Source organism: Empidonax traillii, unplaced genomic scaffold, assembly GCF_003031625.1.
Source record: "Empidonax traillii isolate 1590-97213 ecotype Southwest subspecies unplaced genomic scaffold, ASM303162v1 scaffold19:size3308961, whole genome shotgun sequence".
In the NCBI taxonomy this organism is placed as follows: Eukaryota; Metazoa; Chordata; class Aves; order Passeriformes; family Tyrannidae; genus Empidonax; species Empidonax traillii.
In genome coordinates, this window is record NW_020955212.1 from 1,391,239 (window position 1) to 1,535,417 (window position 144,179).

The 144,179-nt window shown below is 40.7% G+C and overlaps 2 protein-coding genes across 3 annotated transcripts; both read left to right on the forward strand.

Moving 5' to 3' along the window:
• Positions 1-57,262: 57,262 nt before the first annotated feature.
• On the forward strand, positions 57,263-95,849 carry TOPAZ1 (testis and ovary specific PAZ domain containing 1). Its single transcript, XM_027897872.1, is given in 22 exon segments — positions 57,263-58,522; positions 59,947-62,524; positions 64,377-64,438; positions 66,786-66,916; positions 68,888-68,949; positions 70,729-70,841; positions 73,057-73,142; positions 73,868-74,005; positions 78,147-78,210; positions 79,357-79,508; positions 79,730-79,822; positions 80,103-80,218; positions 81,546-81,615; positions 82,612-82,786; positions 84,212-84,312; positions 88,262-88,427; positions 89,234-89,398; positions 90,416-90,619; positions 91,670-91,853; positions 93,119-93,314; positions 95,677-95,752; positions 95,755-95,849. Coding segments are annotated over 22 exon segments (6,165 nt in total). The 5' UTR covers positions 57,263-57,384.
• A 2,761-nt stretch (positions 95,850-98,610) lies between these two features.
• TCAIM (T cell activation inhibitor, mitochondrial) lies at positions 98,611-117,569 on the forward strand. Of its 2 annotated transcripts, XM_027897589.1 has the most exons (12): positions 98,611-98,675; positions 100,589-100,632; positions 100,922-100,997; positions 103,628-103,763; positions 104,299-104,452; positions 105,362-105,608; positions 107,217-107,339; positions 109,935-110,032; positions 111,623-111,714; positions 113,664-113,896; positions 114,431-114,562; positions 116,293-117,569. In XM_027897589.1, exons 3-12 carry the CDS (start codon positions 100,969-100,971, stop codon positions 116,516-116,518), a joined length of 1,470 nt encoding a protein of 489 aa, XP_027753390.1. In that variant the 5' UTR covers positions 98,611-98,675; positions 100,589-100,632; positions 100,922-100,968; the 3' UTR covers positions 116,519-117,569. The 2 variants fall into 2 exon arrangements, with proteins under 2 accessions (XP_027753390.1, XP_027753399.1); XM_027897598.1 differs by lacking the exon at positions 98,611-98,675 and having other exon boundaries at positions 100,589-100,629; positions 100,919-100,997.
• The last annotated feature ends 26,610 nt before the right edge of the window (positions 117,570-144,179 follow it).

Genomic DNA, 144,179 nt, shown 5'->3' on the forward strand with positions numbered 1-144,179 from the left:
TCACTGGATGTAGCCCATGTAACATAACTACTCACCTAAGGACTTTTTGGTCAGAAACTTGCTCTGAGGTCATCATTCTTGCACCACGTAGTCACTTGTGTTACTGCAACACAAAAGGCTCTTCCTCACTTGTTAACAGGATACCGTAAGTATTTTGGCTGGGTGGCCTGAGACTGGCAATAAGCCCCAGTTGATTTTCACAAGGTCTGTTGAACTCTGTAAATGGTGTCCTGTTTTCTACAGTGAGCTCCAAGCCATGGATGTTGCAAGAGAGAAGTCTGCCTCGATGTGAATCCCTTACCTTTGCACTGGGGATAATTTCAGCCCAGCCCTATGTTCTCGACAGCTAATTCACCCTCACACAGCCTGCTTTACAGGAGCTATATGATTTGCATGTTGTGTGGGGTCTGTTATTTGACATAATGAGGTTTTATGGGATTAAAGAGCTTGCTGCCAGAACTAATTGGTCAATAGAATATATAGGTTTTTATAAACCTCCAAAACTAGCCTTAATAAGACTTCACATCCATAATTCAGGCATAATGTTCCTCCCTTATGACCAGTATGTACAGGAAGATAGAGGATTGCCATGTAAGATTGCCAGAGACATGTAAGACCTTGGTATCCCACAGTGTTACACGAAAGAAAGGCTTGGGCCAGTGTATTCTAAAAATACTGCATTAAATAAGTATGTACCACCTGTATTTGCTAAATTATATCCACAATACTTATCACTCAGTCCATCATCCTGAACATAGAAAGGAGTAATTTTGTTTTCACCTGGGAATATCATGATCTTTTGCCTTTTCAAAATAGTTAGGTTTGAGTAGGCTTCTGTATGGGCTACTGGAGGCAAAAAACAAGGCACTGAATAGTCAGGTGTATTCCTCACCATGTACTTGCTTTCAGAAGTGTATGCCAAACTTTAGCAAACGTAGCTAGAGTTTGCATCGTGTGGAACCCAGGGTTATATTCCCAGTTCTGCTGCTGGCTGCCATTTGACATTGAGCAAGTCATTTAACATCAGCATGGCTGTCTTATCCCTTGTTGAAGCTTGTTTGGTGATGCATAGCTGTAAGCTTAAAATGTGGAGTGGAAACTTTCCTGAGTAGAAGCAGGGGAGAGAATTAATTTCCCGCTGGAGCTCACAGTTGATGCTGTGTGATGGGGTAACACCGGGGAGTGAGAGAGAGATAGACAAACAGATAGATAGATAGGTAGGTAGATAGATAGATAGATTAGATAGATAGATAGATAGATAGATAGATAGATAGATAGATAGATAGATAGATAGATAGATAGATAGATAGATAGATAGATTCATACATAAATAGATAGATACATACATACATACATAACCATCTGGCAGACACAGCCTGCTCCCAGCATTTCCCTACATCCTCCTCAGAAGTGCTGACTGCACCATAGAACTTGACCTGCAGGGTGGGAGACAAGGGTAGTTACATACTAAACCACACAGAGAGATAAATATTCACCTGTCATCTTGGGCAGCTGTTACAGAAACCTGCTCCCAAAGGGCAGCTCTGAATAGGCACGAAGCAGCATTTTCAAGGATTTGCACAGGTAAAGGGGAAAAAACCCCAAACACCTGAGTGTTTAATTCAAGACATGCACGCAACGAGTATCATCACAGAAGCAGAAAAGCACAAATACTCCTATTCCTAAAGACCTGCTCCTGCCCATCATTGGGTGGTCTGTTCTGGGAGGAGCACCAGTGCAATGTGTGGGTGAACAGGTCTGTTCCTGCTGGAACAAGGCTTTCGGGTGTATCCCTGAGAGCTGCAGTCTGAGCGCACGTTTGCTCCTGACTGAGCAGTACCCTGGGAGCAGATGAGGACCACATCAGCAGCTCAAATGATGCCAGTGGCACCCCAGCAGTTGATGTCCACTAAGGAAGCTTTCCCACGGCAACCTCAGTCATCATGATGCTTACTGCTGTTAAACTTTCAAAAATGCTTCATAAGTGAAATTCAGATCAGAATAAGTCAGGCTATCTGATTTATAAAAGGCAGAGCTGCTATTTTTCACTGTAAACATACATCCTAGTAATTTTTAGTGCTCTATTTTAGTGAGAAGTTACGTACAAGATCAAGTTCCTAACTGGTGACTAACACAGTGATACTTTTCACATGTATGTTTACTCTTGATGTTTTCCCCTCCAGTAATAAAACCTTGGTGAATATAAGAAATGTGTACAGCAGCGGATGTTGTATCTTCTTTTCACCAACCTATTTTCTTTATAAAAGAGGTCAAATCACATTAGGTTTTTACCGTTGAGATCCCAGAGCTTCAAACATGAAAAATTAAACTAATGTATGCTTATTTAAATGCACTAAAACCTGCACTGATACTTTTTTCTCTTTTTTTTCTTTTTTTTTCATTAGGGAAATTAATTATCTGAGCATAAAAGTGTACGGTAAAAGATCATGAATGTAAAATAAACCCTCTTCTAAACATTTTGTTGGGCAGTCGAAGAGGAGAGATTGTTGCTTCAGAGTTACTGTCTTGGTCCTCACTTGGGTATTAAATGTATTCAAATTTATACTAGCCAGCTCTTTGGTGTGCAATTTGTGTGCATGTTGATAGGGTTTCGAAAAGTGGCAGGTTTTTTTTTTTAACCCTCCAGGGACTTTTTATGTGCAAGCCAAGTGCTTCTGCACGCATGATAGGGCAATTTCTTCGCTCTGGAAAGTGCTACTAGATAGAAATACAATAGCAGAGCAAACATTGACTTCCTCGGGATTGTTACTTGTTCAAATATGGATGCCATAACAAAATCTTACGTGGGGTCAAAAGTGCTCATCTCTGTACTGATGAGATCTCTCTCAGTAATTTTTGGTGTGTTTCCAAACAGAGGGCATAGTTTATTGAAAGTTGGCCCACAGTGTAGAAAATAAGCTTATATACACTTCTGATGTGGAAAACAACTTAATTTAAACCTTTAGTACTTTTATAATGATTTAGAGCTTTTTCCCTAGCTAGAACAGATTGGCAGGATTTTGTTTTGGTCAAAGGCTTATGCTGATTTACCCACTTGGAAAATCTGAAGTTTGATGGGGATGTTTGGTTGTTTTTGGTTTTTTTTAAAACAACTTCATCTCACTGGAATTGTATAATGCGGTGCCAGCAGAGCCTGGAGAGTAAAGGTGCATATATATAGATGCACACACATCCTTATAAGAAGAAGAGTGGATTAGTTATAGAGACTACTATTACACAAAAGCCTATCACAAAAACTTGAACCTAAGCTAAACATATATGCAGAGCCCATTTCAAGAGCAGATTCACAGCACAGACCTATTTTAAGGGGATTAATAATCTATGAATAATACATATCCAGCATACACAGCAGCAGTGTGGATTTGGAAATGGAGAAAACTTCAGTGAGTTTTGGTGGAGGCTATGTCCACACTGAAAATGGACTAACTGGGGCAAATCTTCTAACAGTGGAAACCAGCTCCAGGTCCTTCAGCTTCGGAAAAAGAAATACTGATATAAAACAATGAAGCATCTAGTTCAATCTGTATAGCATACAGATCTATTACCATTGCATATAAGTAACAATTTCATACTAGCATTTTAAACTATTACTCCTTTCTTAAACCGTATGCTAATTTTCTTAAAGAGAAGTCTAATTGCTCTCTTTATATGCAGCTCCAAGTCAAAAGCTTAATTTATCCCTCCAGTTGGATAATTAAATCATACAATGTTCATCTCTTGTGACTCTTCCTGTCCCAGAAATCTTAAATTCTTCTTCTCTAGCTGTCTTCCACAGAGCACAGCTCCTGACAAAGCTTTCACCTTTAATTTACTTGTGCCAGTAAGACAGCCATTTGTCTCGATTCAGAAGCAAGGCTTCATTTTCCTTTACTTGAGTTTTTCTGTGTATTTCTTTTCCTAGAAAAGAAACCTCATCTCTCCCACACGTACCTTCTTCAGGCATTACAAAACAGGATTTTTTTCCCCCTCCCTGTGACCTGATTTTGCAAACCTGCAAGTACTCCCCTTTAAATCAGCAGCCTGGCTTGCATGGTTATGGTTTGGGAAATGGGAAGAGTGCAGTTTGAGTTGCTGTGTAGTGTAGTTTGAGTATTCCTGCAGGTGGGCAGTTAGAGCTGAAGCTGCACAGGTGAAGCTGCTGCAGGGAAACAGATGGTGGCAATGCCCTGCTGCAGGGAAGTCCAGGGAGTCACTGATGCTTTGCCCCCCACAGGAGCAGGTTGCAGGAGGATAGGCTTGTACTGGAAAATAAATTGACGGTCTAGAAGAGTTCACGCTTTGTGTGGCATTTCTATTAGAATTCCTTTCTTTATAAGGTTCAGCCTCCTTGCTTCATTTCTCAACTTCAAAATAAGGAGTTTTTGAAAGCTCAGCTGTGGATCAAGTAGACGTGTGTGAGCAGTCCTGATGAAGTCAGGAGAACCATCCACACAAAAATGGAGAACTCCTAGCAGCTTTGCTCCAAGATTTTGCAGGATTTCATCCAGTAAGAGGGATCCTCGAAGGATTTTTCTGCAGTGTTCTTGAGGCATTGTAAGGGATGGTACGACAGTTATTTTGTGAAGTGGGAATTCTGGTGTTGAAACGTTGGCTCTGATGTTATTTCTTGGGTCTTAACAGTGCCTGTACCTGAAGTCATGTTAACTTTGCTTAGCTGTTATGCTCTGGGTGGAACTGCTGAAGCAAGAAAGCCTGGCCCTAAAAAAGCTAGCTAAGGACTGGCTTTGTTCTTTGCTTTGTGTTCAGGTCCTGTCGTGGTTCTGAGGTTTCACAGCATAGCGTGCATACTAGCAATGCTGACTTCCCTTTACTGGAACTGCAGATCAGCATCTCATACTTTCCCCATTGATTTTTAAACGCTTTGTGTTTTCCAGTACATTTCATTCATGTCACTATTCAACATTGGTATTTAAACATCATTTAAAACGACTACACTGGTTTGGCAGGTGCTGCAACACTGTTCAGACTCCTTCTCCATCTTCCCCAGCACCAACCCCGTAGGATCTTCTGTATCTGCTGTCTCCCTCACGTCTGACTCAGGATGATCCCTCAGGAATTCCTGGTGGAAAAGCTGAGATGTTCCTAGAATTTAAATGAAATGTGCTTTGCACCCAAATGTACACAAAGTGCATTTATTTTGAGTCATGCCGCAGCTTATCTTGCAGTGCAGCATCTCATTGAAAAAAGGCATCAGTGCTCCTGATGGCATTTGTAGTTTGGGCTCTCACTGGTAAAGCCCTGCCTGCTTTGGGCTTAAACTGGACCACAGAAGTGATCGAAATTTCACTCTCCCTGCAGCTGGCTAGAGAACAGAGGTGGGAGGCATCACAGCTACGGATTTTTTTTGCTTCCCTTTGATTATGAAATAGCTCATTTGTCAGATTTCAGGTAATGACCTTTGTCTGTGCAGAGGTTGTGGGTCCTTAAGTGAGCAAGTTTGAGTGCAGATGTGCTGCAGGAAGGTAGACTCATATTTTGTCTTGCAGTGCAGTGGTACGTACATAGGCATCACTAATGGTTCTTTAAAAAAAAAAAAAAAAAACACTTTTAAAAAGTGTTGTTTTAAACCTTGTAAAAGAGTGATGCCTAAAGAACAGGCCATAGTTGAAAGAAGGTGCTGAATTGCGTGAACCAGTTTCCAGAATAGTGCACTACATGCTGTGGGTCAGCTTTAGTACCTACAAGTAGATTTTTTTGTGTGTGTGCATATTAACCTTGAGGCAGCAAGAAGCCACACAGGAGAAAGCACTGTGATACTGGGGCAGTGATTTTGTCAGAGGTCTTGTGTGCATCTTGAAAGGTCTGGTCCTGAGATTACCCACACTGCTGAAGTTGCACAGAGATGTGGACAAGGAATCCCTTTGAACACTGACCTTTTGCTTTTCCCTTTTTAGTGATAAAATATTCAAGGGAGCAGAAAGTGACCCATTTTGTGCTCTGCCTGTCAAGCCAAGCAGAGGAAGGAGAGTACAGTGAGGGCCCAGGTGGAATCCAGTGAATGCAAATGATTTATGGAGTCGCTGCTTTAAGCATTTCCAATTACTTCTATCATCATCCAGTAGAGTCTATTTATGGGTATGAGCTTAAACACATTGCACAGAACAAATGGATGGCATAGGCAGCTGTGGGGCTGATACACGGTCCAGCATCTCTCTTTGTCCCTCTGCTTGCTGGGTATTTCCTAAGCATTTGCAGAGGGGAGAAAAGCCCTGCTTGGCAACCCCTTTGCATGAGCTTGGCTTTTCCTCACTGCGCCACAACTAAGTTAAGTACTTGCTGCATCATGAGCAAATGCTTTGCCAGCTTTACAGGGTTGTTTTTTTTTTTCTTGGAGGCTGCAAAGGAAGGCCACTCACCTGACCTAGCTGCACAAGAGCAGGGAAGGTGTTTGATGTGGCAGCTGGTTACATGAGTGTGTGCTCTTCACGGCCGGCCCAGAAGCATCCATGGGCTCTGCCTACCTGAGGAGTGTCTGAGCACCTTTGTGAACCAGAGCCACACCATATCCCCAGTGCAGAAAAGTGGCAGTCAGATGGCTCAGAGAGAGAGGAGCCTAACTTGTCTAAACACCCTCTTTTATTTCAGAAAATGTACCAGGGTGTCTGTGGTGGTACACATTCTCCCAGGGATTGTTTTAGAGCAATTTTATGTAAAAGTGAGTATTTCACTCCACCTACATGCCAGAGGTTTCATCTGAGGTTAAAATAAATGAACAAACAAACAAAATTTTAAACCACAAAACAAACCAAAAGTGAGGATATTCAAAATAACATCAACAAGGAGTGAGTTTGTAAAGGCAGTTGGTTAGGTTAAGCTGATGAAGCCTGAAGTTACCAAGAAACACCCAAGCCAAGGGTATCAACCATCAAACCACTGTCAGCTCCACCTTTTACATTGTTCAAGGGGATCTTGGAAGATAGTTTTGAAATTGAAGAGCTCGGTGCACACTGGAGCATTTTTAGGCCTTCACCATCAGTAACCAGCATGCTTTACCATCCCAAGAGACCTGAAGTTTCCTCCCTACTATAACCATACAAAGAGCACATGAGACAAAGAGCATGTAGAAGTTACAGCAACTAAAGATAGGACCTTTGGATGTGCTTTCAAGGATGTTGCCAGTATTCTGCCTTTACACCACAGTTCTCGTTCATTCTTACTATGAAGAAGTGAGAGCTATTTCAGGGTATCTTCTTTATCCTCCCAGCTGATTTTTACCTGTTTTTTGTTGTTGTTGTTGTTGTTGGGGGTTTTTTAATATTATTAAACTGTATTCTCTTTCTGTTTAATGCATCAAAAAGCAAGCTTTACACTGATGATATATCTTCAGTTCCTCAGCGGCATCTTTAGGAAATGAAAAGTGATCAAATTCCCTTGTCAAGTAGGACACTGACTCAGAGATTCCTCTTTTCATAAAAATACAACCTAGAGATAAAACTCTAAAAAAACTTGAAACCCAGATAGTAATTATGTGCGTTCAAAATGTAAGCCAGGACAGTTGATCATACAAAGCCATTCACAAGCAAATAGCCTCCAAAAAACCACGATTCTGTCTTTTCTTCACGGGCACTTAGGTCCTATACAGTAACCAATTTTATGAAATACAGTATGTCTGTTAACCAAGAGAACTGAACACTTCAGTTGCTTAGTAACTAATCCAATCCAAGGAGGAAATAAAAATAGCATACATAATTTTAGAACCTTTAGGACCTTTGCCAAGCAAAATATTCTCACTAGCAGCAGTCAGGTTTGTGATTTGAATGGGTTAGCTTAATAGAATAGATTCTATTTGTTTTATGTAGATAAATGGTCCTTGCTTTTCAAATCTGATTAATTACATATCCGGGCCATTAGGTCTTGTAGCTTCTGTACTCTTCCACAAGTTTATTTAACTAAAAATATAACATAACTAAATATAATATAAATAAAAAAGGAAAAATGTTTTAGTTGCTGGGCTTCTTTTTCAGCCTTAATCTGGTTAAAAAGCTGAAGACTGCAGTATAACTCAATAAATCACATTATATTGCCAGGAGGAATGTCATAATCATCTGTTTAATTCAAGTGTGGTGTTTTTTTCTATACTCATCTGTAGAACTTGTTGAGAGGAAAAAGGATATTATTTTTTTAAAAAGATATTATTGCCACCATTGGTGGAAATTGCCATACAGTACTATAGCACCGCTTATTCAAGCAAGGTAGGAAACTGATATGCTCAGTTTATGTAAAGTTATTATTTAGTTGACAAATTATGACTCCTATTTTAAAATACATCTTCAAAATTTAGCATTTGTCTGCATTTTTAGAGGCTTGCTCGGTTTATGCGCATTGCCCGTGTGTTTGACAAGTTTCACATACCAGACTTTTGCAAATTGCAGCGAGGATATCGATTTTTTTCCCCCCACAATTTTATCAGCACCGCCACGGGCTGAAGGATTTGCAGGACTGTTTGTGTGAATAGCATGGCTGAAGTTGGCTCTCTTGCCCTTATTCCTGAATAAGGTAGGCGGTGCGGGATCTGATGTTCGTGCAGTGTCTGTATTCTGAAGCGGTCATGGTGCGTTGGGCTATCAAAACAGATAGAACGCTCCTTTCACAAAACAATTTGAATACCAACTTCCGAGTACATGAATTCCGATTTAATTCCCCGCTCCTCTGAAGCATGCGTTTGGGAAGGTCTCAGGTTTTCCTTAATCTCTTTCAGTTCGGTTAGTATTTTAATGTAGGGCAGAAAGCACTCAGATTCAGTGTTATATGGCTGGTACATTTTGCTTGAAGAAGAATACATTTTTTTTAAGATGTAGTGATTCAGCACATTTTTTCCTTCCACTTTAATATTATCATCCTGTAGGGAAAAAAGCTAAATATAGCAAATACATGCCTTGCACAGTCATTTTAATACTTTTTGCTTAGTGCTTTTTTCTTTTTTTCTTTTTTCTTTTTTTTTTTTTTTTTTCCAGTGGAGTTTCAGGCACTGCTATTCTTATTTTTGGCCTTTTAACTTATTAATACAGCCGACAGGATTGTCTGAAGGGAAATTTAAGATTTTTCATCATTGTGTGCTGAACGAATAGCGTGCCAAATCCAAGAGGAAGTTTCCACTGGAACATCACTGTAATTAGTTTACCTGCCTGAAACCAGGAGAGGTGCAGTAGGGATGCCCGTGACTGTGAAATAGAGCCCCAGGAGTTACCCTGCAAGTCCATCGCATGGTCCACCGAGCTGCCTGGAGTGAAATTTCTGAGCACAGCAGCAGGAGACGTGGTGTGGTCCTCCATGTTGGCGTTTGGGGTGAAATCAGCAGGAAGGAAGCTCTTGCATGGAGTTAGTGATCATTTTCTGCTCTTTGCTGCCCGGGCAGCTTGCTTGACCTTGGAGGTCTGCTTGAATGTTTGCATTTTATTGAGGATAAAAAAAAAAAAAAACAAACTTGTGCCGTGGTGAAATGCAGCTTTATATGTTACTAATTTTTTTCCCTAAAGAAGTTCAGAGAACATTGCATTAATACAAGGATTTCTGGCCAAAATGTATTATGCAGTTAATTCAAGTAAATTGTAGTTACTCTGTAGCAAATAATTACCACCTGTTTCACATCTGCCTCAAATCCACTCAAAATACAGCAATCTAGTCATCATTCTTGTATTATTTATGTCGTTTTATTGTTTGAGTTAGGCTTCTATTTACTTAGGCGATTCACAACAATTTTTTCATGCCTTCTGCACACAGAATGATGAATTTAATAACCTCTTTTGGATTTGTTTATAAAACCTTTCAAAATATGTTTGCAATGCATGACAGGGCTTCCAAAATGCGGGAGACACTCAGTGGCCTTTTTCATCGTGAACTGCAGTTGGGAGCACGCCACTTGCTGCCCTTAGATCTCAACGCCTCCATTTCACCTTCAAAAATATCCACATTAACCTGTCACACGTGTGATCTCATGAGCTTTTTCAGAGTCACATTTTGCTCTGTTAATATGGGAATTTCTGGGTTGCTTGTTCAAAGTGTTGTTGTGCCTGGATGCTGGGATGGAAAATGGAAGATTTTAGCAAAAATGGTCACCTCCTGCAAGGGTGTCCAGGTACAATGGAAATTCAAAGGAAGCATAGGTACAAAAGCCAAGTGTATACTGCTTTAAAATACTCCAAACAGTCTGCAAGTGGGGCTTGGGCTTTTTGTTCTTTGTGCTGATCATTCTCTCTCAAAGCAAGTCATGGTTTTGTAGTGGTTTCTTTCGATATTACACTTCACAACAAAATGGCATGTGCAAGAAGGAGGGCGAGGGGTTAATTCCTTGCAGCACATCTAGGCCATCCCCTGAAATCACAGGAGCAAAACCAGCTGAGCGGTGAATCAGGCCACCCTGCTTCTACAGGACAGGAATAGCAAGAATCAGAAATCTTGCCCTCAGCTGTGCTGGCATGCAGGGATGCAGAGGAAAGACACAGGGAAATACAGCCAGTCACTTGCCTCTGAGTTTCAAGCCTCTTCTATTACACCCAACTGATATGTGTTGTTTTGCAGCTCCGATATTGAGAGCAAAATATGATGATTGGCCTCCCAGGATGTATTGCCGTTTGAACACCCCATCTCACCCTAAATTTTCCACCTTAAGTGGGAATTGCTTTTTCCACACAGGCAACTTCCCTTCGTTTCTGTAGTGCCCTCTTCGCATTAACTTCTCTCACAACAGGAACAGCATTCCCCTCCACTAGAACAATCTTGTGCAGCACTCATGCCCAGAGCATGGGAGGAGGGTAATCTGGATGCACATTTCTGTTCTAACATGCTTTTTCAGGAGGGGAGGGCAGCGATGGGCTGGAACCTCTAAATATTTGTTAAAAGGGGAAAACTGGGAAAAAAAAAAAAATTATGGCTAATAAAAGTTAAGCTTGGAGGATTCCAGGGGAATGAGTCACAAACTCAGCAGCACTATTGCACGTCTTTATGATACCTCTCAAAACTGCCTGTCAGAATTTCCCATTAAGGAGCATCGCCGATTAGTAATTATGCGCATCTATTAGCTAAGCATCCCTTCTTTCTCTCAAACGCTTTGTAGCAATATCTCTCCAAAGAAGCACATATCTCATGTAGGTGTCTGCTAGATGGCCATAACACCTCCCCAAGGGAGATGCCTCTGATAACACTATATTAAAGACAGGGCTTGGTTTTGTCTTTTAAACTACTATCACACAAGCCAGTGCACAAGAAAAGACACCTACTATAATTTTGTAGACAAACGCTAACAAAAGCTGCCTGCGCACATGCACACACAGAAAAATTTAATGTTAACATTGCAGGAGGCTGTGATGATGACAGGGGTACTTTTATTGTCAGCTCTGCTGGGGAAGGGAAACAGAAAACCCTTATTTGTGCAAATAGCTCGAGCTTGGTTTTATTTCCAAGCATCCTATTTGCACATGTGAGTATGTTTTGTCAGCCATGTCTTTAGATATAGGTCTTCATCTTCAGCTACATACGCTTGTTTGTATTAAACAAATTAGTGCCATAATAACACACACCCCCATAGAGACATGAATATTGTAAGAATCCCAAATACACAGTGGTCTTGTTTTTTTTGTTGTCGGTTTGTTGGTTTGATTTGTTTGGGGTTTTTTCTCCAAAAAAAAAAAAAAAAGCCTAATTAAAATCTTTTATGCTTAGTTTTCATGATTATATTTTGTTCATTAATAAAGAGAAAATCTGAAAAGAACTAAGAGCAAAACTGCAGGCAGAGGATAATAAAACCCATTGCTATTAATGAAGCTGAAATCCTCAAATGTGTCTCCTTCCAATGTGTTATCTTCCAGATCCTAGATTACTTCATTCTTTCAGGGACTACTGCTAGACAGACGCATCCTGTTGTGATAAAGGAGACCAGCTGGATTTAGGACTGTGACTTCGCGTTTGTGGTACAACTGACCATATGTGATTCTCTGTCAAGTTTGCAGTTTTAGTAGGAAATCTCTGAAGTATTTCCACTTTGATTCATGTTTTTTCACTGGTTTGATAACAAAAGAAGGGATGGCTTTGTGCAGCCTTGCACTAGCACAGGTTGTAGTGTGATCTCCACAAAGGAAAGGGAAGCTCTTGTGTGCTTATCCTTAAGAGTTGCTTTGAGTTGGTTTGGTTTTTGCTGTTTTGTTTTTTGGTTTGGGAGGTTTTTTTGATTGGTTGGTTTTGTTCTGTTGTTTGTTTGGGTTTTTTTTTCTGGAAAAAATAGCTGGGACCAGAACCTACATTTCATTAGGGATATAATTTTGAATTCTTATGCAGATCATGGTTTTTATCTGGCTTCAACAGAACTGAATAATTCTGTTAATTGTTATTGTCTTCCTGCCGGCTTTGAGAAATGCGTGTCTCCAACCTCTGTAGGTCTGGCAACAGAAGGGTAGCTAGTTGTGAAAGAAGCATAACAAACAGCAGATAGAATTTGAAGGAGTTTGGGTTCTTTTTTTCCTAAGGAGGAGCCCTATCAGACCCCTGGTCAACTTTTCTGATATTTATGATTTCAGTGTAATTTATTGAAAAGCGCATTCTGTTCATATGTCAATCCTTTCATCCATGTAAGGCTTAGCCACGTCCAACCCCCTTTGCTGAAAAGACTATATTTGTATAGGTTCATAGACCTGAATTTCTTATTTATGTCTTTTGATGCATATATGTTGAAGAAATGGTACATAGTGCAAACATTGCCCACTGAACTCCACCGGTGCATCTCCATCCTGACCAACAAGATGCTTGCTGATCTCTGCGGTCCTGTCCCAAATGCTGAATATCCTTCCCATTCACTGAAGACTGTGGCAGTGTTCCCTTAGGAAAGGCACCATACCACAACACTGATGAAAATCTCAAATTCCAACAGCTTTATTAGACCTTCTGTTAACCTGGTTGTCATGTTATATGATCTCTCCCTATCCCCAGACTATGACTTGGACATTACAGGTAGAGTCAACAAGAGCTGAAGGTACCTGTGACATTCAGCTGTGGCAGGAGGAAGGAACTAGCATTAATAGTAGTCTTCAATTTCAGTAAGGAAGAGAGATGAGAAGGATCCTCTCCTCAGCCATCAAGACTGAGAAAGTAATTGTAGCCTAAAGAATGGTTTGCATTTGCTGGTCTTACAAACTTCAGAGCAGTACATGTAGGGATAAAGGACAGTGATGGTCACATGGATATAGAGGAAACAGGAATAGGGAAATTCCCTTCCTTTTGCACTCTACGTAAGTTTTACTTAGAACGTGCAGTGAATTATGATTTGTAATGTGTTACTGTCACCTGTGTTCTGTCTGCTCCTGAGCTCTCTGGGCTTCAGGCAGAAAAGTCAAATGCCACAGGAAAATCTCATCTTCTAAGATTTGCAGCCTCAAGGCAACTGGCAAGGCATCAAAACTTGCAAGTCAGCCAAGTGTCTGAAGTTCCTTGTTAAACAGGCACAAAGAAAGCATCGGTTAACACTCAGTACCCAGCCCTGGGCTTACTGTTTGTCCTTTAGTCAAATATGTACCGTATCTGTATTTTGTATTGCCAGTGGCTTGTGACCAGACTGTATCTTCTTTGCACCTTATCAAAAACTAAATGTTTGAACAATGCCTTAGTTTTAGTGATCAGTGTTTGCAAACAGCATTTTCAGACTTTTCATTCATGAAAAAGGAGGGGCGTTGTTTTCATGGTAAAGGAGGGGCAGAGAGGAGGCATCATAAGAGTGACACCGGTGTCTGAACCTCTGCCCACCTCATGGCTGTGGAAATCTCCATACTGGTGGTACAGCAAGATGCCCTTTGCTGCAGCCAGGAGGGAGGAAGAGTCAAGGCATCAGTCACTCAAATATCTTCCTGAAGTGCCCATCATTTCAGGTTGGGTGCCAGCACCATTGATCAAGGGGCTGTGCCTCTATCATGCAGGAAGGAGGTGAACAGAGGTGGAAGGATTCAAGCCAATGATTTGTAACTTGGTAATTCCTATAAACAGTTAACAGGCATTCTGGTAATGAGCCATAGATTTCCCAGATGAAAGCCAGGCTTGTTATCACGTAGATGTATTTTCTGATAAAGAGTTTCTAAAATGGATGTGTTGGCATCCAATTCTTCATGGAAATCACATATATATATCTAAGTGAAGACTGCATTATTTGAGTCCACTGAAAGAAAATTGTACACTTAAGTATTTTGTGGCTATTTGAGATCCTTTTTCCTTTGTGGCAAAGCTTTCATTTTTCTAGAGATTAGAGAAATTTAAATTAAAAAGGAGCAGTACAAAATAAAAGTGATAAGTCTCTGTCCCCAAAGAAGCTGTACCACATCAGAGCATTTAGCAAAGACCACATTGTTACGTGATGCAATGGTGGGATGCTGGTGGACAGAAAGATGCCTCCAGGTCTGCATAGGCCCTGCAGATGAGGCTGTAGTGTTGGTAATCCGGTAGATAATACCACATCTGCATTTTATATTATACTCATACTGTTCTCTATTGTTGTAGATCAGTTTCCTAAAATATACGGATTTTTTTTGTCTCCTCTCGGACATACCCAGTTCAATATTTCCAAATATTTGATCATATAAGCATTAGACTGTAATGTCTAAGCCTGTAAAGCAGGTTGTATGAAGTACTGTGGAGTGAGCTCTTTCATGAATGATAGCAGCCCTGTCCTGCTGGTGTTTGCTTAATGGGGTAAAGGCTCTGACTTGTCTCAATATTGCATTGAGCAAGCAAATCTTCATATTATTCCTTTAAATCAAAATGGGCAGTGACACCCTAGACTAGTACAGTTCCCATCAGAAGTGTACATTTCATCTGAACATGTCTCTGAGACTATTTATTTTCTCATTATAAAGAATATTCTGGCCCAATGTAAATGTCAGTGAGCTCAGTGTGCTTAGTGCAATGAAACAGGCAGATCTAAAACAGTAGCAAGAGGCGGATTTGAGTCCTTGCAACTGCTGAACAGCGCTTTCTTTCCCTTTTTTGCTTTTTTTTAAGTACTCTGTGTTGATTCCCTTTGCCCCCTAGTCTTAGTTGGCCCCAGATGGGCACACACTTCTTTCTGAGAGGACAAGAAATTCATCTTCATTAATTGCAGATGAACTAGTAGATGATCTAGTGGGCTGTGGTGTGGGGGTTTTGGTGGGTTTTTTTTTGGTTTGGTTTGGTTTGGTTTGGTTTAATAAATATTTTCTTAGTCTGGATTTTAAACGTTCCCATGCACACAGTAAGGCAAGTGTGAAGGAGATGCCCTTTGTGACCAGATGTGTTAGTGGGAAGGAGTCTCCTCTGGGCAAACCTGGCAGTGTACAGACCATGTGGTGTTCAGTTTGGTTGTCTGCAATCGATAACACTTAGCAAGAGACGGTAAAGCATCTGGAAGATTATTTTGAAGTATGCGTGTATTGTTTTGGTAAAAACATCACTTTGTCGTCATAAAACAGTCACGCTATCAGGACATCTAAACGCAAAGCTGCAATCCCCAATGTTAATGATCAACATTGATTACATGGTGATTTTTCCAACAGAGAATCATCTGACCTGAAAAAGCATCTTGCTATGCATATGCAGCACATACCAGCCTTTATTAAGAAATCAGCTGATTATTATTCTGCTACTGGCTTTTATTTTCTTCCACTCCCTCCCTTGCAGGAAGGCTGCATACAAATACAGCAATCGATTGAGGGGAGATGTTCTTCCTTTACGAGATTAATTACAAACATAGGGATGCTGTGTCTGGCCCGTGTGTATGATTGATCTTGTAGGAGGAAATGCAATAGGAAACTAATGCTTCCTTTTATCCAGTAAGCAAAGTTCAGAGATGTTTACATTCTGCTAGGTAAGCACAGCTGTCCAAAGATGTGAAGACGGATGGACTGTCCTGTCAGCACAAATTCATGCCGAGGTAACAGGCCACACCGTCTCTGCGGACCTCTCTCTCTGGCTAGGAGGCTGTAAGGCCAGAGTCGCTCATTTAGCACACAGCTCAATTGTTTCACGTTTCAATTAGTGGGGAGATCCAGACAGAGCCCACCTACTGCAAGGGACGGCAAGGGGAAGGTGTCGGTGAAACACATTGGTGGGCCAGGGCATGAGGAGTGTAAGGAGGAAGGGTCTTGGGGATGCCAAGCATAGGGAGGCTGTCACAGGGCAGCTGTCCATAAATTGCAGGGGTTTATTCTTTAAAACCTAGCTGATGTAAAGAGTTGTCTGCATATTCATTCACTGTGTGTAACTGCAGAAGCATCTGCAAAAACCGCAGCGCTTAGCTGCCCTTGTTTCTATTTGTATATAAATATAATCTTACAATCCCTGGATTTGGCTCAGGGTCCTTCTGAAAAGGTTCATTTCGTTCTTGGGCACAGACTAGCACTTCTATTTAGGCTGAGAAACAGTGTCAGAGGTGACAGATTCAGCTTAGTGACTCAGCTTTCTTCCTCACAGTATTTTAAATAATGGATGTGCTACTGCTGGTATTTAACTCCTGCCAGAGCTGCTGAAATATGTGGTGTGTTTAAAATACTGCTACAACACTGAATCTCTGCTCAGGCAGAGGAGCTCTCCACCTGGGACTGGTTTTCTCAAAAGGAAAAAGAAATCAGAGGGAGAGGAAAGGGAGGAAGAGGAGAGGAAAGCCCGAGCCATAATATCTTGTAATTCTAAGAATGCCCTTCACCTGAGGCAGCAAAGCAGTCAGCTCTAGCAGCGCGTTGACGGAGAATCCTGAAATCGATGCTGCAGTCTGCGTTATATTTATACAAGCATATGCACTGCACTGATGACGGGGGAGAGAAAGGGCTGTTCCCTGCGTTAAAATAATTAGTGTAATAAATACAGCCTGGCGAGCACCAGAGGAAGTAGGAATCCCTTTGTTCACATCTCGCCACTTAGAGCTGGGTAAGCAAGTCTTGTGGAGTTAAGCTCAGAATTTACTCACCCTTTTATTCTCTGTCTAGAGGTCTTGAGCAGGACGTGCTGCTGATGCCAGACTTAACAAGCGACATTGAATCTCTTCTGCTTCAGAGTGATGTTGAGAATTTTATGGGGTCTTTTCTTTTTCTTCCTTCTGTCCATACAAATCCTGCCTGGTAAACGTGGATTCGTTTGCTGTTTAGCAGTCAGTTTGCTTGGCTTGACAAAGGTTATTGCAATAATTGATGTTCCTCTTCTAATAATTAATGTTAATGAGTCCACTAAACAGTAAACAAGACAACAAAGAACTGTTAATGAGACAGTCTTTACTCATTTGTTTAATCTTTTAGTAAGATAATGGGCGATAAATATGTCGCTATTCAGCCATCTTCAAGTCCTTAATGCATGGGGAGTGTTTTAAAAAGGGATTTGAGCTGATTTTTTACACTTGCATTTAGTAAATTCAGCCGACTGGGTAGGTGGGGCGCCTGAAAGAATTGGGAGACCTATATAATTAAGTGCCTTGACATTCTGCTTCTGAAGGACATTGGCGGATATCCAAATGCTATGTTCTGCTCTCAAACTATTTAATTGAAACCATACAAAAGTGGGGGGAGAGGGGCAGAAGAGAGGGAGATCTTGGCAAAAACCTTATGTGCGGTTTTTCGCTATTGGATTGACCAGACAGGGCAACAAAGCTGATAAAACAGGATTAGCAAAATTGCATTGTTGGATATTATATGCTGTGTGACATGTACTACAGCAGGGGAATTTGGCAGGATTAACCTGCAGAGGATAAAGATGTACCAGACAAGAGGACTGAATTAATAGACTGCTGTGACCAGAGCAAGAAAATCTATTTGCATGGGATATTAAGGGCAGTAATAACCTTGTGGGGTGGGGTTGCAGTTGATGTCCCAGGTCTGGTGCTCACCCCATGCCCAAGTCCTGCTCACTGCCTGGAACTCAGCGTACATACCCCAGCTTGTTGGCATGGTTTCTCATTACTCTTCCCTGTTTCTAAATATATATGTGTGTGTGTATATATATATATACACACAAAAATGCTAATCCTAGGAAGGATTATCTGTGTTACTGGGTGTGTGTTGGTGGAATTTTTCCCCCCAAGCTGAGATGTTTATTTTCCTATTTATAGCAGATGACTTTCTTTTCATAATGCACTAGTGTTATCCTAAAGTAAATATTTGGGTTTGGTGTTTTTCCTCAGGGCTTCTAGACCGTGCCCTTCCCTCTCTGCTTGTTACTCAGCTGTTTAGGAGGTTCTACGGTTACCTACGAGCAACCCAGCTGAAATTGTAAAAAAGCTTTCAAATCATGCAGCATCAAAGAACATGAAAACTGTTGCCTGTAGATGACTAAATAAAATCATATTAAATAAAAATGGGAGAATATTAAAATTAAAGAAGTTCACACGTACACTAAGACTACATTGGAGTATTTGACCAAGGGGGCAAAGAAGCAGAAAACCAGCCTCCATGTCTGGTGTGTTAAGGAGAGAAAGAGTGGATTAACTTTTCATTTCTCACTTATACAACATATAATACTGATTTTTACTTGAAAAGAATTTTAAATTTTCTTCTTCCAGGCAACAAGCAATGCATATACAGTAGCCTGGTCTTTTTAAGTAGTCTGATATACTTCAGCACAGATTGCACGAAAGAATTCAGAAGGATTTCAACAACCTTGAAAAAGGCTCATATAATTTGTTTTTCTTTTCCCGCCCACAGTACTAGTGGCAGACTTCAGTGTTCCCAGGGAACAGAGAATGTACAAAAAGTATTTGGCACTATTCTGTGTGTGACACAATGTGCTTCATCAAGTGTGCTCGGTGCCACCGCACGCGGTGAAAGATCTGCTCAGGGGAGACGATTCACCTTCATCTGACATTAGCATGTCACTGGTGATCAGCACCAGCCACAACACAAGCTGAGCTCTCACATTCTTCCTTTCAGGATTGAAGGCTGAATAATAGTTTCACATAAAATATAAATACTTCTTTTCCTTCAATGTGTTAAAATTCCAGAAACTGCTCTTTAAATAAAACCTCTGTTAGTACAACATGACTGAGACCTCACAAGTGTGCACACATGCAAAGGTGCCAAGAAATTTAGTTCCATTTTCTACAGCAACTAAATTGCATAACCTGTCTCTGGAATATTTTCTATTAGTGCATATGTTATTTGCTTTTCTGCCCAGGGACTATACACGACCATGTCTCCCTTCTCTGCAGGGGAAAGACATGGAATGAAGTTTCCCTTGGATTAAATTGGGCAGTGGGCATGGATGGGGGGAAGACACTTCCTTTGTCAGCGGGGTCAGAAATTTTGCCTTCAAATCCAGTCTAATTCAGGAGAACTATTAAGAACTAGCACTTTCTCCCAGGAGGTGTGCAAGGCTGCATATTGCTTTCTTTCTATCCAGTTTGCTTAAGGACTTCTCCAGTGAGTCCTTATCCTAGAGATAGTCCTGAACTGATTCACAGAAACTCTGCTGCCTTTTGGGCTTTGGTTGCTGAGGAAGGTAATACACAAGATCAAATTTATTACTTGCTTATTTTTGCCTAGATGAATTAGACGAATAAGGAATTGTTGGTAACCCCTTGAGAATGATCCAACCATGACAAAGTCATTGCACTGCCGGGTGCAGCATTTTGAGGAGAATCAGGAAGAAGCACATGTCTGTTTCCACCTTTCTTTGTCTGCTTGAAAAGCTGAAAGAGCACCTGGACCTGTGCCTTCCCCAAGGCCATTCCTGTAGTGCTGCAGCACTGTGACCCTGAGCTCTCAAGAGAGCACTCCCTGAGAGACGCGCTGTGTGCAGGCTGTGATGGTTGTCATGCTCACCAGCATCAGTCCTGCACTGGCAAGGGAGATTTCTTTTTCCCTTGAGTCCCAGAATCCATAACTTCCCTTGTGATTTTAAAAGAAGATCAGTTTTCCTGGTCAGCAGCAGTTTGGATCCCTCAGCTTCCGAGAGCTCCTGAGGGATGGGTGCCTTGGAGGGGAATGAAGGGGAGGCAGACTGGTTTATTTGTGGGTTGCAGCAGGACTTTGTGGAGTGGCACCTTCCAAAGTGCCAGCGCGCTAGGCAGCTTCTGGGAGTGGACCACACATGTGCTGGTGTCTCACCCACCTCAGTGGAACGGACAAGGTGCAGGCGTGGGGGTTCATGGCCACGGTGTGCTCGGGGAGCCAAGCAGTCCCTGGGGCACTGCTCTCCTTTTGACAACATCCTGGGATCTGTGCAAAAGCAGCCTGTTTCTCCCATGTCTCTGAGGGCTTGGCTGAGTTTCTAGGTTGCTTCCCCCGCCTGCCAGCCTCCAGCCCTCATGAGATGAGCGCAGGGAATGAGTTGCAGGAGTGAAGCTGTATGCGTTTCCAGCATTGTACTGCAGCAGACACCTCTGCGAAGCCTTAGATCTTGAGTGCTAAGCAAGTTTGCCAGTTTTTCTTCTGTGGAGACGTAAACACTTCACACATTTGTATTTTAAACAGGCAGAGGTATATAACTTGTGGGATCAATGGACCTAACCCTGTCGCTTTGCTTTCCAGCACACAGTGGTTTGGGAGATGGACCACAGAGGAGAAGGACAGAGCACAGAGGAGCCCAGCAGCACAGAGACCGGCCAGGGGGCCCCCTCAGGTGCCGTGCAGCAGCTGGTGTTGTGAATCAGGCCGTCACCAGTCGGAGAACGGCTACTTCACAACACCAGGGTTGCACCGCACCACAGTTCAACTGCCACACGGAGAGGAGCCGCAGTTCCTGTGGGCAGGCAGGGGATGTGGAGCACCTCCTGGCTACCTCCAACCCAAGCCCAGACCTGCAAAGGTAATCAGGTGCTCAACTCCTATTTAGGCACCAGCCTCCCACTGAAGTCTGAAATAGAAGTTAGGCCCCTAAATATCTCTGTGGGTCTGGCCCCGAGACCCTGCCTCGCTGTGCAGTGCAGAGCAGTGCTTCAGCAGGCACAGGGCAGCACTGTCAGCAACATGGTCCCTGCCCCTTCGCATGCCGTGTGAATGTTAAGGAACAGGTAACTTTTATTAAGCTGTGGCAAACAGTAAAAAAAAGGTCTCTGCATGCTCTGTGTGTGGTTCTCCCTAACAGTCGTACCTGTGGTCCGTGCCTGTGACTTGTTCTGATCCCTTCCCTATCTCGACACCTGATCGCATATTCTCTGTAAAAGATGCTCTACATACCAGGAAGGAAGTCGAGCTCCTTGATGTTGATACTAAAACCGCCCTAGGTGCGTTATGATGAATATAAAAATAAACGGTGGGGTCATCCAGAAGTGGTACGAACAGCTGCTGTCCTTAAAATAGAGAAAACATTGCTTAATCAGTGCCTCCTAAATTACTGGGTGTAGAGGGACAGTGAAGCTCGCTCAAACCGAGTGGCCCTGTAACATGCGCCACGCTTTTCAGATCTGAAATACAGGCTCTTCTCTGCCTCCTGGTTTGTACTGCAACACCAGGGTGATGTTAGGTTGAGGGGAGCAGGTTACAGAAGACTGCTTTCCATCCAAAACCGGGTCATGTACATGGAGGTTGGCACAAAGCTGATGGCCATATACAATCCCTTATGTCAAACTGAAATGCTGTTCAGTTTTGGTCTCAGAAAGCAGTCATCTGCTCTTAGGCTCAGGGTGGGGTTTTCTTTGGTGAATTTTCCCTTCCTTCCACCCCTCAAAATGGCTGTATGCTCTCGGGTGTGGCTGGCTCTTCTCTTGTATGATATAAACCACTAGAGCAAAGAGTGGAGAAATGCAGAGAGCAAACGATTCAGGTAACATAGAACTCATCTGATTGAAGATGGCAGTAAATATGATTTAAACCCCTTCCTGGATGTATGATTGCTGGCAGGGAGATAGATGAGAGTCAGGATATGCACAAGACCAGAAACAGTATGGGCCTGGAAATGCAAATGAAAGCAGACAATGTTACGCTGGACCCATCCTGCTGTTCAGATGGGCTTCCTACAGAATTAACCCTGAGTTCCTCTCATAGCCAAAAAGTCCAAAACCAGTACCATGAACAATGTAAGAGGTGTATGGGAGGCTCACTCATACATGAGGGGAGGGCAAACTGTTGATGCAGGCTAACACTGGCTTTTTGTCACTGATGAGAGGAAAACAAAGACCATGTTTCTACTTACGGCACTATTGCAAGGAGGAGAATGAATTTGTGAATCCAACATGCAAGAAGTCTGTTTTATTAAACTTGTTCACTGCTAACACAAACTGTGTGATCTGTATGGTAATCTCATTGTTCTAACCTTGTTTTGAAGCTTGAAACTTTACACTTCAGAGTTTGTTTCATGGGCTGATACACACAATTCTTTGGAAACAGGAGGCATCAAGGAAATAGTCCCAATAACCCTTGCACACACACACAGTTATACATGAGCAGCTATTCATATATGGAACTAAATATCATTTCATCTTTTATTGTGAGCCAGAAAGCTCTTTGACCTAATCAGTTTCTGTCAGTAAATACACATAACATTTGAAATAGCTCAGTATCAGGTGACCTGATAGACTATCTCCATAATTCTCCAAGTATGATATGTGGGTGGAGACAGGCCATTTTCAGCTCCCTTTGTTAAAGAATTTCATGGGAACATCACACTTCAGAGGAATCTTTGGGGCATTTATTGTACTAGAACTTAAGTGCATCACACTTTATGCTCTTCTAAAGTGATTTCCTAGCAAATTAATGCATGCCATAATGTAGCACCGCTACTGAAAATCAAGCACTCCTTCTTGTCATTAAGAAGCCTGATCGTGTCATCTCATGAGGTGGATTGCAGGTTGAATAGCCGACTGTCAGCTTCAGGTGATGGAAGCAATTTCTGTTTGCTCCCTTTAGCAGCTGGCACATGCTGCAGCGAAAGGTGAATGCACAAAATATATAGTTCAATATGAGCTTTAAATCTGTGTGAGCATTATTCTTAAATAAGCACCTACAGTTGGTCTTCATGTCAATTCTAGTTCTGGCTGCTGAGGTGAAAAAATAGGTGCTCACCAAGTTTCTGGACAGCCCCCAAAACAACAGGCCCTTTCAGTCTCTGGGTACACCTGGAGAGTTTTCTGGCGTTTTCCAGATCCTTTCTCCTGCTTGCTTAGTATTGTGAAAAATGGAAGTTTACCCTGGAAAAATACTCCATTTGAATTGTTTATAGGGTTTTTATAACCTTAATAAAACACTCTGCAGCAATGAGGAAAAAAAAAAAAGCAAAGTCTATCAAAGCTGAAATGCTGGGCTGTTGTCTCTTGTAAGATTTTGTTTTACGGGGTTGTTATTCCCCTGTATTTTATATTTAATCAAATAATATTTAATTTCACCCTTGAACCCTTTAACATATAAACCTGATGGGTTTAGTTTCTCAGCGCATCCACTATGTTCTTCAATTGTTTTGAATGTTTTTTTTTTCCTTCCCAGGCTCACCAGCAGCTCATGTGCCACTTCAGAGAATAGCATCCTTGTAAATTTTGTTCTCTTTTCCCCTGCATGCAAAAGCCAAGCTGACAGGCACGGTAGGGCTCAGCACCTCTCACTTGCTAAGTGTTCACATGCAAGCTGCTTTGTTACTGTGGTGTTCCTCATGAAAAGTGCCATTAACAGATATCCTCTTTATCTCTTTAATTGGGCTTTCTCTTTGGCAAACAACTAATGTGAAATTAAAATGATATTTCAGGCAGCATTGCAAAGCAAGCAGTAGGTGGGGCTGAATTTTGGTACCCACAAACCTGAGTCAGGTTTTTTCAGTGCTATAAAAGCTTCACAACAGGAGGGAGCAAATTAAGAAACAGTCTTCCAGCATCTTAACACAGTAAGCAAGAGGTGACACTGAGGAGGAAGAAAAGAGGCTTGTTCACAGGTACCATTTTAAATGCAGTATATTAGGGAGGTATATTTGATATTTTTAGAAAAAATAGAAGAGTCCTCCCAGTATATAGTCAGGCCTCAAATGTGCACATAAAAGGGGCTGAAACATCCCCGTTGTGCAGTGAAGTGGCACCACAAAGAGCATAAAAATCACAAAGTAGGCCTAAACAACTTTGACTCAAAGGTTAATGTAAACAACAGAAGTGAGCAAGCAGTCTCTGAAGATCACATAAACTACTCAGAGAAGTTTTATAACCCATCCCCTAGGGAGATTCTCCTTGCTTAAAAGCCAAAGCAACAGACTTTGCTGTGTCATGCTCCTTGTCTTTATGTATATGGGAAATTCCAAAAGTTATGATGCTTCTTTGATAAGCAGTTGCGTCTCTTCTTTAAGAAAACTAACTACCAGTGCCTCAGTAAATGAGTTTCTACATTGCATTTGATTAGACCTAGTTCTCCAGCCATGCATTAGCAGGAAAGCGCTGCCCACGCATGCAAGCTTAATGCACACAGCTCTTGCTGCCACAGAGACCATTTTGAAGAAGATGTGCAAAGCAACCCAGTCAGCTGCACTCTGATATACCCACTTCATGCCAGGAAATCTCCTCTACTCCTAGGGACATGGTCTAGGTGCCGGGTGGGAGGCTGGTACCAGATGCCCACAACTGTGCCACGGCAGCTTTGCCCCTGCTGCTGTTCTGTCTGCAGAGCCTGGGACAGGGGCTTGGGATAGGCTGGTTCATTCCTGGTCTGGGAAGAGACCTGATGTCTATAATAATATTTTGAGGGCATGGCATCTCCAAAATTCAGCTAAAAATTTTGACAGTTTGGGAAGAAAAGCCCAGTTTTAGAGAATTCTGGCATATGTCGAAACCTCAGCATCCAAATACATTGCCCCCCATATGCCTTTAGTGAAGTGGTTATCAAGATGAATAAACCTTAATTCTTTCTATTGCGTAGGGGTCTCACGCCTTGAATTCTTTCTGCTCTGGTCCCCCTGCCATTTGGGATGTGAGGCTGTGGTAGCACAGGTCCCTGGGCCCTCGGGGAAAGCCAGCAGCTTCTCTACGTGAATATCTGCCGTGGACTGAAGCAGCTGCTAACTCTGCAAGTTGCATTTCATTTCCAAAGCTCCAGTTGAATTTCACTGCTGCAGATGTCAGATCTGGTGGAGGTCTGAGGAGGCAGCACTTTGTGCTGGTTTTACCTCGCCCTCCTGAGGCATGTCTGCAGGAGGGGGGTAGTGGTGAGCACCCACCACACTGCTCCCCTCCCCAAAGGCTCCCTGATGGCTGAATGTGGTGGTTCGACCTTGGCTGAACACCAGGCGTCCACCTCAACTGTGTTAACCCCCAACTCCCCAATATACTGAAACACAAATAGGTGCCCACCTTCCTCAGCTGATAAAGAGCAGGACAGTCTTCTGGAAAAGAAGTTGCTCTCCCCATACACCCTACAGCCCTATTCCTTGCCAAATGGCAAAAGGCTTTAGCCTTTTTTAGGATGTTTATGTGACTATTTTTTGCTTTTTTAAAATAATGGGTTCCATAGGAGAAACAGCCACGTGGGCCAGCACACACCCCAACTCTGGAGATACTTTACAGAAGACTCTTAGAGAATAAAAATCCCCACATGCCCTGGGAACCGCTGCACATCCACAGGGTGTTGTCAGGGAAAGCACTCCATAACCTCTCTCTTCACCAGATTTCAAAACATCTCATTTACTATTTTATTGTTTCAAATAAAATTCTGTTGTTGTTCGACTGTGGGACCTCCGGAGAGACCCATCACACAATGGCAGCATCTCCCATGTCAGCTGCAGTGTGTGACAAGTCTCTGGTGAGAAACAGCAGCTCTTTTCCTCCAGGAATGGTTTTTGATCTCTTCCCACTTTTCCGTAGTCTAAACCCAAAAGTATTGAATCACATTCTGGCAGCTGGGTTGCTATAAAACCCTTCTAGTTTTATCACTCAGATTAAATTCACACTGTCTTCAAGCCTTGAATTCAAAATGGCAATGTCTTTGCTGCTTAATGACAAGGTAAGGGAAACAGCACTAGTGACTGCTCCCACAGCACATGCAGAGAGCACAGCATCACTCATCCTGTCATGGGGGAGAAGTGTCTGCTGTCAGGTAAAAGTAACCCAGAAATCCATCCCCGCTCTGCAGTGGGGAGCGTGCAGGCAACCGCCTGCAGTGGGAGGTCATGCATGCCCCAGGGCCAGGGCAGCCACCGTGAGATTTACACACTCTGGACTGCACAGGTGACTCGGTCCTGGGCAGCTTTGGGTGGAGTTGGCCTGTTTTAACCCATGTGAAAGCCCACCTGATTGGGGTGGGGTTTTTTTTTCCTTTATAAACAAAACAGTTATGTTTGTGCTGTGGAAACAGGAGACATTTACCAAAGTGTCCCCATTGCTGCCAGGATGAGCAAGGCCCTGTCCTTGGCTGCCTGTGTCCCAGGCATATCACAAATTCAGACACCTTCACCGGGGCTGCAGCTTTATTCACAGGAGCTGAAGACTTATTCCCCCAAAGACAAGATCCAGAAAAATACCACATTGCAAAATACAGATGTTTATAGTGACTGAAATAGTCAGTGACCAAGAAAACCCTCACATGAGCTTTCTTTTTTAATAAAGCAAACTGCACTGCCTTGTCATGTGAATTAATATCCCTGCAGCATGGCGTTGTCTATTTATTCCTTGCTGATGTTGCTTTTGATCACTACTAGATGAAAATGAAATCTTGGATGCTTTGGGGCTGCTGTTAGGACAGATTCAATGACATGAAAATGCATTTCAGGAAATATCAGTGAAGCCAGTTTTTGTTTTAATTTCCAGGAACACACAGGGCTTCAATTCCCTGGAGTCAGGAGGAATTCCATGCCTGCACGCTCACCACTGCAGAGGCGGGAGGGATTTCTGGGTTACTCTGCCCTGACAGCAGACACTTCTCCCCCATGATGCTGTCTACTCACTGGACCCACAGCCTCTGTCCATCAGTCCATCAGTCTGCCCCATCAGTCCTATCTCCAGGTTACTCAAAACCCCATTTCAGTGGCTGTTTCTCTGCCTTGCTTATGGCCTTGCAGGCAGGTCCCCAGCTGAAGGCATTACCTCTTGCTTGGGGAGCACGGGGGCTTTACCCTGCACTGAGGTCCTCTTCTGACTCTGTTATGGAGTAACCTCTTTTCTCCCCTGGAATTTGTATCCCCACATCTCCACCTGGGATGTGTACCTGGTTGGAGAGGTGGTATGAACATCAGGTAACATGTTATCACTAAACACTTGTAATTACACAACCAGCCTAAGGCAAATAGTGCCAGACCAGATGATTTGCACTGTGTAAATCACTGCTTTTCACTATCTGTTTGGTTCAAACCCAAGACAAATCAGTTTAACCTACATCTGAAGAACTGAGTCTCTCTGAATTTAAGCATGTGACTGGAGTCCACTAACTCTCATAGTTACATTTGGTCAACAACAAAAAAAAAATTCCCCAAATGTTCACAGAAGAAAAAATCCATATTTGGAAACAATTTAATACAAAAAGTCAGACACTGTTATTGAATATAACCCAGATTAACAGTGACAAATTGGGATTTTCTCAGAGGGAAATAAAAATCCAAACAATTTATAAATGACATTTTTCTGACAAAAAGAAGAATTAAGTGTGGCAGAGCAAAACTTTAGCCCACACTGGCCTTCCCCTGCAGTGCCGTGGCAAGCATCTGGGTGCTCCGAGTCTCCTTCACAAGGCAGCAGGGTGGGCAGGCATGTCTCTCTCCTCCTACCACTCCTGCTGTGCCAAAGGGGCTTAAAAGGTCAAGAAATTTGTCCCCTTTGAGATTTCCTTTCAGCATTGAGCCAGTTTTCTCTGTATATGCATCGCACACAACACAGCAGGGTTATGACCCACAGCAGGGTTTTACAAACACTCGCTCTCGTAATAATAAAAAGCCCTGACCATCCCCATCTTGGTGACCCACAGAAATGGATTTAAAGACGCCTTGGTCTTTAAATGGTGTGCTACAGACAGGGACAGTGCCTATAGGGAGGCTGACAAAGCCCCACCGCCCCACTGCAAGGTGGGGAAGATGATGCTCCGTGTGGTCCAAAACTGCCTCTGAGCCACCTGCTTCGCAGTTTTAGGCTGGTTTCAGTCTTGATGTCTGCACCTCTCTGAAGACTTCCAGATCAGAGAAGTAAACAAATTGAGTTTGCTGCCACATCAGTCCAAAAACTTCACAGCAATGAAATGGACCTTGAACCTGACATTCTTAGCAAGAGCCAATGAGACCCTCCACAATGTGTGAGGTTTGCTGGGACCGTCCTTCTATGCACAGGTCAGCATCAGTCATCTGCAATATGAATATAGTGATGCAAACATACTGGTGAAGGGATTCAGGAATTATGGAGTAAAAAAACTTACACCTTCCTCACATCCAAAATTGTAGGTTGAGAGGGGAGGAAATAGCTGAGAACAGTCCCAGTGCCTTGAGAAAGCAAAAAAAGTTGTATGATGTTAATTTTATCTCCCTGTGAGGGAGCACAGCAGCCTGGGTGAGTCTCCTGTTATCCCCACGGCAGGGTGTTGTTTCAGCGTAGTAAAATACAGCAGAACAAACACCAACCCAGATGGGAGTTTCTGAAACTCTCCATCAAGTCTTCCTCTTTTCCCTAGATAACCCAAGCTCTCTTACACGGCCACGACACAACAATTTCACCTTCATTTAGAACAGAAGATACTGAAATGGAAACTTGTGGGGGGGGGGAAAACCCTTCCAGACTGAAATCAAAACAAATCACTTTTTTGCATATTAATAAGCCTCCTGATTGAAAGTGTTCTAGCTGTTCAAGGAGGAATATCAACAGTAGATGCTGCTAATTTAAGCCTGGCTAATTAAAAGCAAAACGAAAAACTGACTCCCCTAGAAACAGCCGCACGCAAAATGCACTCACCCAGCACATTTCATCAAGCTCCAATTATTATATCTGGGTTTAGGGAAACAATCCCATGGCTTTTTTATTCTCCTTCTGGGTTGGGTTTTCCCACTGCACGTTGCCTTCCAGCACCCTGCCCCTCTGCAGAGCCAGCAACAGCAATCAGCAGGACCTGCAGGGACATGCATGGGTGTGACCTGTCTGGGGCTTTGGCCAGGCATCACCAGTGGCCTGGGGCATTAGAGGAGGCTGAGTTGAGACCATCCCTGCAGCAGAACTTGTAAGGTTTGACACCTGCCAGAGTGCCATCAGGAACTTGTCATGGGTGTGCTCTGTCCCCTTAACCAGCTCACCAGCAGAACGATTGAACCGTACGAGTCCCAGAAACGACCCCCTAACCACATCTCAGCAGTTTGGCTACAAGGGTACTGTGGGCTATTGTGGCAAGAACCCTGCTAAAGTAGGGACAAATGGCATCCACCAGCATTCCCCCCTCCCTGGCCACCAAGGTGGTTATCTCTAAGCAGTGAGCAATCTGGTCAGGCACAGATCCTGCTGACTCCCATTACTGATTACAAATCAGTCATAGATTTATGGAATCATTAAGGTTGGAAAAGACCTCCAAGATCATCGAGTCCAACCTTTGACTGAACAGTGGCTTGTCAACTAAACCACAGCACTAAGTGCCACACCCAGATGTTTCTTGAACACCTCCAGGGATGGTGACTCCACCACTTCCCTGGGCAGCCCATTCCATTGCTTGGTCACTCTTTCAGTGAAGAAAGTTTTGCTGATGTCCAACCTGATTCTCCCCTGGCGCAGTTTGAGGCCGTTTCTCCTTGCCCTGTTGCTAGTTGCCTGGAAGTAAGAGGCCACCCCCCACCTTGCCACAACCTCCTTTCAGGTAGTCATAGAGAGCAATAAAGTCTCCCCTGAGCCCCCTTTTCCCCAGGTTAGACAACCCCAGTTTCCTCAGCCGCTCCTCACAGGACTTGTGCTCCAGACCCTTCACCAGCTTTGTTGCCCTTCTGGACACACTCCAGCACCTCAATGTCTTCCTTGTAGTGAGGGGCCAAGAACTGAACACAGCACTCGAGGTGTGGCCTCACCAGTGCTGAGTGCAGAGAGACAATCACTGCCCTGGTCCTGATGGCCACACTATTCCTGATACAAGCCAAGATGCCACTGGCCTTCTTGGGCACCTGGACACACTGCTGGCTCATGTTCAGCCGCCTGTCGACCAGCACCCCCAGGTCCTTTTCCACTGGGCAGCTTTCCAGCCACTCTTCCCTAAGCCTGTAGTGATTTCATTTGACAACAGCACATACAAACAGTATAAAAACTCAGGGGAAAAAAATGAATGCAGGCACAGCGTAGGAGGAAGGAAGGCTGTATCCCTGACTCCAGAGAACTGTCAGTGTCCAGCAGGAGTCAGGAGAGTGGGTGGCAGCAAGAAGTTTTGAAGCAGAGCTATTGTAGAAAAAGCTGCTGATGGGCTCTCAAAAATCCACTGAGACTTTTACTTTAACAGCTCGGAAGCTCATGGCTCAGGCAGCATGGCTGCTTATGTTCACTGGCTTGAAATAGATGAAGGGAAAAGAACCAGGTTTGTAACCATGGGTCCTGCACAGATAGAGGGTGCCTGCTATTGGGCAGTGCCCATCCACAGCTCCTCTGTGAGGCAGCAGCCAGCCAGACCCTTTTTCTTGCTACTCCCTTCTCCCTGAATGGGATCTGGGCTCTGCAGCCCAAGCAGAGGGGAGAATTATCTCCGTAAGTCTGCTGTCAATCAGCACATTCCTGCTGAAATGCGAAATGGGGTTCTGTTCTCCTTCTTTCCTTTTTTTTTTTCTTTTACGGGTATTTACTGTGCCTCTTTGAATTTACATCCCAAGGGCTCTTGTATGACAGAATGTAATAGTATTAGTCACCGTTTTACACATTAGGGAACATAATATTTAGCACTCATAACAATTTCTAGCTTATAAGTGCCACACAAACATTAAAAATACACTGAATTTTTCCCCTTGTTTTTCAGAGATAGCTTTTTCTCACCTGAAGCAGTACAACTTCCCTTTGTACTATCCCTCACAAGCATTGAGGTGTTTCTGTTACCACCTCTGTCATGCCACAGCATGCCAGTTTTATGGCCTCTCACTCAGAGCAGCTCTGAACAAAAGGAACTTCCCTGGCTCTTTCTTCTCCCTATCCATCCACAACTCCCACACACCTGCCATATTCCTTGCTACTGAAGTCCAAGTCCAGCATTAAACAACACCAGCAGCAGTCAATCAATCTTTTCTTTGGCAGCTGGTCCTGCTGTCTGTACAATAAGAACTATAATATACTAAATTTCTTTTTTCTTTTCCACTGACACTTCACTCATACTGCCAATAAGCTCATTCTCTGCCTGGCACTAGAGACATGCACTGTAACCCACCTCACAGCCACGTGGTTTGAGTTATGACAGTGACCCAGGTGACTTGCAACAGGTACATCTGAACAGCAGTGAGCCATGGAGGTAATGGTGAGGCTGCCCTGCAGCATTCCGAGGATGAAAAGGACCTTATCCAGGAAATTTGTACCCTGAGAGGAACACATCTAATGGAAAAGCAATATCTATCATGTTTATGAGGCAATATCCAATTTGTGATATGGTCTCATAACTTTCACTGGTATATTTGCAAGACCAGAAGAAATACAATTTATATAATCAGTGACATAATGTTTTACATGCTATGGCATATTATGGCTTCTTGATCCCATACAGCAGCATACAAAAAGTGGTTAAGAGTTTAAAATCTGTTCTCTTAACATCACTGATTTTTCTACCATCAAGAGTCTGAAGCTTTTTCAGGATCTATAAAGCTCCTCCAACTGTCCTGCAAAAGAGAACTGAGCTAAATGAGGTTGTCTGTTACTCAGTATGTCTGCATATATTATATTTTCAAGGCATCTCTGCTGGAAAACATTTGGGATCCCCAAATCAAAACAACACCTCATTGTTATGCCTCAAAAAATTTTTTTTGATCCTGTGCATAACAGGTCTTAACATTGCCTTCCATTTTACTGCCTTTAGACAACTGAGAAAGGAGGATTAAAAATACTGTCTCAGTTGGATATATCATACAGGATTTGTATTCATTCCCCAACTGTTATTTGTAGTGCGATCAATTGTCAAGAAATATCTTAGCTTGGCAAGTGTATTCCTGAAAAAGAATGATTCGGGCTGGGATTCAGGATGGGATTCCTCTTGGGCCGTCTAGCCCACTGCCCACTAGTGATGACTATGCTGTGGCCTTGATTTCACTGAAAGGTCTTCTGTGAAAGAAAAGCAACAAAAAGTCTGTCATGGTATGTATGTCACACACACTAGATTTGACAAACAGAAAATCCCAAATCTAAGAACAATGAAGCATATAAATATGCCAATTCAGGAGTCATAACAATCCACAGTTTCCACAAATTGCACACACTTTTCTTCCACCAGCCCCAGCCGTACACGCCTCATGCATTTTAATGCACACTTGCAATGCAGATGAGTTTCCGATAATTCCTGTTTGTCAGCTGAACAAAACCCAAAAGTCTCAACCAGAAAAAGTTTCTCCATCCTCAACAGATAATCAGCTGTGCCTCCAGCCTCAGCCTCTGCAGTCAAATTGGTGCCGGAGCTTTGGGAAGAAGAAGGCTGGGACACTGGTCCTCAAGTAGACTGCTTTGGGAGGGGAGAAAAACTTGCAGCTGAGAGTTTGTTGTCTCACATTTCTTGTCTATGTGCAGTTGTCAGGTAAAATGAGTTCTGCGGGCCACTTAAAAAGATAAATAAAACATGCTGCTTCTTGAACCACCACAGAAGCATCTACAGTGCTCAATTGCAAGCTTGTAGATACCTCAGCTGAGCAGGAACCGAACAGCAGGGCTCATATAAGCCCATGGGGCCCCAGACCCTCACCAGATTCCTTAGTGCAGGCAGCCAGTGGCCAGGCCCTTCCCACACTATTTCATCTGGACCATAAAAATATCAGCCATATGAACTGTCCTCAGCTTTGGTTACATCTACCAAGGCTATCTACCAAGGCTGTGGGATACGGACTTGACCCAGGGAACCAGAGGCCCACCACAAGGTCACAGTTTTGAACACTCTTACCAGCTGGGCTTGCACAGTCCTCCCCCAGAGCCATCATGGAGTCCCACGGATCAGCTGTCCCAGCTGTGCTCCCTCCCAGTTTCTTGTCCACCTCCTCACTGGCAGAGCATAGAAAACGGAAAAGTCCTTGACTTAGAGAAAGCACTACTCAGCAACAACCAAAACAGCAGTGTATTATTAACATTATTTTCATACTGAATTCAAAACACAGCACTGTATCAAGAACTAAGAAAATTAACTCTATCCCTGCTGACAGCAGAACAAGCTGGAGATCTTTAAGGTATTTATTTATTTGCAACAGATCATAAGAGGAATAGGGAAGTCTGGTATTAAAACACAAATCTGAGACCTTCCACTTTTGGGACAGATATTTTCTAAACTCTTGCCTGGAAGCCTGTACCCACTGGGTACCTGGAATTCTCTGTATTGACATAACATTTGCAAATGATGCTTTGAGGTATTGCAATTCTTTTTAGGATAAAAAGATTTCTCTGAAAGGCAAACAAAGTAAGCTGTGAAACATCGCTCTGCTCTGCCTCCTCCCTCAGCAGCTCTCTGCAGAACCTGGATGTCATACTGACAGGCAGCTGGTGAACTGCAGGCAGAAGGAACAGCCAGTTTTAAAGTTGCATAGGTTGCTGATTCTCGTATGCAAAAAGTGGGTGCATGGAGGCACCTAGGGTCTAATAGGAGGCTAAATCAAAGTCCTGGCCTTGATGGGTTTGCAGCAGAAGCAGGTAGTTCAAGGGTTGTTGTCAAGAGGCTGTGCTCCAGGCACACACTTACAGAGCAGATGGGAGCAGGAGAATCTTCCCCATCACAACACAGCATCAGGAATGTGCAGGTTTACACCGTACCTCTTAAAGAGATGGTAGAAACTGCTCAATTTCTGTTTCTCTGCCCAACGTACAAACCTTAAATAGACTCTGGAAAAAGCCACAGCCTCGTGACCCCCTCTTGTGCAGACTGAATTAAAATATCACTGAAGATGCCCTACTGGCAAAGCTAAATGGCTATACTACGTTTGGACAATGCAAAGAACTGATAAAAGGCACTGAACAGCTTTAAAACTATTTGAAGATGTCACCTTCTTCTCCACCTGAAGAAGGAGGCATTCAACCAGAGCCTGTTCATTCTCTGTGACCCAAAAACCAGATGCAGAGCCGCTAACTGAGCGAACCAAGCAGAAGTAGGCAGCAAAGAGAATTTGGAGTGACTGAAGATCAGAATGAGTAGAGAGGTCATAAAATAAATAAGCAGATAAGGAGCCAGACGTGAGGCAGAGACGTCACGCAGAGCATCAAAATGAGCAATTGCCAGTGGGCAGCACATCCATCACAAAGACACAGTACATTGGAGGAATCTCACAGGTGACCAAGGGAAGCAGAAAAAGCCTGCTCTGATAGAGGACCCGCTATCAGTAAAGGGGCTGTCACTCCTCCATCAGAAAACAGGAGGATAGGTGAGCATGAGCAGTCTCAGCCTGTTTCTGGGAGACAGTTAATTTAATGCTGCTCACAGCATAACTGCAGCAAGAATGCAGAATTTCAAGTGTCAAGTAAGTAAATTTGTATTAAAGTAACTGCAATTATACACAGGCTTCACTCACTCCCACGGGAGGCTGTGGCAGCTTTGTGATGGACTTCACTGAGAGCAGAATTAGGATGATAATCGATACAAGCACAGCCATCATTTTGCATTTTCTTGTAGCTGCCAAAGCCCACGATAGTAAAAAGCAAAGGGCTTTTTAGATTACAGAGCAAAGGCCTGCAGAGATTTCAGCTACTCTCTGAATAATGGCATGTGATCAAGTCCTTTTGTGAACCAAAAAAAAGAAAAAAAAAAGAGAATTTCCCATTACGTGCACACAATTCCAATGCTGTGATAAGTTATTTGTTTCACCGCTAGTTAGATCACTGCACAGTGTTCAGTGGCACAGAAGGTTTTGGTCAATCAATGCATTTTTCATCTCTCATCTAAATACTGGTTTGTGCCTCAACTGTGTTAGCTACAAATGGATCTCTGGTCTAACAAAAGCAAAACTAATTTTAATGCTGTGAATAACCCACTGTGCTCAAAAACTAACCACTTCCTTCAATTACACAAGCAACCAGGTAGCCGAAAAAGTAATTCAATTTATTACAAGTTTGATTGCTTTCTTTGGGGGGAAAAAAAAAAAAAGGTAATAACAGAAAGAACAGTAGTTTGCTCATCCTAATGGCAGGGGGCCGAGGGGATCAATGGGTGGAATTAGGAAAATACATATGAACATGCAAAAAGTGTCTCTTGTAGTGTATATTGTAGAGACTGGCCAAGAGCAGGTGAGGACAGGGGAAAGATGGTAGAACAGTGGCAGAGAAAATCCTTACCTTAAGCTATCATCTGCAAACTATTCAAAAAGAAAAGGAAGGAAATGATGATGACATGAGACCTTAGGCTGGGGAGTTAGCAGATTTTTTACCTCTTCTGTATGTTGAAGCTCATGGGAGCTGCCAGCCTGCTCCCTGCTGCCCACTGGGTGCACATAGGTGAGAAATTAGGGCATAGACCCCCATGGTGTCAGTTCATGACAACAGGGAGTGGAAGACAGAAAAGAGGGATCCAGCTCCCTAGCTTCTTACCAGTCCCAAGGCTCTCTAACAAAGACAATCCTTTCACTAAGGGCAGGATTTCTGCAGTTTTCACAATATTTGGGTTCCCCCTACAGTCTGGGGGAGATCTAGTCTCCTCTTTCCTAAACTAACCTCTTCACTGCAGTTTCCTTCTCCATCAGCTGTAGAGCAAACCGTGCCTCCTTCCCCAGCATCCCTAGTTAGAAGGGCTCACTGCCCCCTCTGTGCCAGGGGACAGAACAGGAAATGTCCTCCCTCGCTCCTGCACCTTCTGGAATTTCCCCTGGAAAGATGGAGGTGAGCAGCAAGAGTTATTAATGCTCACTTATTCTCTGACCCTGTGAGGATGCGACATTGAGATGCAGGGCTGAGACACTTCCAACTTGTCCTGAACTTTGTTCCTCTACCAGGAAAATGCCAGAGCCTGGAAAAGTACACTTTTGTCCCCTCCCTATCTGCTTTCATCTACATGCAGTGAGGAGGAAGGATATAGCTGGAAAATGGTTGTACAGTTCTCTTAGTAGCAAGTCCTGCTTAATTCAAATTGATTGTTGGGATTAAAAGGTTTTCAATTCTCAGCACTTTCCTCTGTATACACTCTCTTTTGACAATGTGATGCCCTATTGCAGCTATTTTGCAAATCTTTTTGCTCTCTAGGAGAGAGGTGTGATGGGCAGATTTGGCTATTGGCTTGTGCCCTCAGACAGGGCACAGGGATAAGGGGGAGTCATACTCGATCTCTGCCTCCCGCTGGTTGCCCTGGGGTCAGCCAAATTGATGTTTGCATTTTGTTTTATTCATTCACCACACTATCAGCGTAACTCAAGACAACATGGGTGACATTTATTGTGAGCTGGCCCTTTTTCATTAAGAATTGGCCTAACTCCACACACATTTAATGGTAATTGCTAGGCAGGCAGCACAGAGCAAATACCTTTTATTTCAAATCCAAGACAAGTTGGTGCTGGCTGATAGTTTGTTGGTGCTTTCCTACATTAATTAAGTACCTCTCATCTGATATTACACGTGGTCTTTCTGAAAACCTCTAGTGAAAAGTCTATTTGTTAAAAGTGCCAGCTGAAGTCAAAACAACATCCAATATTGCAAATTAGGATTCCAGATTCCAGGACGAGATCTATTAGTCTTTCCCTGTTTAATTAATTAAAAACATGGAGGGACAAAATTTGTTTTGTCATTCTTCCATCCGTAGGAGCCCTTACAGTAGCTAAGAAAAGAAAACAAAATTCCCTTCATTTATCTTAAGATATCGGCTGGCTTACCCATCTGTGAGCAAAGAATGTTTTTGCTTAGCTTGCTTAACTAAATGAATCTTGGTTCACTTGCTTGCAGCTGAAGACAAATTAGGCTGATTATACACGAAAGGGCATACAGTACATCTAGGAATTAAACTGCGACTGGGTATTTAGGATGAATGAAATGAATAGGCGGCAACAACTTTGCGTCGCTCTGAACAATCAGCAGACCCGTTCTCTTGCAATCTTTTTTAAAGAGCTTTCAAAATAATCCTCGGTGTTATTCTTGTGTGCAAGTTGCTCGTTTGCAAGTACGGATTTTTAAAGAAACAAAAAAAAATCCCCCTGCAAACCTTTTCCCCCTTCTGGGCTGGGAAGCATTACCGAGCTCAGCAGCTTGCTGTGATGCTGCCTTTCCTACTCAGCTGAGGAATTCCTGCCACGCCACGTTGCCAGGCTGCTCCATGTACAGATCGCCAAGACAAGCAACAGCATTGCATCCTCCAGCAGTTTCATTTCCCACACCTCTTGTACTCCACAGGACACCGCAGAAAGTACACCATATCTGCTGCAAGTGCTTGACAGGTGGTATTTCACATTCACCGCTCTTGCTGGTGTGGGGAGCACGCTGAAATACTGAGTTCTTCACGTGTCGATGGTTTTCAGTAATTAGCATATTTCAGCCCAAATCACAAACATCCTCCCTTGAAAAGAATGATAATTGGTGACAAAATCCATGGCATGCAGTTACATCAAATGCAAATTTGGGCTAATAAGATAGATGCCGGGCTGCACCAGGAGAATAAAATGCACCACTGTTAGCAAAAGTAATTTTTGCTAACATTTTGGGCATAATGATTTTTTTGAGTATGTGACAGAAGGGGGGATTTGAAATACACAGATAAAAAAAAAGTCTTATAGGACTGTTCTTATGGCATACCACTGACCATCCCCTGTATGACTGCTTCTCAGTATGACCATGAAGGATCAATAAATCTCAAACAAGCTGGAGATTTAGATGCCCAGTTCCTATCTGAAACACATATCCTCATTTGTGCTATTCCAGATACTTGCTGAGATGCATTAACTCCAGTTTTATGCTCTCTCCCCTCACTATGGATATAAAAGAGAGGTGGGAGACTGTTTCTGGTTTTTTGAGCCAACACATATTTAGGTTCATACTCTCTTGCAGTGCTGGTTTTGCAGCTTCCTAAACCAAGCATGGATTCAGGAACGTTTTATCCTGTGATTGGTGTCTTCAGGGAAAAGAAAATCAATCCCTCTAGCAAAAGAAAACACACATTTCTTGAATGGTAGGTGTTGCCGATATATTGAAATCAGATGAAAGCTGAAAAGCAAATATTTGTGCCCTGACGGGACAAACCTCTATTTTGAAAACAACAGACAGCTTCTGAAACAAGTGGTCGAGTCTTGAACTGGCCAGAACCCTGACGAGGAAATTCCCAGGGAAATATCCCTAAACAAAGAATTCTGTTAAGGTGTTTGGAGCTTGTTGACCAGAAGCCCTCCCACATTATGATCATCTTCAGTCTTGAGGGGCAACTCATCTTGTATTTGCAGCTACACTTAGCTTCTCATCCATTTGGCATGGCATGCAGATACTCTGCTGCTTCTCAGGTGCACATGGGCAACTGAAAGACAGAAACCCTGCAGCTGTTTTACCCACTATGACACAGGGAGTCCAAGCTAAAGCAAATACCAAACCCAGGGCCTGGGGTCTCAGCTCACAACTTCAGCCAAAGCCTCCTTTTCTTCCCAAAGAAGAAGTTTCCAAAGTCTGACTGTTCTTTCCATCTGTACTTGCTTTCCTGTGGCGTGGTCATCCTCTCTCCCTGCCGATCCCTGCCTGTGCTCCCGTGACCATCTTCCCTCCCCAGTGAGCGCTGATTCAGTCGCTATGGGTGCCATACCTAATGCTTCCAACACCTGCTATGTTTTCTACATGCTGTTTTAGCAGCGTGGACAGTCATGGAAGGCTAACTCTCTGTCTTTCCATTTCAGCTGCTTTAACACATATTCAGGCTCTGGAGAAGCAATGGAGCACTTTCCAGGCCACAGGCACAAAAATACTCAGAACTACTGCATCAACGGCAGACCCAGCTACTCCTTGTTGACTGAAATGTGATTCTCATCTCAGTAAGAAATCAGAACAAAAGTTTTCTTTCAAAGACTTTCTGACTACAAAAACATGGGAAGCAAATACAAGTCAAATCCCCAGACTGAGATAACATAGTCAATACAAAGCAGGATATGGCTTTTGGTCTGAACTGGATGCCATCTTATCAAATGCCGATAGGTGCTCATGAATATAAGTTAGCAGTTTATTTTTATCTAATGCTTTTGTTTTCCTCAGAAATGACAGGCTCCTGTTTTAGGATATAAATGTGGTCTTGGTACTGATGTAACCAAGAATTTATCAATCACAGGGAAAACAAGACAAACAATCATAATATTGGGGGTTTTGTAACACAGTTGTTGAGCTTACATGATATAAGCACCGTAGTAAAATGATTAACTACATAGAGGAGTGCTCATCCAGCTTGCTTTTGAAAAATCCCATTCCAAACATACAAACACATATATTTTTATAACAGCCATATAAATAGACACTCAGTCATATCCTAACTTACAAAACATACACTTCTGGCAATCAGAATGATAAACCCTTTGTCTAACACTGAACAGCTTTGTCTCTTCCCTCACTACAATTCTCTACCCTGTTGAAAACAATTTTGCATGTACTGCTGAACTCAGGCTCTGAAATCTAAAGACTGTTAGATCACCATGCTCTACAATCACTGAATGCCAGATTAAAATGTACACAGGCACCATGTTACTCCATTATCAGGAGAGCACAAATACATCTTCTTTCAGTTATTATTTAGATGGTTTTAAGAAGCTGAATTTCTTTCTGGAAAAGACTGTTCAAGAATTTCCATCTTTGTAATACAGCAAGGTTACAGGTATCTAAAGGAAAAAACCCTACAGAGGCAGCAATTTGTTTTATACACATTTTTAATGTAATTATTGGCTTTTTAAAAATTAGGACTAAGTTACACCCATCACAGAAGTGAACAATTTGTAAAATAACAATGCTTTTCTTGTTGTCACGAAAGATGAAATTTAATTTAAATTTTACACTACTGCTGAAATACATTTAGTGCAAATATAACAACAAAAATGCCCTTAGCAATGTTAATAGATGGCTTGCTCTAACAGCAGTCAGTAACTGATCCTTACAGTGACTTCACGTGGCACAGAAAGCTGCAGCATCCCCAGAAGTCTACATGCAGGGAAATCTTAAAAAGCAGTCACCCAGGGAGAGATAAACCAGGACCAGAACAAAAGTGACCCCAGTAGTTTAATTTCTTTATTAGCCCTAGAGGCGTGCCAGTCCTCTCCTCTGCAGCACCAACATTTCTGTACAAAGCCATGTCAGTGAGAGCCCGGCAGCTCAGGAAGCCGATGCTCCTGGGGCTCGGCATGTATCAGGAAATTCCTCCTCTTTTCTGCTGGCTGGGTTGCAGTGGCTGCACTGGCAGTGGGAGAAGCTCAGGGAGCAGAGGAGGGAGATGTGCTGCAGGGACCTGGGGAGCACCTGGGAATTACCCAAGCCACACTGGCCTTATGCCTTACACTGTTTGCAGGAGTTTCTGTGGGGAAAATCCAACCTACACACAAGCCAGGGAGTGGCTGTATTCTATAATGTGCAAAATCAGGTTACATGGCATACGTGTAAAATGAAACCTGCCTACTCATGATGGAATTGCAGTCTCAATTCAGCTGCATCATTTTCCATTGCTGCTGTATGAAGAATAGCATTTGAAACCTGACATCAACCCTTTTAGTCATACAGGGCTTCCCCAGATAGATAACTAAACAATTGCCCAGGTAAGAGGTTTAATGAGTACTTTGAAGGCTATCTTTGTCTAGAAAAGACCCCTGTGCATATATATCTGGGCTGTGGCCAGAAACTTAAGTGATTCTTAAAAGGCTAATTGTTAATAATCTAAAACTTCTCACACAGGGTCTTCCTCTCCAGTGCAAAACCCAGAGGGATTTATAACTTAAATATTTTTTAAAAGGTTGGAAACTGTGGAATTGGCATCCCTGAGATGTGCTGACAAACAGCAGGGTAGATCAGTGTCATTAGCCAGACAGACTGGCTGCACTCACTGCTTTCACCATCCTGACCAGTGGACAACTGGGAGGCTTCCCTACGGCACTAGCTCATGGAGACACCAGCCATGTAATGAACAGAAGAAGAACAAAGCCAGAACTTGGGGTCATTTTGACTAAAATTTACCTCACAATGTATGTTCAGACATGAAGAGACACCAACCTCTCCCGAGCCCTGTGTCTGTGTGTCCCTAACACAGAGCAGACACAACTTTGTCAATGTTTGAGCCACAGCCAACAGCCTGTAAAAACCCACCACAAGGAACAGCAAGCCCGCCTGGAAACTTTTCCCAGGATAAAACTGAGTCTCCTCCGTTTTGGTTTCCCACTTTTCCTCAATGCTTTTTGGGGTTGTGCACACTGATATTTCACAGTTCTGCGTGAAACTGGACATGAATGCTAGGTCTCTTCCACAGGAGCAGGAAAACACGGACTGCTCACAACACTCATGACCAAATTTGCAGACTCATTCCTTTCCCAAAGCATCTAAAATACTGGGTTGCTAATTCCAATCTACCCCGCAAATCCTCTATCCAGGATTTCCTGGAAATGACCAAGCTATTTAGGATACTCAGCAACCCTCTTTTCTGGGAGGTTCAAAAGCTAGGAAAAATAAATGTGCCAGAAGGGGACTTTACAGGAGTAATCAAGGTACCAGGGAACATGAGCCAAAAATGGAGGTTGTACCCACTATCCTCTAATATTTTCTATTTCCTACTATCAAAAGATCAAGTTCTTAAGCCTGCTGAACTCCAATGGCTAGGAAAACCTGAGCTCAAACAGAAGCTGCTAATGAGAGGCATTTCCTAAAGCTGCTTTAGCAGGTGTTTCCTGCTGAAACGGGGAGGGTCACGAATGGAAATCTCATTTGGAAAGTTTCTAACCCCGGGGATAATATTCAGTGGTGCTGCCACTCTCACTGCCATCTGCACTAGAAAGTGGTTCAGACTGAACTAGATAGCACTTGATCCCACTGAGTGAGCCCAATTGTTTGCATTCTTGCACAAATGTGTGAATGGCAGCCTTCCGGCGAAGCAAATGCTGGGTCTGCTCCCTTCAAAGGCTTTGCCAGTGATCCTTGCCCTGCTGGCTTCATCCTTAATTGGCCTACACGGTGGGGAGCAATTAAAAATAAATGGTAGCTTGCTGTGCTGCTGTAAGGGGAAGTTTTGAGACTCCAGGCATGAGCGCAGCTACCTTAGTTCATGGCGTATGCCATGCAGAGGGAATGGAACGAGGGAAAGGGCAGAGACCTAGCTCTTCTGAGTGTGTGCCACTGGAAAAAAAAAAAAGTCACACTGAAATCTGCAATAAGTCAGCATTAGCCTTACAATTAAAGTTTTGATTGTCTGGGTCAGGACCATGCTTTCCCTGCTGTTTCTGTGGAGTGGGAATGGCATTTCCTATTATGCCAGTAGTCCAGAAATAGGATTTTTCATGCCATCTTCACAAGACAGTATGCCTCCCTTTGAGGGGAGAGAGCAGAATGGCTCTTATCTGCTTTGAAAAAAATGAGGTTTCTTCAAATGAAACATCCAATACCAGAAGCTGTAAAACTAGTCTTTAATGAAAGACAACTAATCTCAAAGAAAAGCAGTGTCCCATAACTGTCATCAGCCTCTATGAAACTTTAATCATAGCAGAGGAATTTTGAACTGGCAATTAGCTTGCCACAATCATCTGTATCAAGCAATGAAGTTTTTAGATAATTTCCTACTACTTGTTAACGAACGCCTGCTATAAGGATGAACTGAAGATCATGATCATTTATGGAATGAAAACTTGAATTAAAAACACAAACTTTTGCTACACAGCAACCCTATTTCCATAACATTCAGAAATGGATTAAAGCACAAAAAAAGGAAGAGCTGAGAGTCACTTGATTTTCCTTTATTACCTGAAGATATTTGATATTGAAGGTGGTCAGCTTCACCCAGGAACTGGAACTAACCAGGGAACTCATGTCAGCAACAGCCACGCTATAAACATGACATGTATGCCGCTTCATGATGGCAGGGTTGCACATCATTTTGTGCATCTTGCTGCTTTACACAAAGCATCTCAGTGCTTCCTATATCAGAAACGTGTGGTACCTTCAGGGATGTCTCTTCATTTCATGGTGGAATAAAAAGGGATGAAGTCCGCACTAGGAAAATCTCCAGGACATCTTTTTCTCTTCTCTCTCTTTGTTGATACTAAATTGAGGCTAAAAAAAGACTTTACTCAGCTGATATCCTGAACAATCTGTGATGCCATTTTTAAGATCTTAGAATCTGTGTATAAAGCTACCGTTCTTTTCTGTGAGCATGGAATAGAACTAGTGTAGGACACACACTCCTTGTTGCCCTCACTTTTATGCCCGGTGTTTAGAAAGAAAATCTAAACATATCTCTAAAATCATTTCTTCCCTAGCTAACATGTCCCCAACACAGATGCTGGATTGGGACAGAAAGGTTTATTGGTTATGGTGGGAAGGGCTGGGACTAGATGATATTTAAGGCCCATTCCAACACCTTAAATTAAACACTCTAAATTTTATGATTCTATGTTCCAGTCCAGTTCAACCTCTGTGATTATAGAGAACTCCCTTCTCCCAGGAAGTGACCTACAAGAAGCACTACAGACACATTTTTTTTGCAGTAGATTTCATCTTCAGGGGGAAACAGGTTATATAAATTGGATCTCTGCATAGAAATATCTTGTGCTGCAATGTAGCAAACCATCTGAATTGCACTGACAACATACGATTTACTCAGCTGCTGAACTAGGACACTTATATGAAAGCCTACATATGGTACATCGTTTGTAGGCACCCTCAAAATTCACCTTCTCCAAACCTGCAAAACTTTAACAGCAGTAGGATGCTGTGGGGGCGGCAGAAACACTTCTCATTTTCTCTCCATAGAGGGCTAGAGAAGATAATGTAATTTCCAATTCTTCAACAAAGAAATGTCACTCATCCAAGGCACTTTCCTTTCAGTCCATTAATCTGTGATACCGTTTCTAAAAGAGAAAAAGTTTGAAATGATGCAAATCTCTCTAAATCAGTTCTGAGCACAGAAAAAGTGAGGGCTAGTTGCTTAGTGATAATCACAAAGGCAAGGAAGAAAATACTGCAAGCTGTGCTGTATCTGTGCAGTCAACATGATGAAAAGGCCATGGCCTTGCAAGGGGAACAACACTGAGCTGCTTTGTTTTGTTGCTTGTGAAGATTTTCTTATGTGCTCATTCTACTTGATTACATTCAACATTGATAAACAGGTCTTTTGACTCCGGGGTTAAAAAATTACTACTAAATAACACTAAGGGTTCTAATATATTGTTACTATAATCTTTATAATAAGGTCTTTAAAAATCAGGTGGTATTTCAAAGCACAGCGTAATCCACAGCATTTTGTGTAAACTTTTTGTTCCTCCCAGATACTTACAATACACCATTTAAACACTACGAAACATGGCTAGATTTCACAGAATATTCTAAGTTGGAAGGGACTTCTAAGGATCATCAAGTCGAGGCACAAAAGATGTCAATGATATGAAAGCTGACCTAAAAAGTTTGTCTGCTGAGACTATTAGACAAATTCTGTGAGAAGAATTTAATATTAAAAAGTTACTATTTCTAGGGGTGGTCCTATCAGCCATGAGGTCACTTATGGGGTCCCCTTCCCATTGCATAGGAACCTTGGCCCCCATTAGTTACTACATTGGTCACAGGCAACTGGTCATATTGCAGGAGGACATTAAAATAATATCTGACTGTTGCCATTGTCTTCCTGTTTGAGAAATACAAGCCAGAGCTTAGTGAAAACCCACATTTTTTTGTGTTAATTTCTGAGTACAGTGCTCATAGGTGATTTTTACAAAACAAATACGAAAACTGCAGTTTTGCTTACTTCCCTGCTAAGTGCTTTTCACATCTACAAATCACTCCAAAATGGCAGAGCATGAAGTGAGCTGAAGATTTTTTTTTTCTTTTCTTTACCGAAAGGCTTTATAATTCTTTAATCAAGAATGAAATAGGAGCACTGCCCCTGCCCATCTAAGAGGGCTAATGATATGAGAGTGCGCATCCTTTCTAGCCCCAGAAGTACGCTGTATATTTATACAAATTATGCAAACCTTGAGGGAATACAATACAAAGTCCATAGTGCAAATGAACTAAAAGATTAACACAAATACAACAGAACACCACAAGGGGAAATTCAGATTGTGCAGCACATATGCACATGTGTAAACAGGCCAATTCCACATTGCATGATGGCAATTTCCAGTGTCTGTGGGATCCCCCCTCCCTCAATAAATGTTGCATCTCAAGTCGCATCTCACAGAGTGCTGGAGAAGGGCTGGTACACGGATGAGGAGCTGTCAGTCCTGGACACATCCCTCGCTCATGGCCACCAGCGCAGCACCATCTGCTGGGAACACACGCACTTTGGACAAATCTTTCCAGCACCAGCGTTTGTCACCACCTGTCCTCCCAAACACATGACACTCAGAAAATTTCCGGTCCTCTGCTTTTCTGCCCCTTTTTTCCAGCAAAGAGGACATGATTAACCACCACAAGCTAATCAGACTGCTAATTGAGCGATTGGCAGCTCAGAGAACTTGGCAGAAAGCACAATACAGCACGCAGAAAGTTTGCATTTTAACGTCCTACTCAAGAAGTCACTTTAACACAGTGGTCTCTCATGTGCACAGGTTAACTTCATAGGCAGACATTTTCAAGAGATCAGTACAGGTCAACAATGCTAAAATGAAGCCAGGAACCTGAGGCAGGGCCCCTTAGACCGAGCAATATTTTTGGGTGTTCAACCCTTCCAAGGAGACTAGTTTCAGACATCCAAAAGTAAGACAGGAAAGACAAGGGTTAATTCAGCAGAAGGTGCTGCTAGGTGAGAGATCTAAGCTAGTGAGAATAGCACTAGCTGTGTTATCGTGTCAGTGTTAAATCTGTGGAAGAATCAGTCACATTTACGAAGTCAAAACTAAACTTCATTATAAAGTAGCACATCAACATCTTTATTAGCTATGAAAAACACCATGCGATCTCCCCACATCAGCAACAAGAACCAGCTGGAAAATTTTGGCAGGCTTTTTTTTTATTTTTCTCTCAGAATTTTTTTCCTGCTCAGGAAAACATCCATTGGAGGGAGCTGAACCCTTGATGGAAATCAGAAAGATTCTACCCTGAAAGGGTACTCCAGGACACAATTTCTGCAACCTCAGAAGGGCTGGTTAGGCATATGGGCAACACACTGAGACAACTATACTGCTGCTGCTGCAGGAAATACCTCAATTTGTCCTTCCTCTGGGATCTTCTCACCCCATTCCATTATGTGGCACAAGCAGGACCAGAAAGACATTACTGAAAAACGTCCAAACTTGTTTTTTACAGAAAGAAATACTCTATTCAGTGAAGGTTTCATGTTTTTTGGGGGTAAGGCATTTTTGGCAAAACCTAAATTCTTGGATCTCCTTCAAAAGGAAAACAAAACTTTTGGAAACTAAGGATCTCTTACTATGATGTATCTTAGAGTGAGTGGAACTACATTCTATTATCTTAAGGTATAAACTTTACACTGAGTAAAAGATATAGCAAAAACACCTAGGAATTTCCAATGGAGTGGCAGGCATTATTTGGTATCAGCTAGCCAGTTATACATGCTGTAAAGAGATTCAAGATGGCAAAATATATCACAGTTAGAGACCAGATGCTCTAAGGAGAGCCAATTGAAGAACCAATTCATCTAGTTTCTTAAAGAAACTCTTCCACTCCTATTGTACAGAGAAGTCTGCTTGTGTGTTCAGACTTTCAGCAAGAACTAACTTTCTATTCCCTTTAGAATATCATCATAGATTAACAATCAAGAAAGGGCCATCCATTATGTTTTTCAGAGAAATGCTTCCTGTTTATCAATGTATCAAAGTATTCCTAGGTTTTCATCACTATCTGGCTACAGCTTTGCAAATTCACTACACCGATGTGTTGTTTGCTCCTTGATGGAATTTGCAAGCAGGGCTGCCATTCATTCCTGAAAAATCCAATCTACTACCCACAACCTATATGTCTCTTAAAACATTTTATGATTCTGGAAAAACAATTCCTATCATGAGAATTTCATAAAATAGCAAGGAAAATTGAGCGTATAAATCTGTATAAATACCCAGCTGTAACAACCTCTGGCATTTTAATTCAACATAGTTTAGTTTCCTTCTCATAAAAATGGTTTTATTTCACAAGAGGTACATTTTAACACAGGGATTACTATTATTTGAATATTCTGAATGACAGTCCTGATTAATTCTTTTTTCTCACTACTTTTAGCAACAAAAATGAACAGGAGGGAAGGTCACTGAGACCAGCAGTGTTCCTGAATACAGCTTGAGACTTCTAGCACCAGCTATTTACAGTTTGAATAGGCAAATCCACAAGCCCCAAATATTTCTAAAGCGCTAAATCAATTAGTCAATATTTAAAGGCCATGTAGGATAAAATTCTTTGTTCAGTTGCCCCTGCAAATGTTACTGCTGTTATCTCACGTGTACAGGGCACAGGGGCAACTTCCAGGCTCCATCAGCTGGTGTCTCACTCTGGGAACCAAAGACACCGAAAATAATGGTCCCTGACCCAAAACCCTGCCATTTAAACGGTGAGTCTTCCTGAAAGGATGATATGAGAGATTACCTGGGAGGGGATAATAAAAATGTTTAGGTTGTGCGTCCCAATGAATACTATTGCAGGGTATACAATTCCGTTTCAGAACAATATCTCTCAATCTCCGCTCGACTAATGAGGCGTGCTGGTTTAGTTTGGTTTTTACAGCAAAAATAGGCTATATACTACAGCCTTTTTATAGGCTATGTACTAATTCATATTATATAGCTTGAAACCTTCATGCATTGTGGAGCAGCAAGCAGAAGGAACAGAAATGGCAGTCTCCTCACAGAGCATGCCAGGATTTCTCTTTCCACAGTCTTTCCTGCTTCTCCTGTTTCTTCTCCCAAAATGCAGAGGCTTGTACATGTGTGAAGTCTGGCTGTGCTGGCAGAGCACAAACTCCAGCTCGTGGGGCTAGGACGTGCTGGTCAGGGAGGTTTGCTGTCACCCTGAAAGAGAACAACAGATGCAAAATCCGAGGTGAGGGTTCCAGCATATTGGTTCTGGCAAGGAGGGATTTGTTGCTCTCATTCACATTGGGGTATGCCCTTAGCATCCACTCACACATAAAAGACATAGGTGTCAGGGAAATGGTTGTCTGGCCACTGATTTCCAACAGCTTTCAGGCCATCTTTCAGTCCTTACATTACCCATTCAAAACAATGGGTTGGGTAAAACATCACCTAAGGCTTCAAAGCCCTAGGCCAGCGCTCTGCAGAAGTGAAAGCAGAGCTTCCTAGCAAGCTCCCAACCCAGTACTGGAGGGCTGTGCCTGCCAGAACCAGGTGCCAGAGCGTCCTGCATAATTTTTATATTTTAGCAACACTTGTGCTGCTTTTTGTCCTACTAATAACACCCAGCTGAATCCAACTGAACTTGACAGTCTCTGCCTAGCATTCCCTGCTCAAGACTGCTGGGGCCAAAAAGGGTCTCACTGGGGTGCCAGGGTGTTTTACTAAGAGATCAGGCAGTGACTTGTACAGGGCCATTTCATTGCTCATTCTCTGCAGTTAAGCTAGACCAAGAAAACCCATTGCAGAGCTCTACGCAACTCCATGTGCAGCCTCCGGGCAGTGCGATACGTCCAGTGCACCAAAAAATTCCAAAGTGAACGTAAGGACTCAGTGCAGCCTGTGAACCGCTCACAATAACCTCCTTCCCATCCCACTCCACACAAAACATTTATTTGGGGAAAGAGGAGGATGAGGGTATTGGAAAACAGGTCTCTTAAAAAGCAGCATCAAAATTAAATGCTGCACATAGTTTCTGACTTTTTTAATGAGGCAGCAATGTGTTTATCTTTCTGTTTTAACAGATACAGCCTATAGAGTAAGGGAACATATTTTATTCACAGAAGCCTGTAACTATACCAAAGGAAAGATGTTAGTTAAAAATATCCAAACAGATTCCTGATTAGAAATAATCATTTGTCTTTGGTTATAACTTTTAATTCCTAAGTAGCCCGGAACAAAAAGCTAACAGCCCTCAGGAAGACCACAGTGCAGATTTATGTGGCAAAAATAAATGTGTAAATGTTATGGGACAGTGGAGAAAAGACAAGGCACCAAGTGTATCCTGCGGCACAGAAAGAGGTTTCAGTACAGCATGTGCCTAGCCCCAGTCACCTTGAATCCCTGAAGGCATCATTCTTAGCCCACATAAGGCAACTGACTGATTTCACTTGTCTCTTTTCAGACTGTTGAGCATACAAAATGAATACAAATTATTATCTGTCTGTTTTCAAGGTTCAAAACGGAATACGAAACTCAAACACAAGCTGCAAAGATAAACAACTATTTGTATATATACAAGAGCAATTTATATACTTTTAATGTAAATAAATATACTGTTTACATTTATTTATAATTTCTCTACACAGCACAAACTATATATATGAATTATTTTTCTGGACCAAGGAAGAGGCTCATTAATTGGAATGCTCCTGAAAAATCATTCAGATGCGCCATGTACAGAAACATATTATTCCACATAGGGATTAATACTGCTTTGCAGCTACTAGCTTGTGTACCCCAAATTTTGGAAGCCCCCAGGAACACTGAGGCACTTCCAGTCATAAAGCTCTGTCAGCAAGTGTAAGCTCTCTCCCCTCCAGCAGGTCTTCTCCTAAGCAAGATGTCCCCTGACACCCAGTTCTGCCTGGAACTCTGTTCAAGATCTTATAATCAGAAGCTCTGTAAGCAGTAGGACAAGACCAGATATCTGACATCTCTCTTTTCCATGGATTCTCTCATGTTTAATAAAGGGTGAACCTTTCTTTCCATGGATGATTTCCCATCTATATGGATGTCCATCTTCATGAAATATGCAGGAACTTAATAGCTCTGTGGTCTCTGTCCCACCACAGTCAAATTTAGACAAATTGCCCAATGCTTACTCAGAGGCCAGGAAGGAATGACTGACATATACATGCTGGCACACGAAAAGTGAATGCAGCACAACCACTGCAGCCAAAAAGGAAACAGACTGCCTCACGGTTCTGACCTGTCTGTGAAACAGTGACAATATTGCTATTAACTGAGAACTATCACTTATTGACAGCCTTATTACAGGTGAGTAAGCATTTAAAAAGAGACTTTCCTGAGCTGCAAGGAATGTACTTCTTCATAGATATTGTAACATCAGAGAAGACCTGCTCTTTGTTTCTGTACCCTGTGCTGTGTGAAGACGTAACCTCACTTCTCACCTGATCATCACAACATGATTATTGCAAAGCACACCAATTCTCATGTTGAGCAACATGCCAAATCAGAAGTACAGTTTCAATTATCATCATGAATAGAAGTCTTTAAACCATCCATGTACAGTCTCTGCTCAGATAGTGTTCATGTCTTCATGCCTTCGCCATGTCATCTCGTCTTCTTGAGATAGCTCATTCGGTTGTTGTCAGCTGACTGATCCAGGGATCAGGAATATAACTACTCACTTTAGAATTCTATCAATGTAATAGTTATTGTAATATTATGCAAAAAACCTACAGCAGAATCATGACTCATAGTGAGGTTTCAGAGCTGTTGTGTTACATTATTAAAGGATGTTTCCCTATTTGGTGTCAAAGGAATTGTTCCAGAAAGTGACAAGGCTGAAGGGCAGTCCAGCAAATAATTCCTCCCTTAACAGCAAAACATCTAATTTCTTCATTAATTACATATTTGTCTACACCAAAAGGTAGCAAGACATTCTGCATTTTGATCAGCTCTCCGCAGTCACAGAGTTGTTGTTTGTGGGAAAATTACTCAAGAAATAAGACTTTCCATAATTACTTACATGCTCAGTCTGACCCACCAAATGACAGCCAAGCCAAAGAGTGGACACTCTTGCAGTTAACACAGAATGGAACTCAGGGCGTCACAAACACATCAACAATCCTCATGCTGACTAGAAAAATATTTACCTAGGTGAAGAGATGAAAAAGGAATTATCTGTCCCCAAATGCTGGCTAAGCACCAGCACATACAGACAGGGAGTATTTAGATTTTAAATGAACCTGTCTTCTCATACATGGAATGCAAATAGCTAAGATATCACTTGGAGGTTATGACCTAGATACCCAGTCCATCAAAGTATGAAGATATGCAAGTGATGTCAATATTAACCAAATACTGTATGCTGAATGCAACTTCCTGCTAAATGGGTGCCTTGCTTCAACCAAGCATCAATGAATTTTACCTCCAACCTTCACTAAAGCACCTAGTATGTGTCTAGTTTATCAGAAGATAATATTCTGCTGTTTTCAAATAGCATAACTAATTACAAATGAAAAAGTAAGAAGATGAAAGTAAGTAAATCTCTGCTCTCCTCACCTCTTTCCTTCACAGCAAGATGTTTCACACATGAACCAATAACGTCAGCTTTCATGCAACTCTTCCCACAGATTATCCTGGATATGCTGGTGGGAAAATGTTTAGTGGTAAAGACAGTAAACATTTTAAAAGGGTTGTGTGCTGCTTTGGTTAGGGAAGCTGTATAGTCAGTGCATTGTGCAATACAATCAGCATGGCTGAAAAAATTACGTTTCATCAACTGTCAAAGGTACTTTCATTGCTAAAGAGTAACACGATCTCAAAAAAAATAGGTAAGCTGCAGATATTTCCTAGAGATCTGCAGCTCTAAATAACATAAAGTAAATTTAAATACACTCCTCAGGTTCAAAACTACATATAAAAACTATACAACATATTAGGGGATGTGATCTGATGCTTTTGGATGAATCATTCAAGGAAGAAAAGACACAGCAAGTTATTCTGAGGCTCCACACTTGTCAGCCACCCTGACACTATTAAGCAGACAGAGATGGAAGGCCTTAATGGATGACCATAGCACAAGAAATTGAACCTAGGAGCCAGTCACTGTTCAATGCCCAACAGCAAGATTAATTAGGACTTAGATTTGGGTTCCAGTTTGCGATTGATCACTGTCACCATTCAAAGTTCAGGCTCTCTTTACTTTTCCTAGGAGCACTGCTGAAGATGATCCCCCACTGTTTCTTCAGTCAGTCTGAATCACAGAAAAGTTTCCTATTACTGTGTTTAGTCTTCACCGCTCCTTTCTTTTTTCAAGAGTGATTTTCTGAAGCAATTTGCCATTTTTTTTTTTGTTCTGTTTTCTAGCACTGTTTTCAATTATTATCTACTGGTTTATTACATTCTATCTACACCTTACTGCACCCTACTGTTCCTAACTCTATGCCTTTTCTAGCTCTGATTAACTCAATTTTCAGTTCCTTTTTCCCTTTCTTTTTAAACTTTCTGATCTAGAAACCACACTTCACAATCTTTTTTGGCAGGAGGTCATGTACTTGCTGGTGTGCAGATGCTTTCCTCCTAAGCCCTACATCTTTTTCATCCAGCTACCAAAAGAAGTTGATTCTAAAGGCAGATTTAGTGGTAGGTACATGGTTATGTATTACCTAGTTAAAGAAACATGTTTTATTTAGAGAATGTTAAAATAAATTCAGACTGAGAACATAGTCCTCTATTTGACTAGTTAATCCTCTACTGCATCCCTCTCTCTCCTGCAGATGTACTTTTTGAATCTCTAATTTCAGCTAGTTAGTTAGTTTATTTCTTAAACTTCTAGCAGTGGAAGTTTTAAAAAGAGCCATGAATGAAAAGGAATAAAACAGAATACAAACCTCACACAGGAGCTGCCTTGTGGAACCTTAAAACCGATTAGTGCCACTTTCTGTAAGGTTCAGATCAGATGTGATTATCTGGAAAGTCAGTCTTCCAGAATAAATGTCAAGCAGCATGATTACCAAAAAAAGAGGCAAGTGGTATAGATGACTTTCAAGCCTTGCAAAGCTCAGTGTGAGAGGTCCTTATCCCTCCTATGACTATCCTTTGACAGAAACCAAAGGAGCACAAAAATTGCCAGTGGAAATTGATTCCATACAATCAATAATTTTGATTTTCATGCTGCCACAATTCAGTAGTAAATTAGGAATCAGAGGATCTATCAAGAAATGCCAGATGGTTCATTACAAAATACAGCAGCTGTCCTTTTTCCTCCACTGACTCATTTTAAACTGGTGGAAAATGAAGTTACTTTAATCTCCCCTGTACAGCTCTAAAATAAAAACAGACACCAAAACAGAGGTTGAGATATCCAGCTGGTCACTGTATTCAGGTGAATCCGTTCTACCATCATGATGCCACGCAGTGCAATCACTCAGTTGTTTCACAAAACAGATCATGTATTTCCACCGTGGTATCTCTGCTCTCAGCGCTGTACTGGCCCTTGTCCAGCAGAGCTCATGGTGTCAGGGCAGCCAAGCAGACAGCTTGGCAGGACCAACACCTATACAGGTGAGCTATCGAGGACATGAATCGAGCACGGACATTGCACCTCAAGCCCAACATGGGTAGTTTGCACGATTCTCATTAGATGCCATGTCAAAGGTGGCCCCTGCCTTAAGTCCTAGGAGTGAAAACCCAAGGCAGTTTTAGAAGGATGTACATGAATGGCTTGAGAAAAACAAAACAAAACAAAACACTTACTTTAACAGATTAGCAATACACCTACTTCCAAAACACCCCTGTATTTGAACAGAAAGCAGGGGATAAAGAAGTTACTTAAAAATCATATCAATGTTTACCATCTTTGGATTCTACATTTGCGAACCCAATAGCTCAGAACTGTTAATAAATAAATAAATCCTTGGGGTTAATAAAGGATAGGTTCTTAGATACACTAGACGAAAACACTTTACTTTTTCAATTTATTTGTATTACTTAAAGGCTTAATTGGGTGTGTTTTCAGAATGTAACAGATCAGGAATATTCTTCAGAGCTCAGTCTCAGTTATAACAGCACAGCCAAACTCTTTTCACTAAGGTTTGCTAGAGATAACAAATCTATCCCTCAGCCAAGCATGAAGATGCAAGCAGTATAAAAAGAAGTGGTCCAGGGGGACATTTTTCACATCGCCTCACAAAGAAAGCCCAGTTCATTTTCAAGTTAATTCTTTCCAGTTCCCTAGCTAAAAAAGACAATGTAATTCCTGTTGCTAGGTGAGTATACCAGCAAAGTTTAAAGTGCAGCCCAACAAAAAAAATTATATTATTTGCTCACCTATGTAGCTGAATTATATGTCTATAAATTTCAATCTTTTGAAAACTTCTGGAAGATGAGTCAAATCTATCATGGTTAGATCTGCAGCCACAATTTCCCCACACTAGCAATGTAAATTATATTGGTTCAGGAGTTAAGTGCATACACTCCTCTGAGAAAAACATAAATAATAATTTTATGATTTTTATAAAAATGTAGTCACATAAGTTCCTTTTTCCTGTTTGGAAATTCCCAGGCACCTTGGAGTGTACTGGTTATTCTGGACAAAAAATGGTTTTAGGCACCAGGATTCCCTTTTTACTTTCAGACACTCAGTACCTCATCTTTCTATTACTGTCTTTAAGTGTCTATGATGAACAAGGAATCAGTGAAACTAAGCAATAGATCAGCAAAAGTGGAATCAGTTCTAAAATTTAGATATGGCATTTAGATATTGACATGCAGGACTACAAAACTCAAGAGAGACGAGCCTTTATTTCTAAACAATATATAATTTAAAAATAAAGTTTAAACATTTCCTTGTAGCAGAGATTATTAATTCAGATGTTGTTGGAATGTGAAAATAACTCATTTTTTCCTCCTTAAGCTGTTTATTTCCTAAAGTTATTTCCACTTTAATAACCTACAGTTTTAATAAACACTTGAGACAGAATTTCTTTAAATGTCTACATATTAAAAATCTCTCTTCTTTCAAGTATTTTTAAAAGATGGTTAAATTGATCCACTTTGCAAGACAATGTTTATACTACCTCTTTTTAGCCGTATTGTAAACTGAATGCAATCTGTTTTTTAACATAATCCACAGCTGCTTCAAAGTGTCCTTTCTGAAGCTCTAGCCCTTTTTCAAAGGATTTTAATGAAGAATGTCTTTAATTAGTATTCAAGTACATTTTTGTTCATTTTATAAAAATCTGGTTTGAGTAGAGTTCTCATCATTGTAAATAACTGAATAAATATTAAACTCTTAAAAATTATACTGGAGAGCAGCAAGATAATTTATACACCATTCTTCCAGATTTCCTTTACTACTGCTTTTCAGCATATCTTTTTCTTCCTCATCTCGCTATCAAAAGACTCTGTTGCACACTGGAGAAGGTTAATGGTTAAATTTCGTCAAAGCTGAATGTTATATGTAACACTGGCTTTGCAGAACACTGACAATGATAAATGCTGTTAACTCCCTTCTATTGGGTCCTTTCTGTCCCAAGGACCAGAAGCATGATATAGAGTCAGTGGAGAAACGGTCTAAGAAATCTGTATTTTCTCCTTTGATTAGCTTTAGATAACCACTCACTCACCTATTTTTCATACTTAAGTATGTATGTGCAGCATACGAACATGGTAAGCAAACAAAAGTAGTGTTTCCCAGTTTTCCTGTTCTTTCTTCATCTATGAAGAGCTTTTACCAAAAATCCAGTGTTCTTAGTCTTTATTCAGACTGAGATGTATTATCTCTACCTCGAGATGGAGAAACAGAGATAAAGTTACATGGGCTGAAGTCACATAGTGAGCCAATGCCTATTAGTAAAATATGCCTTTTCAACCACTATTTTACATTAGGTTAATAACTTGTGATTTTCATAGCACTTGCCTCTTAGATCAAACCTTTGTGCAACACCGGTTTTGTAAGCTAACTTCTACATGTTCATGTTATCACACAGTGGATGGTCTTAAAGTTTTAGTGTTCTCCGCCTGCGTTGAAACTATCACCCCACTCAAACACCAACTTTTATTGTTTTCTGACTATACAATCTATTTGAGTGATGTTTTCTGTAGCACTAGCCCTAAGAATCTGTGATATTTGAAATACAAAGTTGATGTCCTCAGTATAAGAGACACAGGGAGCTCCTGAAGCAGATCCAGCAGAGGGCTATCAAGATGATTAAGGAACATCTGTCTTAGGGCAAAAGACTGACGGAGCTGCGCCTCTCCAGCCTTTGGAAAGGGTACTTCATCAATGTTTGTAACTATCTAAAGGGATGCCAAGAAGATGGAGCCAAGCTCTTCTTACTGCTGCCAAGCAATAGGGCAAGAAGCAACTGGGAGAAACTGATGCACAAAAGTTCCACCTGAATATGAAGAAGAATGTCTTTACTGTGCGGGTGCACTGAAAGATATTGCCCAGAGAGCAATCCCACTGGAGATATTCAGGAACACAATGCTGCTTGAGCAGGCAGGTTGCACCAGATGACGCAGAGTGGTCCCTTCCAACCTGACCCGTTCTGTGATTCCGTGGAACGAGCCCGTGGCCCCTCAGTGTTGGTGAGTTGGAGGGCTCCTCCTGAAGCGTCGTGCACGAGGGCGGTAATGCTGTTTCACTCAGGTGGACGGAACACGCGAAGGAATTGGCGAGCCTGGGTATTTTCCTGCGCGGCTTCTCACCCCGGGGCGCGCCGGGCGTTTGGTCGCACGGGCCGGCAGTTCCACACAGAACCTCGTTGCCTGGGGCGCCCCATGACCCGCGGCTGCGGCCGGGCCCGGCAGCTCCGCACGGGGGCTTCGGGCAACATGGGAGCAGCAGCGCGGCCGTGCACCCAAACCGAGGCACCACCGCCCGGCCCGGCGCTGCCGACACCGAGGGACCGAGGCACCGCGGCGCGCAGCAGCCACGCTCGCCACGCCCTTGCTGAGCCCCGCCCCGCCGGTGGGGTTTAGGCTTGTGGCCGGCACCGCTGACTTGGCGGGAGGTCGAGCGCGGCGGGGTTGGGGGCTTTGTCGGGTTCTCGGCGCCTCGCCCCGGTGCCTCGCCCTCACGCCGCTGCCGCCATTACCCGCCGTGGCGGCAGCTCGGGCCTGCGGGTGGGCGGGCAGGCGGCGCTTGGAGGAGGCGTCGAGGAACGGATCGGTGAAGGAGCGTAGAGTGTGAGAGGGTGTCGCGGGTGGCTGCGGTCAGCGGCCGCCTTGAGGCTGGGGTGGCGCGGAGCTTCTTCCTCCACCGCCCTGCTCTGTGAGGGGTTGTTGCGGGCTGGAGAGGGTCGGGAGGGGCTCGCCTGTGGCCGTGGGCTTTTCCCGAACGGCCTGGGTTTGCTGTCAGCTCGTGAGGCCTGAGAGGGGTTGTGCCCCACTCGGGGTTGGGCCTGTGCCCGCCGCCGGTGCCGGGCTTACACTGGGGTGCACCTGCGAGCGGGTTTTGTTCGTTCTGCTGCTGCTCTGAGCCCCGAGATGCCGCGGTTGAGGTCGGGGAAAATGGTATCAGCCAGCGCGGTGGGGCCGGTTGGCTCGGAGGGCGCCGGCCCCGGCTCCCTGGGTGGCGGGTGTGAACCAGGGAGGAAGCCGGTGATGAAGCTGAATCCTCGCCTGGCGCGGAAGAGAAAAGCAGAGCAGCCCTTACCTACCTGCGTGCAACCCGCCAGGGTCGCCAGCGCTTCTTTTGGGCAGTTTGGTCTTCTTGAGGCCGTGCAGGAGGAGCAAGGTGCGAACAGCCAGGAATTCCCAGGTAAAAAGAACAAGGGGTTACAGCACAGGAGGGCTGCCAGGAGCAGTAACGGTGTGGCTCCGCCAGTTTCAGGCACAGCTGAGTGTGAAGATCGGCAGGCAGCAGGTACAGGTGCAGCAGTAGCCTGTGAAGAGACTGTAAGGAGTGGGACAGGGCAACGTCAGCAGCTAATTTTCTCAGGAACTGCTTCGCAGAATAAGTTCTCAGCAGGGATCGAGAGGAAAGAACATTGCTCAGACCACCTGGACCTCCCAGTTTTCCAAGAGGATTCAAGGAGCTCAGAAAAAGACGGCAACTACTGCTGTATGGAAATAAAATTACGAATTCCATCCTCAGAAGAGGAAGTTGAGAGTGCAGAGAGACATGGCATTTCCTGTCTTCCAGAACCAGGAGGGCTGCAACCCAGAGAGGTCACGTGGAGTACTGAAATGAAATGCACTGACTCAGTAATGATGCAGAATGTGCAAATCCCAGATCTTAGGGAGAATTTGTGGGGTCAGGAAGCCGTGACTGAAACAGAATGTCAGGAAGAGATTGATATACCAGAAAAGTTGAATGAGTGTCCTTTAGTTGGATCAAGACAGCAAGGGACGCAGAAGAAAGAAAAGAAATGCTTGAGCAAGAAAGGTGGCATATCCAGTCCTAGAAAGAAAGGTAGTTCTGCCTTTCTAGAACTGCATGCACAGTGTCCAGCATCCCGGAAAGGAGCTGTGAATATGAGGAAAAGGGATAGAAATGCACTGGTACAGAGTGTAGATGGACAAGAACAACCACCAACGAGAGGAAAGACACACAACCATTGCATGAGAGAAGAGTGGCAGAGCTCAGTCCCCCAGAAAGCACCGGACAACCTGGGGGAAAATGGTAAGCACTAGGAGAATTCCGTTGTAGAAGTACAGGTGCAGAATTTGGGCTCCCAGGGCAAAGGACTAGTGTTGCAGTTATGACCCCTTTAAAAACTGGCTGCTGACTTAGTTCAGGAAGTGTAGAGGTAAGAGCTAGGGTGTGCTTTACAGCACTGTGAATAGAAGGCTTGGAAGAAAGAAAGAAAGAGGAAAGGCTTTTCTTGAAGGAGAAGCAGCCTTTAACACAAAGGAGAGGAGACCAGTTACCTTTTGAGGGGTGTATCAGGAGGGAGGAAAGGGTAAGGGAGAGGGAAGAAGTAAAGGCAGCAACAGGCACTGGGTAAGAAGTACTGGAATTTGCTTCTCTCAAAAGCAGTCTGCCCATTTCTTCAGAGAAGGTCAGGCACAAGCAGGAAAGGAGGCAGTAGTTTCAGCAAAGCCAAAATAAGACTCAATTCCTTGTTCATTTGTATATTGTCTGTTTATTTTTGAATATGTATCATGTTGTCTTGTTTCAGTGCCTGCCTTTACAGGATGCTGGGTTTTGTTTCCAAAGCTTTTTGCTTTTTAATTGCTATTATCTGAAATCTCAAAAGATGTAGAAACGATGATTGACTTTTCATCTTTTTAGTGACCGTTGTATCAAACTGGAAGAATTTTGAAAGGGGATTTTTAAAAGTCTCTTTATTTTTTCACAATGATTGTCTAAAAGACATTCTTTTTATTTTCAGTGTGGGTACATTCAAATGGCAAATATTTACTGAAGATTATTAATAAATGTTTTATTTAGAAACCATATTCTGAAAAACTTGGATCCAAATTGTATCTTTGAAACCTAAGATCTAAAAAACCCTGCATCCTACTAGCACGTTCTTGAGTACATTCACTAGTCTAAATTTTCAGATGTGTTTTTTACATAATCTGCATTTAATTTTAAATAGAAAGTAGTAGTCTATAAAAATGCAAGTCCTGCAGTTTTGCTGGATCTTCTTGTTCAGTCTAATGCATTTGGTTGGACTGTGTATCTGAAGTATATTTTTCTGAATAAGCTTTCCTATTACAGAGAATCTGCTGTGTAAACAAAAGATTTTAAGGCCGAGTATGCGAACAGCATCTGCATTTTCTTGCCAGACTTACTCTAATTCGTTTCCACCTTTGTGGAATGTATAACTTTCAGTGTCCTTATGATGCCTTAAGGTTTTGTTAATCTTTGTATTTGTTTCTGAAGATAATACATTCTTTGTTACTCCAAGTCTGCTAATAGTGTTCATTTAAAAAAAAATGGTTAAACTTTACAGAAACATTTTTGCCTTATGCAGTGTCACGTTCTTCAGTAGGCTTGAATATTGGGGTTTGGTTTTTTTTGTTCTCTTCATAAAATATTGCAGTAGGGTAGTCTTTTAGTGTTTTCTTAAATGAGACTTCTGTGCTTTTTTTAATCAGGAAAGGAACAATTGAAAGCAAATGAGCAAGACTCTGGTACTTCACAGGCTGTGAAGAAGGTAAAGACAGAGCAAAATGGATCAGAAGGCTCTAAGGAAAAGGAAGCTCACTGCTCTGAATCTCCTGTGGTTGTTGCTTTAGGTGAGACTCAAAGCAAGGGCTTTCTATGCCATGCTGTAACAAAAAAGTCTGGTGTGCAGTATAAAGAAAGGAAACCTAAGAAAAGAAAACCCAAAAATGGTGAAATCGAGGACTTGCAAAGTTTGACTGCAGCTGAAAAAGTGATGAACACATCTGTACAATGTGATGCTGAATGTTTCAGAAATGCCCTTAAACATTGCAGTGGCTCGCTCTGTGCAACAGAAAAGAATCCATCGGTGAGATTAGAGAACTGTAGTTACATCAATACATTAGTGAAGCTTTCAGCTAGTGGAACTACCAGCAGTTATAAATTAAATGGATTCTTCCGTGTAGCCCATGGTACTGTAGAAGTGAGTGATACAACTTGCAGCAATAATAGAATGCCAGATGAGATATCACCTGTAAAAGATGGTTTATCGTCTAATAAAGAAAAAACTGAAAATGGAGAAGGCTGTGTTTCGTGCTGTCTGAATGAAAGCAGTAAGTGTTTAAGGGGAAAAAAGTGGAACATTGGTAGGAAGCCTAGAAAAAAGATGAAAATCACTGAGAAATCAGCACTGCAGAATACTTCCACAGACATGGCTAATGAATGCAGTGAGTGTGGGTTACAAGCAGAAGCAGCAGTTGCAATGTCGAGCTCCTTTGCAGTTTCAGGACAAAATCATACTTCGTCAGATTCACGTGATCATGGATTAAATCTTCATATGGGAAACAATACTCCTGAAGCACAAAATATATCAGCCTGGAGAACGAAGAGTACCAAGTTACCTCCATTTGAAAATGGCTTTAAGAAGACATCTGAGCTCTCTGTAATAGCAAAAGGAGAAAATTCAAGCAGTGTGGTACATCAGTCAGCTGCCTCAGGTACCCTGAGAGCACTAGCTCAGGTCCGTGATACTCGTGATTGTCACAAAAGCAAGACAGGGGGAAAACTGAACAATGTTAAAAAGGAATTTCAGCAGTTTACCTGTCAAAGAACAGTACCCATGACTGGTAAAAGAGTTTGGCCTGTTGAATCTTGTGCCAGGACTTCTGAATGGGTTTGTAAAAATCATGGGTCCATCTCAGGAGGAAAAAGACTTTTAAAAACCGGCTTTGACTGTTCCTCTGATAAAAGCAGTGTTAAAGCTGTGGGAGATAGTGCTGTGACTGGGAGTTTGAAACAACTGGATTTGCACATATCATCGGCAGAAATTTCAAAAGAATCTTCACATAAAAGAATTGACCTAAATACTGAATGTCAGACTTCACTTGAAACACCAGAATCCTCTTCTGTAGATATTTACAAGACTTTGAGAATGAGTAGTGAAAATGGGGAGTTATCAGTTAATGCAGATAGAAGTGGTGTGGCTTTTAACCATGATGATATACAAGAAGTTAAAGGAACCTTGAATTTTACAACCAAACAAAAAGATAAAAATGACAGAGATGCAACAAATAAAAACTTGTCTGTGGCAGTGCAGAAGGGTACAAAAAACCTACAAAATAAAAGTGAAGGAGATGTAACAACTGAAAACCTGTCTGTGGCAGTGCAGAAGGGTACAAAAAACCAAAAAAATAAAAGCGAAGGAGATGTAACAACTGAAAACGTGTCTGTGACAGTCCAGAAAGGTACATCTACAGGTGACACAAACAGAATAAACTTCAGCTCTAATGTGTCAGTAGTGAACCAGACATTTTCTGATTTAAAGCTAATTAAAGCATTAAACCCTGGAAACCTGACAAAATTCAAAATTCCTTTATGCAGAAACAAACCTGAAGCCAGGAAATTGGAATCTGTCCATTCATTTGAAAGAAAAACCTGTAGTCCACTAGAGCTTGAAAGCACTGGTGTTTCAAGAAGACAGAAGACAGGTGAAGAAGCTGTCTTGGTAAATTCTGAGCAGCATCCTCTTCCTGTCATGCGTGATGCCGCATCTACAGCTTCCATAAAGAAAAAAGCATATGAGATTGACAGTAAGGACTTTCAGCACGATGGCTCTGAAAACCTCTCAAATGAGATGTCTGTCCTCCCCAGAAATTTTTCTACATATCCTCTTCTTGATGGGCAACCAGAGTCATCTGTGCCTGATTTCTCTGGTTCTGAATGTGTGCTGAAACCTAGTTTTTCTGATCGTTCTTGGAATTCAGTTGACCACCTTGTTGGATTACAAATAAATGATGATAGCAAATCAAAAGGGAATCTTTCACAACACAAAAGTCAAAATTCACCAGATATTCTTGAAGCTTACAAGCAAGATATTCTTGTCATTGATGTGATTCAGGATGACCCTGATCTTTTTGGAACCAGTAACGAAGAGGAGCTAGCCCTTGCATGTGAAAAGTGTCCAATGGAAGTGTCCTCTGCTAACGTCTGCATTACAGACACAAAGCAGGAAATTAAGCCTGAGTCTCCCATTACCTCAGAAAAGCGATACTCAGTTGAGAACAGTTCTGGGTATGCATATAATTGTTTTTATCTTACAATACTCCTAAGTACTTTTTTCTCGTGTCAATATACTTGGATTGGAGCGGTCAAGCTTCTTTAAAGAATAATTTCTGGGTTGATTCTAAGTGTCAAATTTGATTAAGCTATGGCAGTATTCTGAATGCAGATAAGTTAATTTGTTCTTCATGAGAGCTTGGATAAACTGGATTGAAGGAAAACATAGTCCTAAAGGACTGGTTTGGACCAAGTGAAGTGAAATAAGAAAGTATAAACAGAGATAATTGAAAGTGATATTCTTAATATGACCTGATTTGAGATGGCAGATTTTTTGGAGGCACTTTTCTTATTTTTGAAGTGGTATAATACTTAGAAATGTCATTGCTTTTTAGCTAGCTTGTTCTTTTGCTGGATCTGTAGGAGTAAATGGTTGTCTCTACAATAGTATTCCATTCTGCCATACTCCTTCCCTGTTTTGCTCCTATCCCCAGATGTGTGAATAGTTCTCAAATGCATAACTTGGCTGAAGTGTTACAGATGTTTACAATGCTGCATCTTCAATTCAGCAAGTTCCTGCTGTAAATCATTAGGTGTTAATGTTTTTCTGGGTTTTGAGATGATAGTAAAAATCACTGAAAGAGGAAGAGAAGTTTAAAGTAGAAACAAACTTTTGTAAATGAGGTAGTAGTTCTTCAAGGAGTAGATGAACTCATCAGCTGTCTAGTCTATTTTCTCTCTAAGCTTTGAAACTTGTGTTCAGTGAAAGAGTTTTAAACTGAATTTTTCATCTTACAAAGGAAAACGTAAAGTCTAGATAGAAAATAATACAAGATTTTCCTCTGAAGATTAGTTTTTTTATTGGGATGGGTGTTCTAATTTTCTTTGTGTGCTCTTTCTGGGTGGCTTTATGTTATCCGTATTTTGTGTGATATTTTAATTATTTTCAGTGTTGTACCAACCACCTTATAACTGCATTCATTTATTTAGTTTTTTTTACACTTTGCCTTCCTTATCCTTTCCCTTTCATTAGACCCACATGCAAAAGGGGAAAGGAATCTTCTTTGTGGTGATAAACAGTGTTTTGGACATGAGAATATAAAAATTTTAAGATGTTAAAAGAATAAAAATTCTGCCAAAACAAGCCTATGGGGAACAGGGCGAGTCCATAGTAGGAACACCTAACTTCTTGAGATGTAGCTGGGCTGTGTCATAGTAAATTTATTAGAATGAGTATTCATTTTGGTCACAGTGTGTATGATATCTTTGTATATCAGAATTAGTATTTGCTGTATTTGTGCATTTTGCATTATTACCCAGGGTAATAATGGCTGTCCAGAGGTGGGTTCCAACTGACCAGACAGTTGTTGCACAGAATGGAGGACCAGAACTTCTGAGCCCTTTACACTCATGTATTGTTTATGGTAATAAGGTTTGCAGTTTATTGTTATGCAAATGATCTTGAATATAAATTTACTTTGGTCCCAGATATGAAAATAGTATACATCTCATTTTGCAGAAACTCATAAATTGGCTCATTATCACAGTATTTCCATAATTTGTGATAGAAAGTTTCCTAATTTTATTAATTAAATGAGATAATGAGCTTTTATTGAAAATTTGGGGATTTGAAATGTCTTGGTTTTACTTAACATGTTTAGGCGTATACCTGTAGGGATGGACATAAGAAAGCCAAAAGTTAAGAACAGTCTTACTTGGTATTTTATGTACTTTGTGTGTTGTATGTAAGGATTCTGTCTATAGCTAAAGCTATTACTGAGAACTTTAATATAAGTGAACTTTAATATACATTAATTTTGGTTTTGTGCAAGATGGAAGTCTTAAATAGTCTTTTTGTTCAAAACAGACACATGCAAGAATCTGGAATGTCAAATGATACTGAAAATTCCTGTGATTTGGTGTTAAAAGGTGAGAGTCATTGGAAATTTCTTCATACATAATCAGAACATAAAAGTAACACAAAGATGATCTGTGGCAAAACCTAGGCTTTCTGCTTCCTGCAAAAAAGAGGAACTTGTTAGTTCCTGTAATATCTTTTTATTATAACAGCAATTTGTTTCCTAATGGGTCTAAAATTGACGTCTTTTGAAATGGTACAAACCTGAGTAATACAGGGATCTACTTCTCTGCAATACTTGTCTGTTGGTACTACTGGGAGTTTGGGGTTTATTTGGTTGGTTGATTTTGTTAGTGGGGTTTTTTTGATTTCTCTCTGATACTTTAGGCAAGGAATTCTGATAGTTGAGATCATAGTAGGACGCTGATCACTGGGATACTGCTTTGGAGTCTGGCTCACATTTACAGTTGGCAGTTCTCTTGTGTTCATCAGCACACAGAATTTTGTAGTTCTATTTTTTTTCCAGGTTGTCCTTTTTGTCTTTTTGTGGATGCTATGCCCATTCCTCTGAGACACTGTTTTATTTTTAAAGGATGCTCTTTTTTTCAATAAGAGAAGGTTACTTCTGACTTAAAGTGGGGTTTTTTTATTATTTAAAGCAGAACAGTCCAGCTAGGCAGCATATGAATGTGATTTGTTTTGTTTTCTACAGCTTACATACCAGACCTACTTTTCAGGTATATCTGATGTGGAAGTTTTTGTTAGATAGGCTGGAAGAACTAGATTTTGACTTTGAACAGAAACACCTTATTGGCATAGTAGAGAACACACAGAATGCTGAGACTGGCTTTGAAGGCTCACGGTGTTTCCCTTTCTGGTATCAGTTTGTCAGCTTGCTGTTAATCTGACATTATGTGTTGATTTCGCTGCAGGCTTGCAAGATGCTTGTGACAGTACCTCTTGTGCTGGTTTTCCACGTTAATGATTTATGTTCATCTAGAAAGAGTGGTTTGGGCAGATGTAATCTCTTGGAGAGAAAGGAGGGACTAGTGACTATTTGGGGCAGAGCAGGGTTCAGGCTTCAGGGATCAGAAGGCAAAATAAAAGGTAATGAGGTTTTAAGAGCTCAGATACTAAGAAACAGAAACAAATTCCCTGAGGGGGAGGAAGTGCACAGTTAGGCCTCTGGTGATATAAGGAGCCAGAAGGGCCTGTGCCATGCATCTGCAGTACTGAGGTGATTAAAATCAAACCTTGGAGCAAGTCCTGTACTATTCAGTCACTTCTGCATTTTCTTGTTTTACTTCATGTTCTACATGTTCTAGTGAAGTTTGAGGCTTAAAGTCTTTGGTTCTTTTTGTGGTGCTTAAGATAAAGAAAAAGGCTTCAGTAAGTCCTTCTTCCCAGATATGAGAAACTTAGGATCACCTCACAGTCTTAGATGAACATGCACATGGTAACTTAATGTTTATTGTGTGACTTTCAAAAAAGACCCGCACAGAACAAAAGAAAGTGCCTGTTTTTGGTAATTACTGACTATGCATTATGTAGATTACTTTATTTAGTAATTAAAATGATTTATTGCTTTGTAAATAAAATTAATTATTGTTTTGGTGTCATGTCTTAGATAGTGAGTTCATGGCTGTTTTCCTCAGTGGCGTCACCATCTAAGCAGGAAAAAATTACTACTATTAAAGTACCCTGGATGACATCAACCCTCTTCACTTTTTAAGTGGAAATCTTACGTACATTGTCTCTTGCCAGATGTGTGTCTTGTACTGGTGATCAGAGCAAGATCAGTCACTATAAGACAGGTGCCTTTCCAATATTAATCTGATTCTTTCGTCCTGCATCTGGACAACACAGTGCAGTGGAACTTTAATTCACATGAATTTCTTTGTTATGCAGAACTTTTCTGTTGTACATCAACAGCTGCTTCAGGAGATTGCAGTCAGGTGTTTTATTAATTTCCTGTGGCATCTGCAAAAGGTGGTGAAATTTCCTGACACTGAATTCTTACTGAGTTTACTGTATTACAGGAATTTGGAGATTCTCGGAGCATTGTGTCATTACAATTAACTTACGCCCTTTTCTAGCAAATTACCACACATATCTTTGGCTGGGCTTTAATAAAAAAGCGTAACTGAATTTATTTCTAAAATACTGAATTCAGTATTCTATAAATAAACCTGTTGTACTGTTCTACAGGGACCATTACAGTACATACAACCTGGATAGAATTTTAATTGCAGATTCAGCTTAATATTTATTTGAAATGGTTCCTGCCTTAAAAGTGAAGTATTTTTCCTTATAAATTTCACACTTAGGAAGTCCTAGGAGTTCTTAAATGTCATTAATATTAAGACTTTGTAATATTTAGCATGGGAAACACAAAGCAATGTGTTTATACATTTTCAGCTGAAGATATTAAAACCCACAACTCCTCCAGGGGAAGCAGTCCTTTGGGAGATGTTACTGAGGACTTCCTTAAAGATGGGCAACCAAGTGAACTGGATGAACTTTTGAAGAGTTTTGATGTGAATGAAAAGGTACTGAGAAATAATGCTTTCTGTCCTTAAATATCTTAAGAAATTACACTCCACACAATTTGATAATTTCAATTACTAATGCTGTTTTATCAACAAAATTTTTAATTTCCTGTAATAAAAAGACTATTAGCGTTTCATAGATTTCTGTGCAATTGACAATGTAATTTTCACTTAACTTGATTTTTTTTGTTGTTATTGTTGTTACTAATAATTCATCTTCACATTTGAAATGAAACAGGATATTCTTGTATCAGTTTTTAGTGGTGTACCACCAACGGTATGAAAATTACTCTTTTAGTGAACACCTAAGAGTACTACTACTACTGTGACATTTTTACACAACATACCGAGTTTTAAAAGTTGCTGTTAAATGCTTCTCCCCACACAATCTCTGAAGGATGGTATGGCATTGGAAAGCTGGGGAGCTGCACAGCCATCATAATTCCATGGAGGATCCTTCTGTGTCTCATTGCAGTGGGCAGAAGGGCCATTACATTAACATACTGACTTCCTGGCAGTTCAGAGGGAATGTTAAACCATTTTCATGCTCACTGACTTTGTCTGACCTTTCTGGTCTCTCTGTCCTCGCCCTTCTAAATAATAAGTCTAGGTCTTTTAATACTTGCTGAAGTTTTATAGTGTTTACTTCTTTAATAAGGGATTGGAATTTTCACCTCTCTGCTGCTCAGACATAGCTGCTGATAGCATTTACTGTTTTCCACTGCTTCAAGAGTAGGATAATGGTTTTAACTGGGTAAATTAAACTTAAAATTTACATGGTTAAAAATTGGTAAGTAATTAAGGAGTTAATCAAACAGCAGAGAATCGGTCTCCTTTTCAAAATCATTATTTAGAAGAATAGACACATTTCCTTCAGCGAATGGAATTTGGGCTGCTAACATCCGATTCACAAAGTTAACAGTGCCACTTTGTTCCCTGACCTCTTAGAGAAACTAAAAAGGTCTGTCAAATAGTACAGTTTGCTGAAGGTGTAGTACTTGTTGCAATATTGCCAGGTCAGTCCCAGCTGGGCTGCTTCATAGTGTTGTCTTTATAAAACCACTGTCCGACTGTTTGCCTTTCTGTGCTGTGTTGGGCACAATTATTATGTGCAAATAATCTCAGCCAAACCTCTGACTTAACCAAACTTAGGCCACAGAATACGTGCTAAGCCCTAAACCTGTTCTGCATGTGGACAGAAAACTGGCTGTGCCAGCTTGGGCAGGGAATGCAATGGCAGAACTCTTGTTACAAGTACTCTACCATTTGGGATGATTTCTGTATTTTGCTTTTCTCATGGCTTTTCCAATTGATAATTCTGTGAGAAGGACAAAAACTAACCTTGGAGAAAGTGCTATAAACATTTGGGGAACTGCTAAAATGAAGTTTGGAAATCCCATGAGAGTGCATCTATTCTTTGGCTATCATAAATTTGTGATAGAATGGGAAGTTCCAGTTACATCCATGAACAACGAACGATCCTTTCAGATTCTTACCCCCAAATATATTTGGCGCTATTTTCTCCATATCTTTGGGGAATTTTTAACTGTACAGCGTGGTACACAGCTGAGCAAAAGCCTTAAATTCCTCCCTGGTACAGCTTTAAATGTCATCAAACTTGATGGAATGTCTTTTGTGGGTTTCTACACATCTGTCAGGCGCAGTTAAAATTGGGCAGCAGGCCTAAAAATTTCTGGGATTATCAGTGGGAGCAGAGAAGTCAAGACGGTCACATCGCTTTTTTTCCCAATTAACAATCACTGTTGTAAAGATGAAGAGCATAATGGCAATGTGTCCCTTTTAAAACTTGTTGTAAGAGTAACCCTACAATTCAAATTACAGTTTCTACAGTCAAGGCTATATTATCACACCTTTCAACCACCACTAACAGTTTTAAGTGTGTAGAGTAAAGCATAACAGGCTTAGTAGTGCTTGGCTGTACCTGAAAATAACCTTTAGATGTCTTCACAGTTCAAGTTTGCAGATGGAGTGCCTGATGTTAAACAAGAAAAAAAGAGTGAAGCTGAAAAAAGGTATATATAATGTGTCCTTCATGTAACCTGTGTGTTCCTCAGTTACTGCACAAACAAAACATGATGTTTTTACCAAGACACCATCAGTATTTAACTCAATTTTTCTACTGCAAAAATTAACCCTGTCCTGACCAGAACCAGGACACAGAGTAATTTTCAAAATAATCAGAAACATCAGGTGACATAGAAGAGTACTGGGTTTTTTCCAACACCATTCACAATCTGTGGGAGGTGTGAGCTGTGTCAGGAGTCTGTTAATGGAGAATACTGTGTGTTTTCATTAATCCACTAGCGAGATCCAAACTCCTCCTCCTGGTAAAATACTGTTTAAATGTACCTTCTTTATGATATGGAATAAATAGATTATGCTGATTAAAATATGTTTGGGCAAGTGATTCTGCATTACTTCACTACTTTAGTTGAAATGCAGCACTCTTGTGTGGTTAAAGAAGAGACCTTCATTTGGAGTCAAACTATTTTCTCTAGTTTTACCCAAAAAATGTTACCATTGCAAAGTTTCATGTAGAAGAAAACAGAGTTGCTGTTCTTATTTAGCAGACTCCACTTCCAGTGATGCTGTTACTTAAAAAAATAAATTGACTGCAGAGCTATATAGTTTACAGTCCCTGGCAAAATTGTGTGTCATTTCATGTCTAGATTAAAAAGAGATCTGAGATTGTTATCCTGAAGGTAAGTTACTATGAGAATCCTGTTATCAGATCTGAGGCTGGCATCACAAGGAAGTATAAAAAACAAAATTACATAGTAACTTGAAATTTCTGAGTAACTAAATCTGCAGATTTTTTTCCCCTCTGGAAACCAACCCAATGCATTTAAAAATAAAGATTGATCTTGAAGAATTAGGGTTTATTAGATAGAATTTCTTCTTCTCTGCCACAGCATTTTCATTTCAAATTGTATTGAAAACAGCCTGCACTTTAGGAACTATTTGAATTATCCTGGCTGTGAGAAGTATGAAATAGCTAGAATGTGCCCCTCATAGGGGACAGCAATGCTGTTTCTGTCTCCAGAGGGCAAGCAGGCTGGAGTGTCCTTTTTACTGGAGCAGGATTCTTAATTGAAAGGGGGAGGGGAGGAAGATCTCATGAAAGGGGATGATTTTTTTACCCGTGGCTTTGTTTCCAAAGAAGAAAGAGAATACCAAGTATTTGGCTAACAATATTTTTAGGTTATTTTTGAAAACATTACATTTTAGTAGTTTAATTATCTTGAATATTTGGGATAGTTAAAGAACAGTCCTAAATTGGAGTTCACTTTGAAATCACCTAAATCTTCTGCCCATTAGAATCAGGTTTTAGAAAAGAAAAACAGCTGGTTCTTCAAATGTAATTTGAGAAGCTTTGTGGTTTACTCCTTTGGCAGATATTACATCAGAGACTATGGTAAAGTAGGTGCTTCTTCAGAGAGGAGAGAAATCATCTCAGTCTTCCTGTCAGCTTAGTGGAAAAAACCCCCAAAACTCAAAAGTGGTTCACAGGTGCCTTTTCTACGTATTTATTGAATTTCATGTGGTTATGCTTTAGGACAGAACAGTCTGAGCTAAAATGATAATTAAATTGGATCAGGCAATGCGAGTAATGAAAGTCAAGTTGCTGGGACTGCTAACTGTTTAAATTTACAGCAAGTTTTGAAGTGTTGTGTAAATTATGAAAGAAATTCTCATGTTTTATACAGTTAATCCCTCTTTTTAGGCATACAGTATATGAGAGAACACCTGTTTACTTAAAGAATTTAAATTTTTTTTTTAATACTCAACAGTGACTGTAAATACAAAGATCTTGTGAACTGTGAATTGCTATCAGGATCACCACTGAATGACCCAAAAGTAAATATCTTCAGTGAAGCTACAGTGATGAAATCCTGGACAAATGGTATTGTATGCTGTATTGGTGAACCCTCCAGAATTTATTTTTTCATGAGCTTTATTTACCTGTAAAATCTTATGGATAGTCTTCATTTCCTGAAGGTGTTGGCTGGAATTTTAGTTTGCATATGTAAAAGCAAAACTGCAAGCTCTCGTATGATAGGTTAGTGAGGGGTGTTGGTTTGTTTTTTTAGCAGAATTCTATTTGGTAGTGTCAAATAGCAGTCATTCTATCTTGCCATTCATGGTTCTCAGATACTTTAATGGTGCAGCAGTGTCTGCATTCTGAGTAGTTTGACACATTATGTTTGTTTGAGCCGTGTCATCAGCAAGTAACTTGTTTTTCTCTGTGGTCAGAGAACATGACTGCAGATCTTCTTGGTTGGTGGTTGTTAACATAACTTCCTAAAGTGATTTACCCGCTTTGCTGAAGGTCAGAACTTTGTTGTTTGTGCCAATTCAAATGTTTGTGAGGCATTTGCTAGGCTGGATCAAGGAAATTATGTAGATTTACTAAAGAGCACTTCAGTGCATTTCACACCTGGGACAGATACCTCTTCAGTGTCTCTGCCACCAGGGAAATCATAATGTAATGGAACTGTAGTCTCTGCACATAGTAAATCTGACATTTAGCCTTACATAAATGCGTGGTTTATTTGGCATACAAGATAGAGAAACCCAGGAATTGATTACTTATGGATAGGTACTGTATTCTGTTTCTTTGCGACAGCTGCTTTGGGAATTAATGTTTTTAGAATTGTTGATTAATACAGATATTTATAAACATGGATTTCCTGAATTAAGATCGGTGACAGAGATTCTTGCTTAGTTTCAAATTCTGCTACAAGTCTGAGCTTGTAGAATGATTTTATCATCATGTCCTTTAACAATATTTTCAGGAAGTGCAAGAAACAGATGCTGTAAAAAGCAACTGTGAAATACTTCTTCAGACTCAGTTGTTTGAAACTGCTCCTGTCTTTGGTCTTAAAAATGTCTACATCTTCTGAAGAGTTCTTCTAAATCTTCTTTCTTAAAATCGTTTGAAACAGTTGCCAAAGCAAGAGTTTCTGTGCTAGGACAGGGCAAAACAGCTTTTTATTCCCAGAACTGTGCAGGCAGGATTGACTATATCACTTTAGTACCTGCTTCCCTACAAGTTTGACCTACAGTCAGCAGGGAGAGTACAGACTCTAGAAGGGACCTGGTCAGAAACTCCTTGCTTTGAGGATGGAAAGAATCTGTAGGAAGGACTTCTGAAATCAAGTTCCAAGTGTGTTTTTCTGCAGTTAGTGGTTGGCTGTTTTCTCAGTCTGTCTTGTCACTAAATGTATCCAAACCCAAATTTATCAAACTGCCCACCATCACTGTGCAAAGTTTTGTAACTGTGATAGTACATAACATTAAATATTTAATTGTTCTACCTTAGGTTTCTCCTTCCTATCCTGGGATAGTCCTCTCTGTTTAGAAAGATGTGCAGAATGAGAACCATGTACCTAGTGCGAGTCTCTAGTAAAACATTCATTATTTCATGCTCTTTAGTAACTGTAGTTTGTCAGAAAGGGTTAAGCACCCTGCATTTTGAACACCCAGTGCTTTGGAGAGACCAGATGGGAACCCTAGAAAGCAAGGTTTTCAGAAGCTCTTATTTCTCTTTAGATATGGAGTTGAAAATTTGAACTTTTATCTTCCATTAACATTATTCATTTTTCATTAAAGTTATAAAACGAAGTTTCATGGTAAAGAAACCAGTAATTTACACTGGCCTTCAGCTTGCTACTGCACTGCTTAAGACATAAGAATATGAAAGATTTTCTTTCAATTCTGAAAAAAACAGTTTAAATTTATGGCTAGTGATGTAGGAACACAAAGATTACTGATAAAATGGGTGAGTTATTTTTCCTTTTGAAATTTAAACTTCTGGATATTTTTATTTCGTTTCTTATCTCTGTAAGTTAGATACTGGGAATCTTGGATAAAGTAATGAAGTTTTTAAATTAAATGTGCTTACTCTTAAAGTTTGTGTAAAGTCTCACTTTCAGGATAATTCAGAAAACTGTAACTTAAATTACTGGCTTTAGACTGTATTAATCAAATTTCCATTAATCATTGCTGTGACTTGAAGGAACTATAAATATAAAGGAAAATACGATAAATTGGAGTGGGTTTGGTATGATTCATTTTTATTATGTGATCCATTTATTGCCCTCATCCTAATTTTTTAGGTTACAAACCTTCAGAAAAAAGTCCTTTACAGCCGTTGAAGAATTATGGAGATTTTGAGCCATGGAGGATGGAGAAAAATGCACCTGTGAGTTATTAAATCTTTGATTTCTGATCCTTTGGCACTAAACTTCTTAGGGATATTCAGACAGTTCTCCATATATCGAGTCAGAAATTGTGAATCCATGTAAATTTATGTTTCTACACCTTTAAAGATACTGTCACTGAGTAAATGCAGTTTCTGAGAACAAAATCAGTGATGATGGGACAGCTGTTCACTTTCTTGATTTTACTTTCAGCTTAAGCGAGATTTAAAAATGCTTATTGCTTTTCTTGTTTTCTGTAGAACTGAACAGCAGGCAGGGTTTCACATGTTTAAGGCAGCCTGCTTTATCCATCATGCTGGGCACTGAAAAAGGGTAAAGGACATTGATGCCCCAGAATTCTCAGACCGCTTCTCAGGGCCATGCAGTAGCTTGTCACCTTTCTCTTTCTTCCTCCCCTCTGCTCACTGTCCATCTCATTTATCAGTTCTTGCATTCTCCTTGCCTGTGGTCTTCAAGCGGGCTTTTATTGTGTTAGACACTAACACAACATGACAAGAGATTGATCTTTGTCCCCTTTGAAATGCTGCGAGGACAATATAGAGGATTGTTTCAGAGGTTTAATTATAGATATCCCATATTTTTTGCTTTTCTTTATAATTTGTAGTTATTTTGAAATTCTAAAAAAAAAAAAAAAAGAGCGTGTTTGCATTTAAAAAGTACTACTTATTTGATCTCTTCAGCTTGTTGCAATTTTATTTTATTTCAGGCTTCTCATTCAGTCCAGCAGATGCTCGATGCACTTGACTTGCCCCGTAAATACTGCAGATACTATTTCATGACTTCACGTGGGTGTACAAGAGCAAGATGTCGGTTCTGTCATGTTCTTGAACAAGGGGATGAAAAGGTAACAAGATTTATTGAAGTTAGGAACAGGTTGTAAGTGTGAACACTTTAAACGCAAAAGATCCTCTCCTTTGTTTATTTATGTATGGAAAGGAAGTAAACTTCAGAGATCAATGGATGAAAGAAACGTCCAGAAAATCTTTCTCTCAAGATCTCTTAAGTTGTTTATTTAAAGCAGAACTAGCAGACTTTTTAGGAGAACAAGCATCAGCAAAAGAGTAAGAATTAGGCTGTGCAAATATAGAGTAGTAGAATGCATAGATTCCGAGACATTTCTGTCCTGAGCATCAGAGACTTTCAGCAAACCTTTGCAGAGACTTTGTGTGTATTGTTAAAGTCAAAAGCTATCTATGGTATATGACTTCCTGCATGTTTTGTGCAGTATGGGCATGTTTGTTTAAAGATGCTGTAATCTCCTTAAATGGAGCGGCAATTCGCATAATAATTGCAAGCAAAAATAGTTTTCCAGTGATGGGCAAAGTAGATGTGTTTTCAAACCATTTAACAGAGACATTGTGAGTCTGTAATACTTCCAAGAACAGTGCAAGACAAGCCAATTGTGCAGTCATGTAATAAGATTTCAGAATTGGCTTTATGAAACCAAGACTCAGGTGGCTTTTGTAAGTCACTTGGAAGCAAACAAAAATGTCAAAACAAATTAACAGTGAAAAATGCCTTAACTTGTCCTCATCAGGTCTTACAGGATATATTTCTTATCCTCCATCTTCTTGGTATGAGTGCAATTTTATCATTAGTGTCAGTATGACATTTCAGAATCAAAATGTAAAAAATAATTTGTAGTGAACCTGTTAGACGTAGTTTCTAAAAACAAGAAACATCTAAAGAAGCTTATCCATCTTCTGCATCAGAATTTTTAAAATACATTAGTGTAATTCAGTTTTATTTTTCTTGATGTTTTCTGTATTCCTTTCTATGTCTGGAAAAAAGCTACTTTTTTTTTTTTTTTTGCTAGTGCTTTGTAAACCCTTTGAAAATTTACATTACATCTTAAAAATACTAAGATAATTTGAGATTAGTTTTGTATGGGACAACTTCCCTTTTCCTCAATTGTGAAGTATCTTCGGCAGGCTGTAGTAAATATTAGTAAATTTCAGCTAGTTTATATAAATTATCGTGGTCTGTAATGCCTCATTATATACAGGCACCTTAAAGAATTATTTGCCTGAAACTATTAAAAATTTGATTTTACTGGTGGTGCAGCAGTCCAGCACGCTTTTACCATTCTGCCCACCAAACCTAGCCAAACTTTACTGGTGGTCTGAAAGTATACTTTGAGGTTTGTTTGTTTGCAGATTTATTTATATATTTATAGACCTATCCATTTCAAAACGATAATAGGCCAAGCACCTCATGGTGGCACCAAAGTACATCAATGGAAAACAGGTAAAGAAATAACAAAGTCATCAAGTCATATATGAGGGAAATACATCTCTCCAGGAACTGCTATGCAGACTGGTAGTCCACTTCCTAATGGCTTTGTTTCCAGTGATGATTGCTACCAGAATTTTAAGTACCTTTCTCCATAATGGATATTCTTTCCTTTTCATTAAGTAAATGGTTGATGCTTTAAGGCATAACTTCCTAGTATTTAACACTTTGCGATTGATCACACAACAGAGCAGTGATTTAATTTATAAAAACATCATGTATTTTGAAAATCAGCATACTCTTTTGCTCAGCAAGTTGTACAAATTACTATTTTTGGTTTTTGTTTTTTTTTTTTTTAAGATGCCTTTAATTTCAAACAGTGAATTCTGTTTTGTACTAGGCAAAGTAAACAAAACGGTTAAGACTGTGTTTTAAATGCTCCCTGAAGTATTTAAAGGGAGGGCACGTCTTAACAATATGTATCAGTGTCTGAGGGAGAGAGGGTAAAGAAGATGAGGCTGAACTCTTCTCAGTGGTGCACAGTGAAAGGGCAAGAGCCAGTGGGCATAGTACAGTAAATTGTTTTGCTCAAATGGCACTTTAGAGTGTAGCACAGATGATAATTGCACAGTTCAATAAGTGGTTTGAAAACGTGTCTTTATGCAAGCTGTATTTCTCTGATTTTATTTTAGCTTTGTGCACCTTACTCTTTTATTTTGACTCATATCCACTAAAGAAATGATTATTTTTTATGGCTTCATACTTTCTTTTTCTTTGATCGTATGAACCTCTTAACTGAAAGCGAACGGAATATAAAATAGTAAGATTTCTGTCTTCATTACTGTTGTCTTGCAACTTCGGGGCCTTGCATATATCCGTCTGTTGTGGTGGGGGTTTGGTTTTTTTTAATCTGGATTCCTAACCAAATTAGACTTTACACTGTCCTTCTGTTACTGGCTCTAACAGCCTTTAAATGACTTTTGTACTTGATGGTCATTCTCAGCCACGTTTAATAGGGCATGTGCATCTTCAAGATTACACAGGGTTCATACACAGAATTGCCTGTAAAAGGATCGTGGGTTTGATCTCACTGAGCAAAAGGCTGCAGCATGAGGTTTTCTCCCTTATTAAACATCAGACTGTACACTGGCTGGAAGATGCTGAAGGATTTTGTAAATTCCTGTGCTTTACAGCTGGTTTCTTGTTTAAGATACACAGTCCTTTATTATGGTTTTTATTAAATTGTCATGTTGAACAAGTCATGGAATCAACTGATAGATGACAGAAGGGTGCGATTCATACTACCTTTTGAAAATAGGAATCATCTCTTTTGTGTACCTTCATTCAAAATCTATTACAGTTAACTCAAAATTTAGAGGTTCTCAGATTTTTACGTGGTCTGTAGGTGCAGTTACATCTTTTAAAGTTGAAACAGCTAAATCAACTGAAGCCTTCTAGAAGCTGTAAAGGAGTAACGCATTTAGTTTCTTTTACTAATAAAATGTAACATGTCCCATGATTAAATACTACTACAAGGGGGTTTTCCAGGCAATTTCACTAATACTTGGAACAGTCAGAGCTCCAGATGCAATCTTGGCTTTTTTTGGGAGTCAGTCCAAGGAAGAAGAAAAACAGATTCCAAAAGAAAGCAAACTAATTTCCTTACTATAAGCATGTGTGAACATTTGTTTTGGAAATGCCCTCAACCACCTGGGATTATAGATTTGGATTAAATGAGTTAATCCACTGTCAAGTCACACTTCAAATATATTAATGATCAAAAATTTGACATGATTTTTTGAAAGGTGTATCTTGGACTATAGTTCAGTAACATTATGATACTGTTTCAAAGTAAAAATAATAAGATTTCTATTTAACATACTTAGACATACAATTTTTGTGTTCTTGGGCTTGATGATCTGAACAGGTTAATGATTTTGAAAAAAGAAAGATGTCTTGGCCACAAGCCAGTATCTTCAGCTTTGATGATAATTCATTTGCTGTGTAATAAACTCCATGAGCAGATCCTGTGTAATTTTTAAGTTACATGTAAAAATAAACCTGACTCAATTTTCTAATAACATGACTACTAATTTAGGGTGTTCTCTGTCTCTTGATTTTTCATTATTTCACAAAATAGTATTAAATATGACCTATTTACATTGTTGTGCAGAAAGACTAATGTTCTAGAAGTGACAAAGGATATCTGAAAGGGTGGGTGGGTTTTTTCCCTAACTTGGAATTCTAAGATTTAAACACAATAATCTTTTTTTCTTCATCTGCACAGATAGAACAAAATGTGTTAAGTATCACAAAGCTGACAGATTAAGATGTTAAGAAAAGAATGTTCCAATACCAAATAACTCACGTGGGCTTTTTTTTTTTTTATTATTAAATAGATGTGGGGTGAAATGCTTCGTTAGATGAAGTTAGTGAATTTGTTGTTCTATATCCTTATAAGTGATTATTTGTGATAATCAGTTTTATGATTGTCAGTGTAATCATCATATCTGGATGAGTTTTTGACTTCTTAGTTCTATGTAATTTTTCTTACCATGTTTCACTTTACCTTTCTTACTATTTGTTTACAGTCTGCCACATTAATACTAATCTTGAAGTAACTGCATTTTCACTGTAAAGGTCATTTCACAATAGAAGTTGTGTTTGTTGTTAGTTCTTTTGTTTGGTGTAAACTGAGGTAACATTTCACTATAGTGTTTTTTTGCTCTTTTTTTTTTTTTTTGTGTTCCTAGATATGCATGGCAGTTCTTAGGACATACATTAATATCAATGAACCAGGCCTCCTAAAACGTGCAGGTAGGGTAGAGTAAGTAGCTGTTGATGTATCTTTTATACTTAGGCTATTTAAAGCAAATAAAATATGTTGTCAAGAGAGAAATGGTTACCGCTTCAACAGTGAATAAGAAGTTCCTATTTCAAATGATTATATTCAATCCCTGCATTTTCATGTTTAAATTTCCCAATGAGGCTAGGAATTTAAATATACAGTTATCTCAGGAGGTTGTTAGAAACTTACTTCCACAGAAAACGAACTTAGCCTGACTGTAACTAGATTTGAGAGTAGAAATGCATAACTGGGGTTGGAGGGAGGTTTAACAGAACCCAGATTTTGTTAAGGTGCTTCTGAAGACCCCAGCCAAACATGACAAACCCAAAAACTTTAGAATGAAGCTCTTAAAATGAAGTGTTGCTACTGCACCCAAACAGCTTTAGTTTAGTCCTTACACGTTACCATATATACAAGCAATTGTGATTAACCCATTTTAAGGACTGCAGTTGATGCAGATCCATCAGAGGTTTTGAGTTCAATCAGAAAGGGCTTTGTTTTGGTTTGGGATTTGTTCACTCTGGACAGTGATTCCTTTTCTACCTGTCTTGAGCAGTCTTAAGTTTTTGAGAGCTTCTCAAGAGTGTAGCAGAAGGTGAACAGAGGACTCAGTGGCACCCTGTGCTATGTTGTTCCCACATTAAAATACTGGGTGTTTTAATGTGGGTAACATTATACCAGCCAAGCTATGATACGTGTCTATCAAGCAAACCTGTGCAACAGGTTGTAAAACCATCCACCATAACACTGCACTTCACTTTCTAGAGCTTCATGTCTGGAAAGGCCTTACTGCCTTTGACGTACATACTAAATCTGACCTGGTTTCGTGCATTTTTCTTGTGCTGCACCAAATCAGTGAAGCTTTCTTGAAATCTACAGGGCTTACAGTGCTCATTTGAATGATATGAGGTATTTCAGAATAGTCAGTCTGGGTCTAGTCAGGTTAACACTGTATTCAAACTGGATCCTTTCACACATTTTTCTCCATATCCCTACCCCATAATATCTTGGATAATTAAGGGGTGTTACACTGTATTTAAAATGTAAGGAAATAACTTGCTTAAATAGTTAACATCAGTTACCCCAAAGTGAAATTAACCTAATTGCTTTTTCAGTTCGAATATTTTTGCAGTATTACAGAGAAGTTGTTCCTGGTGTGGATTTTGCTTTTCAAGTGTTGAATGATCTTCTTGTTTCTCTGCTCAAGAACTGTTTGTTGCAGGAAGTATTTTGGATATTGAATGTAACAGTAGAAATCAAGACACTGGTAGGTGTTTTTGGAATATTTTTAAATCTTTGTTCCATAATTTCTCCAAACTCCAAGTTTGAGTATTATGCCAATTGTATTAATTAGTTTGGTTTTACTCTGGTACTCAAATCTTGGGTGAGGGGAGCAGTTCAAAAGTTCCCATTATAAAATCTCTAAGCTTTGTTATTGAACAGCAAAACTGATGGTGCTTTTTTCTTTTTTTTTTTTTTCTAAATTAGCCATCTAAAGATGTTCTTCTGAAAGTTTTTGAGCAAGTGGCTTCTTTGAATTTAACAGATGCTGTGCCTACATTAATCCGTACCTTTTGTAAGGTATGAGTTTGCACTACTGCTTGTTGGAATTTCTGAAATACTTTCCCTGTTCTAAAGCTCAAACATATTACTTTAAAAAAATAGTACTGAAATAATATTAAAAGTGTTATTGTGAGTAGCTGAATTTGTTGTACTGGTTTTTATTTAATCCATGCTTTTTTGACTAAGATTCACTGTGATGTGTTTTTCCCAATGTTGTTTGCCACTTACCTCTGAAAATGCATTAAGAGATAACAAGTTTTTTGTATGTTTACTTTTCTTACTCTTTTTGATATTACAGCTCATTGATGCTGGTATGTTCCTTGAGTTAGACCATTTTGACTATATTATTAAGTTACTTCACCAATTGCAAGTTTCCAGTTGGGAAATAAGTGTTGTTTTGAACATAAAATCCAGGTATGTCTTTAAGGAACTGTTTTTCTCATTATCTCTGTCTAGTTCCTTCTTCAGATTCTATTTTTATAAATTTATGCAAAGTCTTTAAAAGATGTCTTGAATTAAAATGCTGTCGTATCATGCCTAATTGTATTTAAAGTGGTGTCAATCTACTGTGCTTCAGAGATCGAGGGTTGTTAAGTCAAAACTTAGATTCTGACCACATTTATTAGTTTTTTTCCATATCAACCATCATTGTACAATCTGCTCCCTGCTGTGCTGCAGGTTTATGAAACTAGTCAAATTTGAAACGTCGTGGCTTAATATATCATTTATGCCCACGTAAGCAAACAGAACTTCTGCAGAAAAATAACCCTTCTAGACAATACGAGGATTAGTTACAATCTGAAGTAGTTTCTAGTTTCCCTTATGGTGTGACTAGATAAACACTTGTGCCAACACTGCTAGGGAGGAGGATCATATTTAAGCACTGCTGGATTATGCTGGGCAAAATGTCAAATCTGTTCCAAAGCTGTTGATACCTCCCCATCGCTTCAACAAGATTGTGATCCTTTTTCTTTTTTGTATCATCTGCATCATACACACACACATGCAAGCTGAGAAACTAAATTTGTGATTCATAAACATACCTTTGATTCTTAGAGGAAACCAAATACACAGCATCTTCTATCTGAAAACAAGCCACCACCGTTCCACCTGAAAGAACTGTAGAAATTATTTGCTGCTTTTGCATACTTTTCCCATAGATTACTTTCAGGCACAGATCTCTGAGTTTTACCACAAATGCTGGAGGTCACTTTAATCACTTTTTGTATCGGGAATATGATCCACAAAGTAATGACTTCTTCCAGGTTGCCTCAGTATGTATGTGAGTTCAGCTGAAGGTGAGAAATGGTCTGTGTCTGTGAAGCCTGAGCACCTGTGCTGCTTCAGTTACATGTGTTAGCGCGTTCCTGTGTAGGTTATGCATCTCTGTGTGGTAGCATCGCACTGGGTAGATATATCCATCGTTTCAGTGGCGGCATCAGAATAAAGTGTTGTGCTCTTAGGTATTTGAAGGTGACTTGTACTTGTCATTTTATGTCAGTTATAACCTTTTCAGTTGTGTTTCAGCTGAGACAAGGGAATATGTTCTGTGAAACTAGCTCTGCTCAATTATCTGTTTAATACTTTTACTGGCTTCCCTTGGCAAGATTGTGAGTGTTTTCAGTGTGCAGTTTGCATGATGTGAAGTAAACAGAATCAAAAATCAGATCAGTTTATTGTTCATATATCATCTTTTGTTGTTTACCTTCAATTAAGTATTAATTTTTTTTTCATATGAAAGATTTAAGGAAAGACACAATTGTGAAAAGAACTGGCTTTTTGATTTCAACTTGGCAGCAAATGAAATTCAGGTATAGTACGTACATTCTTCAAACCTGTTGGAATACTTAAACTGTGCCTTCCTTTAAACATACAAGAAATAGCAATTTCTACACCTTTCTAAATTAGTGGGCTGTATTATTGAGTATATTGAGCTTATGATCAAATGCTTTTATGCAAAGCCATAATGGGAGGGCTTAACATGCAAGGGAAAACTGGCTTTTCTGTGATGTCAGTGTTTTAATTTACATACTTCTACCTTGGGTTTGTATCTAATTCAAATACTTTATAAGTTTAGCAATTATTTCCTGTGCCTTACATTTGTTGTGCTTGTAGTTGGTAGTGCTACATCATTCCTCACCAAAAATTTTTTTATATTATTCAGCAGATAGAATTCACATCTGGTATAAAAACACACAATTGTAAAAGGCTGCAATTGACAACACTAAGCTGGAACTTTAAAAAATAAGAAAATAAGATAAAACATTCTTTAGTTGGACACTTGTGTGTTTCATATTCAAAGTCAGATTACTTATCATGCTCAGTTATAGTTTACATATTATCACACATAGTGCTCGGATCCAGACACTGAAATATGAGGAGGGAAGAACCTTCTTTTACTCCTTTAACACCAAAGTTACCAAGTGATCTGGAAAGCAAACAACTAACTCATATAGAAAATAACCATAAATCTGGTATGCATCATGTCCAAAAAAAAAAGGATAGTAAATACTGGATGAGTGCTAGTTCTTAAATAGGATGGATAAATTATGAACTTCCCCAGTTGGGGTCATGACATGAAAAAAGAAGTTGTATTTCTTGAGGGACAGAAGTAATTAGCAGCCCATGCAAGTTAGGCAGCATGTAGCTGTGCCATATAAACATGAAGGATCTTGGCAGTGGCATTTCATCTCTGTCTTTTTTCTGCTTTAAGTCTATCCCAGGTGTATCTCTCAAATTTCAATATATTTTCTCTTTGGTGTTCTGGAAGCAGGTTTGCTTATCTTTATCCCTTGCCCTCTTCACAGCATTGCATGGAAAAAAGGGATTGGAGCAAGCTGGGAACTTTGTATCTTAATGCAAAGACTGGATGTGAATGTTTTGAGGATTTTCAGAAATTATTTTTATCTATTGCTGAAATACTAACCAAAGATTCTGAGACAGACAGACCAGAAGTTCCTTTCTGTGATTTTGCTGATGCAGGTAAAATTGAGATTCAAGAAATGGTTTTTGTTCATCCCTATTCTTTGTAGAGTTTTAAAAGAGATAAAAAAATATTTTGTATAGTTTTATGATTATTAGTTAATTTTATGTTACAATGCTCAGAATTTCTTGAGTTGCAAATGCAATCAGCTGTAATGTTCAATAGAAGCCATTTTCTACTAGAAGTAAAATCCATAGTGCTTACACCTAAAGTCCAAAGAAAATTCTGAAGGAGGAACACTTGAGCTTTGTGGAATCAAGAACTCAGAATTTGTGGTCTTTTAGTAAGAATGGCCTATACTCAGGACAAAGGCAAATGTATTTAAGTATTGTCGTGAATAAACTTGAGAGTTGTCTATATATATATATATATTTAGTCGTGTATTTTAAAACACCTTGAGCAGGGTTACGTTATATACATAATTTATACCTTTTTTTTTTTCTTAGTAATTCGGATTTTTAGAATTATTCTCTAAAGAACCGAGAGCTTCTCCAAGTGCTGGGTCCGCAAAACACCTTCTAACTGCTCCTTTCTTCCCTGTGCCCCTGTATTTGCATATCTGTATCATTCTTCCTAATAAGCTCACAAATTACAGAGGCTCAGTGAAGTGTCAGTGGGATATTTAAGCATTTTATAAGGGATGAGCCAGATGTTTTTCATCCTGTATCAACTACTAAAACATGATGAACACTTATTTCAGATATGTGACATGACCTTTCTGACCACAGGCTTTTATACTACTAAACAGCTATCACAGCTTCCAGTTGTGACACAGAGAGAATATTCTGGCAGAGCTTGGCACTTAGTCTGCCTTCCCTAGAGCAGTGGTCTCCAGACTGATAGGCATCTGTCAGTAAAAGATTTTTGAACACTCACCCCCAATTTTTTTATTTATAAATTATATACATGTACCACTGCACTGGTATATTAAATGCATTAGAAAGCATACACAAAAATAGAAATTGCAAATACAAGATAAATATTAAATAAACACTACATTTTAAAATATTTATTTTTATTTTCTAATGGTACAAAAAATACTCCCACAGCTGAATGAGCTGAGACACATACGTACAATATGTTTGGAAAAACTTGTAAATTACTCAGTTCTACAATTACCAAAATTTCTTCATGTTGGCAGAAAATGTAAAGCTTCCTTTACAAATAATAATGCTGCTAAATTATGCCATTATACATCCAAGCATTTTATAGATTACTTAAACTGCTATGAAATACTGTCTGAATAAACTATAGTTACTTACCCTACTTCCAGTGTTAAGAGGTTACTGCTTTTAATGGCAAGTATTTCAGAACACGGATTTGATATTTTTACAATGACTGTGTTTTTCAAGCGTTTAATTTCTTTTGAACTGCATTTACATGTAAAATAAAAAAAAAAAATACGCTTTTTGTTTTCTTTCCAGTAATGAAAACTTCACAACCTAATGAAGCAGACAGACTTTTCATTGGGAGGACTGGAATAAGTGTAATGTATTCTTATCACAAAGCACTGCAGTGGACAAAGGTATACTTGGACTATAGGAACCTGACTTGAAGGGAAAAAAAAGTCGTAATTTCTTTTCTAGGTGTTAAACTGTGTTTCTCTGTTGAATGGGTCCACCTGCCTCCTCACCATCTTAGTACTTCTTAATTGTCCAGCTGGATCAAAGCATTTCACTGTGCCTTTCTGAGCAGTGAGCTTCTGTGGAGCACATCGTAACTTTGTCTTGCAACCTAGGAATTTGATTGTTCAGGTTCAGCTTGTGATTTTTCTGAGCTGAGGTTGAATCTGAACTAGAAGAGCAGTCTTCCTGATGTTCTAGGGTGAGATGCTGTTGGGATTGTTTCCCAGAAATGTCTGTTTCTTCTGTCTGGCAATTATGCTGCATTTTGAGACCTCACAACTCAAGTGATATTTAGAGAAGTTTCGGCAGTTTCCTGCACTGGTGCTTCTGCATTCTGACCTCAAATAGAATCAAGAAGGCCAGAAAGACAGAAGAGCAGCACAGCAAGGCTGCTGCTGCTCTTGTTGAGCTGCTTGTTCCTCAGAATGCCATTGTAAGTGCTTTTCTTTGATAGAATCTAAGTTTCTAAATTCTGCAAATCTTGCAAAACTTGGACATCACAAAGAAATACCCTTTACAATACTTTCTTTGCTGTCAGATATTAGAAAGGACCAGGGCTAAGAGACCAGACTTTTGACTGGCTGTTTTACGCTCCTTAGGCCTCATGCAGTATTGGTTGTAATTTCTCTGTAGCAAGATCTGCTTCAATGTTAAATTCATCTTTTTCTTCCTGGAAGGAAGCAGTGTATACCAGACTGTATCTCTTATACAATGTAACATGACAAGTGACAGCATAAGAAATAATATAAACCACCGGTGATTTTGGAGTGTATTTTGTTTGGTGATCAAATTCTGAACTTGGGCCTGATCCTTTCAGCTAATAATTATGCTGTACTGGGATGTTTCTCATCCCATACAAGAGGATTTCTAGCATGAATTATTATGAACAGAAGGAAATGCTCTCATTGTCTTCTTCCTTTTGTCTCTTAAAGTTTTGGGTTGGGATTTTTTTGTGAATTACCATCAAGGAACCCATTTTGGTTCCTTGGAATTAAATGGTCTTTTGTGCTCTTGGTCAAGCCAAGTCACAGGAGATATTTGATAGAGGTGCCTAGTCTAGAAGCAGTACACCTGTTCTGATGAATCATTAATTTCACAGCATCAGCTTGTTGAGTTGAATTTAACAGGTCCTTGTCAAGCTACAGCACAGTGTGGTACTGTTTAAAGCAAAGGGAAGGAGAGAGGGTCTTTGCATTAGCACTTACGTAATACTGCACTAGAACTTTTTTAGGTATTTTTGTTATACAAAACGTAGCAGTTAGAACAGTTAAGGTACTCCTAACCATAGAGGAGATGATCTAAATTTTTGGCATTGAGGAGTGATAGTGCTCACATACCCATTGAAGAGTTCAGCTGGGCTTGGGTTCTGGCTGTCTTCTTCAGCATATAGTATTTGTATGCCTTCATACATTTTAGCGTTTTCCAGATCCTTCTTAAGGGTGATCCTGATGTTTGGATTGCGTAACGCCTAATATTCCAAGGAGATTCATCTTCATGTCCTAATTTCAGAGGTCCAAGTTGTCAGAAGCATGCGTAGTGTTTTTCTCATGCAGCATGAGTTACCAAAAGTAGATGCTTCTTTCAATACTATGATTTTTTTCATGTCTAGAGCAAAAGATCATTATTTCTTTGAGAATATTGTGTTAGGTGTCAAATCCACTTTTCAGCAGGCTGCTGACCAAAATCCTCAAATAGCCTTGTAGACAACCCGTGCTGACCATATGGGAATGTGAGTGAGGCTCTGCTCTGAATGATTTTTATCAGAACTGGCAGGTCCCAAATTGATCTCTGCTTCAGGGATCTGTCATTTCTACCTCTCTCCAAGAAGTTTCATTCCATTATATATGTATCAGAAAAATCTCTAATCCTGTGGTTAGGGGCTAGTATCTACTTTTGTCCAAAACATGATCCAGAAATTAAAATAGTGACAGATTTGCTCTTCCTGCTCTGCCTACATTAATTTTGGCTTTAGGGCATGCCCTGTGCCATTTTAGGAATATGCTGGACTGTCTGAAACTCTAGATATGCTTTTCAGATTACTTTTCTTTTGTGAACATCAAATTCCTTTTTTATTGTGTAGCTTTGATGATTGGTGGCTCTCAGGGGGGAAATATGTATGCTCCTTGGTCCTGAAGAGAATATTCTTTGTAGGAGGTAAGGAAATTACACAAAACAGATGTACTTCGAAAAAAACATGAAAATTTGAAAGATGAATATGTTTTCCATGGAGGTAGCTCTTCAAGCAACACTAGACTGCTTTCTGGATATGTACTTGTAGAGAATCCTGTAGTATTAATGCTCCTTTGGCAGTTATTTAACCCACTTCTTATTTCATCTGTTTCCTGTCTTGCAGGACTTTACTATCGTTTAGTTTTTTCCAGCCTTTTAATATTTCAGAGAACTGGTCAGAGGTTCTGGTCCAATTAAGGATCTCATTCCGTAACTGGATTTTGAGTGCCCTTCCTTTATAGATCATTTCTCTGTTTATAGCTGCATGTTTTCCATCTTCCTATAAAGAAGATTTCTCAGTGGCCCCACCTTTTGCCAGAAGGGTGGAATAGATGTAGTTCCTCCTAAATTTTATATTTTGTCTCTGGTTTGCACTTGGATTTTCAAGTTTCTATTTTGCTTTCATCTGAGTCTTTCTGGTATGTAAGTTTCCCCTTCAGCTGCATACATCTGCAGTTGAATAGGTTCTTCACACTAAATTCTAACTGCAGTGATACTTTTAGTGTTTTTTATGGGTTATGCTGAGATAAACAATTGCAGATACCTGTAGAGCTTCAAAAGTCTCCAGTTTTGAGCATGTGCCAGTCCACAGTATGTATGTACATATGCATAAAGCATTTTCAAATCATGAGCTTGTTAATAAGTGAGTTTCATTTTCTGTCAGCTTCTCTGTTCTCCTGCACTTCCCTTTCCCTCTGCCTCCATGTCCCTTACTCTGCCACCACAATGCATGCTCACACAAAACCACAATATTTAATAAGCTGCTTCCTCGTTGATGAACGCATTAAACAAGAGCTGAAACACGTCTAGTTTGGAGCTTGGTCCATGTTGCGTGACAGGCAAGGTGCAGCCAGACAGGACAAGTACTCAATTCTGCCTGGCCTTGCCTTGCTGGCAGCACTGTTTTGGTATTCCACCTTGACTTCATCATCATCTATTTTAGATTTGTCAGATCTTAATTATCTTTGAGACTGCTACCTTTCTTCCAGTTTTGACTGAAAAGGACAACCAAAAAGTTAAGATGAAGCTTCTGTAGGAAACTAGTCTAAAAATCAGTCTGGAATCTTGGCAATCAACCAAGTTGTTGGTTGTTACACTGTTGGCCAGATAGGCCCAACTTTTTCCAGTTTATTGTCCTGCTGCATACAACTATCAGTGTTTGCTTTGGCTTATGCTGGAGTACCAATTTCAGTTTAACAATTAGAGCTTTACTGCACAAAGAAAACTCTCTGTATGATCTTTTTAGAATTTTGCAGATTGTGTAATGCTGAATGGAATCAAAAGTAAAAAAATTAACTAAACAAGTACGAATTAATTACAAAGTGTATTAAAAATACTGTATAGGGATTATATAATAGAAATAATATTATGGGGAATAGTGTGCTGGGGACTCTTCAACGAGGGGTTGGTCGAGGTTTTTTGCCTACATAATAAAAAAAACCCCTTCTTTAGAAGTTTTGTTAGACTTCCCCCGGCTCAGTTTGGATAACTGAACTGATGCCTATAAACCTATACTGCTAAATTAAATCTGCTGTATTGTGTGTAAATACACTCCTGGTTCACTGATGACACCACTGCTTTCTCTGACCTTCCCCCTTTCCCTTCTTCCTCTTACACTAGGGAAGGAAGGTTTTGGATAAACTGCATGAGCTACAGATACATTTTACACTTTTGAAAGGGCTTATAGGTGCAGGGAGGTCAGCATCAAGGTGTCAGATTGTTAATAAAGCTGCAGAAATCTTTCTTAATTGTGGAAGTTTGGATGGAGCGACAAGGGTTCTGAGAGGTAAGCTTTTGACTTAAATTTGAACCGTTCACTTCTATGACAAATTTCAGATGAAAGATACAAGCTGGTCTGTGTTACTAAATAAAGTTAATAATACTGGGACAACAAAAGCAAGTGTGATCCATCTTACTGGTTAGTAGTATTCTTGATATGTATAAGAAATGATATAATACATAATATTTTTCAGAGAAGTTTTCACAGTAGTCTGGTATCAACACCGTTCTACTCAAAAGTCCGCTCTAATGAGGGCGGAGTGCAGCTTGGAAAACGACCCTGCCCCACGTAGACTTCCTTTGAGCCAGGGGACATTCAGTGTCAAAAAAATTCAGGCTTGGGCCGATGCAGTGTTTCTTTATGCCTATCAGTATCCTCATATTGCTTTAGAATAGCACCGCATTTCTGCAGTTAAATGGTATATTGTTTCTGGCTTTTTGGAATTCTGATCTGCTGAAAGGAGAAGAAACTCGGAAGTATAAAGAATAGAATGTATTCTATAAATATTAGGATCTAAAATTTGCTACTCGGTTTTAAAGATGTACATAGATATTTACATATTTATATATGCCACTGACAGTCCATTTTACTTCTGTGATATTTAACAATATTTTACAATATAAAGGTTCAGAGAATCCATCAGAGGAGCATTTGTCATAAGGAATGAAGTATTAATAACTAGAAGTGCATTTTCTGTGCAGATCTGAAATTTGTGTAATGCTACAGTTTACAGGATATTCTTAATGGCCAAAAATCTCAGCACCCAGCAGTCTCAGTTCATAGAAATAACACTGCACTGTTGTTTGCCACAGAGTCAGAGTGGACCACAAATGCACCGTTGTGGCCTTGTGATCAAATGGACATCGTCAATCGACACAATCTGTTACATACCCTAGTGCACAAATACTTGAGTAAGAGTTTGTACAGGCAGGCATTTGAAGTTCTGCAGAACTTCCCAGGTTTGCAAAAACATTCTGGTAAGTAAAGAAAAAGGTACTATATTAAGACATAAAAATGTAACTGTTCTTTCTCTATTTTCCAGCTAAAATTTGTTGAAGAAGTAAGATGGTTTTAGACAAGCCTTATTTTTTTTCCAGAGTGTTGTGTCAGTTTAAATTCGTATTGTGCTCTGCAGCTCTTGCCACGCACGTGCACTCTCACGAATACACACAGTGTCTGTACACCTGTCTTCTTTTTCCAATTGACTCAATTACACAGGGCAACAGGAAAAACCCATTAAATTTTTAAGGATCATACGGAGTCTATACAATGAAAACTAATAGGGATATAATTTGCATGATTAGTTTTATCTTAATTTCAAATGAATGCCTTAGGGATTTTTTTTCTATAACTGAGCCAGCTAACCTAGACATCTTTTACATACCATGCTAAGAGCTAAGTACTCTTTTGGACTCAGTTTATCTGGCAAATTTTGGACATGTACTTTAAAATGAGATGTGTAGTTACTTAAGCTCCACTGAGGAAACATCAGCTGATTCCTCTGTGTAGGTCTCGCCAGTATGTGCTTATAGGAGTGTTAGGAGAGGTTGGTTGAAAGACCATCTACTTAGAGAATGCTGAAAGGATCTGGTTCTTTGAGGCATGAGGTGGATACAGGGCTCAGTCCTGCCAGGAAAGGGACAGTTCAGAGTAGAAGCAGAACTGGAAGCACTAAGGTGATTTTTATTGGTAGAAATTTTGAGCCTGAGAGATCAGGTGAAGATTATATTTATAGGCTTGAGCAAGTGAATGAATTCTTATCTGATCCGATTGTTTTTGGCACCAAATTATGACTTGGACCTTAACACTTCTCTTTCACAATGTGAATGAATGAGTGTATGAAAAGACTTTTGATGAATAAAGCATTTGTGTTATCCCAGCCTTGTTCCATTTTGCTGATAGAAGCAAGACTCCTCATTTAAATACTGATTGGGAAGTGATTCTACAATTAGATTTGCATTTGACTTACGTAAATATTCTTCATTTCATTTCAGGTACTGTAGATGTTTCTCAGTACAGCTGCCTTTTTAACAAGCTGATAAATGCCTGTTTTGAGAACAAGAGCCTTGGGGTCTCATCTTCTGCAGTAGACTTCATGCTTTCAAAAAACATCGCTATTGATTTTATTTTACTTAGAAGATTAATCACAGCTTTGGGAAGGAGTTCTTTGTGGTCGAAAGCTAGGACATATTACAAAAGTAAGTGGCTTCTTAAACAATGTGGTCCCCTTACAGTCTTTGGATAATATGCTCATAACATCTCAGTATGCTGGGGAGAAATGGGTAAGAAGAAAAACAGTACTTTCTGTGTAACTATCAGGAATTTATTTGTAACCGGAGTATTTATTAGGAAAGATTTGAAAGTAAGAATCATTGCATACTACCTGGCACAAAATAAATGTAATTCTGATAAAATTAATTTTTTATATTCAGTTTCAGATTTTCAGAAATGTGAACCCTTGAAGTGGTTGAAAATTGCATCATCTTCACTTTTTCATCTAGGCAAATTATATTTCCTTATACATCTGTTTAGACCTGTGGTGCTAAAATTATTAATGTGTAAGACTGGGAAGTCTGGCTAAGAAGTTTATCCTAACTATAAGAAAATTCCTAAAAGCTAGTAGTCAGTAATTGTTTTCAACTCCCCATTTCTGAGCTAAGATAATACTGTGTGTGCCACTCTGCTGGGTCCACCAAGAGTTGTCTCTCCACATTGTGCATTATTTACTGTTTGATTCTGTCTTAGAACTGTGGTGGTTAGCAGTCTGCTTTGAGTCCATCCCTCTTCTTCTTTTTTAACATTGAAATTTCCTCATCTCTTTTTTTTTTTTTTTCCCCTAAAATGCTGGATATATAGGTTGGATTGCTAGGATCCCTTGACAGAAGTTAGAGGAACAAAGCAGGAGATGCTGTTCAAATGTTCTCTCATTTTGGTCATGATTACCAGAGCTTCTGTCTGACCTGCCCTAAGTTATACTTGTGGTATTATACACTTTGTGTCTCCAGAATTCTATCAGAGCTTTTTAATCACAGCTGATAATACTCATGGAAAAAAATAAGATTTTACAACAGTGAATATTATGTGTGAATATTGTTTGCTAAGTTCTCAAATCAGGCCACTTCATCAGTGAAATAGTAAAATCTATTAAGGGTTTGGGTTTTTCCCACATTTAGTCACACACAGAAGAAAACGGATCTATGCTCAGTACTGGTGGTCCTAATTCCTCATGTTTCTGCATTTATTCTCAGATGCTTTATCACTGGGTTGCTACCCACAGCTGCAGGGAAATTCATGCCACAGACTTTTGAAGATTCCGTCTTACCTGTCTGAAGTTGAGATGCTGTTGGCCATTGAAATATTTCTTGTTTCAAATGCCAGTTATATTCAAAGTCCAATGACTACTAGTCAGACTCTTCAAATAATACTGAAAAGGTCTGTTGTGATATATGTACCATTTTGATTGTTCATGTGATGAGGTAGTTAGCAAGAGATCCTATTTTCCACTGTCTGGGAAAGAGGATGCTTGGTTTTAAACTTGCTTTTAATCTTTGTTTCTGAACTGGCTTTTTTTAATCATTATTATTTCTACACATGTGTAGCAGAAAGTAGTTGTTCCAGAGTGATATTGGCTTGTGTTTCCAAACTGAGTGTGTCTACTGCACTAAGAATTTACTGTATTTTCAAAAATGGGATAACTTGAGACCTTGCTATATAGGTTGTTGTGTTGTGGTTAAGCACTGGAGTAGAAGGGCACAGTCAAAATGTTAATTCTTTCAAAAAACAATTCTTAACATTTCTTGGCTGTTTTTTGGAAAGTGTGTGAAGCCATTTTATTTAATTTTCTTTATGAGGGATAGCTCAATATTAAATTTATTGGTGTTTTCTTTTTCCCCTTTCTGTGAGTCTTAATACCTGCAGATGAAAAATGTACTTTGTGGCTTTTTTTCTTTTGTCTGTAAACCACCAACATTGCCACTAGGTTATACCTGTAATTTTATTTTTCAAGACCCGCTTTTCTCTGAGATTGACTGGCTCAGCATCAAAATGTAAAACTGCATAGAAAAGCTACATTTGTTAAGAACTATGAATACATGCATCTCCAAAACTTTAGTACTTTGTCTTCCTTCCTCTCCGTCCCTTCCAAGGAATGCACCTCTTAATTTTGTTCCTTTGATAAATGTGGTTTTTATCTCTTGTTTTCATATGTATGCTGTTGTACCTCTGCTTGTTTTCTTAAATAGTAAGTTCTGCTCTTCTAAAAACTATAGGCATGTCACACAGGCAGAGCCTTGTTCCAAAAGCTGTTACATACCAAAAATGATTAAACCTTTTGGATTCAAGCATGTATGTGAATTCTTATGTCCAGTTCATTAAATGGTTTGCATTCCTTTACTGAATTTTCCAGCCCAGAGACAAACATTTTTTCATGAAGTGTGAATATTGCAGAGCTACTTTGCACTGACATTAAAGCCTATTACATTTCATTACTGTAAATATGTTAAAAATATACTTTTTCTAACTTTTTAATTCTTCAGAATAATAATCTAAATCTGTCTAGAAATTAACGTAATGTATTATCAGTGAAGTGAATACATGGATTTATTTTAATATTTCTGTAATCTTGCTTCCAGTAGAGTGTCAGGCAAGCAGCACAAGGTATGGTACCTAATTTAGTGTTTGTGAAAATTCTCTTACAGGTGTGAAGATCAGACAGTTCAGAATAACAGTGCCTATCAAGTGGCAGTGGAGAGACTGATTCTAGCAGCTCGTTTATCTGATCCAAAGCTTTTTCTTAAGCATTTGACAATGAATGTTAATATGGAAGAAGTTTACAGCCTGGAGCTTTCATCTGCTCTAAAATGGCTTCAGGAGAATATGAAATGGGCTGAGGAGGTCTGGCTCAGTAGTCATTAAATAGTTAAGACTTTGGGGTTTTAATGGTTTAAGCAATGATTCTTTAACACAGAGTAATAAAGGTAGTTTCTACTGTATTCAGACTGTGCCTTATAGATTAACAGCAATGTGTCAAACTCAAGTTGTGTTTTTAAATGCTTATATTGATGATAATGCGGATAGTAGCACAAAAAGAGTAATTTTTTTCACTGGGTATATAAATGTCACACTGACTTATATAGATGTTCTGTAATGGCATCGTTAGATGTTGAGGAAGCTGCAGCCTCAGAATCTACATTCTCCCTTTTTACAGAGAATCTAGTACTAACTTGTTTCTCCCAGCAAGTGATAGTGTAAGTGTAGTATAAGTATGGATAAGTGCACTGATTGAGTGTATCTGCTGTTCTTGAGTGAGACATTTTTCACATTGCTTCACAGTCTGTAGAAGTAATATATGTGTCCTTTTGTCTTCTTCACAGTAACTTGTGAGGATGTTGACCCATCTGTGTGTACCTGAGATGTTAATTTCCTTACTCCAAGAGCCCAGTAAAAAGCACTGAGACTAAAATAACTTCAAAATCACTTGAGATATGCCTGACTTAGTATACCTTTCTTCACAGACACACGTTGCTCACAGATAAAGGGTTAGTTGTATCTTGATAATAGCTTGTGTGTAGCTTCACATTTGTATACACTGAAAACTTACTTTCTCCCTTGGTTATGCTGTTAGAGGGAGGTGGATTTGCCCATTTTTTTAGTTTCTGCCAACTGCACGATGAGATGGAGGCTTCTAGCAAGCTTGTGCCACCATTCTTGGTTCTTAGGGATTTCTTCTTTTTTCCCACCTGCAAATTCAGAATCAGATTCGGACGTGAATTGCTCAAGTCACACTTCATCTTCTGATCTGCAGCCTGAGTAAGAAGAGACACACATTTCATATCAGAAAAACTCTTGTGGCAAATCAGTGGGACCTCTGTCAAAGCTGATAGTTGCCTGAGCTCCCCACTTTGTGTAGTGTTAGTACCAACCTGCACAAACATGCCAGTAGTACAGCTCTTTTGGTCCTGCTCTCCATCCCTTTCAGAGCTTTTTGTTCTGAACAGTTCTGCTCTTTCGGGTGTAGAATTTCACGTGGCATAAGACTTCAATGTTGGAAAAATCTCTCCCTCCTTTGGGGCAGCATAAGTCTCTTCCCAGTTCCAGGAACATTATTGCAGGTGTCCTTTGTGCCTCTGAATTATGAAAGCCACCATGATCTTAGGACTGGATAGTTGCGGAGGGTTTTGAAGGAATGTCGGTGCTTCTCTTTGGGGGAGGTTGCCACTAATCTTAAGGTTCGTGCCATTAATCTGATGTCATGAATCTGATTATCAGTTCTTAGATTCCTGACCTTCTTCAGGGCCAGGTTCTGACCTTCTTCAATACCACTGCTCATCCAGTCTGTCTGGGAGTTGCTACTGGAAGAGAGAGGATTGAATGCGATGACAGCCAAGATCACTACTTTCCTCCTGTGCCTCCTGTACAGAAAAACTGCAAAGATAGAGGCTCTTGTGTTTTTGTTCTTCTGTGAGGATCTCATCTGCCTTCCCTCTAAGAAAGGGTGGATTCAGTAATAACAATCAGGTGGCATTTTTTTCAGAGCTCCTTACCTCAAAATTTCTTGAAGTACAGTTGGTTAATTACAGTTTGTTAATTCAAACAAACTGGGGGTTCCACCCCTTGGTGTTCAGCGAGATGGCTCTGCCATTTGTAAGGGCATCCACCTGCTTAAATCCAATCGCAGGTGCTTCCCAGGAGCTGAAAGACTGGGTGAGAAGTGATCAGGCCACTCCAGCATTAGTGACAAGCAGTTTTGGAAGGTTTCAATGAACTAAAACTGGTAGAGAGAAACTAAGTAATTTTTGCTAATTACTTTCTGTAAGATCCTTTGTAGCTTAATTTCCCTTGGAATCAGAGGCTCTCTGACCCTCAGCTAAATCCCACATTTCTGTAAGTGGTACCAGATGTGGCTAATACTGTGTTTGAGAGATACAGAAGGACAAAATTCTCTTTGTAATCTGTATGGCTTCAAATCTTGGGATGTTCTAGAGACAGCAGAATTTTTTCCACTATAAAGCAACCTTGAATTTTCACTTAGATCATCCCTAGGAAAAAAAAAATCCAAAACACATGAGAAATATAGATACATGACAAATATATATATACATGAAAAATCAGTAGGCAATTAAAAATACTTTGCTGTTAAGTCCTGTATTTCACATTTTTGTACTGTCTGAGTCTACATGAAATGCAATTCAATTCTGGTCATTTTGATGTGTATCGAAAGGTTTCTTGAGTAACATTCTCGGTATTTTGGTAACAGAAATTCCATGTGCCAAACAAGACAAAACTCCAGTGTGGAATGGAAGCAAGCCTGGAAAGATGGAAAAATGTTCTGAGTAAAAAGTTAAGTACAATAGAGACAATGCAGTTTTGCAGAGCCAGCCACTCGATATATTGACAAAATCCATATTTTTGGCTTTTTCCCAGGTGTAAGTTAAGCTGAAAGAACATCTGTGTTTGACATTAAGCAACTAATTTGATTAAACTTTTTATACAGGAAATAAAATGTATGTGTACCTTTTTGCGGAGAGAGACAGAAAAATGTACAAAAAAAAACTTTCCTACGCTGTGCTGCTTAGGAATGTTGTTAGATGCATGAGAAATTCCCTCTGTGAAAATCTTTTCTCAGTTTTCACTGATTTACATGGTATACTCTTGGAAAGATTACTTTTGTTAGGTATGGACAGTTTCTTGTAACTAAAACAGAATAATGGGGTTTGAAAGACTTACCACAGTTTTATTTCAAAGCATTTGGTAGTTTTGAGAGTTTCTGAACCCACATGGGGGATGGAGGTGAAAAGCTGGAAGTAGGAGCTTGATACTGTGTTTTATAAAGAGCACTTGGGGGGGGTCCCTTTGGAGAAGTTGTTAAGATGTTAATAAATGTTTTTTTATTCTTTATATAAAATATTCAAGATATCTGAGAGTCTTTATTGTCATGAAATTATTTAATTCTATTCAGATCCCTGTAATTAACATTTTTAGGTATGCAGGAGGATAGGGAAACAGCAAAGTAGATGAGGACAGTTTAATATCTTGTAGCTACTACAGTAATCTGAAATACCATACACTGCATGAGGAGGTTAAGAAAGTGTGAAATCAGTCAAACTATGCAGTTTATAACCACGCCAGAGCACATAGTGTAGCAAATGCTCATGAATAAATTGGGCTGAAACTCCCAGCTGTGGAGATGGCCAGCTTCCAGTTTTAACTGTAGACTTGAGATGAGGCTACAGCCGGGGTTGTAGGCTGTGCTCAGTTTACTGAAGAATTAAACTGAATGTTAGTGAGAGTTTCACTTGAGGAAAAATAATAAAATGTCCCTGGTATAGTAATAGAACTTTAATTACTAAAATTTTAATGCCATACTCCACAGCTTAGTAAAATACGGCCACATTAAAAGCAATGACTGCTTCACATCTCTTGTCCTTTCACAATTCTCCAGATGCATCTTGCATCATTGTGGATTTAAGTTTTTTGGGAATTTTTTTGGCAAATCCCAGGTCTACATTTTCCAGTCTTAACTCTTTCTGCATAACTTTTTCTGAAATAGCTAGAATGATGAGCAGTATCAAAAATTAATACTGACACGATTGGTCTGAGTTCTGTACCATTGCCTGTGATGGTACAGTTTCTCCAAGAAACTGATGCTACTTTTTGACCTTCTGCAGATCCAGGACAAAAACAGAAACAAAGGAGCAGAGAAAACAGCTCCCTTGCTGCTTGTAGCAACTTAGAATTAAGCAACAAGAATGCTTGAAATTCTCCTCTGTTAGGGGACAAGCGGTCAAAATACAAACTTTTTCAGGCAGTAATTTTACCTGGCATAAAACAAACTTTCAGTTTGGAAATCTGTGCTGCTCTTGCTGAGCCAGTGGGCTGTGTCCTGGGTACAAATAGGGAGTAACACGATCAGGTAAAGCCACAGCACTACTCCCATCAGCCCAGGAAGTGCTGAGACTTAACTAAAAAGCTGGAATTAATTCCTCTGCTGGGGTGGGGGGAGGAGGCCTCTCTTTGGGAATACGTACCCTGTGCAATGGAGCTGGTAGCTGGCAGGCCCGCTTGCTGATGACCTCTCCCAATCTACTTTATTCCTCAGCAAATTAAAAGAAATCCCAGGTGTAATGAACAGCACGCTTTTCTGTTGAATCAATTAAATTTATTTTTTCATCTACATAATTATGCAACCAATTTGCTTACATAACTGATTGGCTTCTGTTGGGAAGCAAAAAACATGCTGCACATTATGGAAATGAAGAAAATCCCCGAAGGGCTGTGAGAGTGCTAACTTGATTAAAAGCTTCACTGAACTACAGTTAGTTCCCAAACCTTGTCAGTCCTCTTTTTAACCTTTTCTGCCTAGAAACGCTGTAGATTGCATGCAAATAACTCCAATCCCTAGGAGTTAATATCCCTTTGTTTTCAAACTGTCAGCAACAGGCATTTTTGCTCTGAGGATCCATGTCCCTGTATGAGCTGCACTTTGACAGCAACGATCTTGGAAGAAAAATAGATGTGTACATCGAGCATTACTAACAGACATAGACTTAAGCTGTGCCAGTGGAGGTTTAGGTTGGACATTAAGAAGAATTTCTTAACAGAAGGGGTGATTAGATATTGGGATGGACTGCCCAGGGAGGTGGAGGTGGAGGTGTTCAGGGAAAGACTGGACGTGGCAGTTCATGCCATGATTTAGTTGACATGGTAGGTCATAGGTTGGACTCGATGATCTCAGAGGTCTTTTACAACCTGATCCTGTGTAATTGCAGGAAAACCGCTGTTGCGTTCCCACCGGGACCGCAGAGCTCACGGCTGGTTCTTCGCCCCTCGGTGTTCTGTTTCTGCAGAACAAAGGCAACGTGAGGCGTGCGCGGGCATTTGGATAAACCGCTCCCGTGCCCTCTGCAGAACGGCAGATGTTTCTTGTGCCGTGGGTTTTCTCTTCTGTGTGCCTGACGAACTGCTGCTATCACAGCTATCCAGCCCGGGACACACCCGCTGGAATGGGAATGAGCCGCTTCCCACGGCGGGCCCGAGGGGCGGGGCCTGCGGGTGCGCTTGCGCGAACGGGGCTCGGGAGGGAGAGCGCTGCCCGCCCCGGGGAGGCCACGCCCACTGCCGAGTATTACGCCCCCTTCTGGTGCCACGCCCACCCGCTCGGCCCCGCCCCCGGCGGGAATCCCCAGCCCCGCCCCCTGAGGGGCCTCGGCGGGGGCGATGGGGCCGAGCCCCGGTGGGCGCCGTCCGGCCGCGACGGTAAGCGGGACCGGGCCGGCGGTCTCGCCGCGCCTCTCCTCGAGGGGAGGCCAGGGGAGGAGGGGATCGAGGAAAGCAGCGCGACCTCACTGCCCTCCTGCTCGGGGGGCCCGCTCGGACAGCGGCGACCGGCGGCCGGAGGACGGTGCGAGGCCGAGCCCGGGCGGTGGGGGGGTGGCAGGGGTGTATGCTTTGAGACCGGGCCGGGCTCCGTGGCCCTGTCTCCGCCGGCGGGGCGGGGGGCACGGGCCGCGGCCGGGGCCGGAGCGTGCCCGTGCGCCGGCACGCGCGGGCCGTACTTGCGTCTGGGCACGCGCGGGCCCGGCCGGCGGCACTGGCGGTCGGATCGGGCCGGGTCGGCGCCGCTCGGTTTGGGCTCGGCTGGACCGCGCTCGGCTCGGCTCGGCTCGGCTCGGCTCTCCCCGGCTCGAGCTCGCCTCGGCCGGACTCGGCTCGATTCGGCTCTGCCCGCTCGAGCTCGCCTCGGGATCGGTGGCCCCTTATTCCGCACCTTATCGTTGAAGGGTGCGAAAGGCCCGCGAGCCGGGGACTGTCGGCTCTGCCGTTTCCTGGGAGCACCTTTTCTCTAGTGAATCTTAAGGTGAATTCTACCAGGGCTCTGTTTTCAGTAGTTAAAATTGTCCCTGTGGTCGGGCCACTGTTTCCTTTCAAGCAGCGAGCGAGTCAGGTTGGCCCGAGCTTATTTTCTGAGCCGCTCTCATCTTGTTTACTTTTAGTCTTTTTCCTCGGTGCCGCCTCGGGTATAGGTGAGCACCCGAAATAGACACCCTGGGCCCGAGGTGAGATAGCAGCGATGTGCCAACGCCTGGTTGCCAAAGCGTTTTGCGAAGTGACTGCAACATGATTAATATTTTGTTCTGTGTTAGGAATTGTTAGTGACTTTGAGGTGGGGTGCAGGTGGAACTTGGTCAAGACCAGGAGATTTTGTTTTTTAACTAAGCAGTGTACCAATTTCTAAGTGGTTAATAGAGCATTCGAAGCAAGAAACAATGATGCTTTTGTCTGGTTATATAAAGCGTCACCGCGGATTAAGTGAGACTGTTGGGTTTTCTTCCATCCTCTGCCCAAACGCCTGAAGCTAAAATTACAGAGAGAGAAAACTTTTATTACCAGAGAGCTTGTTAATGTATTTAACTGAGTTTATGATTAAGACTGTTGTTACGGACACTAAAAATGCCATACATTATTACTGTCTTGCCCACCTAGCTAAAAATCAGAAGACAAAAAATATTGAGTATTCTGGGGTTATTTTAGCCCACCATATTTTTTTCTCCCACTATCTGTTTCTAGTAAAACAGCCTCTTGGTTAAGTAAGTTTTTATTAGTAAGTTGTAAAACTTCAAGTGTTTTGCAAGGGGCTCATAGGAACTGTCACACTGTATTGGAACATGGATGGTGTTTCTCTGATAACTGCTCATCTCAGCTTTTAAAGCATCATACTTAGCAGGCATGTTGTTTTGAAAAGTGCAAAGAAAAGTATATTTTTTTAAAAAGAGTGCGTGAAAACATAGAAGAAAACATTGCCAATAGAGAGCTTCCCTCATAATCCCTAATGATTAGGTGCATGTTTGCCCTCTGACATGCCCAGTGTTTTGTCAGTTGTTGGAAAACTCTGAGCTACAGTTGCTTAGTGCAGAAGTTTGTGGTAAAAAATGCTAATTCATTTTTATGAATGCCAGCCAACTTTTGATAAAAGATTTCCAGGCACTGTTGTAAGACAATGTCTTTCGTTTTGTTTTTATATTATGCTTCCAAAAAGTAGTTGGCATGTACATTTTAAAGTATTATCGTTTGTTTGAGAGTTTCAAACTTTGTAAAAAATTACATGGAATTCTATGAGCTTGTGTGTGTTAGTACTTAAAGAAAGCTTCTGGTTTTTTGTTTTTATTCAAAACAAAACTTGAACATCAGGAAGAGCAGGAAACATTGTCCACAGATAATTTTTAGAGTGTTTTTATTTCCTAACTGGAATGCCTTTAAATATTCATCCTCAAAGCAAAATACAGTAACAACTCTTAATGTTGGCAAGACTCTCTGTTAGTAGAGGAAACTGAAAACATTCTTACACAAACCTTTAGATTTTATGTGTGGTTGCTCAGTTTTGTTTTACTTTTGTGACTTTGAAAGTTACCACTTAAGATTTAGAGAATGCACTGATAAGTAGCAGGGGAAAATATCCCTTTCCATTACTTAACAGGATTTTTTTTTTCCTTTTTTTTTTTAAGTGAGTTAGTGGATGGCTGAAATTTGGCTTGACTACTGAGTTGCTGAAATGTTTTGCTGCTTGAGAACCGTGAGAAGGTATGGCATGTTGCTGACTTAATTCGTCTTTAGCATATGTATATGTATATATGTATGTTTTTGTATATGACTTGCATATATGTGAAACTGGTTTGGTATTTGTGTTTAGTGCTCATTTCTTTGATGTTCTCATCTTTACAGCTTGAAGCTTTCAGCAGAGCATCCACAGCTGAAAATTCCCAGAAGCCATATGCCTGTCCTCCAGTGAGACCCTAAAAAGGCTCTCAACAAAACAAGGGGTTTAAAATAGCTTAATTATGAGAAGGGGTAGTCCAAATGTGAATATGATGTCCAGTATATTACTGCACTACTGAGTTATTAAAGCTCAGTGTTTCAAAATGTGTGAATATGTCTATAACTATGAGCTTAATTTAGCCAAGCTTTTCAGTGCCAGAACTATAAGCCAAAAAGTTAAGCTTCAGAGAGATGTGAAGAAAAAGAAAGCTGGAGGGAATTATTTAATCAATAAATTAAATCAGCCCTAGAGTGTGATTGGATAATGTGTTGTAGTAGAGATTGTGTTTCATGTCTTTCATGAAGTGGAGACACTGTCCTCAAAGTGGTTTTGACCTTGATTTTAATACAAAGCCTTTCTCTGCTCTTCAGATCTAAATGAACCTCTTGGAACAGTCCTTGTTCCTTGTGAGTGGAGCCGTAAACATCTTTCTTGCATTTTAGCTCTCTAAATCCATTTTAGTTCACTTATTTTGTCACTTCAGTTGAAAGATGCCTGTCTTTCACCTTCACTGAATGAATTCTTCCTTCTGTCACGCAGACTAATTTTGGCCTTTGAGCATTTCTCTTTTAAGCAAGTTCAAAATAGACTTCTGGCTGGAATCCAGAGCCTTCCTACTAGCATGACAGTGTTGTTTAGACAGAAAACAAGGGAACTAAAGTTAGCCATACTTGGCCATTTTTCTTTTAGAATAGCAGGTGGAACTTTATGATTAATAAACTTGGAAGTATGATTAATAGTTTCTATGTGGGTTCGAACTTTTTTCCTGAACTATTGGAAACAACATGCAATGTAGCTTGAGAGTGGATGTGGGGAATGGTGTATAAGTGAACAGTGAACTGAGCTCTTCTTCCTCCTGGCGAGGTCTAGGAGGATGTGAATTTTTTTGCATAGCTTTTACTCAAAACTGTTCTCAGATAGATAACTGATTAATTTACTATTTTTCCTTTGCTGGAAAGAAATATTTTTCTTTTACTATTCTGTTTCCACTTGCTAAAAAAAAAAAAAATCTGCTTTTATTTTTTTTTTGCCAGCAAGACAATTATTTTGGCCTTTTCAAACCTAGAACATAGGACCAAGCGGACATGTACGCAGTGGGCTTTGCTTCCTTTCTTGCCAGGTCTACTAGAGATGTTTTTCCTGCATCACTGAGCACTGGTTATTTGGTCCAGGATGTTGAACAAATAGCTGTGAAACAGTCCTGCTAACTATTATTAATAAAGTTAATAGTTTTATGTGAATCGAAAGCACCTTTGTCTCTAGTCTGCCACATATTTAGGGTTTGCAGTTTGAATAATACTGTGAGGAGTGAAACAGCATTCTAATGCTTAACAGAGCAGAGTCTCTGCCCTTCTGAGTCGCAAACTAAAGTAAACATTAATCACAGAAAATGGCCTGTTGTGTGTTAGCTTGTGAAATCAGCTGAAGGAGAAACCTATTATTGAATATTTACCAATTCACACTTTCTTGTTGCTTTTATATGTACTGTCTCTTGGTAATCAGTTTGCTAAACCTGAATATCACCTTTGAGCTGTGGCAGGAAATTTTGTTAGTCTTTAATGCAGAACTTGTTTTTTTTTCCATTTCAATCCTCTGTTACACAAGTGTGCTTGTTATAGAACTGTTGTTTAATTTCTGCATAATTGCAGGTATTGAATAATTTGTGCTTTCTGAGCTTCGCAGAACTTCTTCAACCTAATTTTTCCTTCTAATCTTAGATGAAGCAATCTTTGTTTCCTACCACTGAAATTTCTTTAGTCCTTGTTTCTTCTAATTCAGTGAAGATTAAGGGACGAATAAGTATTGTCTTCTTATTTGATGTTTTCTACAAAAGGGTGTTTAAGAAAGTAGATTTTTCTTTTTTTTTTTTTTTTTTGTAATGGACACAAATATGGGAAACTCAGAAACTAATGTAGAACTTTTTTTGACTGAATTGTGATTATTATTCCTGGGTAAAATCTAATATTCTTTTGGCACTGCTTGAAAAATACTAGGTTTGGCTTTTAACGTGGAGGTTTGAAAATATATAAGGACTGGCTTTTAAGAGCAGCATCAGCAATACCTACAAAAAATACCACTAAAACCAGTATTTGCAATTTGAACTTCTTGACTGGGGAATTTTTCTCTGAGAAAGAAGAGGGAAAAGTTACTGTACTTATTTACATGTCTTTAATCAGCCATTAGCATCCACCATCTCTAGAAGCTGTTGGATTGGGTCTGTCGAAATACAGCTTTGTGAATCCTAAGGGGGAAAATCCAGAACTCAGACTGCTGATATCAATTTTAAATTATACTTGCAGTTGTGAACATTTACTCAATTCTGTCACATTCTAATGTAGTTTGTTTTGTCACTTGATTGATTGCATCGTACATAAATATTTTATTACTTTATTAGGTTATGTCTGGACAAGATATTGCTACAGTGTGTTCTTCAGGCAAGAACTTTGTCAGGAGCTGATGCCATCAATGCTCTCAGACCTTTCTATTTTGCTGTACATCCAGATTTCTTTGGCCAGCATCCCAAAGAGAGGGTAAAAATCTTTAAGTATGCTTTCTTTGTAAATATTTCATATATTAAGGATGGAAATTTTCTAGTTTTCCTGCTCTGAGAGGGACAAACATGGTGTTAGAATTTAATATGGTTGTTACCACGGAACAAAAAGATGCACTTTCTTTATTTTTAGCAAGGATAGAGCCCTTAAGCATCCTAAATACTATTTATTACTCATATTTTCTAATTGTTCTAAATAAAATACTGAATCCTCCTAATTTATAATACATACTACTTTATTACTTTGAAATGCTGTGCATTATATTTGAATCGGTGGATTTCTTTAAGCTTGAAAGCCTTAAATGTGGTTTTGGAGTGTACAGGTATGCACATCATACAGATTTATTAATGCAAGACAATTGTTAATGCTAAGAATATGAACTGTATAACTATTGCTAAGAGCAACTGGCATTTTGTAAAAACTAATTCTGCCTGTAAGATTAAAAAGGTTTAAATGAAAAATTACCAAATTCATCATCTGTAATGTTTTTTTGTTTGTTTTTGTTTTTAAATAGGAAGTAAATGAAAACTCTCTGAAGAGGTTAAACGGCTACTTGGAGAACCTACAGAAACCAGGATTTCGTTACTTGAAGCCAACTCAGCTTACTTTTTATGTAAGAGAAACAGAACCAAACTCTTCTAATGTTCAAGAATCCTTCAGTGCTTCAGGTGCTTTTATATCGTGCAGAATGTATCTTCCTGTATTTAAATTCTTTCCAACCATTACTTAGCCTTGTGCAGTCATAAAGACTTCTCAACTGAACAAAATCCTGTCAAACCATGAAAATATGTATTAGGTCAGACAGCTGGGACCATCCCAAATAATTAAACATCTTAAGCTTTTAAAAGCATTGAAAGAATGAGAAATTGCAGAGTTGAGGTCAAGTTACAGTAGGAGCAGGTAAAAAACATAGGTAGATGTAAATGATAATTTTTCTGCTTTTAATACCATTGTCATGTTTAACTGGAACAACAGTTGGGTCCTTGTCCTCATTGCAATTAACACGTAGTACACAATGTCAGGATACTTGTAGGATCGATAGGAACTTGTTCTGTAAAGCAGAAGCTGTATGGTATCTATAGCTTCAGTTTACCACATTGTCGCTTATCTTTGAGACTACAAATAATATTGCCAAATTTGGAATATTGTTTATGGTTAATTTTATTTGTCTCTAGTGTAGCAATATGCCTTACCTGACAGATGAGTTTTACATTCTATATCCTGACAGTTAAAACACTTGAGCAAATTGTGAGGGACCCAAGTGCTAGGTCCTAGAAAATAAAATCATACTGTTTTTCAAGAAAATAGTAGTTTTATGTTCAATCTACGTAATGTAACATTTGAAGTGGAAGCTGTCTTTTGCTCTTGAGTCAAAAGCTTGCTTTTTAACGGGGCAGTTTGGCCCAGTAGCTCTGAAGAGACATAGTTAAACCCCACGTAAATTTTGCAGTGAGTACTGAAATAACAGTATCATAACAATTTCCAACTATCTGTCCTTGTTTGGTTTCTGGTGTAAGAGGAAAGAAATGTGAATGCATTTTAAATAATTTTAATTAAATTATACTTGTATTTTGCAGGGTTTCGAGCAGTCAGTTTTACATTACGTACTAGGGATCTCCTGAGCACAGTATTAGATATTCTCAACTCCTGCAGTTTATCTACAGAGCATATTCAAAACTTGAATGTGGATTCTCAGCCACACAAGGAAGCAAAAAGCACAGTGAACAGACCTATCAAATGGGATAAGACTTATTATTCGTTTACTGGATTCAAGGATCCTGAGGAGGAACTAGAGCAAGCCCAGAGAATGGAAACAACTTTAATGTATGTAATGCTTTCATTGAACAGAAATTTTGTAACCTAAATTGGTCTTATTCTAATGCCGAGTTCTTAAAAGACAAGCAATAAGCATTCTGAACAATACAAAACTTTATTGTCCAACATGTAATTTTGTCATGCTTTTTATAATTAAAGAGAGTTGTAATGAGCTCCTGGGATAACTGTAATGCCAGCTAAGCTGAGGCATTCTTGTGTCTTTGCCCAGCAGTCATGTTTGGTCAATCCAGTTTTGGTTCATTTAGTTTTTCAGATTTGTGGAATATTGGTGGCAATTCAGAAGGAGACAGAAGGTCTACTTGCTCCAAATAGCTCCTTACCTCTTACAGTACTTCTAACTAACTCCTAACTTGATTGTTACTCTTTCATTATCAGGTTCCGGTGGGGGTGGGAGATAATACATGAAAACCAAGGTTAAAAGGTTTTAATTTGCCAGATATCTTGGTGTTGTGGTCCTCATTTGTTGTTCAGCATGCCAACCTTAATATTTAAATTGATGCAGTTATAAGTACTGAACTGGCATTAAAGGTAGCATGTTGTGTATTAGAAGTTAGTGCTCATTTTGGGGCACATACACGTTTTGTGGTCTTGAAAAACTTTTTGTAACTTTGTGCCATTTGAAATGAATGCAGGACTGTGTTGGAAGGATCTACAGAAGAAAGCATACCCCTCGTCCTGCATACCACCTCACAAAAAAAGCTGCTGTAACATGTGCAATTGTAAAACGCTTAACTGAAATTTAACATACTAGAGAATATTTTTCCTTAGTTTTACACATATACAAGAAATGCCAGGAACAGTTACATATTAACAGTCTCCTTTTAATACCTATCCATTTGGCATTGGTCCTCTCTTTTTACTTGAGTTTGAATTTGTTTGCTTAGAATGCAGTATGAGAATGGAAGTATTTGTAAAAAAAAAAAGAGTATGGAAATAAGTTTATGCTACGAACAAAGGCTAAATCTCTTAAAGAGTAACCCTATAAATAAAATTGTTTATTGATTGAAATTTTAGATGTACTCAATGAGTCATGTTTGTCTGGTTGTAATTATTGGCAAAAAAACTATAAAACTTTGACCCGTTTAATCTATGTCTGTGTCAGCTCTGTAAAAGTTACCTAACCTAACCCTCTAGTACAACCTCTTGTATTTGACAGTCTACTATGATCACTTTAGTTGGGTTTTTCGTTGGGCTTTGTTGTGACTCTTTTTTTTAAGGGCAGATGCATGGAAGCTTCTTTCATTAAAGCACAAAGTTCTGAAGCTGCCCCCTGAAGTCACACTGATCTGCTGCTCTACCCCTTTCATACCTTAAAGTCTTACAGTTTACGCTGTCAATGTCTTTTGGTTCCATTTGATTCCCTAGTCCCCTTCAAAGACATTAAATGCCAGGTTTTCCTTTGTAGATATCTTCAGGTGCAGCATTCAACAATTTCAGTTTCTATCCTCTATTTAAAAAAAAAAAAATCCCTTTACCTTTAATTTGAAATAAAACCTTTTTACGTTAGCAGTTAAAATTCAGTTACCTGTACTGTTTGAATAAAAGGTAATACAGCAGCATGCTTCTACTGCTGAGCTTTTTTTCCTCCTCTTTCAGATCCTGGCTGGATGATAATGGAGCAAGTGCAGTAAAAAAGCTCAAAAAGAGTTTGCCTCTTAGGAAAGAATTAGAACGTTTAAAATTTGAACTTTGTCATGAACTCCAGCTCTCAGATATCAGGTAATAAATTAGATCAGTTGGACTTGGATTAAGACAATCAAATCAAGGAAATGTTATCTAATTCTACCTCATGAGGTTTAAAGAATTGTTTCAACAAAAAAGCTATATTTCATAGATGAAAAAGTGTTATTGCATTGAATATTTTTGTTAAAGAATTCTTTTGGGACAAAAGTTACAATCTGCTCCTAGAGATCTCGTATTTGTAAGTAAAATTGTAGACTCCAGCTGAGGCAAACGCATAAATAGAAATAGAATCTGTGCATATGTGTTAGTTTGGGTGGTATTTTGCTGGTTAAAATTGCTTTTCCTGAATTCAAGTTAATATCTACAAAGATCACTAGGCTGGCAGTGAAATGCAGCTTTGCTCTTTGTACATATTGTGTGAATGATTAATAAAAATGTTCTTTCTAGTGCTTTGTTACCCACCCTCCAGAGTAGGAGGAGATTTGTTTCCTTGGAAGGGCTGAGTGTAGCTGAAGATTTTGATTCTTCAGAATATTTTCCAGAAAATAATTTGCAATCCCTTTTTAAATTTTGTGCCTTTGACTGAGGATGTTCTGAAATGAGATATTCAGGGTGGGAAAATGGCAGTGAAGGTATTCACTGATGGAAAAATTAACTTTGGGGGATTATTTCAAGGGCCAGTCTATTTTTCAAGGAAAATAGAGAGTTGGAGCCTCTGAAATCATGCTTTTGTCCTTTCACCCTGTAAAAGGCCCTGGCTTCCTTTAAGCTGAAGCCAGTTTTTTTGAACAAAATTTCTAATCCTCTGCAACTGTGCTGTGGTGAGGGTTTTTAAGATTCTGAAGCAGTCTCCAGTATTAAACTCGTGCATTTGATTTAATTCATTGCTTATATCTAATTTTCTTATAGTTTGTGCTTTTAAAATTCACTAAAACTATTTGTGTTCCATGCAGAGTTATTAACCTTCCACGAGTTATATTGTTATAATTCAGAAAAGAATGTGCGTGTTGGAAATCTGACAAACCGGTATCTTAATAGGAAACTATTGCTTGTGATCCTGCAGCCTAATGCCAGTGTTCACAGAGGTCTGAAAATTAACTGGGTCATTGGCTTTATTCCATGTATAAGTTTAGGACAGCTGAAGAGATGCCACCTTTTTATATTCCTGTCTGGTGCTGCTGAAAGCAAAGTGATATTGCTAGGTAACAGTTAAGTAGTTATTTGAATTACTTAGATTAAATTGCCTCACAAGTGCTGTGGCGTAGTGCCATTTCCTGCATCCCGAAGAGTGAGGTTTTGCCAGTTAAGTTTCCCCAAATGAGATAATGTGGGTTGACCTCAGCCAGCAGTTAAGTCCCCACACAGCCACTTGATACACCCCGAGCGGGATGGGAGAAAGAGAAAAGGAAGAGCAAAACCAACAAAATTTGTGGATTAAAGTAGAAGTTCTACTAGTGAAGCAAAGCTGTGAGTTCAAGCAAAGCAAAAGGAGGAATTAATTAATTGTTCCCCTGTGGGAGGCAGGTGTTTAACCCATTATGGAAGGCAGGGCCTCAGTATGTGTGATGCTTGCTTGGGAAGACAAACACCATAATCATGAGGATCCCTCCTTCCTTCTCTGTTCCCAGTGCATTTATTGCTGAACACAACATACGGTCTGGAATAACCCTTTGGTTAGTTGGAGTCACCTGTCATGATTTTGTCCCCTCTCAGCATCTTGCCCACCCCAACTTACTTGGTGATGCTGAGGGGCAGAGTTGGAAGAAAAAGTGAAGACCTGGACACTGAGCCAGCACTTCACAAAATATTGGTGTGTTATGATCACTGTTTTAATAAAAAATGCAGAAGATGGGTGCTGTGAAGAAAATTAACTCAATTCCAGACAGACCCAGCACAACAAGTGAATAGTGATTTCCTACTTTGAGACAGTTTTATATCAGCTCTGTAAAAGGGTGTATTTTTTCAATACACCAGGACAACTTCACAATTTAAATGTTTTTGCAATTTAGTTAGAAATCTGATCTGTCTGTGATAGAAAAGATGTCCAAACTGCGTATATTAAAGTCACCAAGGTAACACCTGGCTCCTGTATGGTTTAACAAAAATTACTCCACTGTAAAATATAAATAATTCATAGCAACTTTCCACTGGAATCATAGTAATGTTTGGGGCTAGGAAATCAAAAAGAAAAAAACCACCTTAGATACTGTATTTGCTCCTCTGGACAAACATTACACAGTGTGCAAACAAACGGCATGCTCCATGACTGAGCCAAATACTGAGTCGTCTGTCACTGTTTTCCTACTAAACCCCTTCTAATTGGGGAAGAGATTTGCAAGTTCTGGTCTGTCTACCGGATTTTGTATTTGTTTTTCTTATATCTGTCATTGGTTTTCTTTGTTTTTTTTAAGAAACACTTAATATTATTAAAAAACACAAATTTTATTTAGACTTTTTATCTGTTCAAATAGCAAATAACATGGACAGCTTTTTGGTAGCACTTGCTTCTATTACTGTTGAAGTGCTATTTTATGTGTGTTGTAAGGCTTTGACCCACATCTCAACTTCATTGATTTTTTTTTTTTTAAATGATATTGAGAATTAAATGCTTTCAATTACATTTTTATGTAGGTGGCAGAGAAGCTGGGGTATTGCTCACCGCTGTAGCCAACTACACAGTCTGACTCGCTTAGTCCAACAGCGACCTGAAGTATTAAAGAATGTTAAAGGTATTTCTGTTGCTTGTTTCATATATCCTAATGTAGAATTCATTTAGAGATGAGCATGGGTCTTCTGTGACAACAGAGCTCCAGTTCTTTTCATAAATGCCTTTCGTAACTGCAGAAATAAACTTGCCAGGCTTACTGAAAAGCTGATGTGAACTTTTAAGCTACTGGGTATTTTTTAATGTGGCCTTGCCTTATAGTATATTTGCTACACTCAGCTTATAGTTTAATAAATGCAAACAGAGTGAGTTGAAGGCACCAGACTTAATATTAACAATGAAGGTAAAACATCTAGTCTGAACCTCTGAAAAGGTGGAGACTGTTACCCATGGTAGATCCAAAACAAAAATGTGAGGAGCTCTCTAAGTCATTATAAGGAGGTCTTATAAGAATACCTTTAAAATTGTATATGTTTTCTCTTCTTTCGTGTGTTCCATAAAATAACTATATTAAAGTCGGTATTTTCTCAAGAAAAACTAAAATATTCTGTAAACCTGACCTACCATTCCTCTCATACAGCAGTTTGACGTGTGGCAGTAGCTCTTTCCTCTAATTGTAATTCCACATTTTATGCCTGTCTGCAGATAGTCAGTTTTAAGATGCTTTCATTTGAGGGTCCACCTAATCCTTTGTCAAAAGACAGCGGGTAGGACAATAAGTAGTAGTTTTAAATTGTATCAGGTTTCAAATTAGTTTCTTTTCCTAAGCATGCTAAGGATTTAAAGTGTTGGAGAAGTCTGTCTTGTGAACCAGTTGTAGTCTCCATCTTTGAAGATCTTTAATAATATGCTGGACAAATACCTGTCAGTAATTATAAAGGTACAGTTGATCTTGCCTTAGGGTACAAGAATGGACTTAGATGCCTTAAAGTCAGTGTTGCTCTTTCTTTGTGATTTTGGAAAACTGATTTCTGAGACCAAGAGCTTCCCTTTAAGCCTTGTCTTATAGATTAGTACATCACACTGAGGACTTTTGTGGAAGCTTATTTTGATAAATAGTTAGTTGCCTGTGCTCTTACCCTAAAGAATTTTTGAGGATCTTTGTTTCACTTAAAAAACCATTCTCAGACTCAAAACTGATTTATCACCCTAAGAATACAGCTGGAATTATCCTTTTATGTTGTCTCTATTTTTTCTTTAAAAGAAGAGTGAAAATCTAATGTGAAATGAAAATTCTTACAGCCTGCATGTTACAGAGAGTTCTGTGAAAGTAGTGTTGAATGACTATGCTAATAGTTATTTGACCAACTTTTACCTTACCTAATGTATACTTTAGGCATATAACGTTTCCTACTGTATGTGTTATTTGTACAGATTCTTTGAATATGCTGTCTGCTGAGATTTTTTCTTATTTTAAAAGTAGTCATAAGAAAAAAATCCAAGTATCTAAAAAACTATCAAGTTCAAACTGGGAGAAGGCAAATGTTAAGTCAGGTTTGTATGAAAAAAATTTCTTAAACTAGACTTCTCAAGAATCTCTCTTAAACTTTGAGAACAACAAAAGCATCTACTCGTGTGCATTTGTGCTGCAGAAATACATTGTGAGAATTATTGCAGTAACCCAAATTACTAAAGAGCTTTGTTCAATCTCTAGGGCACACGGTGGTATTTACAGATTGCTCGGGTATGAGTGCAGCAGGACACATAATGCTGGGGACCATGGATGTTCACCATCACTGGACCAAAGTAAGAGGATTTCAGAGTAAATGATAATGCCTTTTGTTATGACATCCTTTTTTAAAGTATAACAAAAATACTAATAGGCGCAGATAAATGAGGAGTAGTTTAAAGCAAACACTTAACTATTATGTTTAGCATCACTGCGTTCTAAATTTAATCCTGAGTATGCTGTTACTAGCAACAGTCTTTGTCAGCTCTTTACTGCTGCTTTCATTAACAAGTCAGTACTACTCCTGATTAGATACAAAGAAAACTAATTTGTTTTGCACCGTTCCAGTCTGTGCAACAAGCACTGGCAGAATATTTTGTGATCCATAAAGAGCTCATTTCCATGAAGAACTAATGAATTTTATTCAGATTTTTCTTAAATATGAGATTTAAAGGGTATTGTGAACTGGTGATTTCAGTCAATGACTGCTAACCAACCCTGTCACTCCATTTTGTTCTTTTAGGCAGCTAATGTGGATGTTGCAGAAATTTATCTTTAGTGACTATGTCAGTTCTGCTGCTGATTGTGTAAGGTTCAGTTGATAAGCTTTCTGGCATTCTAAATGATAAAGTATTATATGCAAAGAACCAAAAATTAAATTTGTAGTGATATCATCATGTCACATCAGTAATTTTTCTTTAACCTTGGTTGCTGAAATATTATTGATAATTCTATCAAAAAGTACTGTTTTGTAAAGGAGATAATTCATGGAATTTCATAGTAGGAAATTTCACCCTGCTAGAATATGAGAATATTCTATTTCTTTAGTCCAGTCAGTGCATAATATGAAAACTTGACACTCAGTCTTCTTTCTCTGGTGGTTGAATTTTTGCCTCTACATGTGTCACTGAGGGAGAGAACAAACCCTGGTTTGTTAGTGTGAGTGATTTACTCAGGCCTTACATGAGAAACTAGAATTTAATAAAAAACTTTCTAGTTTCGGATTTGAGAGTGTTGATAGCCATTGGAATAAAAGTGTTCTGATGAATTCTAAAATAAACTCTCATCTTCCTTGAAAAGAAAAATGCTCTGTCTTTCTAACTTTGCCAAGGGTTTCTCAGAGGAGGCCATATATCTGCACAAAATGCCATGCAGATGGGAAAATGTGTGTAGTTAATTGTAGTGATGGTCCAAAAGAAAGGTATAAATTTGAACCTGAAATCAATGACTTTCTATTTTAAAATGCGCTGAAGATCATGTGAAATGTTACATAGAAAAAGTCAGTGAAAATCTTGATGGGGTTGATTTGGTTTTTAGAGGGCATAATTGTCCAATTCTGCCCCATTTTAGAAAACAGAGTGCTAACAGGTTTTGTTACTAATTGTTAGAAGAAGGAAGCAGTAGGATGCTGTCGAAGTCAGTCTCTAGAATGCTTCCTCAGAAGTACAACATTTAGAGGATTTTTGCCTTTTTTCTCGGTAATAAATGCAAGTGCTGAACCAATAAATTTTATTGTGCCAAAAGCTGTTCTGCTTCTGCTACTCTCCTGTGTTTTTTTAAGACATGTTCTGAAATCACTTGACTTGTTCCAGTAGCAGCTTTTTTTTTTAAATGGAAAACTACGTTATAGTAATAACAGGGTAGATGGTAAGTAGTGACAATTGTTTGAGGAATAGCTGTACCGCTATAACTGTGGTACAAAACAAATGCTTTGTTTTGGCTTAAGATTATATTTTTTTTTATCTGGGACTGTTAATTTCTGTATATATAGAGGACATTCATCCATCTTTTTATGCCCTCTTGGTGCCTTTATAGTATAAATATGAAAAATACTTACAATCTTAGTCCCAAATGTATATATTTGATATTTCTCAATTTTGGCATTCTTTGATTTTATTTTTTTCCCCTTGGGTTCCGTATTTGCATTGTTAAGTGTCTCTTTTATTGTTTTTTGTTATTTTTTTAATTTATTAAATTTAATTTTATGCTCTCTGACATAGGAGATTTTTTTTGTCTGTGTGCACAGATTTTTGAGAGACTGCCAAATTATTATAAGCTTCAAAAAAGGCTGCTGTTCTTGGAAGATCGGATAAGCGAACTTCTGGGAGGCATACAAGTCATATATATTGAAGAACTGCAACCTTTGTTGACTCTAGAAGAGTACTACGAGACTCTGAACGCTTTCTATAATAAATTACGTGACAGTAGACTGCCTTTTCATCCTCGCAGTCTGCGAGGTTTGCAAATGATCCTGGAAAGGTAGGTATTTGCAGGAAAGGTTTATTTCTTTCAGAGCTTTTACTCTTTTTTTTTTTTTTTTTTTTTTTTTCGGTACCCTGATTATTGCTCTCACTAAGAAGAAAAGTAATATAATCTCAGATTTTCATTATGTCAAAGTCGTTTTGTTTCTGAAGGTTTTAAGTGCATTTTTGTGGGTTAAGAAGGAATCAGACTGAAGAAAATCCTGCTTTATTTCATTCAAGTTGGACTCAAAGTTCTCTCTTTATTTTTTCAGTGTTGTGCTGGGGTAAATCAAAAGTTTTGTGCTCTCGTGCTGGTGTTCATATTTTTTAAGTATTGTTGTCAGTTGTTTCTGAAATGTAGTTTTAAAAAAGAATTATGTATTATGTTTCTGCAGACTCATGAACCAAACTTGATTAGTTTTTTACCAGTTATTCTGATAGTGATTAATTTATATTCTTTTATCTTCAGAATTCGTTCTGAAAGTAATTAATGGAAATACTTGCATTAAAAAATTATTCCTTGTTCTTTACTTCCATCATGTTTCATAAGTGACAGATATGCACCAAGCTTACATGAATTTGGACACTTTATGATCCCAACGGTCTGCGATCCAGTAGCTCTTCAATGGTTTATTATTGCCAAAGCACAGGAAGCAAGAGAGAATCTGAAGAGGAAGGAGGAGTAAGTGTTTGTGTGACTTGATACATTTTAGCTCATTAAAATCTTTGCATGTCACGTTTTTTATTTGGAGGAGGAGGAGAACTTTGAAGAACGTATTCATACTCTTCTGGTGGAAAAAATCTTCTGTTTATAGAACAGAACTTTAACCATCAGCTTTACTAAGTGAAGAATTACGGCATTCAGTGAACACAAAACAGCTGTTAGAAAATGCCCTCCTTCACCTTGTAGAAACTTCATTCAGATATAAAAGATCTTTGCTTACAAGACAAAGTTGCATAATTTTTTAACAATTACTTTCCAAAGGGAAGGAGTTTTTTTTTTAAGGAAGACACCTTTTAATTGGATAAGATAAGCAACAACTTCTATTAATGTTAATTACGATGTGACAAAAAGCAGTAAAATCTAAACTAAAAATATTGAGACAGCTGCAGAATCATTACTTCTAGTTGTTTGTCAGTTAGTTTAGAAAAAGGTTAGTTAGCACCTAACAAGGGGTTCTCCCTGTGTCCAGCTAACTTGAATTCCTTCAAGGGAGCCTGAGGTTCCACAGAACAGGACAGCTTGTGCCTCAGTATTAGGGAAGGCGCTCAGGAGGGTGGTGGGGATATGGTCCACAGAGAGGACAGGCTTGCCCTAGGGTAACTCACCGTCTCAGGTCATCCCAGGTGGACTGGGCTCTTGTACAGTGATCTGAGTGCCTCAGCAGAGCACAGTGCCGTGCAAGTGCACTGAGATCCCATCCTGAGCTGTGGAAAGAGTGGTGGCGAGGCCCTGCAATAGTATTTTCATGTGTTCTCAGTAGCTGTGTCCGTGCTTGGCTTGGGCTGATTCACCTCCCCAGTCTGGCACAGGGTCTGTGTTGTAGGGCAGCACTGGTGCTGATTCTGTAGCCGGGCTGGCTGGAAAGTACAGCTGTGTTAGCGTGTCACAGTGCCTGAGCTAGTGAGACTTGCTGAGCTTGAACTGTCTGCGTTAGTTGATCAGTCACAGCTCCAGTGACTTAATTAACTCTACACATTAACTTTATTTCTGAGTAGTTCGAGTTTGCCATGTGGTGTCTTATCACCCTGGGATGAAAGGAAAAAAAATCATCTACAAACTATGAATTCAGTATTCTTAGAATCATCTAGGTTGGAAAAGACCTTTAAGATTGTCCGGTCCAACTGGATCCATATAATTCTGCATTTAGGAAGTTACTAACACATCTGATGTGCATCAATTGACTGTACCTATCAACTGTTGGTTTTGATGACATACAGAGTACTGGTGTAATTATGAACATGGGAATAATTACGAATATGATCTTATACTTCAAACTTACACTTTCATTATTTAAGTACTTGCATGCCTTACATTAAAAAGGAGCTTTATAGGATTTTTATTTTGGTATTTTCCCCTTTTACTTAGTGAGCAAAAAGATGTCATGGTGCAGGCTTTTAAATGTGACTCCCTGGGTGTGCTTTTGCCCATGGTCATGAAAGAATGTTCAGTCTGACTTCTGAGTAGACACAGGTATCAGCATGCACAAAAATCTCAAGTCTCCCAACTGTACATTAATTGATACGTTTGTTTACATGCATATAACCTACTTATTTCATTATTTCCTATTTTAATATGTATTCAATATATATTGAAATGCTTATTTCAAGGTGGTTTGGTGTTTGTGTTTTTTTTTTTTTTTAAGATGCTGAGTTCTAACTTTGTCACTGTGTGTTGCCTTCATTTGCTAGGATGATGATTACAGAAAAAGAGCTAATCGATACTTCCACTGAAAAATTCTCATTGGACCGGCTGTATAAGGAGCCGAGTGTTTCCAGTGCACAGATGATAGATTGTTGTAAGCGGCTGCTGGAAGAATCACTGCCATACCTACAAGGCATGCACCTTTGCATTTCACATTTCTACTCTGTGCTGCAAGATGGAGACCTGTGTATACCTTGGAACTGGAAAAACTGAGGGACATATCTGATAATCAGATGAATTGTTTATTTTCTGTAAGAGGTTATAAATATGAATGTTTTTAAGAGTAAATTATTTAAATCTGTATTTTGATATCAGTATTCAACGTACAAATTTTCTTCCAGCTGCTGCTCAAGAAGGAGTGGAGGAGTCCTAGACAATTTGCACAAGCCACAGTATTGGTAGTTCTGAAAAAGGCATTTGTACATTATCCATACTACTGTAGAAGTCCCAGTGTATGTTAGCAGTTGTGAAACTGCATTTTTGTAGTGAATTCTGAAAATACATTAAATTATGAGTCTGCAAAAATGTGCTTGTGTATTTTTGATATATGTGAATATTGCCAGATAGATCACCTTTAAGAGGGTGCTATTCAAGCCAGACCTTATATGTTATCTTAAGGGATTCACTGAATGCAGATGCTCAGTACAAAATTAATCTGCTGGCAATGATGGCATTTCCTGCTGCTGCCTGTTACTGAATTAGGAAAAAGGAAAAAAGCAAGGAAAAAACAACAGATTATTTCTACCTTGCTGAAGAAAGCAGTACATTAACTTGGTGTCTACAGCAGAGTTTCATATGCTGGTCCAACAGTGTTGCCTTAGAATTCCAAAATACGGCAGTTGTACTGTCTGCAGTTACTTTAAAGCAGATGTCATTCTCTTTTTGTTTTCCAGCATTTGCTCCATAAATACAGACAATCCTCTTTACTTACACTATAACAGATTGCAAATCCCATTTACAACACTTAAAACCTGAGTAGTTTAATGTGACATCTAAGAAAAGGAAGCGTTGATTTGTGTGGGATTGTCTGCAAGGGTAAGTATTTCTCAATAAGAACAAGGAGTTTGCAGTACAGCAAAGGGATCTTTACTGGTACTTTATTCCTTGAAAAAAACCCATGAAATAAAGTGTGAATGTATGTCAACACTTTTTCATTGTAATACATGCCAACATGCATTTTGGTATTTGGATTGCTACTTTACAAAATATCTTTTGAGAAACACCAACTGCTTCACATTTCTGCACTTGAATTCATCATAACTGGCAAAAAAAAAAGGGGGGGAATTGTCAAATGCCTACGTACCTTGTCTTTTTATTTGTATTGAGCAGGGAAATTATTGTGGTTCTCTGTTTTCTCCTGTTAAAAGGCTTAGTGTCATGTTGTTTGATATGTTTTCAAACTTAAAACAAAAACCCTTGCTGTGATCTCAAGTGTGTGTGGTAAAACATTGAGGCAGAAGCTGGGACTTTTTCAGGCTTTCAGTTCAGGGCTATTACTGGCAATTCCTTGTGTAGGATTTGAAGGTCAGTTGATAGTTTCTTCTAAGTAGTTAACTTCCATTGCACGTTAGTTACCTCTCTCGCTCCATCAATCCTTGATGGTCCTGTCCCTGTACCCCCTGTGCTAAGCAATTGAGCCAGTCCTGTCAGCTGTAGCCCAGCAATATTCCCTGTAGTAGCTCTTTGAAAGCAGGGTGTAGTTGGCAATAAAAAGTGGAAGAAGTGGAGTTTTTTTCTTGCTTGAATTGAATGACCCCTTACAGATCTTGAGGCAATAAGCAGCAGTCCAGTTTGATTGTAGAGGAGATGATAAAAAGTCTGAGGGGGGGTGGGGGTGTATGCAACCAAGAGCCAGATGGGATGCTGAGAGGACTAACACTGTCACAAAAAGCAGTGGCTACACCTCTTTGCAGCACAGAAAAGATGACTGGAACTGGCTGGAGGAGGAGAAGACATAAACTCTAAAGATCCTTAATGAAATAGAGCATGGGATGTTTCCATGTAAGTAACTGGGGCAATGGAGACCCCGACCTGGAAACAGGGATTGGGGTAGGCAAGGGTTGGCAAGGGAGAACCACACTGAGCTTAAGTGTAAAAGCAGTGAAAGCAGTTGCTGTTACACACTTCTAGTCTGAGATACAGCTGCAGATTGTCACCATTCCTTCTAAGGGGAAGCAGCCAAAATTGTCTAGCAAAACGTGCCAGCACTCCAAGAATGGTGTGGCAGCTTGCTGTCCCCAGGGTTACCTACAGGCCGGGGTCTTGGGTATTGTGCAATAAACAAAAGAGTTTCAGTCCTGCCCCTCTCCCACCAGGGAAGTGGTCAGCTCAGGTGCTATGGGAGTGGGCTTTCGCTCTTCTGTTAGGTTCTATTTTCCTGAATTCTGAAGGAGATACATTATAAAATCTCTAAAACTGCTCAGAAGTTGAGCAGTAAGAGAATTAAAGTTAAGTCAGTAATTCAGCAATGCGAGGTCTGCATCATAACAGTATTGTTTTATAGTGCACTTTCTGTAAGTCGGTTTTGCTGCAGAATGGTTGAGTTCCCTTTACAAGCATGTGGGCCTCTCTTTTTAACATACCTTAAAAAAAGGGAGGAAAAAAGTAAATATAAGGCACATGTTTTAGGTATTTATTTTGTCGTGTTTGACTTATTTTGAAGACTGTCACAAAAGTAACAATTATCCATTTGGGCAAATATATGGGTTAAATCTCTCAGTGTTACATTTTGCTTTCTGATATTTTAATATGGTGGGGGAAAAAAGAGGTAATAGAACTCTGAAAATCTTTTGTCACAAGGGGGGGGTGGAAATGGATAATGATTTGAAACTTGTATTTTTAAACAGCATAGAATGCCTCAAATTCTGTTCAACAAACTTTGCCATCGCCTCATTACAGAAATACATTATATTGAGTACTAACATCTACTGTAGGTTTTTTTCAGTACAATATTCCTGCTTGCTCTGCAACCAACAACTAAAAACATGCTTGGCATTAAATTTCAAAAAGTGTCCTCTTTAAAAACAATCCTAATATAATTAGGTAAAGTTGATGTCTTGCTGTTTTAATTGTTACTGTTTGGCTTAGATTTGAGGTTATTTACTGTTTAGAAAGTTGCAGCAAACGCGCCCGAGATTATCTAAGGAGTTAGAGCACAGTGTTAATAATGCTAAGGTTATGGACTGATCCCCGTAGGGGCCGTTCACTTAGGAGCTGGACTTGATGATCCTTGTGGCTCCCTTCCAACTCAGAATGTTCTGTGATTTAAAAAGTCAGTCTGTGATTTGAAAGATAAGTAAGAAACTCTGCCAGTGATCAAAGACTTGAAATGTGTATTGGTCATCTGTCACGAGTCAATAAACCGTGATGCCCAGATCGTGTCATTCAGCCCATGAGAGTGGTTTAGTATTTTCATGCAGCTGCCAGAAGGAAATTCAATGCCAGATTCAATGCTACAATAAAAGAGGTGTGGGCTTGAGACAAAATTTATCACCTTAACAAGTTATTTTGATGCTGTTTAATACCGTGACCTTGAGATACAGGCACTAACAAATAGCATTTTCCATCTTGTGAGGTGTTGGCATAACATTTTACAGTACCAGTTCTGTATGAATTTCAGTGTTATGGACCCCTGCCTGGGTTTTAACAACTGTATATGAAAATTGCATGCAATAAGGCCCATTTTGTCATTGTTCTTGTGGCTATTAACTGCTGTGATACAGTCTCCAGCACTAATTGGCTTGTATTCATGTTTTGTAAGGCATTCAAAATCTTGATAATGAATCTTGAGGAAGACTTAAAAAGGGAAAGTCTTACAGAAGATTAGAGCTAATTTTTTCCAGGCATATCTAAAATCCATCAGAACTCTTCATGGACAATGTAAATCTTCTAGTTTTGTACATTACAGCTAAAAAAAATTCTTTCTGAGGAAACTGAAATTTTTAAACTTAATAATTTCTGGTTGTCTTTCTGAGAGTATATAGTATTTGTCTGAACAAGGTTATCTCTGTGACTCCCTTGGACATATGCATGTACTGTCTGTGTGTAGTACATGTACGCAAAGATCAGACTTTCCTAATATTTATAAGCTTAACATTATGCAGATTTCTAATAGAGAAGGACAGGGTTGTTCGGGGTTTTTTGTTTTATTTTGGTTTTGATTTGATTGATTGATTTGTTATTGTTTGGGGGGGGAGAGAGGGTTGGTTGTTTGGGATTTTTTGTTTGGTTGGATTTTACAGCTTAAGGGAGAAAGAAAAAACATGGCTGTCAATACAGTGAAAATGTTAATTTAAAAAGTTAGGGAGGTCATCCTTTTCACTTGCATATAAATACTAGAGTAATTTGACTTAAAAAATACAAGATGAAAAGCTGGGATCTCGATTCTGTGCATGGAAAAAATGTTTAGATATCTCCCTGGAAGGCCCAGATAAAACTACAGTATATACGAAGTAATGGGAAAATAATCTTGTTTTGCAGTTTGTCCTTTTCAGCTACATATTCTTTACACGATTGCTTAAATGTTGAATAATTTAGTACTTCATTTTGCTAAATCTTCCGATGGGCGCTGTGTCTAAGTAGCCAGACTGATTGATTATGATCTCAGCCATGTCTTTAAAACAAAAAACCTTTAGCAGATATTTTATTTAGTAGAGCTGAAATTTAATATTTTCTTGACAGCTTTTATATTCAAAAAGTGTCTTTTCTGTGATCTTCTATTTCCATAGCCTTTGGCTGTTGTTTTGGCTCCATATTTTAGCAAGTTTAAATGATTTTTAACCCCTTCACTTTTCCTACCGTGTCTACCAAAAAAAACACAGGTCTAAATTCACCCCATCTATGCTGTGGACTGTGCTAACTACAGACCCTCCCAACATGCCTGAAATTGAGCTGCTTAACCTCTTTCTAAACTTCACTTGGATTTTAACAGGGAATAAGATTTCAGAAAAGTGGGAGCAGCCAAGGTTTGTGCCAAATGTAACGGCTGCAATGACAACATGAAACAGCATTTTAACACTGAGGTTAGATAAAAAGAGCAGGGTTAATTTTCTTCTTATTTAGTACCAACATCCCTACCTAGCTGCGCACGAGAACACAAGGCAAATTTACTGCAGCTTAAGACACCAGTCAGCTTTAATTTCTTTTTGATTGTTTCTCTTTCATCATCTGCTTTGTCATTTGATTTTTATATGTTGCAGGGACATAGTTGAGCAGTCAGCTAATGCCTGTGGTTGCTGTGTGCACCCTCTCTCTGTAATGGGATATTCTGGGACCATTTACTAAAAGCAGCGATCGGATGAGAACCTGATGTCCTCCCTCAAGACTGCTCTGTGATCTGGCGGCCACAGTTCAAGATCAAGGCATTTCCTTGATAGTGCTCTGTCCAACCCACACGTTATTTTACCCATCCGTTTGTCATGCTCCTGGGAACTTCTCGTTCGGAGGTATTTTCTTTTTTTAGTGGGATGTTTCAAGTTCATTGAGTCAGTGGGTCACAGCCATAGACTGAGTTTTTGAATATGTTGTAATCCAAGGGCATGGCTAACTCCTGGTTTTAGATCACATTTATTTCAGACTGAATGGACGTGGAGAGTGAGTGGTAACTTCTACACATTGCTAAAAAAAATATATTGAATAAATGCAATTCCCTCAATTTCACAGCTGATTAAAATTGCTAGAAAGTACTTAACAAGGAGCACTACATCTAAGTTTAATTTGATTTTTCTCACCAAGTGGCAGCTAGGGCATTGTTCAGAAACTATGATTGGGACTCACCCTGCTAGCAGGGATGTGTGAAGGTGATACTGTCTCAGAGAAGCAGAGCTATGGAGAGTGAGTCACTGTTGTCTTCATTAGGAGGCTGCCTATGCAGCCCCAGGGGAGGACATCTGATCACAGCAACCTCTCTGGTGGAGTGGCCTGAGGAGCCCTGCTCTCTTAAAAACAAAAACAAATGAACAAAAACCAACCAAAGAAACAAAAAAAGAAGGGGGGGGGGAGAAAAACCCAAACCAACATACCACAAAACAAACAAAAAAACCCTCCCCATAAATAAAATTAGGAATGGCCTTTCTAAAACTGCTCCCTGGGTTTGCAGCAGTGCTGATGGAGTTAACAGCTTACAGTCTTTTGAGCCAATTTTCTGCTTTGGTTTTGCACACTTCAAATAAGATTCTTGTAGGATGATGCTGCTGTCTTCAAAATGGACAATCCCTCTAGCCAGGTGATATTTAAACATAGGGCCGTTAGTGTATTGCATGATCAGATGCACATTCCTCTCTGTTTAATCTTTGAGCTTGCAAGACCTTTCTGTAAAGGTCACAAAGTGTTAATCTAGATGTGACTAACCAGTTCACAAAGGTTTTAGCAACAGGAAATCTTGGCTTGGTCGGTATTTGTAGGATGCCTGGAATACCTGGGTCTCTTGCTCTCTGTATTACCACAAAAAAAGAAAAATCAAATTAATTAAGCAGAATTTAAAAGCCTGTACAATTGCAAACGTTTTTTCACTGCTCAGATTTTTGTTATCCTAGCCTGACAGACTTTAGAGGGAAAATAAGCTATGCTGTAAATTGAGGGATGTATGTGTGTTCTGGTCTTAACCAGGAATCTCTGCTGGAGCTCAAGATGAAAAGGGGATGGGACAACGGACACTGAAGGTCTAAACCCCTCCTGGCTGAAGTCAGGACTTAAAAAATAATTACATGTGCACACACACACATACATGTATATATTTATCTTCCTCACTATTGTATGATTCTTTCCATCTTTACGGGGTATACAACCCATAAACTGTAATCTTCTGGCAAGAGCCACATTTCATCTATAGTTTATGCTCTGGTCTAAAAATGAGGAACAATCAGGTTTAGGATTGCTCCAGCTTGACAATTAGGACTTTTGTCCTCCTCCTTTCTAATGCAGTTGGTCGGGACTGGCACGGAATGGCAGATCTAAAGAGCATGTGCCAGCTGAGATTTCTAGTTGTAATTTAGTAGCATATCCCTAGCTGGGTAGCAGCCCTTTGAAAGCCATAGAGACCTTACTGCAATTGTAGATATCTTCAGATGTCTTCAAGAAATCCTAACAGACCTTCTCAGCTCATGGGTCTCTCTTAGGAGAGAAATTTAATTATGTCTTAACTTGCAAAATCTCTTGTGAAAAAATGCTCCCTCACCCAAGTAAATCTGTGTAAGTCTGTATAGTGAGTGTGGTACATCTGTATACCTGGTTGGCACTAGAAGTTTCTTTCAAAGAAGAGGACTGCTGTTCTGGCTAAGTACGTATGTCCTGCATTTTTCTTCATCGGGTTGGACTTGGTAGATGCAAATCATAGGCAAGTTTATTCTAAATGTCTGTGTTAGTGGCAAAGAAGAGAGTGTGGAGGGGTTGGGTGTTGAGTACATCTGTCTCCCTCCTTCCCCTCCTCTGTTTGTCATTTTGAGCACTAGTGCCAATGGGCAAAGGCTTCTCCACCTTGAGGGAGCGTGGACCATTGGCTGCAATGGTGACAGTTTGCCAAGAAATTGCAAACCAGGGTTTCCAAAACTGCTTTCTGCTTCTGTCAAAATAAAAGCTTCACTGGCTACACGCTGTCACACTGTGTCTTAAACCCTCATGCTGCACCACAGCATTACAAAATGTACTCTACCTGCATTCCAATACATTCTCACGTGCTTCTCGTTTTGGTGGTAGACTGTAGAAATTCTATACAAATACTGAGTCACCCTTGGCACAGGATATTTGGTAACTCCTCAGTTCTTTTTTGGTTTAAAGTTTATGCTGATTTTATCATTCGTTTATTGTTCCCTTCTTTTATTCTGTTCATTTATTCCAAAGATAAATCAGCCTTTCTTGAAGACAGAGTTAATATTAGGTGAAACACAATTACGTGGTGATTAATGGAGGCCTAGGTGCAGTTAGCAATCACTTAAATGGGCTGGATTTCCTAATGCTTACTTTGTTCTCTACAAATTTATTTTGCAGACAACTTATTATGCTGAATTCTTCTTGGATAATAAATTTGTGAAACATTTTCAGCATCACCCTGAGGCATGAGCAGAAATTGCATCCTCACTGATCACGTATGATAAATAATTAAAATGGGTAGGATCTTGCCCAGACCCCGCACACTCGAAAGGCCTGCTCAGTTCCTACCTCCTGGTGGGGGGAAAGGGGATCATGAAACTGAGAACTGCACAGGAGAATTTGAGTGTTGTCATCGTGGTGCACTGTTAAGAGTCATGCAATATGTAGGTAAGAGGCACAAGTAGAGGGTATCTGAAAAATAACTTGGAGTAGCTGTAAGCTTTGCTAATGTTTCCCTTTCTGCTTTATTAGTCATTGTGCACCTCCTGCTAGCCGGGTTATAATCTTGGGATTATTCTTTATAGGATGAGTGTATTTAGAGTGAAATTTTGTTTCCCATAACTTTAACCATAGCATATGTTATTAAAAGTTAATATAATGGTCCTCTAGGATCTAGCTCTGGAGCGAGCAAACAAGCATCTCAGTTATATATTGTCTTCAATTATTCATTAAGAACTATGGGGAGATTTTCTAGAACATATCTCCAGCAAACTTCAGAGCTGTTCTAATGCCAAAAACAAAGCTCTGCTATTTAGTTTAACAAAAATGGGCATGAATTCCCTGCTGGATTTCTCTGTTTGAACTGTGTAATATTTTATCACATTTAATAAAGCAAGAATTTTAGTATATCACCATGTGCATGAGCATAATAAATAGTTTAACACACACACAATGTCCGTATGGATAATTTTCCTGTACACTGGAGCCATTTTCTCAGCAGTTTGCACCCCCAGTTAAGTTTCTTCTATCTTCAGTGTTATTCTAGTTTGGGCTTTGTAGTTGTTGCTGATTCTGTTTTGTTAAAGCAAAGCTGTTTTCCTCAAATCTGCCAGTGCTGCATCCTCGCTGTGGGAAAGGGTCTCATTCCACCTTGTGCACCAGATGTACAGCTGCATAAATGTACAAGGGTCTATAGGAAGGGTCTATCTGGGAAAATGTCAGAGAGCCAGAGTTGAATTCAGGGTGTTAAAATAGTGTAACCTCTTGCCTTAATATTTGTTCCAGTATTTTGTTTCCTTTTTCGTTGTTCAATTTCTTCAGCATATACTCTTAGCCATAAATAAACTTTTAAAAGTGTATTAACTGTTGCAGAAGTGAGTTTCCAGTGGAGAATCGCACCAGAGTTGCTGTAAGCTAAATGTACACTTATAATGCTGTCGCTTTTGTGATGACAAGCCCTTGTGTAGCTTCAGTGATTTCACATTTACACCACAGCTGATGTGTTTTAAAATATTTCCCCTTTCCTGATGGATTGCAATGGAGTTCAGTATTTCTGTAATCCCTGTTGGATGTTTTGCATCCAGAAATCACTGTTCAAACAATAGTGCATCAAGTGTCCTGAATTTCTTTGTAGATTTTTTTAGTTCCTGCTATGAAAAGATCAAATGCACAGATTTTATGAAAAATATTTTTTTCCCCTTAACATCTGTTCTTGAAAGGTAGACCTTGTTTTGGCCTGTAATTTTACTGTCCTAACAGGAGGGCAGAGCACGGGAGAAGGTATGTAGTGAGAAGATAGATTGGTACGTTCTTCAGCACAGTTATAACTGGACTTTCAACAAGAGCAGTGTGACTTTTCCTTCCCTCTGTAAAACAGGTCTGAAGAGATTACTGTACCACAAACTTCACACCAGAAAACTCCCTCTGTGAAGGCAGGTGCTGGTGTTGGGAACCTTGACAGTCACCTGACTATGCTTTCATAGTGCAGAAATGTGTCTTTCCTGTAGGATTCCTCTTGGAGAAAGGTCCTGGCCACTCGCATTCCCAGTGACATGCTGCTTCCATTCGCTTCTACGTAAGTGCACACCTATGCCTGTCTTCATGAATACCCCGCCTACGTTTCATTTCTAGATGTTCTGCTTTTTAAAAAGCTGCATCCTCTGCTAAATTTCCAGCAAACAAAAGATGAGTGATGGGGTCACATCTAAAAAGACCACACCAGCCTGAGGCTGCCCTAAGCTCTAGGATGAGGTGGCATGTGGAGCAGAGGTGAGTGAGCAGGCTTCTCCCATTTGATCACTCTATCTCCATAAGTTTGCCATATGATCTCCAGGCCTTACAGGTTGCTTTTCCTTCCAGAGTAAGGGCAGTAACAGTCAGCAAGCAGCATCCCTATGGTGCTGCAGTGGAGAACAAAAGTTTTTCAGAGGAAATGTGCTGTTACAGCAAAGCTGGCCACAAAGACCCCACTGTGCCCTGCCCACTGCCCATCGAGCACCTCTCAGGATGGGCTCAACACCCACCTCTTCATCATGGACACATGCTGCCCTCCTCCAAGGGGAGGCAGCAGCTCCTTGGTGCTCGCTAAGGCACAGCACTGTGCTCCCAACATCTCTGTGCACTGTCTGTGCCATTTCCCTCCAGGAGCATGGCCAGGCCCCTCAGCTCCAGCCCCTTGAGTTGCAGTGCAGGATGTGCTGTTTAGGGATCCGTTCACCAGTAAAATTAATTATATTCTATCTTTTTTTATAGCACACTCAAAGACAGAGATATTCAGGTTATTATGTATCTTCAGGATTGCATTCAGTCTGTCGAGGTGAACTCTTTTGGTCTTCTTTTTAATACAAAATAGAAAATTTCTATTTTTAACTTATCTATTTTAAAGATAAGTCTACTGCAAGGTGTGGTCTAATGCAGAATGAATCTCTCAAATGCTTTAACAAAGGAGAGTAGGGCGTGTGGGACCTAGAGTTCTGTCCTGCTAGAGAAGCAGCCCCGCCAGCATGATGAAAGATATTCCACTGGGGGATTTCTGACACATGCTGCCCCTACATTTCTGGTATTTATTATAGAGGGAAGGGAAGACAAAAGCTCAAGGGAAAACAAAAATCTAGGTCTGCCTCAGGTTATTATAAACTGAGAATTGATAGGCAGGCTCAATTGCCTGTTGCTAAGCAGCCAAGAGAATTGGTTGACCATATCCTGGGCCTTTTAAAGAAAAAACACAAAGCAGAAAGCTCTGTGTGTGTGTGTGTGTGTGTGTGTGTGTTTAGTGTACGAAATAATGTGTAAATATCATATTGGCACATAGAGACCCCAATATTTTACTCTGTTGCATGTGTTTGTGAGATGCTCCTGCATGGGTGATATGAAAGAAGTCAGGCCTTGGGTGGGCAGGATAACCTTTGCTTTAAAATAAAAGACAGAGAGAGAGAGAAAGAGAGGGAGAGAGAGATTCTGCCATATCAGCAACACCAAGCAGCACTTTCTTGATGCTTCCCCTTGGAAGAGTCCCTTTAGGGCATAATCTTGCATCCCTCTGTAAAGCTGAGTGCTAGTGGCCACAGGAAGCAATTCCTAGGGAATGAAGTCCCCCCTCTCCCAGCCACTATCACCAAAGCGGCCTTCAGCATTATTGTTTTTCCACATGCTGATGTATAAAGCAGAACAAGGTACTGGAAAGCCCCCAGCCTTTATTCTCACCCCAGTTTGCTTTTGGCCAGAGCTGTGGGAAAGGCAGGCTGCAAAACTTATACTGGGTGAAGTAACACCGACTCACCAGGTCCTGGGGAGGGAAGGGAGAGCCCAGCCCCACCTGGAGACATCCCCTACGCTACAGGTTCTGCTCAGCTCCTGGCTTTCCCCCATTACACTTCTGGAAGTTGGGTAGCTGGAGTGGGAGAAAATCAGCATCTGTGTGGCAAAACAGTCTGACAGAAGGTTATGGGGTTTTTTTGTTATTTTCTTATTGCTCAGATAACCTAAAATGGTAAATTAAAATAAAAATAAAATAGACATTTTACCTAAATGGTAAAATAAAATAGACATTGGTCTTGGTGAAGGGACTGTTGTACTGGGAGCCAACTTTGCTATCATCATCCATGATTATTTCACCCCCTTTTCCTTGTTTCTTCAAATATGATTTTACCTGTCTTAAATAGAAAAATCCAGAGCCTACATTGGATTACAATGCCCAATCTCAAAATCGGTAATTTCTGTGTTCTGCCTCTGATGTGCCCAAGTCCCTCCTCCACTCCTGCACCTTCCTGGCAGCCCATCACTCACTAACAGCATCCACAGGGTTATCCCTGTTCAGAACAGGCAAGCAGCCTGTTCTGTTTGGTGCCTCCTTTGCACCAAACCTTGTCTTCTCCCACCACCCAGAGCGAATGCCCTTGGAAGCCACTCACTGCCAAGCTTCTCTCTCTGTCTGAACCAGCTGTAGCACATGCTCCTTGTCCAGCTGGGGCAGACCTCAGTCTGCAGGGGATTTGGGATGGTGAAAGCACCTTGGAACCAAACCCACCCGGTGACTCTGAGTGTGCTTGGGCGCATGGGGCCATTGCTGCAATGTGCACACAGGGACAGGCACAGAGTGGGGAACACAGCAGAGCTGCACCATCATGCAGGGTCAGGTCACCCCTGCCTCCCTCCTCCCCCAAGCACGGGCCTAAAAATAGACGTAATCAGGTTTCAGAAACGAAAAGAAATGAAAAGGTCAAATGTCATGACCTTAGACATGCTCTGAGGCTGCTTTTCTCCTCTCGTAGCTCGCCCTCGCTGGGCCCCACAACGGCGTTTCCGGACCAGAAGCAGCCGGGGCGCACGCCCTGGGCATGGCCATCAGCTGTGGCCTCTGATCAGGGGGTTCTCCCTTTTTATCCCTCCCCGTCCGCCTTCCTGCCGCCTGCAACCGGCTCCTTCCTTGCCTGGGGAAAAGCACCAGTGGGCACCTAGGGCTCCATCCCTGGCTCTGTGCTGCACTTGCCTCAAGGGGCCAGCCTGCTCCACTGGGGGCCCTGCCAGAGCCATGCTGATTTTGGGGTGCTTGAGCCCCACTCCGTACCAGGGGGGCGCAGGGAGTCACCCAGAGCTTTCCTTTCATGAGCCCACGAGTGTTGATTTTCCGTGGCTAACCCACGTGGCTGCGCTGCGCCGTCTGATTTTGTTCAAATCGTAACAGAACAATGCAGCGCATTTCATGCTGGGAACTCGAGACCTGGAGCGGGGAAGGCAGAGGGTGCCTTCATGTCTTTGCAATTATGGTCTCATTTTTCCAACTGGTGAGAAATCCTCCCATCCTCCTTAGCTTTTCCCCTGCTCAAATAACATCTGAAAATTTTAGGGAATATTTTAGTGTGTGTGTGCTCTGTGCAAGTACGATGTTTTGCCTTCTCTTTCGTTTTGGTGCACTGAGGAGCTCACAGTCCACCCTCTGTGTCCAACCAAAGTGCCCCATAGACCATCCTCTGCCTCTGCCAGCCCACCCTGGCAGTCTGCATTTATGAATGTAGCAGAAGTCACTATATTTCATCACTCACTAGAGTGTATGGAGCTATCACAGTAACAAAAACCTTTCCTGTGTTTTCCATTTGCAGATTTTCGTGCTTCCTATTGGGAGCATTTTACTCAAAGGTTTGATTTTTTATTGCAGCAGGAAAATGTGACAGTGCAGCAAAACCAATCCTTGGGCGCTCTCAGCTCAGAGCATCTCAGGGGCAAACCTGCTCCATGTCCTGGCCTGTGCCTGCAGATGCAAAAGGTCAAAAAAATCACATGTTAAATAAAACCGTGGCATTTCTGAGGTGTGAATGGCAATTCTAATTGCCTGCAATATAGCACTCTAGCATTTTGCTTTGTCCTCACTTTGTCCTTGTCCCCTGCTTTAATCCTATAAAGCTCTCACCTTCCTATTCCCAGTTCTTCCTTCTAGCCTGCCTTCGCCTCAGCCGTCCTCCTGCATCCTGCATCCCTGGGATCCTTCCTTATAAAGCACAGTGGAGGATTTCAAAGTCTCTGTACCAGTCCACCCAGCCTTGCCCAAAATAACCATGGCACAGAGAGAGGTGGTGGTGGTCACACAAAAAAATAGTGTTTTCCAGGAGCCACAAGCAGCTCTGTGCGCTCACTTTGCACAGGCTGCCCTGCCATCAGCTAATGCCCTGGTTGGATGCATGGGGGTCTTGTCGAATTTCCCCTTTGGCTTGCTCCTGCCAGGCCTCAGCCCCCCTGCACAAACCCCTTTCACCCTCAACAGGACCTTGGCTCCACTTTTGCATCCTACACAATTGTTCCCATCCTGTGCTGACGCTGTGCTAAACTGAAGGAATTGCTGCACAAGTTGATCATGAAAGTAAGTACATAAAAATTATCTCATGTTAGAAGAGGCAGTAGAAAATAAGAATTAAAAACAGTGCAGAAGCTGACAAGTTAGAACTGAATTTGTAGCTGATGAGCACAGGATTGATTAGTTCTGCGTTTCGACTAAGTGTTTTTATTACATTGATCAATAGATCAATATAAATATAATATTTTATGTATCAACAATATAGCGGATACTTTTTTTTAAATCCATAATGTTAATACTAGAAAATCACTCAGAAAGGGCATGTTCAGAATAATATTGCTTTTTCTTTACACTAGAAGAAATAAACAGGCACATTCTCTGCTTTAAAATATTCATTACTTCTGCACTTTTCTGCTTCTGTACATTGCAAATCTGTTCTGGAAACATGGCTTCCTCTGTAATGATGTCTGGAAAACCTGGTACGTGTCATTTTACCGGTTATTTGCTTCATATGCAATACCAGGATCTGTCATCCAAGGTGGGATTTGCCTCAGGATCCTAAAAAAACTTTAGATGAGCAAATAAATCAGAGAGCTGCTTTAAAAAAAACCAAAATTAAAACCGAGTCCTTGTAGTAGAAAGTTTCCTTGTCCCAGATGGGAATCTCATGCAAACTGATGAAAACGTTTTTGTAGGAAACTGCCTCAGCCTGGCCAGTGGTGCCAAATGCCAATGCCTGAAGACATAAGGTGTCGCATCAGCTCTTGGAACTCCTGATTGAGGAAATTCACAGCCATTGGTATCTGCAAACCTGTAAGGTGTCTCCAGGCAGCAGGTACCCCTGCTCATAATCTGAAAGGATGTTTGTGGGCCACCATCTCCAAAACATCCTACATGACCCAGTGGAGGTGAGGCAATATTGTGAGATCACAGGTTTAATGCACCCACACCATCCTGACACGCATTTTGTAAAATGGTTGATTAATTGGGCTTACTTCAAAACATTTCCCGTGAAAAACAGTGATTCCTCATGGCATTTTTGCATGAATTCCTTAAGCTCCACCAGCTTCCCAAAGTGTGAGTTTTACTTTAGCTCTGCTTGCGAAACTTCATACGCCAGTAGCCGAGTGGTGCTGCATGGAGCATGGTTCTTGCTGTGGCAGATGGAGTTCAATCACTTGATATATTACAACCGTGATTTTCAGGCTCCTGCTGCCTCGCCCGTCGAGCAGGAGGAGGGTCAGCAGCCATCAGCCTGGGTGCAGTTTCCCTACTGAACTGTTTGCACTTGCAGAGCAGCAAATGAAAAGTAAATCCCTGGGGCCAGAGGTTTGTGTTCCAAGGTTGTGTCTACAAAGAGCAGTCACCAGTTGGATTCCTCCTGCCTTGTCAATTATGCTGCTAATCCCTCAGTGAGAGAACAGCACTGGTTACCTGAGACTGAAAGACAGTGGAGGAACCTGCTCTTTCTGAGATACAATTCCTCAGGACCTGGCACCTCTGCTAGAATTGAGAGCCAAAGCAGGGTCATCATGCTCTAGCTTTTTGACATGGACACATTTGTAACAAATTATTGCCTCCGAGGTGTGTTCAATCCAGCAAAACAGATCTGACATATTTTAACAAAAGGTTTTTAATTACCCTTTGGGAAATACTGATGAATTACCAGAACAACTCAGCTGGGCATTATCAGAAAGCAAAGAGCAGCTCGCCAGAAGGGTGGCAGATGAGCCTGGCTGAGCTGTTCAAAGTCAACTGGGGTTAAAAAATGAACACTGCATAGGAGAAAGTAAAAGAATTATGACAGTGGGTCAGATCTGGTGTGTATCCTCATCCCAAACCTCCCTCTAGCAACAACGAGTAGCAGATGTTCAAGGAAAGATGAGAAACCGGGTAAATGCAAAATGATCTCCTTATACATCCTCCTGGTTTTCAGCACACATTGGTTTTGGCAAATCTCTAAGTCCCAGGGGAAAATAATATATTAGATCTTTTTTTAATTCTTATTTCTGTGTTGCATGACTATGGGATTTTTGTCCTGAACCCACATGAGCTCATTAATCCACAGAACTGGCTTTTCAGAAAAAATGGCGTTATCGCAATAGCCTGATCTGCTCCGCGGCTTTCCACATGACTGCTGTGGAAGGGCAGCCCTCCAGGCTGTTCATATTCAGCCAGGAAGCTTACCAACTACCACTCAACAAGTCACGTCAGGTCCAGTTTCCCAGTAGTTACATTAATGGTTGCAGCTCTGACCACAGGGGGAATGGTGGTCTCGCCCCTGCAGTGCAAGAGTAAGGCCACAGCACTGGGTTGCTCAGTTCTGCGGGACTTAAGGGCCGTTAAAGTCTGCCATGATGACTAGAGGTTTCTCTGCAGCTTGTTAGAATATCCCCAAAGTTTTGTGGAGAAAGGGAATGCCTAAAAACACAGGGGAGAATATTTTGTCTGTGCAGGGGTCTCTACCCGTGTTCTGGTGTCTGGGTTTTGAATAAGACAGAGAGGAGAGAGGCCCTTTGCAAAATGCTCCGGTTTGGCCCCAGGCTTTACACAGCAGAGGACAGGGTGGGTTGTAAGTTGTAACCCAAGCAGCTCCCATCCCTGTGCCCTCAGGGCACGCCAGGACGAAGCAGGGCTGTGGGTCAGGGAGAGGACATGCCACCCTGAGGGGCAGGCCCAGGCTGTAACCCACACCGGAGACCACCCGCTTCCATGGGCTGAGCTGGTGGTAGGAGAAGAAGAGAAAACCTGGGGCAGCCTAATCCAGCATTAAAGTCCTCACTAATTCTCTCCTTCCTGAGGACACCTGAGCCGCGGGGCTGCTGCGTGGGGGCCGGCGGCTGCTGTCCCAGTTGGCTTGAGCAGCTGCAGCCATCTGCAGTACTTGTCTCTGGCAAGGTACAGTTCTTGCAGGATGGATGCCCCAGGGTTGGATTTCTGCTCCTAGCTGTGGGGAGAGAGGGATGCAGCTTTCTGGAAAAAAGGAGGAGGAATACGTCGCATAAATATCCCTGGTGCCAGGTGGGAGATGCTGAACTTCTGTGTCTCTCCAGTAGCATTGCCTGGAAGGAGGGAGAAGAGGTTACATGGGGCAGAGCTCTCCCCTTACCCAGGTAATCTGACCTGCTGGGAGCCAGGAGAAACACAGATGCTGTATTGGAAACTCTGCAAAGGGCAGGCAGGTCCTTCTGTAAGCATTTCACATAGTGATTTTATTCCCAGTTGCTGTACACGACAAAGAAAATTGTTGAGTCTGTGGAAAGATGAGATGAAAAAACTCAAGGTGGTTCTTAAATGTATGCTTTATAAAGCAATGATGTTCCGTGAATTGTGGCTTTACAGCTTTGCATTTTTACAATATAGTGATGCACACACCCAGACCCAAACCAACTGTAATACAAACTGACCTGACAAAAAATCAGACCAATGCAAAATGTAAAAAGGAGAAAAGATACAAGGACAGGGCATTTCCCTGGCCTCTTGGGTTGTTAGACCCAGTGAGGCTGAAGAGACCTTTGAAATGCACAAAAAAGGGCTAAAAATAACACCAAACTATTAACTCGTCCAGCTCTATATCCACAAATGATGCTTACTTTTAAAATAAAAGGATCAAGACTAAACTTTTTAAATCCTTGCTATTTAAGCACACCATAGACTGTGGTGAGTATACATATCTCTATCCTTCATTGACTTTGCTTTCTACTCCTCACCCTGAATTTTTTTTCTTCTTATCTTTGTTTTCTGCTGCTTGGAGGATGAACTCAGCCCAAAGACCAGAGAAGCTTTCTGTTTCTCCTGCCCTCACTCAAATGAAGGGTGGGCTGGTGTTCACCAGTGCATGAACATCCATATAAGGACTCTCAACAGCTCAATGGGCAGGGGGTGAGATCCAGCCTGGAGGATGCTGGTGTAGGGCAAAGAAGGTGAGAAGGGCACGGGAGTGATTCCCACAAGTTATGTTACTGGCTCAACTGCAGGATTGCTGCATGCTCTCAGCAGGGGGTAGTCCCAGGACAAGTCTTGAACCACAGTCCCACATCTGTAAAACTGGGATAACGTTTTCAAAGCTTACATGGCATTCAGGAAGGTTGTGACTATGAATGGTCACGAAAAGCTCCACCATGGCAGAGTTGTGGCCCTTATAATGGCTGTTGTCTCCCTCTTGAGAAAAAAGGCTTAATTTGAATCAGCTGTCCCCATTGATATTAAAAATGTTATCACCATTTGTCTATTGGCTCTCTTGGTTGCAATCATTGTTCCTTTAGAACTAAAACTGCATTTTAAATATTTTAAACTGCAAACTAACCTCCACAGCTCAGCCAGATTCCTCAAAAATAGGGGTTGGAACTTGCTTTTGATTTTCTTCTCACACTCCTGGCCTCAAATGGGCTTGAAACTGTAAATACCAGCCATCAGCATTCAAACAAAAATGACCCTGCAGTCCAAGGAAAAATGGTACCATTATTTGGAAGCCATAGCACAGACTGCTGGCCACCCTCCTTCAGAGCCATAAAACACAGATAGTTTCAGTGAAGAAGTAAAATTAGTGCCTGAGTTTCCTACCCCTGACTGCTATTCCAGACTGCAGTTTAATTCAGCTGTTTATGTGAAGATGCCCTACTGGGATAAGGCAGTGAATCTATCCAATGTTGCAGAGATGAATGCCTTTATTCTTCCTGAAATAAAAATGGTGTCACGGGATCTTTCATGCCTCCCCGCAGACAGAAGCTTGATTTAAAATGCCGTCTGAGGGATCACATCACTGGAAGCACATATTACTTCCCATCTCAGTGCTGGGGTGTTGACAGAAAGCAATAAAGTGTCCTCAGCCATGACGTGCAGTTAGACGTTGTGTTCCGAAGTGCAGCTCAGCACCCAGGCACCTGCGCCGCAGCAAGGGACTATACCAGGCTCTTCAGTCCCTGGACCACGATGGCAGATTTGCACTCCTTCACTGCAGATACCTTCCTATTCGAATCAGTATAAGTGTGGCTTTGTAAAGAGCTAGTGAACTTGAAACATCCCCGCTGCAGCGTTTACTCAGCTCGGCTTTTGACAGCGTAATTTATTTTTCCCCGTCCACACCACTGTTTTCAGACATGGTTAGTACAAGTATTTCAAGTGTAAAGATCCTTGCTAAGCAGAAACTTACCCATAATTTATCTGTTATTTAAACCATCCCTTGAAATGTGTTTGGCTAACAGTGTCAGCAACCTCTAGTTGATATCACTGGACATCATGGACCCCCACGTCACCCCTGAGGAGGGCTGGAAACTGGGCCTGTGGGAAGCAAAGGCGGCTGCTCCTGCCATCAACTGGGAAAGACGGAGCAGCAGGTACCATCGTAACTTCATCCACCTGCCAGCACAAGACCATCAATCCAAGCATCATCCTGACCCAGCAAAGAGCTACAAAATCTCCAGGGGTCATTTGTTTTTGTCATGGTCCCCATAGAATTTCTCAGTGTGGGGACAGAAGAGAAAGATTTTGTAGTTAAGGAGAATGTAACGGGGAGCGTGTGGAGAAGCAAGGCTTCACTGGCTGGAGTGGGATTGCCCTGAGGAGAGCAGGTCTGTGATGGGCATCCAGACCATGCCCAAAGGTGGAGAATACCACACATGTGACCCATATGGAGAAGCACTGTGAGATGAAAAGTGCTCCTGTTAGGGGGTTTGTCTTTACAACAAAGGCAAGAAGTAAATAAAATAAGCAAATAGGCATTTACCGTGTGAGAGGGATTGATGGCACAGCATTGGTTCCTCAGCACACAAAATCTGATTCAACTCTTGCACTGCTCAAACCCCTGTGTTGGCGGGCACAGGCCTGCATCACTGCTGACCATTTCTGCAAGTGGAGAAAACTGCTGGGCAACAAACTCACGTTTGTCTGCAGCCAGGCTAAGGGACGCATTTTGTGCCCCTCTGCAGCATCACTTGGTCCACTAGAGGGAAAAGGCAGCTTTTCCTCCAGGTCTGGTCCCATGGACAGTTTCTGAGCCCAATCCCAAAAACAACTCTGTGTGGGGCGTGCCAGCAGAGGCCAAGGCAGGAGGCTCCCCTCTTGCACTCCTACAACTGCTGCTGCTGAAACATAACCCTCGCTTTAAATCAGCTGCAGTGAAACGGAAGGCTTTGAGAAAACAAACTCCCTCCAAACATATCCTTAACTTCATTTCCTCTAGTGGCCCTTCTTCTTTCTGGGCTAGGTTTCATGGGTCACTTTGTATTTTAGATTTTTTTCTTCTTCTTCTAATTTTAATTCTTGTCCCACCAGGGGTTGTTCTTTCATAGGATCCCAACCACAGATTCTCAGATGTCAATGAGAGCTGAGACGGGGAGTTGCCTGTGTTCTTTCTGCTTTTCTCTTTCCTCTTTTTTTTTAGTTTTTAAGCTGAGCTCTAACATATCCCATATTTTATTCATTTAGGAGGATTCTTTTACACCACAAGAAAAGTAGATTGTCTGCCCGCTCTGCAATCCTGCTAAAAAGATTAAAACAAATAATAAATACAGGTTTTTTTCTTAATATTTTGTTTTCCACCAAGCAACTTCTACTGAAGTGCAGCCATTTGAGCACCATTTATTCATCATGTTTCCAGATCCTCAGTTGGATCATCCTTATCAATAGTTTCTTCTTACAAAGACAGCAATGTTCAACACCCTAAACAGGGGTAGAGTTAAGATTCACTTGCATTAGGAATTCGGCTGGAGCAAAACTTGGCAGAGCCTGGTACCGTTTCTGGATGAGACCCAGAGGAGCAAGGTGAGGGAGGGGCCGGCTCCTGCTCTTCACTTTGCCCTCTCCTGGCTGTGCTTGGTGGCCCATGGGCTTCCATGGCTGCAGACACTACCTGTGTTTGCTGTTGTCTTTGAGGCTGGTTCACACAAGCATGCAGACCATGCTAGGCACAATGAATGTGATGCTTCTTACTCTATAGCAGTGGATTAAATTATTTTTGCCAAAAAATCTTTTTCAAGTGCAGTACTCCCAACCCACAGCAATTCCACTGAAATGTCACTGGCTGGGATTGGAGTTAAGGCTGACAGATTCTCATCTCCTCTTCCATTTCTCTCCTTGGCAGTGAAAGTTGAGGTTTGCCTCATGCAATCCAGCCCTGAAGCACCACTGGCTCTATCTTGGGAGGATTCCCTCAGGACCAAACTACACTCCCTCAGGAAAAACCACACTCCCTGATATGTGTAACAGTGAGAGAAAGGTCCCAAAGCCTGTAGGTCTCTTTCTGCCCCTGCCCCCAGCACAGCAGCAGCAAGCCCAAGACCTTTCCTCTGGCTTCCTCGGGCTTTTGCCACTTCTCTGTGTGCTTTTATTAAAAACAAACAAGCAAACAAAACCAAGCCTCAAAACAAACAAACAAAAAACCCAAAGCCATTTTCAGGGCCTTCCCAGGGCTGAGAGTCGTAGAATCACGGACTCCCAGAAACCTGGTATCCCTGGTTTGGGATGGAAAGGACCTTTAGAGCTCATCTAGTTCTAACACCTCCTGCAATGATTAGGGACATATTCAACTACATCAGGTTGTTCAGAACCCTGTCCATCCCGACTCTTTCTAGGGATGGAGCATCCACGACCTCTCTGGGCCACCTGTGCCAGCGTCTCACCACCCGCACCGTAAAAAAATTTACTTCTTTCCTATATTCAGTCGAAATCGACCCTCTTTCGGTTTCAGACCATTACCCCTTGTCCTATCACAGCGGGCCCTGCTAATAAGTTCGTGCCCCTCTCTCGCAGGCCCCCGGTCGGACACAGAGCCCGCTCCGTCCCGCGGTGCTCCCGGCGCTGTCCCGCAGCCCGCGGCGCGGGGCTCTGGATGCCGCTGGGTGCCGCTCTTGCCCCGCGAACCCCGCCGAGCTCCGGGGCCAGGGGATGACCCGCCGGCAGCCGAATCCAGGACATCCCCCCTCCGGCCCCGCCGCCTCCACCTCGGCCGGGAAACCCGCCGCGATGGGGACAAAAGCGGCCCCTCCGCTCGGGGGTCACTGGCTCTGCGGGGAGATGTTCCCGACGAGACCGCTACGCTGCCCGGGAGCATCGCCGGGACCACACCGTGTGCTTTCGGTTCGTGTCTCTGATTTCTGCCTCCGGAACGAGTCTGAGCTCTCTGCAATCGCTGACCTGCTCCGTGGTGGGGTCAGCGATCCTCCAGCCCTACCGCCGGGGAAACGTATGGGAGGCTCTGCCCCAAGATCTGCAGCCGTGGTCCCAGTTTTCCCATCGTTTTTCCATCGGAAATGCAGCCTACGGCACTAGTCAATGATGGCAAGGCGTAAGAGTCAAACCATGTGCCGAAGCTCACGGGTTAAGCACAATGCAAGGCTGGAGACCCTCAGACCAAACTTTTATAATACACCTAGGTGCTTTACTCCTGTTGTAATCAATGAGAGTCTGATATTCAAATAACTTCGTGCATCTGGGTGTTACACTACACTAATAAAAGGCAAAAGATAAAGAGAAGAAGGCTAATACAGGTTTTGAAGCTCTTTATTTGGCAGCAACGTTTTACGGCGTATTTTCAGTGGGTTCAGTTTGTCCCTCTGGCAAGACAAGCTACTGCGGTTTTTTCATGGTTTTTTATAGAATGAAATGAAGTTTTAGATGGAAAGCACTGAATTGTGTAGCATCAGGATAATATTCTAAATGAACATGTTTTGATTTTACTAGTGGATATTTATTTTTAAGCTGGCAAAGAGCAGATGGGCAACTATCGACGAACACAGGATAGTGGCAAGAGCAGCTGGACAATGCATTAGCTCATCTCTATTTAAAAGTACCTAATTGGGAGTTCAATATTGGAAGTCACTTAAAAATGGAAAACAAGTTCTGACTGCAAACATAAACCAAATTTCCCTGTGTTCATCACTGGTGAAGTTCAGCAGCCAGCTGTACTCACAGACTTTTCAGTCTGTTAAGAATATTTATACTGACAATTTCCAAAGAAAAGAAGAAACAGGACATGGGAACAATTCAGTAAACACAGACTTCAGATGTAACATCTACTGAAAAATTCATTAAGTACCTACCTATCTGTTTGACCCCGGTCCCATTAATCCCAGAGAGAAAAGGCTCTGACAACTACCTCTTGGTCTGGGCTTTAGAAGAGGTCTTTCTTCTTGGTGCACATGGTTCCCTCACAAAGGAAGCCCCCATCCTGCACGTGCACAGCAGCTATGTCCCAGTGTGACTTTTATATCCACTGGAGATTGATGGACCTAGATATCCACTGACTTGTGGCCATTAAGCTCTGAGATACCTTTCTGTGTGGCTGCCAAGTATGCTCAGTCAGAGGAATTCCTCCTGGAAATGTGTACACTGAGGGAGTGTGGATTGTATGGGATTTTAGGTGCTGTAGGATTAACCTTTACTCAGCCTGTAGGCTGGGGAGGAGGATTTAAGTGATGTGCTGGAAAATGTCCCCTGAAGATACTAATCTTCTCCCCTTCTTTCTTACTTCACTTTAAGCCTTCTTCAGGAAATTGCTTGTGGTTTAAAGGTGAGATCTCTGATCTACCAGCAAATACAACTCCCAGGAGCCCAAATCCGCATTTCACACGCAAAAAAGACTTTAGCCAGCCCAGGTGCCTGTCAAAGCACCAGTGTGTAAACTAAGGCAAAGAAGAGATGCAGAGAATGGAGAAACATGCTCCTGGAGCCATGGCAGATGAAAGAGCTCATCTTCGGGACTCAGCAGGAGCTCTGAAAACCAGGATAAGGCACAACAGAAAGTATGAAAGACCAAAGAAACAGTGATTTACCTCAATGAAAAATTGCTTTTAAAGTTAGGCATGCCTTTACTTGAGCAAGGTCTGCAAAGGTTGGGTATGATTTTTCTTGCTATTGTTTAGATGGCTTGAGTTTCTGAAGGTTGGGCTTCCAGTATAGGCCTAGTGAGAGTTTCAGCCATTTATTGTCCTAGGAATATAAGTCAGGCATGGGCTATGCCCAAACTGCACGTTCTTGTAGGGTTATCATGAACGTGAAATGAGTTTATGTGCTTCAAATCTGAGCAGACAATACTTAGTATGGAAGGCCAGAGAGCATTTATTATCCCAAATCCTACTCTGAGCTGTAAAGATTTCAGTTGTATCCAAAACATATCATTAGGCCTTCTCTTGATTTTTAGTAATTAGAATATTCCCAAATATCTCTGAGCATTTTCATTACTTTGTAAATTTTCCCCAAATAATTTAGACAAATTATTTTCAGCAGATGGCTTGTTATGAATAGCTTGTGAATTTTTCACTTTGACATCTGTACTGTGTTTACTGGGTGGTTTAATCAGTTCCTGGGCTGAATGACTGAAATGTTTGCAAGGGAGGAAAAATGAACACAGGATACTAAATAAGAAACAGTGCATTTCAAGGACAAACATATTCAGCTGACTGTTTTCACAAACAGTTTCACAGATTTCCAGCCATCTCTGGCTACCCTGCGGATTCTGGATGCTGTGATATATCCACGTCTGCAAATCAAACTCATCTCACTCAGCCCAAAGGGTAATGTCATTTTTTAGCAGCCACGTTATGTGGTCAGAACCCAGTAGCAGAATTTTTGCTCCAACTAGTTGTATTTTAACCACATGCCAAATCCTGACTCTGATGTGGAGGTATTGTTAAGCAGAGCTGCATGTCCAAACTATGCTTATCTCCTTGCTTTGTCTTCCTCAAAATAACATTGGAAGATAAGGTACACTCTTTCTTTGATCACTAACCTCCGGGATTCGTGAATGGTGACCACAAAGGGTAAGCATGCATTGAACAGAAGTCCTAATGATCAGCACATGGTTACAGTTTCAAGAAAAGGAAAAATTAAGACAGAAAGCAAAAAAACCTAAACACAAGGGAGGCTGAAAAGGAAGAGGAAAAAAAGGACAGTATATAAAAAATTTCAAATATCTTCAACAGAGCGAAACCATAAACAAACATATACACTTGCTCATGAGAATTAGCATATTCTTGCTGGAGTGATGTCCTCTCCTACCTAAAGGTAGTTTCATTAATAAGACAATTGCAGTAATAGGGAGAAAACCATTGGGACAAGAACTGTCTCTGTTTTAAGTTATATGGCGTGTTGTACAGCACTGCCATCATGCAAATCTGAAATAAAAATAGGACTGGGAGGAGTGGCAGGAGGTTGTGAGACTGCAGCACCAGTGGCAAAGCCATCTGCAGCAGCGCGGGCTGTGGCACGCTCCAGGCTCCAGCCGTGCCTTTTCTCACACCAGATGCTGCTGCGCCCACCACCTCGGCTCACCCCCGAGTCCCCAGCATGTCTGGCACGCTATGTCTGGCCTCAGGTTTCTTGAAAGGCTTGTGATTTTCTGCCCCGAGTTGCCATCCAAATGGTAAGTAATAAACACTTTAATAATTCATAACCAGTCGGTAGTATCTTAAATAATTTAACAAACAATTTGTCATCTTTCCTTGTGATAGGAGATGCTGGCTGAAGAAAGGCTGAGTAAGGTTTCATGTCCACCTCAGCCTTCCCCAGGAGTGAGCTTTGCCCCTGACTGAGCTCAGCCAGGTGGATGCAGCCTGCAGGGGAGCAATGGGAGCCTACCCCGACCTCAGGGAGCGGTGAGCACCGACCCACTGGTCAGAGAAAGAGGGAGAGCCGCATTCAGCAACCTCCTCCTGTAATGGTTGGCTATACTCAGAGCCATATTTCTGGAAGTTCTCCAACCCACTGCCCTCAGTTCCGAGACACTGAATTCCCATCTCACGTATCCCTGTTTCAGTTAAGCATCCAGAGTCTCTGCAGAGCAGCACAGACCCTGGAAGCCACAGCTCCTGCTTTGTCACCCAAGCTGTTGAAGGATCACAGCAGGCCTAAGGCAGGCTAGCGAGTCAAATGGCCCTTCATTGCCACACGGTTTAAGCAGCAAGTCCCAACAAGATGGATGTTATCTTCCAAAAGCATGGAGAAGACCTTGGAGCAATGCTTAGTTCAGAGAATCACCTCAAAAGATAAAACCTCAAGAGAAATAACAGACAAAACATGCTTGAATCAAAACCAGTAGTTTGACCTGGTGAGACTGTAGCAAATACTGCAGCATAACCCTGGTATCAGGTTAAACAGAAGCAGCACTCAGTGAAGCCAGCCAAGCTCTCCAGGTGCTTAAAATTATACAAGTGCTTAAGATTGTAATTGAGAAAACTACGTGAGGAATACAAACGGTGTCAGCTTGAACATAACAAACATATAACAAGTCATACAGAAGCACACTTTTTACTATGTTATAGACTAAGTCTATACTCTTATATCCAAGTAGTTCCAATCCTGCTGATGGATACAATCCCCTGTACACAGGCTTTTTTAGGAGAAGGTGTTGCACTGACTCCAGTGAAGTTACGCTGGCAGAAAATGTGATTCCCTGAAACTTAGCAGCTCCCCACAAGCTAAGGTATTTGCTCTTTCTGAATACATATTTTCATTTAAGAGGCATATTTTTATTTAGTAGTGGCCACCCCACTACTAAAAGCATTTAAGACAACCCCAACCTTGCTGCAAGCATCCAGCTAGAGCAAACAGGCAGCCAGCCCAGTGGAGCACTGGCGAGTGCTGCGAATTGGATGGAAGGGGGAGCAAGACAGAGCATCAAAGGGCCACATTGCCCAAAAACCACATCAGAAGGAAGTGCAGCCCATTCTGGCCACCAGAACATTCACGAGGGTGAGAGCTCAGATGTTTTGCAGAGCTTGCTCCCAGGAAATGATCTAGCCAAGAAAACTCCAAAATGATCTAGCCAGGGAAAACTCCAATAGCATCCTTCTTACCCTACAAGTACATTTGAAGCTAATTGGCATGGCACATTTTTGAAAGCACAAAAGTAGGCCCTAGGAGCTTTACCCCTCCCCAAACGGGTGTAAACTTCCAAGCAATAAATCACTTCAAAAATTCCCTCTGGGAATTAAAAGTCACTGCCATGACTCATGACATGAGGCTGCTGGTTTTGGGCTTTTTTAATGGCAACCCCGGGATAAGGGAGAGCAGAGGGAGACAAGCCTTTTCTTGCATGGGAGGGTTCTGGTCCAAAACCTGTAGGGAGTTCCATTATGAGGAGATGCTTCTGCCATGACCCAGCTGATCCTGGGGACACCATGGCTCCTGGGGACAGCTCCAGCCCAGTGGGAAACAGCTGGAGATGGCAGGCAGATTGGTTGAAGCAGTACTGGAGATTTCTTTGAACCAAAGGACTTGGACTTTATACTGCAATGCCTTTATCTCTCATAGCAGGTAGTACGTGCGTGTCAGCACAGGCTTGGTGGTGTCATTTGCCAGCAAAGAGAGCTCCTTTGGGAATTTCTATGTGATCCCACAAATATATGTCCTTCCTTACAGGACTGTTTACCCACAAACACCAGTGCAGCACCAATTAACTCTGTGGAAGTTCTCTCCTGGCCCTCAGTTTCTGCTGTCTCTCTCCAGCCCTGTTGTTCTTTGATAGATTTTATTGTGCCCAGGAGAATCCCAACACTGCAGCCACTGTGTGTCCCAAAAGTCACTCCCATTTGATGGCTGCAATAGTTTTTGACTTCTTTTTGAAACAGTCTGTCCTCTGCATTACAGGTTTTCCCCCTCAATAACCCCAGAACATTTTTTTCAAAATGTACAAGCTGACACAGTTGGTTGATGCCAGGAAAACTGTCAGTTAATGGAGGGGCAGAAATCAGCCTTCTGGGAGATGCAGTACATTATTCATCCTCTACCAAAGATCACCTAAAGGTCAGGTTATTTTGGCCCCAAGGTGGATAAGATATGCACTCA

Coding starts and splice junctions, on each gene's coding strand:
- TCAIM (XM_027897589.1), top strand. CDS start 100,969: ATGTTTTGCTGCTTGAGAACCGTGAGAAG. Junction 103,764..104,298: donor GCCAGCATCCCAAAGAGAGG/GTAAAAATCTTT, acceptor GTTTTTAAATAG/GAAGTAAATGAAAACTCTCT. Junction 111,715..113,663: donor TTCACCATCACTGGACCAAA/GTAAGAGGATTT, acceptor CTGTGTGCACAG/ATTTTTGAGAGACTGCCAAA.